Below are 144,179 nucleotides of genomic sequence, written 5' to 3' on the forward strand. Positions count from 1 at the left end.
CGCGAGACCCAGCTACGCATAGGACCAAACCACGGTCGATTTGGTCGACTGTGGGCAAAACCCGAGCCAACCCCATGTGCCTGCGCCGCGTTTTGGTCGCCGCCGGCATAACTCCGGCGATGGTGACGTGAAAGATTAGTTTAGGGCTAATGACGCAGTTAGGTAACACCTAGTGACACTGACAGCAGGGCCCCACTGCCTAATTAAACTTGGTTTAGTTTCTACTTAGGATTAACTAACCATGGTGGCCCCACGCGTCAGTTTTGACCGTGCTGACATGGCCGTTGACTGGGCCCGCCTGTCAGCGACACAAATGACACGGTGTCACTGACACGCGGGACCCACTGGTCAGGTTTGACCTGGACCGTCCTTGTTGACTGCTGACATCACCCTGACACAATGCTGACGCAATAAATCATTTACTGGATTTATTCTTATACAAGAAATTCCAAAAAATGTTTTAAACTTCAAAAATTCATAGAAATTAATCTGTAACTCCAAACGCAAAGATTTATATATGAAATTTGATCAGAAAAATCTAATCTTCCCATCTGTAATGGTTTCATGCATGTCAGAACAATTTAACCTTGCTGTTTAAGTGAAACAAGCTAATGCATTAATATGACTTCATATCATGGGCTTTCATTTGAATCTTTGATTCAAATGGACTCAAACCAACCTGTTTTAGAATGCATTAGCCAAAACACACCCATATTGCCATGTCATAGCATGCATCATATTGTTGCATATTGCCTTGTGATGATTGTGTTCCGATGTGTCTTTCGTGGTAGGTTCTGCCTCCGAGGATACCCACGAATATCTAACTGAAGGGCAGTATCCTACTACCACTCCATCAGGCAGGCAAAACCCCCTTGTTCATTCCGATACAATCCCGCTCTCTCGCTCCAGCTCTCTTTTACTGCATTAGGACAACATCGATTCAATTGTTACATGTTGCGGTAGCTGAACCCCTTTTCCTCTGCGTCACCTGTCATTGCCATAGTAAATAGATGAAACCCACTAGCATGAGTAGGAGTTGTTTGAGACCTGATGTGCCTACTCATTCATGCTTGTTTGTCATGCTTGCTACTTCTTAGAGTTGAGTCGGGTCTGATTCATCGGGAATGAATGGAATGGTGATGAACATGTCCTGCTATGTGTGAGCTAAGTGTGTGAACACGATTTGGTAAAGGTAGTGGTGAGAGGCCATGTAGGACTACATGGTGGGTTGTCTCATTGAAACCGTCCTCAGGATCTGAGTTCTGTGTTTGTGATCCATGAACAGCTACTACCACACATTGGGATCCTTAATTGACTCTCTCGACTTATTAACCACCCCTGTCCTCTGTCCAGGAGTTGCAACTAGATTCTGGTGTTTGTAGGATATGTGTTGGAGGCCGTGCGTAGCGCTGACCCTAGGGGTGGGCTATGATGCGGTAGATACACCGTGGCACGGTGTACCGGGCGCCCGTTTGGTGTCTCGGGAATCCTGCACACATCGTTTGGGGATGTGTGCGAAACCCCGGCCGGATCTTCTCGTGGATGGAACCCGAATAGGCGATAAACCTGGACTAGAGACTTGTGTGGTTAGTCAGGTCGTGGCCGACTCCCTCGCCAGGCTTCCGCTTGAAGGTTGCCGAGATACACGACGTGTACATGGTGGTAAGTGGCGAGAGCGTGTGTGAAGAAGTACACCCCTACAGGGTTATAAATGATCTATTCAAATAGCCGTGTCCGCGGTAAAGGACTTCTGGGTTGCCTATAACAGTTCATAGACAAGTGAAAGTGGATACTCTAAAATGCGCAAGATAAGTGTGAGTGCTATGGATGGCGTTCTCGTCGGGAGACGGGAGCGGATCCATAGTGGTGTATTGATATGGTGAATATGTGGTCTCGCGTGCGCCACCTCAAAAGAATTACTTGCAGTCATAGTTCAGGATAGCCACTGAGTCAAAGCTGGCTTGCTGCAGTCAAACTCCACCACCCCCTTTGTTGATACTGATGCATATGTAGCTAGTTCTGATGTAAGTCTTGCTAGGTACATTTGTACTCACGTTTGGCTATTTTATTTTTGCAGAGAGACGTCTCTCTCGCTAGTAGTTCCGTGTGGACTTCGACGTTTAGCTTGATACCTCAGCTACGATCTTGTGCCCTCGGCAGGATCTGGTAGATAGTCAGGCTTCTCAGCCTTTTCCATTTGTAGATGTCTGTACTCAGACATGTTAAGCTTCCGCATGTGCTTTGCCTTGTATCCTTTGAATGTTGGGTCATGAGACCTATGTTTGTAATATCTCGCTCCTTGGAGCCTAATGAATAAATACTTTGAGTCGTAGAGTTTTGTTGTGATGCCATGTTGTATTTGCACGTATCAAGCATATTGTGTGTATGATTGAAATGCTTGATATGTGTGGGATCCAACAACCTAGTTGTTTATCCTTGGTAGCCTCTCTTATGGGGAAATGTAGTCTTGTGCTTCCATGAGCCATAGTAGTCCGCTACAGCCCGGTTCACCGGAGTCCTGCTAGCCCAGCACTACTGCTCCGGAACACTTGACTGGCCGGCATGTGATTCACTTCGTTCCTGTGTCTGTCCCTTCGGGGAAATGTCACGCAGTGACATCCGGAGTCCTGCCTAGCCTGCTACAGCCCGGTTCACCAGAGTCCTGTTAGCCCACTGCTACAGCCCGGATTCGCACGCTGCTGACCGACATGCTCGATGTTGATTCATTTATGCCTGTCCCCGTAAGTTAGTGCCACTTTGGGTTCACGACTAGTCATGTCTGCCCGGGTTCTCTGTCATATGGATGCTAGCGACACTATCATATACGTGAGCCAAAAGGCGCAAACGGTCCCGGGCCATGGTAAGGCGACACCCGTGGGAATACCATGCGTGAGGCCGCAAAGTGATATGAGGTGTTACCGGTTAGATCGATGTGACTTGGAATCGGGGTCCTGACAGCGTTGGTATTAGAGCCTGACTGCCTGTAGGATTACCAAGCCAAAGCGGTCGAAGTTGAGTCTATAAAATCTTTAGTTATGTAAGGGAATTGATTGTGGAAGGGAACGTAAGGCTCCTTTTACTCCTTTACCTTATGCCCTTTTGATCCGAGTCATCCTCTTCTCTTCTACGGGGATTAAGAACTAGGCCTTCTCATCTATCTATCAGCATGACGTGTTACTAATCCATAGATTTATAGGATTGATGGATTCAAGTCTCAATTCAGTTTCTACCACTTCCGTATGTTCATAGATGGCCTCAGAACCTTGATATTGTGATGCTGAGTGGTCATGCCACTATTTTGCAGGATGTCTCAAATCTTTCGGAGCATTTACAGCCGTTATGCTATTCGAGTCATCCCAGGTTTCTAGATAGTCTGATGCACTTGCAATGATTCCTCCATGTTCCTGATGTCCATTTGGGCCAGATTAATCACACTAATCGGTGAGTTGAGGTACTCTGTTGCCTCGATATATATGTTGGAGGTATTATTATGACCCTAGGTGTCTTCGGGAATCACCCAGTAATCCAGCAATGCTTTATATCCTAGTGTGATGATTCTGGCCATCATTCTCGAAAGCATCCCGTGATGCCATTTAGTTAGTAGGCATTCTATTTCTGGGTTCTTGACCCAAGATTCACCCTACTCATTCATGTTGGTAGTGTTTGCTAGTTCCATTAGGATATTATTAACCTTTGTGATAGTCCTCGAGGTCTGTGGTATATCGTTCTTCCAATACCATGAACCATTATGGCAGAAGTTCTTTGAACCAAAAGATCACAACCAGAGTGCTCTTGATGAGTTCTCCATTCTACATTGTGAATCTGCCAGTCCTACCTTTCTACATGGATTATCTGGAAGAAATATGTTGAACTTATTTGACATACTAAATCTATGCATCCACAATTCAGAAAGTTCTATGTTCCTTTGAGTTGCCCCCCTTTAATTGAATTCTAACTATCATCTATCAATTTATAGTTAGGAGTAGTAGTGCACTCATGTTCATCGATGCCTATTATTCTTGTGGTCCGTCGAGCCATCCTATTCTGGAATGACTAGGAGAAAAAAACTCCAGCACCTTGTCCGGTTTTAGGATTGGGTCAAAGCAGTTGTATTCCGCAGATCAGAATGCCAATCCAGCTTTTGTTCTGTTCTACCATGGTGTATTGCCTTCTTTTGTCAATAATACCATAGGAATTGCACACCATCTTATGAATTCTTGATGTAGTGATACTTCTTGCCATTGTTGTTCATTTCTCGGTCCCCGTGTTGTTGCAACCAGAATGCCGATAGGTCAACTTGAGGTATGAAATCAATACTCCTAGCAACACCATTGCTTGGTAGTTAAAGGACAATAATTTCATCCTTAGTGTGTTGGTTATTGAATCACCATCCTAGGACTGATCGTGCTACCTTGTCCTTATTTCTGGTGCACTCTTCGATCTCTGAGTTAGGATTCAATCCCTCGCTCTTTGATCATATCGTCTTACCCTGAAAAGCAAGATTGTTCTCGAGCTTAGTGACATATCGATGGTTCGTGATATTCTGAATATCTTCTCGGAAGTATCACCAGGTTGTCACCTGACCGCTATGTTAAGTTCGTGATCCAGTTGGTTATCGAAACCACCCTTTCTCCCAGAATCTGTGTTGGATACCCTGAGCTAGTTGGTTAAGCTGAACAACAACTTGGAGAGTTGGAAGATGAAAGTTTGTCCGACTTAGTTCATATTAAGGGATACCTTGATTGTTTGTTGAAGAAACATGATATCTTCATTGATTGATCCTCGTGTCAACTGTTGGATCTATTGTCTTACCCAAATCCTTGATTGCGTATGGGCTATCATCAAATCAAGTCAGAACCAAGGATATTCGTAATGTTGTCTTACCCGTGGTTGTTTCCTCGGGCATACACCGTTATATCCTTTGGTCTGACCAATGCTATCGCCTTGTTCACATAATTGTGGAATTCCACTTATATGGAAACCTAGATGAATTGTTGTTGAGCCCATTAGCAACATTTTTATCTCCTCCATGATTCGTGTTGAACATTCAGCTAGTATTGGAAACTTATACCAGCATTATCTTTGTGTTTCGTTCACGAAGAATATGCTTGGATGAAAGAAGTGACTTCCTCTAATTAATGCGCATTTGATGCAAGTTGCCGCCGTGAATTCGAGAAAGCATGTTTTTACTTCCTATGGAATCATCCCGAGTCGGTCATGCACTTGCAAAGTATTCCGTGGTCTGTTAGACTGATGAACTTCGTTTTCTGTAGCCAACCAAGCCACTGATTGATTTGTTCAAGGAGAAGAAGTTTCTTCTTAAGAGCTAGAGTTACGCAAGAACTTCGATATCCTCGTTGATGGTTCCCCCTGAACTCGGTAGTGTTTCATTGTAAGACTACCAGGTGACCATGCTTGTCTGGGACAGCGTGTTCACATGCTTGTAGCAGAACCAGCTCATGTTTTGGAGCTTACTACCATAGTTCATTTCCCCGAGAATCTCGCAACGTCATCTCGTTGATTTGTGTTGCAAACTTTCATTTATTTTCCCAGACGCGGTGAGTCTGGATTATCCTGACACCAACCAGATCTGAATCTCAGGCAGATATGATGGTTGGAATGTTTCTCATGAACTATAATATTGGTCTGTCTGTAACCCGGTAAAGTGGATGTTCAGGCCAACACACCCAACCGGAAGACTTGTTATTGTAGTATCTTGATTGAGAAAGTGTCACGTCCGGATTTTTGAGATAATAGTTTCCCAAAAAAACGGCCTTTGTGCCCACCAGCCCCAGGATTACTGTTAGCTGATGAGGCACCAACTTGATACAAGAATTCCAAGCAGGGTACAAAAATATGTAGTACAAGACCATTGAGGCCTAGGAGTACAACACTGGGTTTCTAATGATAGAGGGCGGAAGCGGTTGGATACATCTGCGTCTATGGGACTCCATTTCCCACAAGAACAGCTGACCAGGATAACTCCTATCTTCGCGAGGCTGCAAATGTCAACACGTAGGTTCCGAGGTTGTCACCGCGATGCTTATCTCCAAGCAAGGAATCTGGCCAAGACAATAGCCAGGGACAAGCCAGTGAGTACGTTTGAATGTACTCGCAAACATTAAGAACACGGGTATAATATATCAAACATGCTCCGGATTAATTAGGTGATCACACGTCTGTCACGAAATATACGAAAAACCATGATGCACACATGTGGTTAAAAAAATACTCCAAAGTAAAATACTGGGTGCCAAACGAGGGTCTGAATGACTCCTCGAGAGGAAACTGCAAGAATAGTAATACTGGTGCCAAACGAGGGTCTGAATGACTCCTCGAGAGGAAACTGCAAGAATAGTAATACTGGTGCCAAACGAGGGTCTGAATGACTCCTCGAGAGGAAACTTCATGAATAATAATGCCGCAGTCGGGCGTCGGGGCGACACCACATAAAGGGCTTATAAAAGATAAAAGAACAACAAGCATGCCGCAGTCGGGCGTCTGAGCGACACCACAGAAAGGGCTTGTAAGAGAATCATCACAGTGAATATCCAGGAGGTAGAACCCTCCTAGGGATACTAAAAAAAACTAATGTAAATGGTTGGTCCAAAATAATAAAGATCACAATCCATATGTGCCACAATCATAAACATTATTTAGCTCAGTCGTTTCTCCATCCGAAAACCGATAATTTGGTCTAGTCAAGCCGTATCTCCATCCGAATACCGTTACTATGATCCAGTTAGCCGTGTCTCCATCCGAAAACCGTCACTGAGTTCTAGCTAATTCGTTCTCCATCCGGATACCGTTACTAGATTCAACTCAGACTGTGGTCCTTACTCAAGAACATGACTATCCAATAGAATATATCCTCTGCAGAGGGAGTACAATTTTTTTTCCACGAGTAACGGGTTTACTTAGTCCATCGGGACTAATTCCGTCTACGGTCTTTTAAGTGAAAACATGCCTGACCTGCACACACCAGCTTAACTCACCGGTGTCTGGAATCACCCACGACACCTGCCAAGCAAAACTCTAAGTGGGGAGGCTACAACCTCGACGTAGCATGGGATCAAATTTCTATTCGTGCGCTCTAAGGGGGTGCCCCCCCTCTCGGTCCCAACCGGAAACACCCATGCCCCCGGACCAGGTGGCCTGCCTACCGGATGCACCCGGTATCTTCCACCATGGCCTCTCTGTACGGTGAGTGCTTTGGTAAGGGGTTGACAACTTACTGAACCATACCCCGTCTACGACAGGGACAAGTGGTGGTACCAACAAATAAGGAAGCTACTGATCAAGACACGATCTACGACCGACTCAGGTGGTCCAAGTATCCTCCAACAATATTACCATTTATGAAATAAATCACCACTCCTCAAGCCTCACCATGCCATACCGGACATACTCGTCTCGACGAGGGACTAGGGACAAGCTCGTGTCTACCCAAGACCACGACTTTCCCGGCTTCCTTCCGGTATGCATGAGGAGCTCACGAGGATGATCCAAATCACTAGTGTATCCATTGCTGACCACAAAACAACTCCAAAGTGTACTCATGTACGAGACTATATCGATACATAAAGCTAACGCATACCCCAAGTCAAAAGGTGTTGTGATCGTATCAGAACACCACAACAAAATATTATGCCAGAGTTCCGAAATGCTTGCCTTCAAGAGTATGCAAAGGATGCACTTTTTGGAAGCTTTCCCTTTTCTCCAAAATACTATTTTGCAAAATATCCAAATAACAAATATTTCAAACACAGTATCAAAAGTTGTCTCAAATATTTTGAAATAAATCTTAAAATAAACTAGATGAAATTTGAGAGAGGTAGGAAAAAGAATCAACTCATTTGGAGTTTATTTTAAAAGTTATAGCTGGTCAAAGTCTGGTCAAACTCTGTTTTTTAAATAAAACCAGAAAAGAAAACGTTTCGAGGGGAATACGCTTTCGCAGCAGAGGAAACGTACTCGGTGTTTTGCGCTATCACTTAACCAGAGAGGGCGGGCGCGCGGGTCACTGACAGTGGGTCCAGAGGGCCCACTGGTCAGGTTTGACCGTTCTTTCCTCCCTCCTTTTTCCCTCTGCCCGAACGGCGGCGGCCTCCGGCGATCGCCGTCGACGAACGGTGGCTCTTCACGGGCACCCGAGGGCGGGGGTGGAACGGCCAGACTGGGGCGGTCCCCTTGGTGGTCGCTGGGTCGTCGGAGGTGGAAGGAATCGCCGGCGGCGAGCTCCGCGACGGAGGGGCTACGGTGGTGAAGTGGTTTTTGTGCTCCGGTGGTCTCCGACCGAAGTAGGGTAGTTGGGCAGCTCCGCAAGGACTAGGGGAAACTACTGGTGGCGCTGGTTGGGCGAAAGAGTGGCTGGCTGCGATGAATTTCACCGGCGCTTGGCGGCGGCCGAACCGGCCGGAGTTGGGGAAGAGAGCCTCTCCGGGCCAAACCACTGCCTGGGGAGCTCTAGAGGGAAGGTTGGAGGTCGCCTGAGTGCTCGGAGGGGCTCGGGGTTCCCTTTTATAGCGTCACGGGGCTGGCTCCGCGGCGGTGGATAAGATCGACGACGGGTCGCCGTTGCTTTAGTTGCAGGGCGTCGTGGTGGCGACGAACACGTGCCGACGAGCATGAGGATAAGCACGGGCTGCTTCTTGGGGCAGCTGGCGCGCTGGTGTGGTTTGGGCGGTGCCGAACATGGCAGAGGCCGCTGCCGATGCCGGCGTGCTGCCAAGTGCTCTGCCAGCGGCGCTGCAGGGCGCCAGAGCTGGCGTGGAGGGGGAAGCGAGCTAGTGCGCGGTTCAGCGGTGGAGCAGGGGCCAGGGCCGGGTCGTGTCGAGTGCGGCAGTGCGGCGCGGTGGCTTAGTGCGCGCGCGTGCAAAACGTGCGCTCTGGGCGCGTTCAGAGCACGCACGGCATCTGCTCGACGAAATGCCAGGGCGGTCTAGAGCGCGAGGGTGGAGCTGGCAAATAACAGGACTAGGATAGGGGCAACTAGGAGCTCAATGTTCAAGGTGGCTGGGTCATTGGAGTAAGTTCACATTGCAAACTAGAAAACATGCCTCAAGCTGACTGTGCATACCAAGTGTTCGACAGAGTGCCAAGTGCACTTAGGCAACTCTTGGAGTGGCCAAAGTCTCCAGATCAGGGTCTCTTTAGATGCAGGAGATGGTGGTAAGATCACTTGGGCAAAACCAGAAACTTGTTAGTGCAAGTTTTGCAAAACTCCAGTTTTGGACAGAAAGAAAAAGGGTTTAAAGCGTGCACTTAAAAACCCCTAATGAGTCCACTCTCCTGGACTTATGGGTTTTGAAGGGAGGGCTACAAGTAGGAAAAAGCTCAGGGTTACTAGAGCAAGGAAAAATAAGGTTGCAGTACAAATCACCAAATTGGACCAGAATGCAAAAGAGGTTGATCCACTCAAATTTTTCAAAGAACATCACTGGGTTTTTGCTTGAAGATGAATTGTATGCATCCACTGACATCTCCAAACACTTGGAAGAATTTTTAAAGAAATATTTAAATGGGTTGTAGTGCAAAAGTGCCTAATGGACCAGATTGGAAAAGTAGGTGTAGAGATCAAAATCTCGAATGGCCAAAAGGTATTTTTGCATAAAAGTGGTGTGGAAACATCACATGACATCCCCAAATTTTTGTGGAAATTTTAAGTGCATTTGTCAAGTGGTTGTAGTGCAAAACAGGCTCAAAATGCAAAAGAATTCCTTTTATAAGAATAAGGCTCTGAGAACAACCTTCTTGCAAATTTAAAACCACTGAGAAAGAATTTGTTTTAGCATAGAGAGTATTCAAGTCCAACAATACTCTTTGAAGGTTTTTTTTCCACTTGAAGTAAAATTCACAATAACAAAAGGGTAAATCTTGACAAATGGAAAAGTTTTATTTCCTGGCAACATTTTAATAGATAAAACAAGGCCAAAATTTTGGGGTGTCACAACACTACCCCCCTTAAGAAAAATCTCGTCCTCGAGATTTGTTAAAAGCTGTTTTGAACAAGAACTGTTTTGAAATAAATTTGTTTTTATCAAAGAAATCCTTCAATTGCACAATAACAAAACGGTTACAGTGAGAGGGCAATAAGTGGTGTAAAACCACAGTGTGTTACACTGGCGTAGTGTGGAAAAATCCACGGTTAGGGAAAATGAGATATTTCTACGCAGATACAGTAATTTAGAATAAATTCTAAATTACCAAAATACGCTGGTCGCACCCGAGAGCACAGTGCTCTCTTTGGCTGACAGGTGGACCCAGGGCCCACTGTCGGCCTCTTCTCCTACCTCTGGCCCTCTCTTCTCTCTCGCGTGCTCTCCCGCGCTTCCTCCACCGGCGATGCCTAGCTCGTAGGGTATCGAGGCCGTACCGTGGTAGTGCGCGGCGTGCTAGCTGCCGGTGCAGCGTGTACTCACCTCGCGGGCCAGGGCGCTGTCGGCACTGCTCGCGGACTCGCCTCCGAACACCGGCGGTCGAGCGACGAGTGGCGCTGGTGGACCTCGCCCACCGTACACCGATCTCGGGCTATAAAACGATCGCGGTGCTCCTCTCTTCTTCCTCACACCTGGCCTCGTTCCTACTCCTCCTTCTTTCTCCTCCATTGCTGCTAGCAGGAGCTCGAGCCGAGGCTCTAATGGCGGAGGCAATGCCGGACTGGTATGTGGCCCTGGTGTGTGGAGGCTTGGAGGTGCTGCTGGGGTTCTCCGTGCTCCTGTGCGTGATGATCCTGGATGATCGTCGTGATGCTGCCGCACGAGTGTTAGCTCTTCGCGGTGGCGGCGATCACGTGGATTAGGCGCGGCCTCGGGGCTGACTGCCGTCGGTGTGCCGGGGCAGCTCGCGCTCGAATGAACACTCACAAATCTCTCTTACTAAGACTGTGGTGTCCTCGAGTGTGGTTAGACAGGCGCAAAAATGTGCTCAAGGATTTGTGATAGTGCTCGAGGTCGAGTGGTGGCTGTTGAGAGTTTGCTGTTACGGTGTTGCGCGAATAAAAAATCTATGTCGTGAAAATACATACGTAGCAGTGACTCGGGGAAAGAAATCTCCTCGAAAACATGTTGCGAGAGAAAAAATAATTAAAACAAAACTAACAGCAGTAAAACTGTTCACATAACAGGAACTAAAGAAAATCGGATCCGTCGCACAAAATTTTACGAACATGCTGTAACACATAAATACAAGTACTGGGGCAATAAATACATCGGAGGCGTTTAAAAAGAAAACGGCAAAAAGACAGGGTCCTGAGAAAACGCCTCTGGCACTGGGGCACACTCCTCTTCTATCGGGGGAAGCGGGTTGACCAGCCGATGAATGCGCCCTTCTTGGTCAGGCCTCAGGGGTCTGCCAATAGCGATCCGAGGATTTAAATCAGCGAGGCTCTGGAGGTAACCCATTACCCGCTGAGTTAAACGCTCCTGAGCGATAACGTACTGGGCAAGGTTGGCCAGTACTGGATCTCTCTCAATGCGCCCACCGGGAAAAGATGCAACTTCTTCGGGTGCTGCGCGACTCGGAAAATAACAGTATCCTCGCTCGCTGGCATAGGGCACTGCGAATCGAAGACGAGTGAGCGCCTCGTACGCAGCAGCTTCTATAGCCATATGCGGAGTCGGCATGGATTTCCCCACGAAGGAGACTTCCGTTGGGTCTTGGTTTGGGTACGCGGGAGGGATGTGCACCACTGCCCAATATTTCGAGGTGGAAGGTGTGATCCTCGATTTGAGCAACTCGTACTGGGGTGGGTGGGTGGCACTCATAGTACTGCAGGTAAAGTCCCACAATAATTTAACAAAACTGCCGGGGGTTGCGTCTGGGGTTCTCAGATAAATACTGGGGGTTGACATGGCAAGGAATGGCTGTGAGTGTTGCGCACAAAGGTGAGGGGTGCTCGGCAAGGTCACGAAGTGGCCTTTATATAGCACCGGGGCTGGGTTATCTACCGGGGTGAAGGGTAACTGGCTGCCGATCCTGTTCTCGGGTCAAAACCACAGATATACATATCACATAAATGTGACGTATTACTGTGGGTGCCGACGGGGTTGGTCTTGGTAGCTGTGCCCGAAAATTAAAAATGCATCTGTACGGTAACGTACACATGCATAGCTACTACTCCAAAGCTAGGAGCGTTCAAGCAGACCGCATGTAACAAAAGCGATACAAGAGCACATCATTACAAAGCGTAGGAAAACTAAGGCTCGATACAACTCGAGCGACTTGGTCTACTTCGTTAATGTCTGAGTGGGCTGGCCTTGCGGATGCCGGTGCTTCGCCACGGTTCTCACCATCGGGATTTGCTGGCTGAGGCTGAGGGGCTGCAGGGTCGGGGAAATGGTGATGACCAACGCGGGGGTTGTTGGCCACAATCCCGTTGGAATGGGTTCCCAAAAGGCGATGAAGCGCTTCTGGGGTCACCAAAGCACTCTGGTTGAGGGCTGGCGCGGACCTCAAAGGATCGATCGGGTGTCCGAACAGCACGACTGGGTTGTCGGCGTCGGGCTCCGCTTCTCTTCTCGCCGGGGCTCGGCGAACCAGTTCTCCACGAGCTGTGATCAGATCAAGGGTGACCCGATCGAACAGTTGCTCTAGTGCACTTACATAGCGCACCAGATGTAACAGCGCAGGATCTGTCACGTGGTCTCCGTTGGCAACCTGGGGCGGCCTACCATACCCGTCACGACTGGGGTAGTAGTAGAACGAGCGACAGTTAACTCTGGGCGACAAGTGCCGGAGTTGAACTATAGCTTCTCGGGCAGCCAGTTGGATGGCTTGTGGCTCAAAGGAAGTTGTCCTTCCAGTGAACCTGTAGGGGCGTTCTGGCGACAGACCCCTACCGTAGATGTGCACAGTGGCCCAGTACTGACGGCTCTCACCGTACATGGGTCCCTGGTACACAACATACTCAGGAGGCTCCTCTAACGCATAGGCTCGTCGGGTGAGGTTTGCGAGCACGGTCACAAAACCTCCAAGGTTGGTCGCTGTGGTATCATTGTGAACAATGGGACCAGGCATCGTGGCTTGGTTTGGGGGAAAGAGGCTGTGCTGTGCTGTGTTTGAGGCTAGGGGGCCCTTTTTATAGGGAAAGGGGACAGAGTCTTCCTCCGCACGCTTGCGATAGAGACTGGTTGGGTGTCGGTCACTGGCGCGTGATCGACGGGCTAGGCTGATAGGTTGGGCACCGTCCGCCGCAAGGCGTCGGGTCACTGTGGGGCTATCTTACGCGAGAAGCTTGGCCGGGACTAGGTTAAGGTGTGATGGTTTGGTTAACCTAGGTTTATTGACCTGGCTAAGATAGGATTAGCCAATGGTCAGCTTGGCTCTGATACCAAGTCTGTCACGTCCGGATTTTTGAGATAATAGTTTCCCAAAAAAAGGCCTTTGTGCCCACCAGCCCCAGGATTACTGTTAGCTGATGAGGCACCAACTTGATACAAGAATTCCAAGCAGGGTACAAAAATATGTAGTACAAGACCATTGAGGCCTAGGAGTACAACACTGGGTTTCTAATGATAGAGGGCGGAAGCGGTTGGATACATCTGCGTCTATGGGACTCCATTTCCCACAAGAACAGCTGACCAGGATAACTCCTATCTTCGCGAGGCTGCAAATGCCAACACGTAGGTTCCGAGGTTGTCACCGCGATGCTTATCTCCAAGCAAGGAATCTGGCCAAGACAATAGCCAGGGACAAGCCAGTGAGTACGTTTGAATGTACTCGCAAACATTAAGAACACGGGTATAATATATCAAACATGCTCCGGATTAATTAGGTGATCACACGTCTGTCACGAAATATACGAAAAACCATGATGCACACATGTGGTTAAAAAAAATACTCCAAAGTAAAATACTGGGTGCCAAACGAGGGTCTGAATGACTCCTCGAGAGGAAACTGCAAGAATAGTAATACTGGTGCCAAACGAGGGTCTGAATGACTCCTCGAGAGGAAACTGCAAGAATAGTAATACTGGTGCCAAACGAGGGTCTGAATGACTCCTCGAGAGGAAAATGCATGAATAATAATGCCGCAGTCGGGCGTCGGGGCGACACCACATAAAGGGCTTATAAAAGATAAAAGAACAACAAGCATGCCGCAGTCGGGCGTCTGAGCGACACCACAGAAAGGGCTTATAAGAGAATCATCACAGTGAATATCCAGGAGGTAGAACCATCCCAGGGATACTCAAAAAAAAATACCTAATGTAAATGGTTAGTCCAAAATAATAAAGATCACAATCCATATGTGCCACAATCATAAACAATATTTAGCTCAGTCCTTTCTCCATCCGAAAACCGATAATTTGGTCTAGTCAAGCCGTATCTCCATCCGAATACCGTTACTATGATCCAGTTAGCCGTGTCTCCATCCGAAAACCGTCACTGAGTTCTAGCTAATTCATTCTCCATCCGGATACCGTTACTAGATTCAACTCAGACTGTGGTCCTTACTCAAGAACATGACTATCCAACAGAATATATCCTCTGCAGAGGGAGTACAATTTTTTTTCCACGAGTAACGGGTTTACTTAGTCCATCGGGACTAATTCCGTCTACGGTCTTTTAATTGAAAACACGCCTGACCTGCACACACCAGCTTAACTCACCGGTGTCTCGAATCACCCACGACACCTGCCAAGCAAAACTCTAAGTGGGGAGGCTACAACCTCGACGTAGCATGGGATCAAATTTCTACTCGCGCGCTCTAAGGGGGTGCCCCCCCTCTCGGTCCCAACCGGAAACACCCATGCCCCCGGACCAGGTGGCCTGCCTACCGGATGCACCCGGTATCTTCCACCATGGCCTCTCTGTACGGTGTGTGCTTTGGTAAGGGGTTGACAACTTACTGAACCATACCCCGTCTACGACAGGGACAAGTGGTGGTACCAACAAATAAGGAAGCTACTGATCAAGACTCGATCTACGACCGACTCAGGTGGTCCAAGTATCCTCCAACAATATTACCATTTATGAAATAAATCACCACTCCTCAAGCCTCACCATGCCATACCGGACATACTCGTCTCGACGAGGGACTAGGGACAAGCTCGTGTGTACCCAAGACCACGACTTTCCCGGCTTCCTTCCGGTATGCATGAGGAGCTCACGAGGATGATCCAAATCACTAGTGTATCCATTGCTGACCACAAAACAACTCCAAAGTGTACTCATGTACGAGACTATATCGATACATAAAGCTAACGCATACCCCAAGTCAAAAGGTGTTGTGATCGTATCAGAACACCACAACAAAATATTATGCCAGAGTTCAGAAATGCTTGCCTTCAAGAGTATGCAAAGGATGCACTTTTTGGAAGCTTTCCCTTTTCTCCAAAATCCTATTTTGCAAAATATCCAAATAACAAATATTTCAAACACAGTACCAAAAGTTGTCTCAAATATTTTGAAATAAATCTTAAAATAAACTAGATGAAATTTGAGAGAGCTAGGAAAAAGAATCAACTCATTTGGAGTTTTATTTTAAAAGTTATAGCTGGTCAATGTCTAGTCAAACTCTGTTTTTTTTAATAAAACCAAAAAAGAAAACGTTTCGAGGGGAATACGCTTTCGCAGCAGAGGAAACGTACTCGGTGTTTTGCGCTATCACTTAACCAGAGAGGGCGGATGCGCGGGTCACTGACAGTGGGTCCAGAGGGCCCACTGGTCAGGTTTGACCGTTCTTTCCTCCCTCCTTTTTCCCTCTGCCCGAACGGCGGCGGCCTCCGGCGATCGCCGTCGACGAACGGTGGCTCTTCACGGGCACCCGAGGGCGAGGGTGGAACGGCCAGACTGGGGCGGTCCCCTTGGTGGTCGCTGGGTTGTCGGAGGTGGAAGGAATCGCTGGCGGCGAGCTCCGCGGCAGAGGGGGCTACAGTGGTGAAGTGGTTTTTGTGCTCCGGTGGTCTCCGACCGAAGTTGGGTAGTTGGGCAGCTCCGCAAGGACTAGGGGAAACTACTGGTGGCGCTGGTTGGGCGAAAGAGTGGCTGGCTGCGACGAATTTCACCGGCGCTTGGCGGCGGCCGAACCGGCCGGAGTTGGGGAAGAGAGCCTCTCCGGGCCAAACCACTGCCTGGGGAGCTCTAGAGGGAAGGTTGGAGGTCGCCTGAGTGCTCGGAGGGGCTCGGGGTTCCCTTTTATAGCGTCACGGGGCTGGCTCCGCGGCGGTGGATAAGATCGACGACGGGTCACCGTTGCTGTAGTTGCAGGGCGTCGTGGCAGCGACGAACACGTGCCGACGAGCATGAGGATAAGCACGGGCTGCTTCCTGGGGCAGCTGGCGCGCTGGTGTGGTTTGGGCGGTGCCGAACATGGCAGAGGCCGCTGCCGACGCCGGCGTGCCGCCAAGTGCTCTGCCAGCGGCGCTGCAGGGCGCCAGAGCTGGCGTGGAGGGGGGAAGCGAGCTAGTGCGCGGTTCAGCGGTGGAGCAGGGGCCAGGGACGGGTCGTGTCGAGTGCGGCAGTGCGGCGCGGCGGCTTAGTCCGCGCGCGTGCAAAACGTGCGCTCTGGGCGCGTCCAGAGCACGCACGGCATCTGCTGGACGAAATGCCAGGGCGATCTAGAGCGCGAGGGTGGAGCTGGCAAATAACAGGACTAGGATAGGGGCAACTAGGAGCTCAATGTTCAAGGTGGCTCGGTCATTGGAGTAAGTTCACATTGCAAACTAGAAAACATGCCTCAAGCTGACTGTGCATACCAAGTGTTCGACAGAATGCCAAGTGCACTTAGGCAACACTTGGAGTGGCCAAAGTCTCCAGATCAGGGTCTCTTTAGATGCAGGAGATGGTGGTAAGATCACTTGGGCAAAACCAGAAACTTGTTAGTGCAAGTTTTGCAAAACTCCAGTTTTTGACAGAAAGAAAAAGGGTTTAAAGCATGCACTTAAAAACCCCTAATGAGTCCACCCTCCTGGACTTATGGGTTTTGAAGGGAGGGCTACAAGTAGGAAAAAGCTCAGGGTTACTAGAGCAAGGAAAAATAAGGTTGCAGTACAAATCACCAAATTGGACCAGAATGCAAAAGAGGTTGATCCACTCAAATTTTTCAAAGAACATCACTGGGTTTTTGCTTGAAGATGAATTGTATGCATCCACTGACATCTCCAAACACTTGGAAGAATTTTTAAAGAAATATTTAAATGGGTTGTAGTGCAAAAGTGCCTACTGCACCAGATTGGAAAAGTTGGTGTAGAGCTCAAAATCTCCAATGGCCAAAAGGTATTTTTGCATAAAAGTGGTGTGGAAACATCACATGACATCCCCAAATTTTGGTGGAAATTTTAAATGCATTTGTCAAGTGGTTGTAGTGCAAAACAGTCTCAAAATGCAAAAGAATTCCTTTTATAAGAATAAGGCTCTGAGAACACAATTCTTGCAAATTTAAAACCATTGAGAAAGAATTTGTTTTAGCATAGAGAGTATTCAAGTCCAACAATACTCTTTGAAGGTTTTTTTTCCACTTGAAGTAAAATTCACAATAACAGAAGGGTAAATCTTGACAAATGGAAAAGTTTTATTTCCTGGCAACATTTTAATAGATAAAACAAGGCCAAAATTTTGGGGTGTCACAGAAAGTTGGCCACCTCCCCATAAGGATCTCGTAGAATTTATTCCAATAGTTGTTCCTTATGGATTTTTTGTGTTCCCGAAGTCTGACCTTTTAGTTGATGTTCTAGATATCAAACCATATCTATGAATGGATTACGCTAGCCCATCAAGGAGAACATTAGCGTGGAGCATGGTGCTTCCACTTTAGCGTGGGCATAGCCGCTCCTCGACCGTGTCGTCCGCCAGCGCGGAGCATGGGGCTTCCACTGGTGCGTGGGTGGGAGTTCCCTCGGGGGAGACTCAGGGGCGTGTATAGCAACGTTCATACACGTGGCTAGCACGGTAGAACTGGAGGAGGTGTATATGGGCACTCGTGAGCCAGCGTGGGACTCACGAGGCCCTACATCAAGGCGGGTTGTGCCTGAATTTTCAGCGCGGGGCGCTTATAAGAACCTGTGAGATATGTGAGGTGGCCTGCACCGAGTGAATCTCTGGAGGAAATCGCATGAGAAGGCAAAACACCAATGACCCCAGGAGGTGACGTGAATGGGGCTGGCCTGCCAGATAGAGCACATCCATTGGGTTTTTCGACGCTGCAGGGACGGACCCGAGCATAGACGTCGTGCCTAGTCTTCTGATGTCATAATCCTAAAGAAAGACAACTGGCGTGAGGCTTCCGCGGCGGCGAGGCACCGGGTCGCGCGCCCTGACTTATATACACGCGATTAGCTCATGCGAGAACAAGGCACCAAGGACCACGGAAGGTCACATGCATGGGAGCTGGCCCGCGAGACAGATATCAGCCACTTGGTTTAGCGACGCTGTAGGGATGGACCCGAGCACAGACGCCGTGCCGGTCCTTAATCATGAGGCAGTTGTGGGCAGGCTTGTGAGGGCGGACAACATTCATGGTGGCGAAGCACCGGACATGCATGTTGCAATATTTTAGGAAATTCACAAGAGGCGAAGCCAGTTCTGATACATGCGCAAAACAATACAGGCTGCAGGGGCGGGCCCTAACAGCTTGAGGATAATGCGGCCCAAGGGGCGCCCTCAACTGAACAAACCAAAAATTCACCTGACACCGTCGTTGTAGAAGTGGTTGAGTAGCTGAAGATTCATGCTAGAGAGGTCACTTCTCACGAGCCAGCCGGCTCTTGAGTCCCGAGGGGCTCCGAAGGTCCAGGAGGCTCGTGAGGTCCCGGCACCTCCTCCGTTAAGGCCACCTGGCGCCTGGCCTCGTGAGCCACCAAGACACTGCATGTAGTGGTGGTGTGACGCAAACACATTCAGTAGGCCGAACGGCATGCAGACATAGCTACATGGGTAGCCCCCACTTCGGCCGACGCGGGACGGCCAGAAGAGCTCCTGAGAAGCAACCCTGTTAAGGTCTGGGAAGTTGACGCAGACGCGCAGCTCGCTACCCATGTCGGGGGCGGTAGCTACATTAGACAGTGCAGGGCACGCTCGCCATGCATGGATCGCGCCTCCTGAAGCACTTCGATCGCCTTGGTGATGATCTCCTGAGCTCCGGGCGCCTCGCGCCCTGCTCATGGAAGCGCACGTTGAAGCATGCCTCCACATGGTGCCAGAACGCCTCCCTCGTGAAGTTGGTGAGGTTAGAGGCCCTCCAGACGAGAGCCCCCGAGCCCATCCTGAGAGGGGCGCTAGGCGCGCCTTCCTATGCGGGAGAGGAAGGCGCCCCAACAGTTGGCGCGGGGCCTAAGGCACAATAGTCGGACGACCCACCCTCTTGGCGGCCCTTGAGGAGGAGCTGCTTCTTCTTGGGGGTGGCCTCCGGAGGCCGGATGGTACCCTCGTCATCTGAGTTTTCAACTGCTGCGGCTTGGTAGGTGCGCTCGAGGGAGCACACCGCATCTTTATCATCGCAAGCAACTATGATGATGCTGCCACTTCCTGACATCTTGAGGACGTTGTTGCCGTGTTGAGTCACTGCCATGAACTTGGCGAGGGCTGGATACCCAGAATGGCATTGTATGGGAGAAGAATGTGGGCGACGTCGAAGTCGATGAGCTCGGTGCGGTTGTTGTCGCACTTGCCGAAGGTGACAGGTAGGTGACTCTGTCCCAGGGGAACGATGGAGCCGTCGGTCACTCCTGAGAAGGGTTTGGTGGGGAGGAGCTGGTCATAGGGCAACTGGAGCATCTCGAACGTCTCAACGGAGAGAACATTGAGCCCCACGCCACCGTTGATGAGTGTTTTGGTGACGAGGACGATGCCGATGGTGGGCGAGCAGCGCATCGGGAGCGCGCCAGCTGCGCTTGGGCACTTGAGTTGGTCCGTAGAGTCGAAGGTGATGGCGTACTTGGACCACCTAAGGGGACGCGATGCCTCGAGCTTGTGGAGGGCCACGTTCACCTCACGGCGAACTGCTTGAAGATGCGATGAGAGGCGGGAGCCTGAGCGCCAGCCAGGATGCAGGCAATAGCACGAGGCTCTTGGAAGCCCCCAGCCCCATCGTCTTGGCGGTGGTCGTCGTTCCTGCTTGGCTGCGGCGGCAGTGGAGGAAGGCCAGCATTGCCCTGAGGACGGTCCTCACGAGGCTGCTCTCTCGAGGGGCCATCGTGGGTCTGATCACACCAGTCCTGGCGGGGGTCGCGGTTGTCCCGGCAGCCTCCATCGCGGCCTCCTCCGCGGTCGTAGCCACGGTCGTTGCGCTTGGGACAGCGGCCGAGGCGCCCATCGCGGATTGCCCTAAGCTCCTGGCAGTCGTTGGTGTTGTGGCCATGGACGTTGTGGAATACGCAGAACAGGCGGCTGCGCCTAGAGGATTCGGCGCGGTCGCAGACGCGCTTCATCTCCGGTTCAGCCGCGTGCACGGTAGGGCCCTTGCGCTTCACGTCCTTAGCCTTGGCCTTGTTGGCTTCACGATCGGTCTCCGGAAGCTCCACGAGGGAGAGGCGAGCTTCCTTTGCCCTCGCACATCTGGCGGCCATATTGAACATCTCCAGAGCTGAGCACAAGCCCTCATGTATGGCGAGCTCCTCCTTCATCTGACACCTTCGGGATCTTGAGGTGGACGTTTGTGAAGCGTTGTATGCACTTGTGCAAGGTTTCGCCCGGCTGCTGTTCGATGCGCAGCAGGTCGCCTGCAGCAGGGGTGCGGTCGCGAGTGCCTTGAAAGTTGGCGATGAAGCACTCGCGGAGCTCATCCCAGGAGGAGATCGACCCCACCAGGAGATTGAGGAGCCAAGAATGCGCGCCATCCTTGAGGGCCATGGGGAACCAGTTCTCCATGACTTTGTCGTGGCCGTTTGCCGCCTCGATACTTAGCTCGTAGAGCTAGAGGAACTTAGTGGGGTTAGGGGTGTCGTCATAGTGTGGAGGCAAATCCGGCTTGAACTTGCCGGGGCAGACGACGCGGCGCAGCTCCGTGGTGAATGCATGACAACCTACCGCACTCACAAGAGCCAGCCGCAAAGCAGAAGCCTGATCTTGACGCCCGCGCACTGCCGCCTCTGGCGGCACATGGTCTTTGATGTGGTAGTGCTGGAAATACGCGCGCTTCTCCTTGGGGACACTGCACCACTCGGCAACTTTCTTGATCGCACGCCAGCGCCCTGCGCGGCGGGTCGCGCTGGGGTACCTCACGCCTTCGCTCGGAATTCATGGCATGCAGAGGAGAAGGTGGAGGCATGCCATGAGCCACGTCGCCCGCCAGGGACGGCGGAGGACGAGGCGAGCGGGACGGTGCAGGAGCCTCTCCAGCAGCATTGACGAGATCGGTGATGCGGGTGAGCCAGTCGTCGTAGAGGTCGTTGGCCGGATGATAGCACAGAAGCTCGCACGCCATGAGCAGTGCAGCCTGCGCGTTCGCCAGCCCGTGATTAGCATGAGAAGACGACGCCATGACCGGAGTGGGTGATGGAGTCGCGGTGCGGCCGTCGTGCCGCACGGACGCTGGTAGGGACGAGTCCTATTGCACCCGGGCAGCAGGGTCGGTGGCGGTGTTGGCCACTGTGGAGGCAGAGTGGCGGGGTGCGCCGTTACCTATGGGTGCCGTCTGAGCGACACGAGCGGCCCGGCGCTCGGCACGGACACGGAGAGCATCGGCCATGGAGATGATGGAACGGTGGAATAGAGGCTTCGACACGCCCCTACCTGGCGCCAGGTGTCGGATTCAGGTCTCTGCAGACCCAAGAAAGTTTCAACTCTAGGGTGTGTGTGAAGAACTCAACCTCTCCAGCCAACTAGCTCGTCACCTCCCATAGCCTAGCTCGATGAACAAGGAAGAAGATGGACACGGCAGTTTACCCAAGTTCGGGCCACCTTGCTGTGCTAGACCCAACTCCTGCCTTGTGGTGGATTTGCCTCACGAGGGGCTAAGGATGAACTGGTACAAGGGAAGAACAACCTCAAGAGGTCTTCTCTGGTGGGGGAATGAGTGGCCGAGGTTCGGATCCCCCTCTTGGTGGTGGCTAGCCTATACTTATAGTGGCCTCGGAACTCTTCCTCCAAAACGAAGGCGGGAAGGGATCCCACACTGGCCAATTTGAAAGGGGACAAGTAGTACATCTAATGCTGACGGAAGGTAGTCTTCGCGTGCAAAGCCTCTGGTCGTGACGCAATGGTGGGCTCGGTGATGACATCTGTCGTGCCGTCCGGGCGGTCTTGGTCTTGTTGCACGGGAATTGAAACCTTTGCCTGATTCCTCGGGACCCCGCGCCTGTGCTTGCCTCCTTAGCAACAAAGAGGAAACTAGCTCCTTTGCACCCGCTGGCGCCCGTCTAGCCTTGGTCATCATGGCTTGCGTCACCCCAACCTCATGAGGTGGGCACCTGCATAGAAATCTCCGCTCCTCAGGACGCAGCCCAGGGAGGCCGCTCCCTCCGGAGGTCTTGATGTCCCCCGCCTGACCAGGCTTGGCACCATGTTGTGGGGTTCTGGGAACTAGGGTACCCAGACTTGCATGCCAGCGGCCCACGACATGGCTCCATCGAAGGCCTGATACGAACCATCTTCAGCACCGGCAAGACAAGACCCTCGTGATGGGCCAAGCCTCGCGAGGCGGACGACACCAAGACCTCCGGAGGGAGCGGCCTCCCCAGGCTGGCTCCCGAGGAGCGGAGATTCATATGCAGGCGCCTACCACATGTGGCTGAGGTGATGCGAGCCATGATGACCAAGGCCAGGCGGGCGCCAGCGGGCGCGGAGTAGCAGGTTTCTTCTTTGGTGCTAAGGAGGCAAGCGCGGGCACGAGGTCTCGAGGAATCAGCCAAAGATTTCCATTCCCGTGCAATGAGACCAAGACCGCCAGGACGGCAGGACGGATGTCATTGCCAAGCCCACCACGGTGTCACGACCAGAAGCTTTGCTAGCGAGGACCACCTTTGATCAGGATAGGATGTACTACTTATCCTCTTCAAAATTGGCCACAGTGGGATCCATGCCCGCCTTCGATTGGAGAAAGGGGCGGATCCAATCCAAACCCACACAAGAACAGACCTCCTGAGGTTGTTTTTCCTCTGTGCTAGTTCATCCTCAGCCCTTCGCGAGGCTAATTCACCCCAAAGCAGGAGTAGGGTCTTACACCGCAAGGTGGCTCGAACCTGGGTAAACTATCGTGTTCCTTTCCTTTCTTGTTCATCGAGCTAGGCCGTGGGGGCAATGAACTGGTTGGCTGGAGAGCTTGAGTTCTTCTCACACGCCGCAGAGTTCGAATCTTTCTTGGGGTCTGCGGATCCCTGAATCCAACATTTGGCGTGCCAGGTAGGGGCGTCTCAAAGCCTCTCTTCTGTGGATCGCTCCGCCAGGTAGGGGCGTGTCAAAGCCTCTCTTCTGTCGATCGCTCTGCCAGGATCCCTGATAAAGAAAGTGGGAGAAAATTCAGATATAGGATTAATGAAAACAAAAATAAAGGAAGTGGGAAGGTCTATAAAATGGTTGGAGGAACGACAGGTTTAACGGAACCTTATGTTGTTTCTAGTCTTGAAAAAACAAACATAACTTGGCTTGCTGATGTTATATACAATCTAGGCTGGGAGGCCCAGAGGCCGCTTGATACCTGCTGGATCCAAAAAAAGTTGAAACATGTCATGGGATGCGCATGTTAAACAACAAAACCTAGGCCATGGACCTGGTGGGCCCAGGACTGTCAGCCTCTCGACGAACAGTCGTCTCTCGATTCTTCTTGCTTTGCTAACCATGTTGGGAACAATAGATGGCGGCGCCGTGGTGAGAGCACCAAGGGGAGGACATGTCGAGACCTCGGACTGAACGAACCGGAGCGGGGGAAGGCGCGGGCGGAGGGGAGTACGAGGGTTGACTTGTTCAGGTGCAGGGTGGGCCCGTGGAGCTGCCGCCGCTGGACAATGTGTGGGAGTATAGGGAGCGCTGCCAGCCGCTGTATAGGAAGAGATGAAAGATTGAACAAAATAAAGAAATACAAATGGATAGGTGGTTGGTCCCAGATGTCTGTGTACGAGACCTGCTGGGCCCACCTAAGAAGGGCAATATGTTGGGAGGAAGGAGATTCAAAGCACGGCAGCCCAGTGAACAAGTTACATACATAACCAAATAGCCACTAAGAAAAACAGGTTAATGGGTTCTTAGACGAAAAATTTCGGACAAAACAGATAATTATGACACATAGGCTAATGCATGAAACACTCAAATGATAAAGGTGCTTAAACAGATAAAGTACATCATCTAGACCTTCCTGGCATGCTTGATCATGACACCGCGGCTGTCCGTGTACTCGTCGGTTACGGGAAGCAGACACGCCCTCATGTGCAAGATCCGCCTACACATGTCGTAGCATGCGTATGCATCCTTGGCCACGTAGGTTATGTAGGCTAGATTCAGAGGTACCTCCCATGTTCAGGTCCTTGCTATCATTGTCTTCTTTCATGTTAGCGTAGCAGGGGTTGATGATGGTCTCGGTGAGGACAACCACGGAGTCCTTCTCCTGCCTGTTGCCGATGATCTTCTATTGCTTCTGGATGTCGACAAGCTTGTTGCACCAGATGGCCGAATCGTCGCGTTCTTCCTTCTCTCAAGCATAGCGAAGGTGCAGTCGGTGCTGCCGATGAAACGGGCGAATGCTCCAGAACCTTTGATGGCCCTACAGCAGTGGTAGACAAGAACCTCGTCCCACACGCATACCTGGGCGACGGCGATCCACTGGTCCCTGTCAGGAGACAGCACAAGGTCTAGTCCTGCAATCTTGTGCTTTCTCATCCTATAGGTACTGCTTGAACTCGGCGAGGCAGAGCTTCACCGAGTCTGGATCGTTGGTGTACATTACATTCAACTTGGTGCAGCCATAGGACTGAATGACGAACTTAATGGTGAACTCCTTGATGAAGTCCATATCTAGCAGGCTCACCCCTCGGATCGCCATTGGAGTCTCTCCAAGTGAACGAGTGGGTAGGCGGCGATAGTAGTTCGTTTTTAAGCTCTTGGGGCACTGGATTCAACAGTAAACTGAGTGTGTATAGGTGACAGCAGTTAATACCCCTCCCTCGCCCATTGCACGCCCGACAGAACATGCACCCTCGGCGCATTCAAACGCCTCCATTAAGAAACCTATTCTGGCCACACGACGGTTCACGAGCGGATCTGTATTGGTACTGTAATAACAAGTGTTAGTGGTCACTTTACTTAAATTTAGTTAGCTTTAATTAAAATTTACTCTTAAAACAAGCAATGCATTGGCTCGTTCTATCAGTGCCACAGGATCAACAAGCACAACAATTAAAATTATTATTCTCAGGACGCACACGATCAGCACATTTGTCGCACTTTCACACAGATAATACTACCAAGTTTGAACTGTTTGTTATGGTTGCTGTCCTCTGCATCATCATGTCGTGTTTCCGAGATTGCAAGATTTAGACCAACAAATAAGATTTAAATAATAAGTACAACAAATATTCCTACACATCTCATTGATTCCCAGCTTACAAGATTCAGAATCAACAAATAAGATTCAACTAATAAGTACAACAAAGATGCCTACACATCCCATTGATTTCCAGCTTGCATGATTCTGAACCAACAAATAACATTCAAATTGTCGGTGTCCTGGGAACGGGGGTACCCAGACTTGCCTACCTGCGGCCCATGGCGTGGCTCCGACGACGGGCTGGTACAGCCCATCTTCAAATTCAACAACAAAAGACCCTCATGAGGGGCCAAGCCTCACGAGGCAGACGACACCAAGACCTCCACGAGAGGTGGCCTCACCAGGCTGGCTCCCGAGGAGCAGAGATATCTATGCAAGGCTCACCTCGCAAGGATCAGATGACGTGAACCATGACAACCAAGGTCATGCGGGCACCAGCGGGAGAAGTGTACCAGTTTCCTCTTTGGTGCTAAGGAGGCAAGCGCAGGCGCAGAGTCCCAAGGAATCAGCCAATGGTTTCCATTCTAGTGCAACAAGACCAAGACCACTAGGACGGTAGGATGGACGTCATCGCCGAGCCCACCACAGCATCACCACCAGAGGCTTTTGCAGGCAAAGACCACTTTTTGTCAGGATAGCTTGTACTAGTTGTCCCGCTTCGAATTTGGCCGTTGTGGAATCCGTTCCCGCCTTCATTTGGAAAGAGGACCAAGGCCCCTATAAATAGAGCAGCACCACCACCATAGTAGGGACGGATCATTCAGATCACCCTCACACCCACCAGCTCATCGAGCACAAGAACACTCCTTGTCCTAAGGTTGTTCTTCCACTGTACTAGTTCATGCTTAACCCCTGAGGCCAATCCACCACAAAGCATGAGTAGGGTTTTACACCGCAAGGTGGACCGAACCTGGGTAAATTGTAGTGTCCCTCTTCCATTCGGTTCGTCGGGCTAGGCCGTGAGATTAGCGAGCAGGCAGACTGGGGAGGACAAGTTCTTCGCACGCACCCTAGAGTTCGAACCTCTCAAGGGTATGCGGAACCCATGATCCGACATTTGGTGCGCCAAGTAGGGGTGCGTCGGAGATCCGCCACCCTGTCCGTTGCGCTTCGCTGTCCGGCTCTCATGGCGGACGTGTCTTCATCAACCAGATCGGCGCGCGGTTTCGGAGAAGCCGAGGGCCTCCGAGGCTTCACCCCCACCCTGTGGCGGCTGCAGTGGCTGCCCAAGTTCAGGCCGGACCTGCCGCCCCGATACGAAGCTGCGGCGGACCCGGCAGGCTTCCTCCAGGCAAAAGAGGAGTTTGTCTAGGCGGCAGGCGGTGACACCAAGGCCATGGCGAACTGGCTCCCCATGGCCCTGGCGGGCGCGTCGCGCACCTGGCTTCTCAACTTGCTAGGGTCATCTATGGAGTCCTGGGAGGACCTGCGCGGCCTCTTCATCGCGTGCTTCGCGGCACCGGTGCTCCCCATCGTCGCAGGCTCGTAGGCGCCGCCCTTGGACTGCCATGTCAAGCAGTTCTTCCGCCAGGTAGGCGCCTCCCATGTGCAACAGGGAGCTCCCCTGGATGGGCAGCGACCAAGGCTGACCTCACCTTCAACCCGAGAGACCACCCCGCATGCTCCCGATGCTCTGCACACCCACCATCTACAACGTGGCGGTCACCAAGACCCTCATCGACAGTGGAGCCGGCCTCAATTTTCTCTCCGTGGAAGCTTTCAGCCTGCTTGGTTTGGATCCAGGTGCAGTAGAGAAGATTTTACAAGCCAGGTAAGTTTCTGGTCAGTAACTTTGTGATGTTACTGTGGTCAAATGGCTGGGAGTTTGGGGCTGTGCTTTGGAGGCTAGTTATAAGTTACTAAGGTAAAGATGCACAAGAAAGTTCAGGTCAAATTGAGCAAGTAAAATGGTAGTTGTTGTAGAAACCACCATTTCTGTCCAGAACAGAAAAGATTTTCTGTAGCAAAAATATTCCAAAAAGTGATGAAATATTTTTGCTCAGGGAGGTGTCCTAGGGTCCCTAGAATATTTGTGAATTATCTTAAAATTTTCTGAGCCATAAAAATTAGGGTTGCCTTGAAGCAAACAGAACTGGCTTAGGGTTTTTGAGAGAAAATGAATATTTTTCATTTAAGAAAAATATTCCAATGGTTATTTTGTGCTGGATCAGAAGTGAAGTGATGGTTTGGGAGAGAAGTGAACACTTGGGTGAAAGCCAAGGATGCCCAAGTGTTTAAGTCCAAATGAAAAGATTCAGAAACACCAAGTTTCAAAAACTTTCAAATGAAATTTCAAGCAAATAAGAAAGGGCAAAAACCAGGCTGTCACAAACCTCCCCCACTTAGAATGAATCTCGTCCTTGCCGGTTGCTTGGGAAAACCACTCTGGATACTGACTCTTCAGGAACTCTTCCTACTCCCAAGTTGCTTCTGACTCGGTGTGATGCTCCCACTGAACTTTGAAAAAATTTCTGACTTTGCTGCGAGTGACCCTTTCCACTTGATCCAAAATTTTGGATGGTCTTTCTTCATAAGTTAAATCCTTTGCCAATTCTATCTCATCCATTGCAGTCCTTTTCTCAGGCGGATATATGCATCGTCTCAATTGCGAAACATGGAACACATTGTGTATTTCTGACAACTCCGGGGGTAGTTCCAGTTGCTATGCAACCATACCCACTCAAGACATAATTGAGAATGGACCAATGAATCTGGGTGCCAGCTTTCCACGAGTCTGAAATCGCTTAACTCCTTTCATAGGAGTGACTCGGAGGTACACATGTTCTCCGGGTTCAAAACTGACCTACCGGTGCTTTGCATCATAATAACTCTTCTGACGGGATTTGGCCAATTGCAGTCGGTCTCTGATTTCCCTGACTTGTTTCTCAGCTTCCATCATGAGATCGGTTCCGAAGATGTGGCTATCTCCAGCTTCAGACCAATTTAGAGGAGTGCGGCACTTACGACCATATAGAGCTTCATAGGGTGACATCTTTAGACTGGTCTGGAAACTGTTGTTATACGAGAACTCGACGTATGGCAAGCAATCTTCCCAGTTCGCCCCGTTGGCTAGCACACAGGCTCGCAACATATCTTCGAGTATTTGATTTACTTGCTCTGTCTGACCGTCCGTCTGGGGGTGATAAGCAGTACTATATTTTAGTGCTGTCCCCAAGGCTTGATGGAGGCGGGACCAGAAAGCGGAGGTAAACAAAGAACCTCGGTCGGAAGTGATAGTCCGGGGTACCCCATGCAGACTGACGATTCTGGATACATACAATTGCGCCAGTTCATTTGCTCTGTATCTGGTGCTGACCGGGATGAAATGAGCAACCTTGGTTAGGGTGTCCACTATAACCCAGATTGCGTCTTTGCCTTGCTGAGTCCTAGGCAATCCGGTGATGAAGTCCATGCAAACATCATCCCATTTCCATTGTGAAACTGGCAGTGGTTGGAGAAGTCCGGCTGGCTTCTGATGCTCTGCTTTCACCTTGTTGCATATGTCGCAACAGGCTACAAAATAGGCAATGTCTTTCTTCATCCCATTCCACCAGAATATTTGTTTAAGGTCTTCATACATTTTCGTAGTTCCCGGATGAATGGAATACGAGGATTCGTGTGCTTCTGACAAGATTTTCTTCTTCAAGTCCGGTTCATTTGTACACAAATTCGTCCACGGAATCGGAGGGTACCGAAGTTGTCCTTGAAGAAATCTGGGGGCTGCCTTGCATATTTTTGTAGCTTGGCATCATCTGGCTGGGCCTTGCGGATTTGGTGGCGTCACATTCCAATTCGGGTGGACCAACGGCATTCCGACAAAACCCCTCCATTGCCACATCACTCTTCCGGCCACAACGACCCAAATCCCCAACGGGCTGGTCCTGGGTGGCCCAGTGTCTACCAAAGACACCCCGACCACCGTCGTGGTCAAAACACTCCCACTCGGGGACTTGGTACCATAATCTCATCAACGAGCACATAAGATTATGTGTGCTTACCGGGCCAGGGCAAACACGACATAATCTTCCCTAGATGGAGGCACCGACCAGAGGCCGTGTCAATGGACCGAATCAAGGCCTTCCCACAAGGCAAATGTGGTTGCACTAGAAAGAAACTCGATTCAGCGGCACCATGACCCAGTCAACGGTATATTCAAGTTGAGTTATATTTAGGATTAACTTTAAACTGAAAATGACCGGTGTCATAGCATGCCATGAAATGCAAAACAACACATGTATCACATATTGATAAAAATGACCGACGTCATCCATATGCACACCAAGCATAAACGTCAACAACACATATTACTCTACTTGCTCAAAATGACTCACAACTTAACCAAAATATTTTGCAACAAGTTTTATTAATCTCCTACGCAAGAAAGTAACTCCGATAAATATTTCATATGCTTGACCAAAAGGTAACATTATCAACAACTCTTAATTTCTTTATCACTAAGTTGAGTTCAAACATTCTGTAAGACAAGTAATATGATTAAACAAGTATTTGACAGAATATTTTCTAACAAATTTTTATCAATTTAAGAATGAAAACACAAAGATTTAAATAATTACTAACATGCATAACAAAATTATTTCTAACATCACCTCAAATAAATTTTAACTTGCTTTACCCACTTAAACTAGTTTCAACTATTCTGTAAATCAAGCATAACAACTGACCAATACTTAACAGAATACAAATAATTCAATAATTATTTAAATGCATGGGTTAATCATTTCATTTAAGTGAGAAAATCACAAATACTGAAATGGCATCATAAAAATGTTGCTGTGGCTTGCCTTAGTGCAGATGAGGTTCACAAGCCTCCTGGTGATCCTCAAGACAAGCCTCACCTTCTGAAAGTAATTTTAAACACAAAAAGAAAATATCAAGAACACTTATGAAATTCACCAGAAATTCTAAACAGCTCAGAAAAATCTCATCTTTTGTGAGCTGTTAGATTTCCTTTCAAAGAACAGAATGCAAAAAGAATCATCTCATTTGGACTTATGGTTAAAAAGTTAAAATTGTTTGAAGCTCTCTGGAATATAAATGAATTTGAATAAAAAGAAACGGCTGGGGGGTGACGTCGAAGGCGTAAAGCACAGGGGCGCCACCACTCGTACCGCTTCGCGCGTGTACTGAGTGGCTGACTAGCGGGCCCCGCTAGTCAGGTGGGGGAAGAGGGAAAGAGAAACAGAGAGGGCCGCAGCTTCGCCAGAGCTCTCGCCGTCGACAAGGGCTCCTTGGCCCAAACGAGAGGGAGGGATTGAGAGAGGGGACGATGGCGCACCTGCCCGTACCCGTAGCATGGCTAGGGGTGGTCGGACGGCGTCGGAAACTAGCTCGCAAGCGGAGGCAGAATGTGGAGGTCGCCGGAGTTGAGGAAGACGACGAGCAGAGGTCACTCCAGAGGCTCCAAGCGGGCGAGATGGCCTCACCGGAGAGAGGCGGAGGCCTTGGAGGGGTCGCCCAGGCCTGGGAGGGGCTGGAGCTACTGCGGCGACCAGAGGGGATCGCCGGCGAGCTCGAGCTCGGGGACGGTGGCCCGAGGCCTGCCCGGCCGGGCTACGGCTTCCTACTCAATCGTGGGGTGTGTGTGAGTCCTGGATGGTGCTCGAGGAGGCTGGGGGTGGCTCTATTTATAGGCGAGCGGCGAGGGTGCTTCGGGCTCCGCCGATGGACACCTGCGCACGGCGCCCGGCGACGAGCGGCGTCAGTGAGAGGGGGAGAAGGCGACGGAGGTCACGCGGCCACTGTGGGCGAGTGGAGACGAGCACAGGATCAAGGGGATGGCGACGAGCACAGTGCGCTCCGCACTGTTGGGTTGGCCAGACCTTGCCCGTGCTCGCTACGGCGAGCTCCGACGTCGGCGAGTGCCAGGGAGGAGTTAAGGACGTCGAGACGATGATGGTGGAGGGGTTTGGCATGGTTGGGCAGGCGGGGGAAGCGAGCACGCTCGAACAGAGCGCTCGGCATCACCCAGAGCGTGTCGACACGCATGCCTCGCATCATGGACACGCGTGGTCACCGCGCGAACTCTCTCCTCAGTCCAGCCTTCGTCCAAAAATCATGTCTGGCATGTTGTTCGTGGTAGTTTTGAAGTTTACCACGGTTTGGTTTGGATCCAGGTGCAGTAGAGAAGATTTTACAAGCCAGGTAAGTTTCTGGTCAGTAACTTTGTGATGTTACTGTGTTCAAATGGCTGGGAGTTTGGGGCTGGGCTTTGGAGGCTAGTTATAAGTTACTAAGGTAAACATGCACAAGAAAGTTCAGGTCAAATGGAGCAAGTAAAATGGTAGTTGCTGTACAAACCACCATTTCTGTCCAGAACAGAAAAGTTTTTCTGTAGCAAAAATATTCCAAAAAGTGATGAAATATTTTTGCTCAGGGAGGTGCCCTAGGGTCCATAGAATATTTGCGAATTATCTTAGAATTTTCTGAGCCATAAAAATTAGGGTTGCCTTGAAGCAAACAGATCTGACTTAGGGTTTTTGAGAGAAAATGAATATTTTTCATTTAAGAAAAATATTCCAAAGGTTATTTTGTGGTGGATCAGAAGTGAAGTGATGGTTTGGGAGAGAAGTGAACACTTGGGTGAAAGCCAAGGATGCCCAAGTGTTTAAGTCCAAATGAAAAGATTCAGAAACTCCAAGTTTCAAAAACTTTCAAATGAAATTTCAAGCAAATAAGAAAGGGCAAAAACCAGTCTGTCACAATGATTTCTCCAAGCCCAGTTTTATCAAAAATTTCATAAGATTGAATATTATCCAAATATGTGGGATCTAAAGTTGACACTCTTCCAAACCCACTTTCAATATTATTGCAAACACTATTATCAATCTTATATTCGTCATGGGGCTTAAATAAATTTTCAAGATCATAAGAAGAATCTCCCCAATCATGATTATTGCAACAGGTAGTGGACATAGCAAAACTAGCATCCCCAAGCTTAGGGTTTTGCATATTATTAGCATAATTTACATCAATAGAATTTATAATAAAATCATTGCAATCATGCTTTTTATTCAAAGATCTATCGTGAATCACTTCATAAAGCACATCATCACAATTTTCAGATTCACGGATTTCAAGCAAAACCTTATAAAGATAATCTAGTGCATCCAAATCACTAGGAATTGGTTCATCATAATTGGATCTCTTAAAAAGATTGGCAAGCGGACGAGGATCCATAGATATTAGCTTCTCTGTTTAGGAATAAATACTCAACTATTTCAACCAAACGAGCAAACGAGCTAAGTAAGACATCAAGGCAAACGAAAAGACGAATGTAAAAGAGAGGGCGAATAAAACGGCAAGGGTGAAGTGGGGGAGAGGAAAACGAGAGGCAAATGGCAAATAATGTAATGCGGGAGATAAGGGTTTGTGATGGGTACTTGGTATGTTGACTTTTGCGTAGACTCCCCGGCAACGGCGCCAGAAATCCTTCTTGCTACCTCTTGACCACTGCGTTGGTTTTCCCCTGAAGAGGAAAGGGTGATGCAACAAAGTAGCATAAGTATTTCCCTCAGTTTTTGAGAACCGAGGTATCAATCCAGTAGGAGGCCACGCACGAGTCCCTCGCACCTACACAAACAAATAAATCCTCGCAACCAACGCGATAAGGGGTTGTCAATCCCTTCACGGTCACTTACGAGAGTGAGATCTGATAGATATGATAGGATAATATTTTTGGTATTTTTATGATAAAGATGCAAAGTAAAATAAAAGCAAAATAAAAGGCAACAGATATAGCTAAGTGTTGGAAGATTAATATGATGGAAAATAGACCCGGGGGTCATAGGTTTCACTAGTGGCTTCTCTCGAGAGCATAAGTATTTACGGTGGGTGAACAAATTACTGTTGAGCAATTGACAGAATTGAGCATAGTTATGAGAATATCTAGGTATGATCATGTATATAGGCATCACATCCAAGACAAGTAGACCGACTCCTGCCTGCATCTACTACTATTACTCCACACATCGACCGCTATCCAGCATGCATCTAGAGTATTAAGTTCATAAGAATAGGGTAACGCTTTAAGCAAGATGACATGATGTAGAGGGCTAAATTCATGCAATATGATAAAAAAAACCCATCTTGTTATCCTCGATGGCAACAATATAATACGTGCCTTGCTGCCCCTACTGTCACTGGGAAAGGACACCGCAAGATTGAACCCAAAGCTAAGCACTTGTCCCATTGCAAGAAAGATCAATCTAGTAGGCCAAACCAAACTGATAATTCGAAGAGACTTGCAAAGATAACCAATCATACATAAAAGAATTCAGAGAAGATTCAAATATTGTTCATAGATAAACTTGATCATAAACCCACAATTCATCGGTCTCAACAAACACACCGCAAAATAAGATTACATCAAATAGATCTCCACGAGAAAGGGGGAGAACATTGTATTGAGATCCAAAAAGAGAGAAGAAGTCATCTAGCTAATAACTATGTTCCCGAATGTCTAAGGTAAACTACTCACACATCATCGGAGAGGCTATGGTGTTGATGTAGAAGCCCTCCATGATCGATGCCCCCTCCGGCGGAGCTCCGGAACAGGCCCCAAGATGGTATCTCACGGGTACAAAAGGTTGCGGCGGTGGAATTAGGTTTTTGGCTCCGTATCTGGTAGTTTGGGGGTACGTAGGTATATATAGGAGGAAGGAGTACGTCGGTGGAGCAACAGGGGGCCCACGAGGGTGGAGGGCGCGCCTGGGGGGGGGGGGTAGGAGCGCCCCCTACCTCGTGCCCTCCTGGATGATGTCTTGACGTAGGGTCCAAGTCCTCTGGATCACGTTCGTTCCAAAAATCACGTTCCCGAAGGTTTCATTCCGTTTGGACTCCGTTTGATATTCTTTTTCTGTGAAACTCTGAAATAGGCAAAAATAGCAATTTTGGGTTAGGCCTCCGGTTAATAGGTTAGTCCCAAAAATAATATAAAAGTGAATAATAAAGCCCAATAATGTCCAAAATAGAATATAATATAGCATGGAACAATCAAAAATTATAGATATGTCAGAGACGTATCAGTTACCCAGAATAGCTGGCAAACCTAGTCATCGTCCCGAAGAAAGGCAGGAAGGAACGCATGTGCACCGGCTTCACCAACCTAAATAAGGCTTGCCCTCAAGACCCATTCCCGCTTCTGTGTACTGATCAGATCGTAGACTCCACCGCCGAGTGCGACCTGCTGTGCTTTCTGTACGCCTTCTCAAGTTACCACCAGATCAAGATGGCAGTATAGGAAGTCGAAAAGACAGCCTTCTTGACCCCATGCTGGGTGTACTGCTACACCTGCATGCCGTTCGGGCTGCGTAACGCTGGACCAACTTTCCAGCGGCTAACGCACATCGCTTTGGGCTGGCACCTTAGGAGAAACGCCGAGGCCTATGTCGACGACATAGTAGTGATGTCTCGGAAGGCAAGGACCCTCATTGAGGACCTAGAAGAAACATTCGCCAGTCTGCGCAAGGTGGACCTGCGGCTCAACCCGGAGAAATGTGTGTTCGGTGTCCCCTCCGGTAAGCTACCGGGCTTTTTGGTGTTGCACAGGGGAATCGAGGCAAACCTAGAGAAGGTCAAGGCGATAGAGGAAATGAGCCCGCCACAGACGCTCAGGGAAATGCAAAAGCTGGCAGACTGTGTGACCTCGCTGCGGCGCTTCATCTCCAAGCTAGGGGAGCGCGCCCTCCCTTTCTTCAAGCTGATGAAAACGAAGGGCCCGTTTGAGTGGACTCCGGAGGCTGATGCAACATTCCAAGACCTCAAGAGATACCTCACCAGCCCACCAGTGATGGTGGCATCGCGTCCTCTTGAGCCTCTGGTGCTTTACCTGGCTGCCAGACGTCACTCGTCCAGCGCAGCTTTGGTGGCAGTCCGGGAGGAGCGCCAAGCCAAGGGCCAGCCACACGACGTGGCGCACTCGGTCGAGACGACATAGCTTCAAGGCGGCACCCCTGAAGCCTCGGCCGCGCCAACGGATGACCAGGTCCCTCAGGACGTCGCTCCTGAGGCCTTGCCTGCCCCGACAAGCGGCCAAGCTCCTAAGGTCCCCCAGCCTCAGGAGGTGCAAGACCTCACCAACACTTCCGCCCTCGTTGAGCACCCGGTGTATTACGTCAGCACGGTACTGCGCGATGCGCGGGAACGCTATCCCATGCCACAAAAGCTCTTGCTCGCGCTCCTTGTCGCCTCCCGCAAGCTGTGTCACTCCTTCCAAGGCCACCCCATCAAGGTCGTCTCAGCTTACCCACTGGAGAGGGTGCTCCAGAGCCCCAATGCTGCAGGGAGAGTCACCGAGTGGAACAACGAATTGCAATTCCAGCTGGAGTTCAGCACCACCAGGGTCATCAAGGGTGCTACACTCGCCGACTTCGTGGCGGAATGGATCGATGTTCTGAGCATCGAGGTAGGCGTGGACCAACCCCTCTCGCCAGGGAGTGAGGCGCCAGACGACTGGGTCATGTACTTTGACGGAGCCTTCGCACGCCAGGGCGCGGGGGCTGGAGCCGTACTTATCTCACCCACCCAGGATAAACTCTACTACGCCGTGCAGCTCTACTTTCAGCAGGCCGAGAAGGTATCCCACAACATCGCGGAGTATGAACTTCTCCAACAAAGTATACAAGCCGAAGGACGAACACATGGAGGCGTACCTTGTGGAGGTACGCAAAATTGGGAAACAATTGTTGGGTTTGGAACTGCAGCATGTGCCGCGCGGCACGAACAAGGAAGCGAACGACATCACCAAGAGGGCCTCCCGACGACTTCCTAAGGAGCCTGGCATCTTCGAGGAGCGGCTCTTCAAGCCTTCAGGGGCTCCTCCTGCTACGAAATTGACGCCGCCCCAGGACGAGCTCCCCCTAGCGCCCCTCTCGGGAGCCCCCTCTTGCGGCCCAACCTTGGGGGCATGTCTGCTCCTCGCGCTCGAGCCTTAGGAGGGGTGATGGACCGAAGAATTCAAGGCATACCTGCTTCAAAGGACCCTGCCAGAAAAATGAGGTGCCACGCGGAGCACGTGGCACGATAGGCCATTGCGTACTGCATTCGGGACGGTGAGCTCTATCGGAAACGGCCAAACGATGTTTCTTTGCGATGCATCTCCAAGGAGCAGGGATGTGAGCTGTTAGCCGACATACATGGCGGGGACTGCGGGCACCACTCGTCATCGCGCACACTGGTGGGCAAGGCATTCCGCAGCGGATTCTACTGGCCCACGATGCTCAATGATGCCACCGAGCTGGTGAGATCTTGTGAAGCCCTCCTGTTCCATGCCCAGCAAATCCATCAGCCGGCTCAGGGTCTCCAAACCATTCTGCTCTCATGGTCGTTTGTAATCTGGGGGCTGGACATCTTGGGTCCATTCCCTCGAGCGCCCAGGGGCTACCGCTACCTCTATGTCGCCATCGACAACTTCACCAAGTGGGCGGAGGTGGAAGCAGTTCGTGCCATTCCGGCCAGCTCTGCAGAAGTTCATCAAGAGCCTCTTGAGCCGGTTCGGGGTCCCTAATTGCATCATCACCGACAACGGCTCGCGGTTCACTAGCAATCTCTTCAAAACATACTATGCTAAACTTGGAACGCAGATAGGCTACGCCTCAGGGCACACCCCAGGAGCAACGGCCAGGCCGAGCGCGCCAACACGGAGGTCCTGAGGGGACTCAAGGCGAGAACTTTCAGGAAGAACCCCGACGCCTATGACAAGGGCTAGCTGGATGGGCTCCAGTCCGTGTTGTGGTCCATCCGCACCACCGCAACCAAGCCAACCGGCGAGACTCCATTCTGCCTCGTCTACGGAGCTGAAGCGGTTCCCCCACACAAGCTCAAGCATTGCTCTGTGCGGGTCTTGGCGTTTGACGAGGCATGCCAGGACGCCTCACGGGGGATGGACATCGTGCTGGGGGAGGAACGCCGCCACCAAGCCTCGCTCCAAGTGCAAGGTACCAGCAGGCGTTGCGACGGTACCACTGCCGCAGCGTCCGCTCTAGGACGCTCGAGGTGGGTGATGTCGTCCTGAGGTGGGTGCTCTAAACGGAAGGGCTGCATAAGATCTCACCCATGTGGGAGGGCCCGTTTATGGTCGCCCGCGTCTTTAGGTCTAGCGCCGCGTGCCTAGAGATGAAGGACGGAATCCCTATCCAGAATGCCTAGAACATCCAGAACCTCCGGAAGTTCTACCCATGAAGCAAGGCCTAGTGCCTGTGAAGGTCTCCGCTCGTGACACTCTCACGTAATAATGAGTGGGGCTGTACATGCCCCGAAGTCTCCGGAGTGCCGCCCTCGGGGCTCGGGGACTCCCTGCCACATCCTAGTGGCAGCACTTAGCTCCGCGCTGGCGAGAAGACTAGTCTAGGTGCCGGACGTGGCTGTTATTTTTCTTGCTTTCTTTAGTTGGTTTGCAAACCTTTTAATGAAATTTGGAGTTCTTGCATTTTTTCAATTGCCAAGTTGGATTCGCCCTCTTTTACTTCTCTGACCTTTCGATCTTGGCCCAGAGAGAGCGGCAGTTGCCCATCGCTCCTCCTCGCGTGTCTCGCACGCGGGGGCTAAGCACGCGTGTGCGTGCGTTGGGTCTGCCCGCGCCACGAACACACTTCGCTGAAGCCCTGTTGCCCCAGAGCTTCGGCGTCCTTGATCCTTGCGAGACGTTCTGGGCTAAGCTTGTGGGCGTGCGCACACTCTTAAGTCCGTGCCCCCCGGGCAGCGTGACATGATGCACTAAGCCACAACTAATTAATGCCTGGGAGCTCACGCAAGGAAGAGCAAGGCACCCCATCAAGCTTTCTAACAACTCTGCAGCCTTACAATGTCTCCTGAGGCCAATGGATCCTTAGTCAACAGCAAGGGGGCTTCACCAAACGCTGAGGGACGCGCCCTCGCGAGGTGGGAAACTACTACTACAAGCGCATCAAGCTAAGCTATCCCACCTCACCTGCTCGGAACATGGATATCACGGCATAACATCAGAACAATAAGCATAACATAGTAGCATAAGTACCACAGTTCATTACACGCCCCAGCAGGGCCCTCTACTTTTTTCAAAATTCAGGAAAAAGGAAAGGTTAAACAAAAGTGGCTCGTACGACCGCGGCAGCCCCTAAGGCCTGGCGACGGTGGCCCCTTGACTCAGCCCGAGCCTTCCTCCCGCTTCACTGGAACGCGGCAGCGAGACGACCCGCCACCTTCCTCGAAGTGAGACCGATGACGTGGCGGCTGGTCGTAGCCGCCGGTGCTCGTGCTCTCGCCGGAGGAAGAGCCACTGCTGCTGAAGGAGGTGCGGCCGTCGCCAAGGGCAAGCTCACACCCAGCGTCATCATGACTGTCGTCAAGGCCAAGCTCATCATCGCTGCCGTCTTTAAGGCAGCACCCTGCGCGACGACCGTCTTCCCCAAATACCCTCACGTAGAGGGGCGCGAGGCCGTCATACTTGAAGTGGAGGGTGCACCTTCCGCCCAGGCCTCGTGCGCGGGCGAACGCCTACCAGCCGCGGGTCAAGGCCATGTTGCATGCGGCTGTGACCTCGACCCCGGCCCACGAGGCCTTACTGCAGTAGCCATCAACCTGGAGCCAGAGGCCGTCAAGCCCCGTGGCAGGCAGCTCGCCACCAAAGAAGCGCGGAAGCTGGAGCCACGTGCCGGTGGGCTTTTCCGACCACACGACAAACTCTGGGAGCACATCCACCGAGTGCAAGCACGTCCGAGGAGGCCGGGCAACCTGACGTGCCTTCCCTCGCCGCAAGGGCTGCCTCGCTGTTGGCGGCTCTCACCTCGAGAAGAAGCACGCCCGCGCCCCCGAGGAGCCACCACCGGGGTCGTAGCGTGTTTGCGGGGGCGGCCACGCCCTCTCTTGGGTGGTGGCGAGCCAGGCCCTTCCTTGGGGGCCTTCTCCTTCTCGGCGACAGAGAACTTCCTCTTTGGTGCCATGAGAGCTGCGACAAGGTGACGGGACAATGAAGAAGAAGAAGGAGCGGGTGGTGGGAAGATGGAGATGAGAAAAGGGGGCTCTGCCCCTCCCCCCATTTATAACCAGAGGGAGGCCAACCGCCGGCCTCCACAATCACATGCAATGATTGTTTTCTCTGCATGCAGCAGGGTCTCGTCAAGTCGAATGGTTGCCGAGGCAGTGTGGGGAAGCGGAGACGCCCACGTCCCATCAATCGCCACGCGTCGACCAAGGCCGCAGGTGGTTGGGGCCCACGGCATTCCGCACTTGCCCTTTGGCTTCTCCTCGAAGCCAAGTTCAACCGCGCCTTGGTTGGGGGTACCCAGACTTGCCTGCCTATGGCCCACGACGTGGCTCCAACAACGGCCTGGTATGGCCCAGCTTCAACTTCAACAACTCAAGACCCTCGCGAGGGGCCAAGCCTCGCGAGGTGGCGACACCAAGACCTCCACGAGAGGTGGCCTCACCAGGCTGGCTCCCGAGGAGCGGAGATATCTATGCAAGGCTCACCTCGCGAGGATCAGATGACGTGAGCCATGACGACCAAGGCCAGGCAAGTGCCAACGGGCGCAGTGTACCAGTTTCGTCTTTCATACTAAGGAGGCAAGTGCAGGTGTAGAGTCCCGAGGAATCAGCCAAACGTTTCCATTCCAGTGCAACAAGACCAAGACTGCTAGGACGGCAGGACGAAGGTCATCGCCGAGCCCACCATGGCGTCACCACCAGAGGCTTTTGTAGGCGAAGACCACTTTTTGTCAAGATAGCTTGTACTAGTTGTCCCCCTTCGAATTTGGCCATTGTGGAATCGCTTCCCGCCTTCATTTGGGAAGAGGACCAAGGCCCCTATAAATAGAGCACCACCACCACCATATTAGGGGACGGATCATTCAGATCACCCTCACACTCACTAGCTCATCGAGCACAAGAACACTCCTCCTCCTGAGGCTGTTCTTGCACTATACTAATTCATCCTCAGCCCCTCGAGGCCAATCCACCACAAAGCAGGAGTAGGGTTTTACACTTCAAGGTGGCCCGAACCTGGGTAAACTGCTGTGTCTGTCTTCTATTCGGTTCATCGGGATAGGCCGTGAGATTAGCGAGTAGGCAGACTGGGGAGGACGATTTCTTCACACGCACCCCAGAGTTCGAACCTCTCAAGGGTCTGCGGAACCCGTGATCCGACACAAAGATGCCTAGAAATCTCATTGATTCCCAACTTGCAAGATTTATAATCAACCCATTAGAGCCTTTTGATAAAGTGAATATCGGGATTAAATCCATCTTGGCTAGCCATGTCATACAACCCGAGAACTTGGTGAATGCTCTTGACCATCACAACATTTGTAGTTGAGTATTCCTATTTGCATAGATAAGAAAGAGCATGATTAATAGTGGCACTAGTTGAAGTCAACCTGTGTCACGACCGGTTTTTCAATAAAATAATTATTGAAAGACCAATCCCCTTTACGGACCAGTAAAGAAGAATCCCTTCCCACTGGTAGACAATATCTTGGTCACAGAAGAAAAATAACAGGAGTACTGAAAATAATACAAGGTTGAGCGGGGACTGCTCAACAATTTATTACATGCACACCGATAAAACATAACGGCGGATAGGGTGGCATAACTACTAACTCACGATAACAACGGTGGTGGAAATATCACCGCGAAGTGGGTGACATGACTCCTGAAAACTACAGCTCTTCGAGCGTCGGAGTGAGGCTCGAGGAGACTTATTGCGGGTGGCGGAAGCGTATAAGATACAAGTGACCAAAATCCAAGATCGCACAGGACTGACTGGGACTCCTCTAGGCGTCGGACGCACTATCAAACTCTTCATCCAAGAGATCGCCTTCGTCAACATCTGGCCAAATCAACAAGCCAGGTGAGTACTATGAAGTACTCGCAAGACAGTTCAGACATAAGATATAACAAATGTAAACATGAAGCATATGTGCAAATTAACCAGTGCGCTCAGACATGGAGGTAATAAATACTGGGTGCCAAAGGAGGGTCTGAATGACTCCTCGAGAGGAAACTGCAAGAATAGTAATACTGGTGCCAAACGAGGGTCTAAATGACTCCTCGAGAGGAAACTGCAAGAATAGTAATGCTGGTGCCAAACGAGGGTCTGAATGACTCCTCGAGAGGAAACTGCAAGAATAGTAATGCTGGTGCCAAACGAGGGTCTGAATGACTCCTCGAGAGGAAACTGCAAGAATAGCAATGCCGCAGTCGGGCATCAGGGCGACACCACATAAAGGGCTTATAACAGAAATAAAAGATAAACATGCCACAGTCGGACGTCTGAGCGACATCACAGAAAGGGCTTATATTGTAGCTCAATAATTCAGTAGCTTGAGAACATAAATTATTACAAGTACGAGACAACATAAGGTTAGTCCATCAGGAATAACAATTAAACTGGGTTTACCACAAGAGCTTGTTCACCGGGGACAAATTTCCCCGAGGATAGATATGGGTATACTGATCACCCTACTTGATCATGGATACGAGGACTAGGAAGGATTTGACTCTGCAGAGTTTGTACTTAACCACGGCCAACGGATTTCAGTAGTGACGGGGACTAGTTCCGTTTACGGTGTTTTGGAAGAAACACGTCTAACCAGTACACACCCATTCAACAATCCGAAGCCAGGGATCACCCTCGGCAACGTTCAAGAAAAACCTTGAGACGAGGAGGCTACAACCTCGCATAGCATGGGATCAAATTTCTATACGCGCGCTCTAAGGGGGTTCCCCCCCTCTCGATCCCAACCGGAAACACCCATGCCCCCTGACCGGATGACTGGCTTTAATCCTGGGCCAAGGAACCATCATCCCGGCCCCTTTGCTTGGTGTGTACACGGAAAGAGGTTACCAACTGACTGAACCGCATCCTGGCAAAGAAACATGTGGTAGCACGGAAGGGAAAAGAACGATAACGTGACCACGTCCACGTTAACGTCGGAACTTGTCGGATGACGCAAGGCTGGTATGCTACAACAGTACCATCTTGCTGCCCTTCATGTCACCACATGATTAGGCCTTCTCTCACCAGAGATCATCACAACTTTGGAACATGCGGGTAGTTGCCTCACAAGCAACGAGGTACTCACTGACACTATATGACACGCACAAACTTACACGCAAACATGCAAAACACCTATCATATCAAAGGTTCAAACATGCTTGCCTGGTTCGGAGAAGTCGGAGTCTAGCTCGGCGAAGTTCGCGGCTCCGTCACCTCCTCCGGAACCTACGGCATAACGAAAACGGGTACTAACGTGAAAACCAACGCGTGCATAAAAACTTCTCCAAATTTTTTCCAAATAAATCCCATAAAAAACTAGACAAAATTTTAAGACTGTCAGAAAAAGAATCACTCAAAACTCACTTTTTATTAAAAAGTTATAAAGGTTTCTGTAGAAAAGTTCCAGGGTTTTAACTGAGAAAACAGAAAACGGTTCGATTAGAAATGCGCAAACTCAAAGGGAAGACGTATTTGCCCGAAGACGCCAACAGAAAACGTTTCGCGAGGGGAGACAGAAGAGAGGCTGACAGGTGGGGTCCCACATGTCAGGTTTAAACCTCGCCGGCGCCCGAAGGCTGCGGTGGTCGCCGGCGTCGAACCACGGCGAGACAGGGAGATCGGAGTGTACCAAGAGCTTCAGCGTGTCCTTCCGCATCGGTGGGTGGTGGACTCGACCGTCGGAGAGCACCACGTCGACGACGACACTTTCTCCAGCGGACGGCGGCTCGGGTGATGGTGGAGAACTCCGGTGGTGAGCTGCAAACTTCGAATTGAAGCGCGGGTCAGAAGGAGGGATGCACTAGAGGGCTACTGGCAAGAAATGGGAGGCAGAGGCGCACGCGCGGGAGCGAATCGAGCTGGATCCCGTTGCGGATCGCGGCGGCCGGAGTCGAGGAAGGAGACCTCCTCGGGGCTCTTCCAGTGGCTAGGTGTGCTCTAGGTGGAGTGCAGAGGTGGTGTGGGTTCGTGTAGAAGCTCGGGGCCTCTATTTATAGGTGGATCGAGGGGGTGGCCGTGAACGGGGAATCTCCGGCGAGCAATTACGGCGATGTAGTGAATTGGCAGGAGGTTTGAGTGGCCGGGCAGCATCAGCGGAAGTTACTGGTGTCGTTCCCCCGCTAATCCTAGTCGTTCTCGGCGTAATGGCGCTGGTCCACGGTGGGGTGGCTGCACGGGCACGACGGCGGGAGAGAGCGCGCTCCGCGCCCAGCGGTTCACGACGAGAGTGGCAGCGCGTTCTGGGGAGTGGAATGCCATGCGGCGATCTCCGGTGGCTTGGGCAGCGCTGGGTGGCGCCGTCTGGGCCGCGCCTCTCTCTGGCGGCCGCAAAGCCGCCGCTGGCGTCGGTCACGGGGCGGCGCACCTCCTGCTGCTCGTCGCCGACGTCCGCAAGGTGCCAGGGGGTCGTGCGGCGCAGGAACAAGGGGGAGGGGACAGGGAACACGGCGACACAGCAGCACTGGCGAGATCGACGTCGGGTTCTGAAGAAAACGACAGTGGTTCGGCCACTGTTAACTGAACTTGACTGTATTTGATTTTGACAATGCCCTGCAGGTGTTCGACAGAATGATTAGGCAAGCAGAAAAAAATTTCTGGAGCTGGGACTTGGTGAGGTGACCACTCAATGTACCCAGAGGCTGCCTGATTTTTCTCGGAATTTTTGGAGAAGGGTTTGAATGAATTTCATCAAATTTGACAAATCTGGTCCAAACTTGCAGCAGGTGTAGTTTGAAAAATTTGAACTGAAGACCAGTGGATCTTCATGGATCTTGGTTGAGGGTTCAAAGGACTAGGAAGGGAAAAAGGTTTGGGGGCAAAAATCAAAGCAGAAGGAGTAGTTCCTTTGTAAACCTCCAAGGGCTAGAATAGAGGGCAGAAATTGTTTGAATAAGATTTAAATGGAAAATAAATATATGGGGAGGTTCAACTTGCTGGATTTGATGCAAATCATGATCCAAAGATGAGGGAAGGTTTAGGAGAGTGGATTTGCACCAAGGTCAAGGCAAGAGAGAATTGTTGAAAGGGGCAAAGGATTATTCCAAAAGCCATAGTGCATTTTCAAAGATATTTTCAAAGGGCATTTTTCCAAGGAAAAAGCATTTTGGTTTGAGTCCAAGTAAAAAGCAAGAACCTCCAAGACCAAAACCAAGTCTTGGGTGAATCTAAATAAAAACTCTTGCCATAAAATATTTTTGAAAGGGAGAGTCCTTTTGAAGAAAAATTTAAATCACCTCCCTCAAGTCAAATGAAACTTTTTGAAAGATCCAAATAAAATTTTGGGTGTCACAACCTGCAGCTCCATTCGATGATTTAATTCATGCAACTTTTTCTGTAGTTCACCTGAAATGAAGCAAAGATTGCATCATTCAGCTAGCAAGAAGTACTTGCTCTCGTGAGCTGGCAGGTTCTTCTTTAGTAGTTGTACTAAAATTGAGCAACATTAAGGTTGGCTGTCCGGTTCATGTAAGGTGCAACTACAATTTGCTTATCCTTTTGTGTAGTTCCACTAAAATAAAGGGAAATCGTGGTGAGAGTGACAGCTCATTTTGCAAAGGCTAATAAAATGTTCCACGAGATTACCAGTAGAACTTGACGAAGATTTTTGAAACTCCAACCACCATTTTGTGCAGTTCCACCAAAATTAAGAGATGTTGCCCAAGTGACATTTTAGTTGAACTGCACAAGACACTCATTCCAAAAAACAAATCGTGCAGTTCACCAAAAGGTCACAATAGCAACATGGTGAAATGGATATCCCTATCTGCACAAAAAGATAGAAAGAAAACAGTTGCTGGTCAATAACAAGATATGAAACATACACGAATTGAATTGAAGCATCTTGATTATGTCCATGGCAATCACACAAGGACAGTAGAAATTTTAAAAACGTCAGCAATGCTTCATGTTACCAGAAGCATTACAATCAACAATGACATTCGTAAAATATGGGATTACTTTAATGCTGGCATTGCTTGTTTACCAGATACAGTAGATCAACGACAGCTAAAGAATTGGTGTAAGGGCATAGGACCGTGGGGACACCAGGACACTCAGCAGCGTAAAGAAGCAACTTACTTACCATACTAGGGAAAACAGCAGGAGTACCATTTTTAACACAGTTTAATATCATCATATCACTGGAGGCATTAGATTAACAATAACACTGGGTAGACATGACCTTAAGGTAAAGGTGTGATCGCTTCATTTTACATGCGCCCTTACATTAACAACAGCAAAAAGTTGGTATAAGGACACGCGACAGTGGACGCATCAGCACAATGTACCTACAAGGTGGCATAAAGTGGTGATGCCGAGTTTGTTCATACTCTGTGAGGGCAGCAAATCTAATCCTGGAGACCTTTTACTATGTGAGAGTAGCAAATCTAATCCTGGAGACCTTTTACTATGTGAGCACAACAAATCTAATCCTGGAGACATTTTACTATGTGAGGGCAGAAAATCTAATCCTAGACATACTCTATTGACTTGTCCACCAGCCGCCACTTTCTATCGTTTTTTCAACCAATAATAGAACTGTTCATTATCCGGTTTGTACTGCCTTTTCCCTTTATTTCCCTTTTCAACCAAGAGACCGGTTGGGTATCCAGTCTCTACTACTTCCCCATTATTATTTCCTCTTTGAATCAAGTCCTAGATTCATGCTATGACTTTCCCCCCTTTCTTCGTTGTTTGAACCAAGTCCTAGATTCGACTACATGAAGTAGCTTTACCTCCAATAATACTAAAAAATTAGGTCGCTTTGGAAGAGCTGATGGAAGTAGAAAAAGATCCACATGCAGACACGTGTGGAGCTGGGGCAGTGGAGCAAGGACGCTTTCGAAGAACTTATACCTGAGGGTCGTTGGGATGTCGGCGGCGGCAGGTCGGATCTGCGCACAATATGGCAGCGAGGAAGAAGGGTCGGAGGACCTCCAGAGCCGGCTGTGTGTCGGAGAGAATGGCACAAGCGGAAGATCGAGACCCACCGGCAGCTGTGGGTTTCCTCCCTCGACACCGATGACCTCGTGAACGATGCACCTAGTCCTCTACACACACTGGCCGAAGGGATCCGGCCGGATCTGTGACCACCGTTGAGTAGAGAGAAAATGTCGCTACCGTTGTCTTGTTTAGATCTGGAGAGGATGAGAGAATGAAGAGAGCAACCCTAGTAAAGCAAGCGCTCAGGCCCCTGCCTATATATATAGTAGAGTGATTATCTTTTTCTCTCCACAACAAGCGTTTCAGTTTGTGTACGTGGCATTAAAGAAAAGAAACTCTCTATTTAACGTGAGTAACTGTACGACTCCTACTTACTAGTAGTAGTATTTTTCACTTGTGCTCCCCAGCCCTCCATTCATTGAACTACCCCATGGGTGAATAAACACACAGTACTGGTATTTATATAGAACGAACAAGCTCGAACTATTTTGGCTTTGAGGTATCGATGGTACATTTTGACCACATTGCGTCAATGGACTCAGTACTTTGAAGTAACCTATACATATAAACACATGCATGGTTTACATTCTGAATCACTAGCTAGAGCTTGAATGTAACACCCCAAAATTTTGACCTTGTTTTATTAATTAAAAATTTTGCCAGGAAATTTAATTTTTGTTTTCTGGATTTATCTTTGATTTCAGAACCTCTCTTTTCTTTAATATTGTGGGTTTTTACCTCAAGTGGAAATTTCCAAAAATATTATTGGACTTGTATACTCTCCCAATAAAACAATTCTTTATCAGTGGATTTATTTTCATAATTGTTTTTCCTAAGCTTTATCCTTTTAAAATGATTTTTCATAAATTTGGAGCCTCTGTTGCACTGCAACCATTTGATTAATGCATTTAAAATTTTCACCAAAATTTGGGGATGTCATGTCATGTTTCCACATCAGTTTTTTGCAAGAATATCTTTTGGTCATTGGAGATTTTGAGCTCTACATCAACTTTTCAAATCTGGTCCAGTAGGTATTTTTGCACTACAACCTATTTAAATATTTCCCTAAAAATTCTTCCAAGTGTTTGGAGATGTCAGTAGATGCATATAATTCAACTTTATGCAAAAACCCATTGGTGTTCTTTGAAAAAGTTGAGAGAATCATCCTCATCTCCATTCTGGTCCAGCTTAGTGATTTGTACTGCAACCCTAAATTATCTTGCTCTAGTAACCCTGAGCTTTTTCCTACTTATAGACCACCCTGTAAAACCCTTAAGTCCAGGAGAGTGGACCCATTGGAGGGTTTTAGGTGCATGCAGTAAGGCCTTTTTCTTTCTCTCCAAAACTGAAAGTTTGCAAAACTTGCACTAGCAAGTTTCTGGTTTTGCCCAAATGATCTTGCCATCATCACCTACATCTAAGGAGACCCTGATCTGGAGTTTTTTGCCACTCCAAGAGTTGCCTATATGCACTTAGCAATCTGTCGAGCACCTTGTGTGCATGGTCAGTTTTGACATGGTTTTTGCCTTTGCACTGTGACCTTGCACCTCTGGACAAAATAGCATGTCCACTGAGCTCCTAGAAGGCGCTAACCTAAACCTGCTTCTTGCCAGCCTCACCCAAGCCATGTGGCATGCATTGGCATTCTGTCAAGCACGTAGCGTGCGCGCTCTGGACGCGCCCAGAGCGCACGTTTTGCACGCGCACGCACCGAGCCGCTGCGTCGCACTGCCGCCCTCCCCGCGCCCGTTCTGGCCCTTGGCCACCCGAAGCCAGCACGCCCGCCCCTTCCCTCGCCGTAGAGCCGCCCCTGGAGCCCCACAGAGCCGCCGTCAGGTCGGCCACGGCGGCTAGCGGCCGGCCACGGCAGGCTCTGCCATGGACGGCGCCACCCAAGCCACCCGCGCGCGCCAGCTGCCCCCTGGAACAGCCCGAGCTCATCCACAAGCTCGTCGGCACGCGCTCGTCGTCGGCACGTCGTCCTGCAGCTACAGAACGGCGGTCGCCGGCGTTCTTATCCACGACCGCCGCGGGAACCAACCTCGACCCCTATAAATAGGAGCCCCCGAGCCCGTCCCTGCACTGAGGCAACCTCCCTGCACCCCAGCAGTGCCCCCACGGCCAGCAAGCGAAGGTGGGGAGCTTTCTTCCCCGCCTCCGGCCAGTTCGGCCGCCGCCGACCCCCAGTCCCGCTCGTCGCAAACAGAGCTTCCCCCACCCTTCCAGCGCCACCGTTCGACTCCCCATGATCTTGCAGAGCTGGCCAGCACCTCAGCCTCGATCGGAAACCACCGGAGGCCAAACCCCCAATCACTCCCGAATCGCCGTCCGCCGCGAAGCTCACCGCCGGCGGCTCCCTCCGCCCCCACCTGCCTAGCGACCACCGGGAGGACCGCCCTAGAACCACGGATCCATCCCCGCCCTCGGATGCCATCGAGGAGCACCGTTCGCCGGCGAGGATCGCCGGAGCCCCCTCCTCGGCTCGGACAGAGGAGGAAGGAGGCGGGGGACTAGTCAAACCTGACCAGTGGGCCCGCTGAACCCACTGTCAGTGACCCAACCCCGCCACCACGCGTTTAAGTGGACGCGTAAACCCCTGAAGTACATCTCCTCTGCTTCGAAAACGTATTTTCCCCCGAAATGTTTTCTTTTTCTGATTTCATTGAAAACAGAACTTTGACTGGCTATATCTTTTAAAATAAAACTCCAAATGAGTTGATTCTTTTTCCTACCTCTCTCAAATTTCATCTAGTTTATTTTAAGATGTATTTCAAAAATAATTAGGAAAACTTTTTGTACTGCTTTTTAGTTGGTATTAAATTGAATATTTTCTAAAATAGCATTTTGAAGAAGGAGGCAACTTTCAAAAAGTGCACTCCCTCTTGCATACTCTTGAAGGCAAGCATTCTGAACTCTGGCATGATATTTTTGGGTGTTGTTGATACGGTTACGACACCACCTTGACTTGGAGCATGCGTTATTTTATGTGACGATAAAATCATACGCATGAGTGCACAATGGAGATTCTTTGCTGTTAGAAATGGATATGCTGGTGATAGTGATCATCCTCGTGAGCTTTTCATGCATACCGGAAGGATGCCGGGAAAGTCGTGGTCTTGGGTAGACACGAGCTTGTCCCTAGTTCCTCGTCGAGACGAGTGTGTCTGGTATGGCATGATGAGCGGTGATTCTGTCTGTTAGTTGAAATATATTTGTTATGCTAATCATACAGGGAATACTTGAACCTCCTGAGTCGGCCATAGATCGAGTCTTGTTCCAGTAAACGCCCATACTTGTTTCGTACTACCACTTGTCCCTGCCGCAGGTAGGGTACGGTTCAGTAATTTTTCAACCCCTTCCTAGCACACACCGTACAGAGAGGCCATGGTGGAAGATACCGGATGCATCCGGTAGGCATGCCACCTGGTCCGGGGGCATGGGTGTTTCCGGTTGGGACCGAGAGGGGGGCACCCCTTAGACCGCGCGATATAAATTTGATACCATGCTAAGTAGAGTTTTGCTTGACAGGTGTCGTGGGTGATTCCAGACACCAGCACGTTAAGCTGGTGTGTGCGGGTCAGGTGTGTTTTCAATTAAAAGACCGTAGGCGGAATTAGTCCCGATGGATTAAATAAATCCGTTACTCGTGGGTAAAGAGTACACCCTCTGCAGAGGTTAAATCTAATCGGATAGCCATGTCCATGGGTAAGGACTACACTCTGAGATGGGTCTAGTGACGGTTTTCGGAGGAGAAACGGCTAACCAGAACATTGGTTTTGACCTATGACATATGAGGATTATGATTATTGTTATTGTGGACTAACCATTTACATTATTTGAATTATTGAGTATCCCTAGGACGGTTCTACCTCCTAGATACTCACTGCGACTATTCTCTTATAAGCCCTTTATGTGGTGTCGCATAGACGCCCGACTGTGGCATGCTTGCTATTTCTTTTATATTATAAGCCCTTTATGTGGTGTCGCGCGGACGCCCGACTGTGGCATGCTTGTAATTTCTACTATTTATAAGCCCTTTATGTGGTGTCGCGCAGACGCCCGACTATGGCATGCTTGTTATTTCTACTATTTATAAGCCCTTTATGTGGTGTCGCATAGACGCCCGACTGCGGAATGCTTGTTATTTATTTTATCTATAAGTCCTTTATGTGGTGTCGCTCAGACGCCCGACTGAGGCATGATTTATCTTTTATCCTTCCAAGGCGTCGCTTCAGACACTCGATCGGCATTCTATTTCTACTCCCGTATTGCATGCTCATATTTTTCCCGCATGCGTGCATCATGGATTTCGTTTATTTCGTGACAGACGTTATGATCATAAAATATTTCGGAGCATGATTATCCCTTATTATATTATACCCGTGTTCATAATGTTTGCGAGTACATTCAAACGTACTCACTGGCTTGTCCCTGGCTATTGTCTTGGCCAGATTTCTTGCGTGGAGAGGAGCGTTGCGACGACAGCCCCGGAACCCATGCAAAGGTGATAGCAGCCTCGCGAAGATAGGAGTTATCCTGGTCAGCTATTCTTGTGGGAAATGGAGTCCCATAGACGCAGATGAACCACAAACCGCTTCTGCCATCAACCACTAGAAACCAAGTCTTGTACTCATAGGCCACAATGGTCTTGTACTACATATTTTGTACTCTGTTCGGAATTTCTGTATCAAGTTGGTGCCTCATCAGCTAACAGTAATCCTGGCGCTGGTGAGCACAAGGGCCATTTTCTGGAAAATTAATATCCCGAAAAACCGGTCCTGACAAACGTGGTATCAGAGCCAGGCTGACCATTGGCTAATCCTATCTTAGCCAGGTCAATAAACTTAGGTTAACCAACCCACCAGACGTTAACCCAACCCCGGCCAAGCTTCTCGTGTAAGATAGCCACACAGTGACCCCGACGCTTTTGGCAGTCGGTGCCCAACCTATCAGCCTAGCCTGTCGATCACGCGCCAGCGACCGACACCTAACATGTCTCATTCGCAAGCGTGCGAAGGAAGGCTCCGTCTCCTTTTTCTATAAAAAGGGCACACTAGCCTCAACCCAGCACAACACAGCCTCTACCCCCAAACCAAGCCATAATGCCTGGCCCCATTGTTCACAATGAGACCACAGGAACCAACCTTGGAGGTTTTGTGACCGTGCTCGCAAACCTCACCCGCCGTGCCTATGCATTAGAAGAGCCCCCAGAATATGTTGTGTACCAAGGACCCATGAGCGGTGAGAGCCCTCAATTCTGGGCCACTTTACACATCTATGGTAGGGGTCTATCACCAGAACGCCCCTACAGGTTCACTGGAAGGACAACTTCCTTTGAGCCACAAGCCATCCAACTGGCAGCTCGAGAAGCTATAGTTCAACTCCGGCACTTGTCGCCCAGAGTTAACTCTCGCTCGTTCTACTACTACCCTAGCCGTGACGGGTATGGTAGGCCGCCCCAGGTGGCCAACGGAGATCACGAGACGGATCCTGCACTATTGCATCTGGTGCGCTATGTAAGTGCACTAGAGGAACTGTTCGATCAAATCACCCTTGATCTGATCGCAACTCATGGAGAACTGGTTCGCCGAGCCCCGGCGAGAGGACAAGAGGAGCCCGACGCCGACAACCTAGTCGTGCTGTTCGGACACCCGATCGAGTCCTTGAGGTCTGCCCCAGCCATCGACCAAAATGCTTTGGTGTCCCCAGAAGTGCTCCATCGCCTCTTCGGAACACGCTCCAACGGGATTGTGGCCAACAACCCCCGCGATGGTCATCATCGCTACCCCGACCCTGCAGCCCCTCAATCTCATCCAGCTAATCCCGACGGTGAAACACGTGGAGAAGCCTCGACGTCCACTAGACAAGCCCGCTTAGATATTAACGAAGTAGACTAAGTCGCTCGAGTAGTAACGAGACTTAATATTTCTACGCCCTGTAATTGTGTGAGCTTGTATCACCATTATTAAATGCTGTCTGCTTGTGTGCCCCTATTTTGGAATAGTAGCCATGCATAAGTACGTCAGTGTACAGTTACATTTTTAAATTCCGGGCGCAGCTACCAAGACCAACCCCCACGACACCCACAGTAATGCGTTACCTTGTGGGATATGTGTATCTGTGGCATTGACCCCGACCCCATAGAACAGAACCGACAAACTAGTTACCCTTCACCACGGTAAATAACCCAGCCCCAATGCTATATAAAAGGCCACCTCGTGACCTTGCCAAGTACCCCTCACCTTGTGCACAACACGCACAGCCATTTCTTTGCCATGCCGACCCCCAGTATTTATCTGAGAACTCCAGACGCAACCCCGGGTAGTTTTGTTAAATTATTGTGGGTCTTTACCTGCAGTACCATGAGTGCCATCCATCCACCCCAGTACGAGTTGCTCAAATCGAGGATCACCCCATCAACCTCGAAATATTGGGCAGTGGTGCACATCCCTCCCGCAAACCCAAACCAAGACCCAACGGAAGTCTCCTTCGTGGGGAAATCCATGCCGACTCCGCATATGGCCATAGAAGCTGCTGTGTACGAAGCGCTCGCTCATCTTCGATTCGCGGTACCCTATGCCAGCGAACGAGGATATTATTATTTTCCGAGTCGTGCAGCACCCGGAGAAGTAGCATCTTTTCCCGGTGGGCGAATTGAGCGAGATCCAGTACTGGCCAACCTTGCCCAGTATGTTGTCGCTCAGGAGCGTTTGACTCAGCGGGCAATGGGTTATCTCCAGAGCCTCGCTGATTTAAATCCTCAGATCGCTATTGGCAGACCACTGAGGCCTGACCAGGAGAGACGCGTTCATCGACTAGTCAACCTGCTTCCCCCGATAGAAGAAGAGTGCGCCCCAGTACCAGAGACGTTTTCTCAGGACCATGTCCTTTTGCCTTTTTTATTGTAGATGTCACCGCTATGTTTATTATCCCCGTATTTATTTATGTGTTGTAACTTGTACGTGGTATCCAAAATTTGTGCGACGGATCAAAAATTTTGGTTTCAATTATGTGAGCAGTTTTACTGCTGTTAATTTTTATTTAACTAATTTTTCACTCACGATAAATTTTGTAGTGAGATTTCTTTCCTTGAGTTGCTGCAGCATATGCCTCTTCACGATGTAGATTTTTATTCACGCAGCGGCAGACTCACAACCACAACCACTCGACCTCGTGCGCTAATTACAAATCCTCGTACACATTTTGCACCTAACTGATCACACCCGAGGACACCACAGTCTCAGTAAGAGAGATTTGTGAGTAATCATTCGGGCGCGAGTTGCCCCAGCACACCGACATCAGTTAGCACTCGGTGCCGCACCTAATCCTCGTGATCGCCGCCACCGCGAAGAGCTAACACTCGAGCGGCAGCATCACGACGATCATCCAGGATCATCGCGCACAGGAGCACGGAGAACCCCAGCAACGTCGCCAAACCTCACCACACCAGGACCACGTACCAGTCCGGCATCACCTCTGCCATTAGAACCTCGTCTCGAGCTCCTGCAAACAACAATGGAGGAGAAGGAAGGAGAAGTAGAAACAAGGCCAGGTGTGAGGAAGAAGAAAGGAGCACCGCGATCATTTTATAGCTCGAGATCGGTGTACGGTGGGCGCGGTCCACCAGTGCCGCTCGTCGCTCGATCGCCGGTGTTCGGAGGCGAATACGCGAGCAGTGCCGACAGTGCACTGGCCCGCGAGGTGAGTGCACGCTGCACCGGCAGCTAGCACGCCGCGCACTACCGCAGTACGGCCTAGATGCCCTACGTGCTAGGCGTCGTCGGTGGAGAAAGCGCGGGAAAGCATGCGAGAGAGAGCAAGAAGAGAGAGCCAGAGGTAGAAGAAGAGACTGACAAGTGGGCCCCGGGTCCACCCGTCAGCCAGAGGGAGCACTGTGCCCTCGGGTACGGCCAGCGTATTTTAGAAATTTAGAATTTATTCCAAATTTACTGTATCCAACGTAGAAATATCCTGTTTTCCCCAGCCATGGATTTTTCCACGCAACGCCAGTATACCACACTGTAGTTTTACACCACTTATTGCCCTCTCACTGTAGCCTCATTTTATTGCATAAGTAGGATGGTTTTTTTTTGGTAAGAGCAATGTTTGTTCAAAATAGTTTTTAACAAATCTCGAGGACGAGATTTTTCTTAAGGGGGGTAGTGTTGTAACACCCCAAAATTTTGACCTTGCTTTATTAATTAAAAATTTTGCCAGGAAATTTAATTTTTGTTTTCTGGATTTATCTTTGATTTCAGAACCTCTCTTTTCTTTAATATTGTGGGTTTTTACCTCAAGTGGAACTTTCCAAAAATATTATTGGACTTGTATACTCTCCCAATAAAACAATTCTTTATCAGTGGATTTATTTGCATAATTGTTTTTCCTGAGCTTTATCCTTTTAAAATGATTTTTCATAAATTTGGAGCCTCTGTTGCACTGCAACCATTTGATTAATGCATTTAAACTTTTCACCAAAATTTGGGGATGTCATGTCATGTTTCCACATCACTTTTTTGCAAGAATATCTTTTGGTCATTGGAGATTTTGAGCTCTACATCAACTTTTCAAATCTGGTCCAGTAGGTATTTTTGCACTACAACCTATTTAAATATTTCCCTAAAAATTCTTCCAAGTGTTTGGAGATGTCAGTAGATGCATATAATTCAACTTTATGCAAAAACCCATTGGTGTTCTTTGAAAAAGTTGAGAGAATCATCCTCATCTTCATTCTGGTCCAGCTTAGTGATTTGTACTGCAACCCTAAATTATCTTGCTCTAATTACCCTGAGCTTTTTCCTACTTATAGACCACCCTGCAAAACCCTTAAGTCTAGGAGAGTGGACCCATTGGAGGGTTTTAGGTGCATGCAGTAAGGCCTTTTTCTTTCTGTCCAAAACTGGAAGTTTGCAAAACTTGCACTAGCAAGTTTCTGGTTTTGCCCAAATGATCTTGCCATCATCACCTACATCTAAGGAGACCCTGATCTAGAGTTTTTTGCCACTCCAAGAGTTGCCTATATGCACTTCGCAATCTGTCGAGCACCTTGTGTGCATGGTCAGTTTTGACATTGTTTTTGCCTTTGCACTGTGACCTTGCACCTCTGGACAAAATAGCATGTCCATTGAGCTCCTAGAAGACGCTAACCTAAACCTGCTTCTTGCCAGCCTCACCCAAGCCCTGTGGCATGCATTGGCATTCTGTCAAGCACGTAGCGTGCGCACTCTGGACGCGCCCAGAGCGCACGTTTTGCACGCGCACGCACCGAGCCGCCGCGTCGCACTGCCGCCCTCCCCGCGCCCGTTCTGGCCCTTGGCCACCCGCAGCCAGCACGCCCGCCCCTTCCCTCGCCGCAGGGCCGCCCCTGGAGCCCCACAGAGCCGCCGTCAGGTCGGCCACGACGGCTAGCGGCCGGCCACAGCAGGCTCTACCATGGACGGCGCCGCCCAAGCCACCCGCGCGCGCCAGCTGCCCCCTGGAACAGCCCGAGCTCATCCACAAGCTCGTCGGCACGCTCTCGTCGTCGCCACGTCGTCCTGCAGCTACAGAACAGCGGTTGCCGGCGTTCTTATCCACGGCCGCCGCGGGAACCAACCTCGACCCCTATAAATAGGAGCCCCCGAGCCCGTCCCTGCACTGAGGCAACCTCCCTGCACCCCAGCAGTGCCCCCACGGCCAGCAAGCGACGGTGGGGAGCTTTCTTCCCCGCCTCCGGCCAGTTCGGCCGCCGCCGCCCCCGGTCCCGCTCGTCGCAAACAGAGCTTCCCCCACCCTTACAGCGCCACCGTTCGACTCCCCATGATCTTGCGGAGCTGGCCAGCACCTCAGCCTCGATCGGAAACCACCGGAGCCCAAACCCCCAATCACTCCCAAATCGTCGTCCACCGCGAAGCTCACCGCCGGCGGCTCCCTCCGCCCCCACCTGCCTAGCGACCACCGGGAGGACCGCCCTGGAACCACGGATCCATCCCCGCCCTCGGATGCCATCGAGGAGCACCGTTCGCCGGTGAGGATCGCTGGAGCCCCCGCCTCGGCTCGGACAGAGGAGGAAGGATGCGGGGGACTAGTCAAACTTGACCAGTTGGCCCGCTGGACCCACTGTCAGTGACCCAACCCCGCCACCACGCGTTTAAGTGGACGCGTAAACCCCTGAAGTACGTCTCCTCTGCTTCGAAAACGTATTTTCCCCCGAAACGTTTTCTTTTTCTGATTTTATTGAAAACAGAACTTTGACTGGCTATATCTTTTAAAATAAAACTCCAAATGAGTTGATTCTTTTTCCTACCTCTCTCAAATTTCATCTAGTTTATTTTAAAATGTATTTCAAAAATAATTAGGAAAACTTTTTGTACTGCTTTTTAGTTGGTATTAAATTGAATATTTTCTAAAATAGGATTTTGAAGGAGGCAACTTTCAAAAAGTGCACTCCCTCTTGCATACTCTTGAAGGCAAGCATTCTGAACTCTGGCATGATATTTTTGGGTGTTGTTGATACGGTTACGACACCACCTTGACTTGGAGCATGCGTTATTTTATGTGATGATAAAATCATACGCATGAGTGCACAATGGAGATTCTTTGCTATTAGAAATGGATATGCTGGTGATAGTGATCATCCTCGTGAGCTTTTCATGCATACCGGAAGGAAGCCGGGAAAGTCGTGGTCTTGGGTAGACACGAGCTTGTCCCTAGTTCCTCGTCGAGACGAGTGTGTCCGGTATGGCATGATGAGGTATGATGAGCGGTGATTCTGTCTGTTAGTTGAAATATATTTGTTATGCTAATCATACAGGGAATACTTGAACCTCCTGAGTCGGCCATAGATCGAGTCTTGTTCCAGTAAACCCCCATACTTGTTTCGTACTACCACTTGTCCCTGCCGCAGGTAGGGTACGGTTCAGTAAGTTGTCAACCCCTTCCTAGCACACACCGTACAGAGAGGCCATGGTGGAAGATACCGGATGCATCCGGTAGGCATGCCAACTGGTCCGGGGGCATGGGTGTTTCCGGTTGGGACCGAGAGGGGGGCACCCCTTAAAGCGCGCGATATAAATTTGATCCCATGCTAAGTCGAGGTTGTAGCCTCCCCACTTAGAGTTTTGCTTGACAGGTGTCGTGGGTGATTCCAGACACCAGTAAGTTAAGCTGGTGTGTGCGGGTCAGGTGTGTTTTCAATTAAAAGACCGTAGGTGGAATTAGTCCCGATGGATTAAATAAATCCGTTACTCGTGGGTAAAGAGTACACCCTCTGCAGAGGTTAAATCTATTCGGATAGCCATGTCCATGGGTAAGGACTACAGTCTGAGATGGGTCTAGTGACGGTTTTCGGAGGAGAAACGGCTAAACCAGAACATTGATTATGACCTATGACATATGAGGATTATGATTATTGTTATTGTGGACTAACCATTTACATTATTTGAATTATTGAGTATCCCTGGGACGGTTCTACCTCCTGGATACTCACTGCGACTATTCTCTTATAAGCCCTTTATGTGGTGTCGCATAGACGCCCGACTGTGGCATGCTTGCTATTTATTTTATATTATAAGCCCTTTATGTGGTGTCGCGCGGACGCCCGACTGTGGCATGCTTGTTATTTCTAGTATTTATAAGCCCTTTATGTGGTGTCGTGCAGACGCCCTACTGTGGCATGCTTGTTATTTCTACTATTTATAAGCCCTTTATGTGGTGTCGCATAGACGCCCGACTGCGGCATGCTTGTTATTTCTTTTATCTATAAGTCCTTTATGTGGTGTCACTCAGACGCCCGACTGAGGCATGATTTATCTGTTATCCTTCCGAGGCGTCGCTTCAGACACTCGATCGGTGCATTCTATTTCTACTCCCGTATTGCATGCTCATATTTTTCCCGCATGCGTGCATCATGGATTTCGTTTATTTCATGACAGACGTTATGATCATAAAATATTTCGGAGCATGATTATCCCTTATTATATTATACCCGTGTTCATAATGTTTGCGAGTACATTCAAACGTACTCACTGGCTTGTCCCTGGCTATTGTCTTGGCCAGATTTCTTGCGTGGAAAGGAGTGTTGCGACGACAGCCCCGGAACCCATGCAAAGGTGATAGCAGCCTCGCAAAGATAGGAGTTATCCTGGTCAGCTGTTCTTGTGGGAAATGGAGTCCCATAGACGCAGATAAACCACAAACCGCTTCCGCCATCAACCACTAGAAACCAAGTGTTGTACTCATAGGCCACAATGGTCTTGTACTACATATTTTGTACTCTGCTCGGAATTTCTGTATCAAGTTGGTGCCTCATCAGCTAACAGTAATCCTGGGGCTGGTGAGCACAAGGGCCATTTTCTGGAAAATTAATATCCCGAAAAACCGGTCCTGACATTGAACTGTATTTGTTTACATGTACGACATTTTATTTTGGTTTTCTGCTCCATGGGGCGCAATTCATCGATGCAAAATTGTACTCCCTCCGTTCCTAAATATTTGTCTTTCTAGAGATTTCAACAAGTGATTACATACGGAGCAAAATGAGTGAAGCTACACTCTAAAATATGTCTTTACATGCGTATGTGGTAGTCCATTTGAAATCTCTAAACAGACAAATATTTAGGAACGGAGGGAGTACTATGAGTAGTTAAAAGTTGAAGGCGGGGCTTTTCTCAGGCTGTATGCACGGCAGTTTTCGCATAGGCGGTTTGTGTCGGATTTCGGGTTCCGGCAAAACCCTCAAGGTTCGAACACTGGGGTGCGTCCGAAGATCTCTCCCTCCCCTAGCTCACTCACTCACCACGATCTCAAAGCTCAGCATGGCGAACTCGAAGAACATGGGACACAGGAGTTTATACTGGTTCAAGCCACCGATGTGGTGTAATACCCTACTCCAGTGTGGTGTGGTGGATTGCCTTGTAGGCTGAGGATGAACAAGTACAAGGGAAGAACAGCCTCCTGAGGATAGGTGTTCTTGAGCTCGGTGAGCTTGTGTGGTTGACAATGATCTGAATGATCCGTCCCCTTGCTAAGGTGGTGGCTAGTCCTATTTATAGAGGCCCGGGTCCTCTCCCCAAATGTTAGGCGGGAAGGGATCCCACAACGGCCAATTTGAAGGGGGACAGCTAGTACAAGCTATCATGACAAAAGGTGGTCTTCGCCTGCCAAAGGCTCTGGTGGTGACGCCGAAGTAGGCTCCGCGATGACCTCCGTCCAGCCGTCTTACCGGTCTTGGTCTTGTTGCACCAATATGGAATCCTTTTCCAAATGCCTCGGGACTCCTCGCCTGCGCTTGCCCCTTTAGCACCAAAGAGGTAGCGGGTACTCTACGCCCGCTGGCGCCTGCCTGGCCTTGGTCGTCACGGCTCGCGTCACGGGAACCTCACGAGGTGCCCGTCGCCTTGATCTCTCCGCTCCTCGCGAGCCAGCCTAACGAGGCCGCCCCTGAGGAAGTCTTGTGGCGTCCGCCTCGCGAGGCTCGGCCCCTCGCGAGGGTCTTGAGTGTTTACTGGTGAAGATGGGCCATACCAGGCCGCTGCAGGAGCCATGTCGTGGGCTGCAGGCAGGCAAGTCTAGGGACCCCGTTCCCTGAACGCCGACAGTAGCCCCCAGGCCCAAGGCGCGGTCGGACTTGGCTTCGAGGCGAAGCCAAAGGGCAAGTGTGGAGCGCCGCAGGCCCCAACCGCCTGCGGCCTTGATTGACACGTGGCGACAGATGAGACGTGGGCGTCTCCGCTTCCCCAAGCTGCCTCGGCAACTGCCCAACATGATGAATCCCTGGTGCATGCAGAGAAAACAATCATTACATGTGATCGTGGGGGTGGCCTGTTGGCCTTCTCCTACTATAAATGGGGAGGGAGGCGGAGCCCCCGTCGCCCATCTCTTCCTGTTCTGCTTGGTTCTTCTTCCTTGCTTCATTGCTAGCAGCGACATCCATGGCGCCAGTGAAGAGGTTCTCAGCCGCAAAGAAAGGGAAGGCCCGCCAGGAGGGGCCCGGCTCGCCGTCGCCCAAGAGGGGACACGGTCGCCCACGCAAGCACGTCGCGACCCCAGCCGTGGCCCCTCACGCAAAAGCGGCGCCTCTTCGCGCGGTGGGAGCCACCCAGGTCGTGGCAGTCCCATCGATGGAGGGAGGCGTGCCATGGTCGCGCCGCCTCCCCGGCCGCGCTTCCCCTCGGCGGAGGTGCTGCCGGAGTTTGTCGTGTGGTCGGAGAACCCGGCTGGCGCCTGGCTTCAGCTCCCGCGCTCCTTCGCCGGCGAACTACCAGCCACGGGTCCAGGCGGTCTCTGGCTGCAGGCGGACGGCTGCTGTAGCAAGGCTTCGTGGGTCGCGGTGGAGATCTCTGCTTCCCCACGCTGCCTCAGCAACCGCCCTTGTCTGCCAAAAGGCTGGCGCCTACCGCTGAGCGTTCATTGCCTTCCCTTCGTCTTGCTCTAGATCCCCTTCTTCCTTGCTCAGAGCGCTTCCAGATCCACCAACTTCTTCCCGGACCCGTCTCCGATGGCGACTGAAAAAGCGAAGCCTGCCGCTCCTTCTGCATGTCTGGCTCCCTCGTCCGAGCTGGCCCTTAGTGCATCTACCGTCTCTAAGGAGAAGCATCTCGCCACCGTACTCCCGCTGACGATGAGCAACGCCAATGAGGGAGGGTAGACGGCACTCCAGGTCGGCTCTGCCAATCCGAAAACCTTGGGGGAGACCTTCTACCCCTTCTTACTGCACAGTGTCTTCGCCAGGCTCATCCCCCCTTCTCCAGTTTCTTCTTTGCCATTCTCAACCATTACCAGATCCATGCCCTCCGTCTTCATCCCAACTCCATCCTCGTCCTGTCGATATTCACATTCTACTGCGAGGCGTTCGTGGGGGTGGCGCCCTCCATCGCGCTGTTCCGCCACTTTTTCTACCTCCGGATAGGCAGCGGCCAGTGCTCTGGGTGCGCCTGCTTCATCGCTGGTAGTGGCAGCAATGCGATCTCGAGGGCCGGGAAGAAGGTGGAAGACTTTCGGCACAAGTGGATCTTCATGGAGGCCAAGCGCTCCCACTCTCGGCTGGAGCCGTCTACTGCGTTACCAGTGAAGATGGACCGGTGGGATCACGAGAAGCTCACCGACCCCCGGGCGGAGCAACTGCTGGAGAGGATAATGGCGGACCTGAAGGCGGAGAAGCTGATGGGGGCCATGATCGTCAGGGAGTTTCGGACACAGCAGTTGTCTCCGCTCCAGGCGCACTCGCGCCCTATGCGGAGCCTCAAGGATGAGGAAGACGAACTCCGGTTGCATCCGGACGGCTTGTCCGACGAGGAGCTGAGCAAGGTCATGCGTACCTTGCTTGAGAAGGACCCGGGCGTCCTCCCGGAGGCCTATCTTCCGTTGTACCGTCGCGATGATGGAGAGTAGGTTGCCTCCGCCATGTCCGTCTTCAACAAGCAGGGGCTCGTGCCTCCGGAGCCTTCCTAGCCCCCGAGCTACCCTGTGCCGGTGTCCTCGGGCGAGCACTTTGGGGAGGAAGAGGAGAGGGACTTGGATGCGACCTTGGAGGGGGTGGGGGAGACCTCTCCCCTGTGGCAGAGCGATCTCCTCCGCGTGCTCTCCGATGATGACGATGCCGGTAAGTACCCAGTCTGGGGGCACCTCCCTGAGGAAGCCGAAGCAGGGGACCCCGAAGAAAGGCGGAACGGTGTTGCCTCCCCGGGGCGACGCCTCCACCTTGTCGCTGGTCGCGATCGTCGCAGGGCCACTCGCCGCGCACTTGCCCGCTGCTGAGACCGCGGTGAAGCTCACGCCCAAGAAGCTTGTGGGTGCCGCGCTCCTGGGCACGAAGAGGTCGTACATCACTGATGACCACTAAGTGCTTCACATTGTATTTGTTTCCCATGCTTGACGTAGTGCTCAAACATCTCCCTCTTGATGGCGAGGCTGACGTCATCGGCGAAGAGGAAGAGGGTGGAGGTCAGGGCGTCCAAGGCCAAGCAGCCTGCCACGGCCGCAGCGACTCCGGCACGGGAAGGCGAGGCCGCCTCGCGTCCTCCTGCGGTGGGGTTGCCCTCTCGAGGCTCGGGGCCCAACCTCCAGAGAAACCTGCCTCCGCGGCTAAGCCGACTCAAGGCTCTGATAACCCACAAGTATAGGGGATCAGTTGTAGCCTTTCTTGATATATATATAAGAGTGTCAAACCCAACGAGGAACTAAAGGTAGAACAAATATTCCATCAAGTTCTATCGACCACTGATACAACTCTACGCACGCTTAACGTTCGCTTTACCTAGAACAAGTATGAAACTAGAAGTACTTTGTAGGTGTTGTAGGCTAGGTTTGCAAGATAATAATGAGCATGTAAATAAAAGCTAGGGGCTGTTTAGATAAAGACACAACTAAGTTAGTTTTAGTAGAGAGCTTTTTGTAAGAAGAAAGTTATTTGTCCCTAGGCAATCGATAACTAGACCAGTAATCATTATTGCAATTTTATATGAGGGAGAGGCATAGGCTAACATACTTTATCTTCTTGGATCATATGCACTTATGATTGGAACTCTAGCAAGCATCTGCAACTACTAAAGATCATGAAGGTAAAACCCAACCATAGCATTGAAATATCAAGTCCTCTTTATTCCCATACGCCATAACCCACTTATCCGTGTTTGTGTTTCTATCACTCATGCAACGCAGACAATAAGCAAACCATGAACATATTGCAAACCCTACAGTGGGGATAGCTCACGCTTGCGCGACACAGAGAGAACCATAGGACAACACCAATAATAAAACATCCAACTCAAACCAATCACGATCATCAATGAACCCATAGGACAAAACGGATCTACTCAAACATCATAGGATAGCCATACATCATTGGGAAATAATATATAGCGTTGAGAACCATGTTTACGTAGAGATTACAGCGGAGAGACGTGGTGTTACACCACTGCATAGAGGGGGAGAGAGTTGGTCATGACGGTGGTGAAGTTGTTAGTGTAGATCGTGGTCATGATGATGGCCCCGGGGGTGTTCCGATGCCACCGGGAGACAGGGGGAGAGAGCCCCCCTCCTTCTTCTTCTTCTTCCATGACCTTCCCCCTAGATGGGAGAACGGATCTCTCTCTGTTTCCTTCTGTTTCTATGCTCCCAGATTCCGCCCTTTCACCGTATCTTAAATTCCCAGAGATCTGTAACTCCGATTGGGCTGAAATTTTAACACGATTTTATCCAGAGATTACCTTTATTGAGGGGAAAGAAGGGCACCAACCTCCTGACGGAGTGGCCACAAGGGCCCAAGGAGCGCCCTACCCCTGGGGCGCGCCCCTCACCCTTGTGGGCCCCTCGGGCATCGTCTCACGTTGATTCCACTTCCCAAAATTCACATATATTCGAAAAAAATATCCGTAAGTTTTTATCCCGTTTGGACTCCGTTTGATATGGATTTTCTGCGAAACAAAAAACATGCAATAAACAGGAACTGGCACTGGGCACTGGATCAATATGTTAGTCCAAGAAAATCATATAAATTGTTGCCAAAAGTATATAAAAGTTGTATAATATTGGCATGGAACAATCAAAAATTTATAGATATGAGGGAGACGTATCAGCATCCGCAAGCTTAATTCCTGCTCGTCCTCGAGTAGGTAAATGATAAAAAAGATAATTGTTGATGTGGAATGCTACCTAGCATAATCTTGATCATATAATCTAATCATGGCATGAATATTAAGACACGAGTGATTCAAAGCAATAGTCTATCATTTGACATAAAAACAACAATACTTCAAGCATACTAATAAAGCAATCATGTCTTCTCAAAATAACATAGCCAAAGAAATTTATCCCTACAAAATTATATAGTCTGGCTATGCTCCATCTTCACCACACAAAATATTCAAATCATGCACAACCCCGATGACAAGCCAAGCAATTGTTTCATACTTTTAATGTTCCCAAACCTTTTCAACTTTCACGCAATACATGAGCATGAGCCATGGATATAGCACTATAGGTGGAATAGAATATGATGGTGGAAGTTGTGTGGAGAAGACAAAAAGGAAGAAATTCTCACAACGACGCGGCTAATCAACGGGCAACGGATGCACTAAGAGCTATAAGTGTATGAAAGCTCAAACTAAAAACTAAGTGGGTGTGCATCCAACTTGCTTGCTCATGAAGACCTCGGGCATTTGAGGAAGCCCATCATCGGAATATACAAGCCAAGTTCTATAATGAAAATCCCCTCTAGTATATGAAAGTGATAACTCAAGAGACTCTATATGAAGAACATGGTGCTACTCTGAAGCACAAGTGTGGTAAAAGGATAGTAGCATTGCCCCTTCCCTCTTTTTCTCTCATTTTTTAGCATTTTTATTTCGCTCTCTTTTTTTGCCTCTATTTTTCGTTCGGAGTCTCATCCCGACTTGTGGGAGAATGAATGCTCAGGTCATGTATATGATGATGATGGAAGTTGCATGGCAATATATCTCGGAATGGCTATGGAAATGCCATGATAGGTAGGTATGGTGGCTGTTTTGAGGAAGATATAAGGTGGATTGTGTGTGATAGAGCGTATCGTATCAGGGGTTTGGATGCACCGGAAAAGTTTGCACCAACACTCGAGGTGAGAAAGGGAAATGCACGGTACCGAAGAGGCTAGCAATGATGGAAGGGTGAGAGTGCGTATAATCCATGGACTCAACATTAGTCATAAAGAACTCACATACTTATTGCAAAAATATATTAGCTATCGAAACAAAGTACTACACGCATGCTCCTAGGGGGATAGATTGGAAGGAAAAGACCATCGCTCGTCCCCGACCGCCACTCATAAGGAAGACAATAAAAAACAAATCATGCTTCGACTTCGTTACATAATGGTTCACCATACGTGCATGCTTCGGGAATCACAAACCTCAACACAAGTATTTCTACCAATCCAGAATTACTCACTAGCATGACTCTAATATCACCATCTTTATATCGCAAAACTATTGCAAGGAATCAAACATATATATCATATTCAGTGATCTACATGTTTTATGTAGGATTTTATGACTAACCATGTGAACGACCAAATCCTGACGACTCTCTAAATAGATATAAGTGAAGCAAGAGAGTTCAATTATTTTTGTAAAAGATATGCCCACGCTCTAAAAAATATAAGTGAAGCAAAAGAGCATTCCACAAATGGAGGTTTTCTATGTGTAGGGAAACAGGCAATCCAAACTTCAAATGATATAAGTGTAGCACACGAAGCATTCTATAAAGCCATACTCAAAAGATATAAGTGAAGTGCAAAGAGCATTCTATAAATCTACCAAGAACTATCTCATACCAGCATGGTGTATTATTAAAAGAAATATAAAAACCACATGACGCTCCAAGATTTACACATATCATGTGACGAATAAAAATATAGCTCCAAGTAAAATTACCGATGATTGTTAGAAGAATGAAGGGATGCCTTCCGGGGCATCCCCAAGCTTAGTTGCTTGGGAGTCCTTGAATATTACCTTGGGGTGCCTCGGGCATCCCCAAGCTTAGGCTCTTGCCACTTCTTATTCCTTCATCCATCATGATCTCATCCAAAACTTGAAAACTTCAATCACACAAAACTTAACAAAACCCTCGTGAGATTCGTTAGGATAATAAAACAAATCACCACTTTATGTGTTGTTGCAAACCAATTCATATTTTGTTTTTGCATTTTAGCTACTGTAATATAACTTTTCCATGGCTTATACCACCGATACAATCAACAGTTTCATCAAAACAAGCAAAACAATGCATGAAAAACAGAATCTGTCTTAAACAGGACAGTCTGTAGTAATCTGAACATCAACCATACTTCTGTAACTCCAAAAACTCTGAAACAATTAGGACAAAATAAAAAATTTGTAGGGAAGTACGGTGCGAAAAGTTTTAGAAGCGTTTCACTTTCCAGTAAAAAATATAAAATCACGCCCTACAGCCATAGTTTCTGTTTTTGCACCGCACAAACCAAACAAGCAATCTAATCATCCTGAAGGCAAATCTTGACACATTATTTTTCTAATACAATGGAATTATACAAGGTGATAATTATATTTGTTGAAAAGTTTATGTAATCAAGGTTCACAAAGTTTCCATGGGCATGAACAAAGTTCAAGGCAAGCTCCCATATTAACAATGCTCATCTTTCTCACTGAGGGAACAGCGGCTCGGTGAGGCTGAGCAGCAAGCCTGGCGGCTCTCCTCAGGTTATCGCAGCTATTAGGCCACCCTAAGTTGTTTATTCACCAGCGCGGAGCATGGTGCTTCCGCTATTGCACGGGCATAGCCGCTCCTCGACAGTGTCATCCGCCAGTACGGAGCATGGGGCTTCCACTAGTACGTGGGTGGGAGCTCCCTCTGAGGGGAGACTCCAGGGCGTGTACAGCCCCGCCCTGACACGTGGATTGCATGGCAGGGCTAGAGGAGGTCTGTATGGGCACTCATGAGCCAACACGGGACTCACGAGGCCCTACCTCAAGGCGGGTTGTGCTCGAATTTGACTTGAAAAATTTGTGATAGTCCTGCAAGATGGTTAGGCAACCTGCGCTGAGTGAATCTCCTGAGGTGATCGCATGAGAAGGCCAAACACCAACGACCCCGGGAGGTGACGTGAACGGGACCGGCTCGCCAGACCGAGCTCAGCCGTTGGGTTTGTCGACGCTGCAGGGACGGACCCGAGCACATACGCCGTGCCCAGTCTTCTCATGCGAAAATCCTGAAGAAAGACAACCGGCGTGCGGCTCCCGCGGCGGCGAGGCACCGGGTCGCGCGCCCTAGCTTATCCGCCCCCGATTAGCTCATGCGAGAACAAGGCACCAAGGACCATGGGAGGTGACATGCATGGGAGCTGGCCCATGAGCCAGAGCTCAGCCACTTGGGTTTAGCGACGCTGCAGGGACGGACTCGAGCATAAACGCCGTGCCAGTCCTTAATCATGAGGCGGTCGTGGGTGGGTTTGCAAGGGCGTACGACATTCATGGTGACGAGGCACCGGACAGGCAGGTGATAATCGTAAAGCAACTCATGGAAGAGGGTAAAGCCAGTTCTGATAGATGCAAAGAACGATACATGCCGAAGGGACGGACCCACACGGCTTGGGGATGATGCTGCCCGAGGGGCGCCCCCAACTGAACAAACCAAAAAGTGTCACCTGGCACCGTTGCTAGAGAAGTGTCGAAGTAGTTGAAGACACGTGCTGTAGAAGTCGCTCCTCATGAGTCGCCCAGGTCCTGAACCTCGCGAGGCTCTAGAGGCCCGGGGGGCTCGCGAGGATCCATCGCCATCTCCGTCTGGATCGCCTGGTGCCTGGCCTCATGAGCCGCTAGGACGTCCCGCATGTGGCGCTGGTCCACGACAACAATGTTCAGCAAACCGAATGGCATGCGAACGTAGCTGTGAGGGGGGCCCTCGCACCGGCCAACGTGGGCGGCCAGATAAGCTCCTGAGATGCGGCTCAGTTGAGCCCTGGGATGTTGATGCAGGCGCGCAGCTCGCTGTCCTCGCTGGGGCAGGGAGCCACGCCAGGTAATGCGGGGCGACGCTTGCCTCGCATGGCACTTGCCTCCTGCAGCTCCTCGATCACCATGGTGATGAACTCCTGAGCGCATGGCGCCTCGCGCCGTGTGCTCTCCTCGCGGAAGCGGACATTTAAGCACGCCTCTAGATGGTTCCCGAATGCCTCCCTCATGACACTGGCCAGGTCAGAGGCCCTCTAGAGGAGAGCCCCCGAGCCTAGCCTGAGAAGGGTGTCGGGCGCGCCTTCCTATGCCAGACGAGAAGGCGCCCCGTCAGTGGGCGCAGGCCCTGAGGTGCAGCCGTCGGACGCCCCACCCTCCTGAGGTCCTTGGCGGAGTAGCTGCTTCTTCTTCTTGGGGACAGCCTCAGGAGGATAGGCAGCGCCCTGATCATCTGGGTCCTCGACCGCCGCGGCCTGATAGGTGCGGTCGAGAGAGCACATCGCGTCCTTCTCCTTGCAGGCGACCGTGATGATGCCGCGGCTCCCCGGCATATTGACAACATTGTAGCCATGATGAGTCGCTGCAATGAACTTGGCCAGGGCCGGATACCCGAGGATGGCATTGTACGGGAGACTAATGTGGGCGACGTCGAAGTCGATGAGCTCAGTGCGGTAGTTGTCGTGCTTGCCGAGGGTGCTTGCCGAGGGTGTGTAGAAGCTGGTCGTACGGCACCTGGAGCCGGTCGAACGTCTCAATGGTGAGAACATTGAGCCCTGCGCCGCCATCAACGAGTGTCTTGGTGACGAGGACGTTGCTGATGGTAGGCGAGCAGAGCATCGGGTGGGCACCGGCAGTGGCCTCGCACTTGAGCTAGTCAGAAGAGTCGAAGGTGATGGTGTACTTGGACCACCTGAGCGGGCGCGTTGCTTCGAGCTTGGGGAGGGCCGCGTTCACCTGGCGAGCGAACTACTTGAAGAAGCGATGAGAAGCAGGGGCCTGGGCGTCGCATAGGATGCAAGCAATTGCACGAGGCTCCTGGAAGCCCCCAGGCCCGTCATCTTGGTGGTGGTCATCATTCCTTCTTGGCGGTGGTGGCAGCGGAGGAAGGCCAGCGTTGCCCTGAGGACAGTCCTCACGAGGATGATCCCTCTAGGCGCCCTCGCGAGGCTGGCCCTACCAGCGGTCCTGACGAGGCTGATCGCTCCAGTCCTGACAAGGGTCGCGGTTGTCCCAGCGTCCCCCGCCTCGTCTTCCTCCATGGTTGTAGCCTCGGTCGTTGCGCTTGGGGCGGCAACCAATGCGCCCATCGCGGATAGCCTTGAGATCTTGGCAGTCATTGGTGTTGTGGTTGTGCATGTTGTGGAAGACGCAAAACGGGCGGTTGCCCTTGGATGACTCCGGCTGGTCACAGCCATGCTTCATGTCTGGTTCAGCCGCGAGCACAGCTGGCCCCTTGCGCTTCACATCCTTGGCCTTGGCTTTCTTGTCTTCTGGCTTAGCCTCCGGAAGCTCCAGGAGAGAGAGGCGACCTTCCTCGGCTCTCACACACTTGGTTGCCATGTTGAACATCTCCAGAGCCGTGCACAGGTCCTCACGTATGGGGAGGTCCTCCTTCGTCTTGACGTCCCAGACGCCATTAGTGAACGCTGAGATGATGGCCTCATCTGACATGTTGGGGATCTTGAGGCGAACGATGTTGAAGCGTTGGATGTATTTGTGCAAGGTCTCCCCAGGCTACTGCTTGATGCGTCGCAGGTCACCCGCAGCTGGTGGGCGGTCGCAAGTGCCCTGCATGTGCCCCAGGAGGAAATTGATCCCACGGGGTGGTTCTGGAGCCACGAGCGCTTGCCATCTTTGAGGGCCATGGGAAAGCAATTTGCCATGACCTTCTCGTCTCCACTGGCTGCCTCGATGCTCAGCTCGTAGAGCTGCAGGAACTTAGCAGGGTCGGGGGTGCCGTCGTAGCATGGAGGCAGGTCTGGCCTAAACTTCCCTGACGAGACGACGCGGCGCAGCTCAAGGGTGAACGCGCGGCAGCCTGCCGCACTCACTGGGGCCGCCTTGAGGTGGAACCTGATCTTGGCACTAGCGTGCCACCACTTCGGGTGGCACACGGTCTTAACATGGCGGTGCTGGGAGCGCACATGCCTCTCCTTGTGGACACTACACCACCTAGCAGCTTTCCTCGTTGCACGGTGGCGCCCTGCAAGGCGGGTCGCGTCGTGGAGCCCCACGCCTTGGCTCGGGGACGACGTCTTTCCTAGGAGGCGGAGGAGGTGCACTGTGGGCCACGTCGTCCACAAGGGGTGGCAGGGGAGGCAGCGAGCGGGACGGTGCAGGGACCTCTCCCGCGGCACTGACGAGCTCAGCGATGCGGTCCAGCCAGTCCTCTTAGATGTCGTCGATCCGACGGTAGCGCAGGAGCTCGCGCGCCGTGAGCAACGTAGCCTACGCGTTCACCGGCCCGCGACGAGCATGAGAAGACGAGCCAGCTGCCAAAACTAGCGACGGAGTGGCGGTGCGCCCATCATGCCGCATAGAGGGCTGCATCGACGAAGCCTGCTGCTCATGGGACGCGGGGTCGGTGGCAGTGTTGGCAGCAGGCGATGGAGAACGACGGGGAGCGCCTTCGCCTGCATGCGCCGTCTGGGCGACGCGGGAGGCGAGGGCGGCCCGACGCTTAGCACGAACTCGACCAGCATAAGCCATGGAGACGGCCAAATGGTGGCGAATTGACTGGAGGAAGAGAGGCTCTCATGCACCCCTACCTGGCGCGCCAAATGTCGGATTCCGGGCTCCGCAGACCCTGGATTGATTCGAATTCCGGGGTGCATGCGAAGAACTCAACCTCCCCAGTCTGCCTCTAGTGGATCTCATAGCCTAGCTCGATGAACGGGAAGGAAATGGGACACATTAGTTTACCTAGGTTCGGGCCACCTTGCGGTGTGAAACCCTACTCCTGCTTTGTGGTGGATTGGCCTCGAGGTGGGCTGAGGATGAACTCGTACAGTGGAAGAACAACCTCAAGAGGTGTGTTCTTGAGAGCTGGTGAGGATTGTTCAAGGACAAATGGTATGACGAGGAAGATCGACGTAAGATTAGCTCATCGTCGAAAGTGGTGCTCCGGGAATAAGGACCAGGTAGCACAGTTAAAATCATCAAGATAATGATATAGCCAAACAGGCTAGGAATGGCGTGATCGGGTACAAACTCGTACTTAAAGAAGATTACTAAGAGTTGTTGAACCGTAGTGCGGACTCGGTTCAGTTATCGGTGTCTTTGCGTGATTAATAACTCAGAGCCCGTGGAAAATTGGAATCAGTGAGAACGTAGCACTTGATGAAGAACTCATAAGAAGTTATGCAGTTCCATGTTAATCTCGAGATACCAGGGGGTAATACTCGACGACAGATCAAGGTAGAGGTTGGACTAGGGTATTGCTCTGCAGAAGACAAGTGCTCAAACTTGCACGAGAAACGGAATCAAGGAGAAACATGGTCGGAACCATGATTGCAAAGGATCAATTCACCGATACCAGATGATATTATACCAGGGAAATAGCTATTATTATAAGAAGCTTCCATGATAGGATCTACATCGTGTCCATGGGCATGAACACAAAGGTTCAAGGTCGACTCCCACTTCTTCAATGTATAACCTTCCATTCACTTCTCATTTTTGAAGAAGTTGTAGTGTTGAAATTTTATCTGGCAAAATAGCAGAAGAGAATGACTCGTGCAAACTTTCAAGTTCACACATATTAAGGAAGGCATAGGTTCAACCCATCGGGGTATTGTAGGGACATATAACACAACCTTCAGGAGTAATAAACACAGGCTCGAAAGTAGAGCATGGTTGAAAAAGCAGAGGATACAATTACCAAAGGCATTATATATCCATGGAAAATCTCACAAGGTTATTGAATATGAAGGACATTGTCGGATAAAATCCAACAAAGGATCTGGTGGTCCATGAAGGATCTGATGTGAGTATCGGCACAAATCCAGAGCAAGAAACAATGCAAAGACATTGAATTATAGAAACAACTGACTAACTCAGAGCTCAATTGCAAAGGAATTATGATTTCCAAATCAAGGGATCACAAGCAAACGCTTTGATTAAGGATGGATAAGTTGAATAGCCTTAGGGGTACAATCGACGGCAATTTGATTGGTCAAGAACCAACTCATGTTTAATATGACATCTGAGCCGGAAGGATGAATCCTAGGATCTGATTGAGGATTGCGAGCATTCGCAACAAATTGAATCAACGGACTCAAAATGATAAGGACAAGAGATGCCAATAAGATTACGAGACTTAAGATTAATCATAATGCAAGTAAGCAAGAATTTCAAGAGCAAAAGGCTCCTGAGGATTTTTGGAAGATCGAATGGTATTTTGAACACTTTTGTGAAATACTTGAATCAACTGGGGATGAGCGGATACTCGGTAAGTGCGAGAATTATCCGTAGGGGTATTCAGGTGACAAAGAACAGCAAGGCAGTAAGCTCAAAGGATTCTGGGAACAACAGAGAGAATTTCGGGGTATCTTGTAATAACAAGATCAACTGGGAAACATTGTATGAATGGCGAGTATACGTGGTTATTCATAGGAGTTTATCGATGAAAGGGAATTGCAAAAGCGATGAACACAAGCTCTCGGTTTATCGGCGGAGAGTATCTTCAGGGTCTTCACGTGCAGCAGACGATCGTCAGTAATAAGGGGCTCTCCGGGTGAAAGTGATAACGAGATCCTAATGTTAGATTTAGCAAAACTCACTTAACCCGAATAGAAGAGAGATCAGAGTCCCATAGTATAGACAAGGAGTAAAAGATCCTAGTACAACCAATGGCGACGTGGGCCCGTAATACACACAGCCATGTTAGTAAAAGTTTTTGCAATGTCTAGACTCGACTTCGGCCAAGAAGCTGGAAAGGGGGATTCCTACAGGCAGTCGGCTCTGATACCAACTTGTGACGCCCCCGATTTGACCGTACACTAATCATGCACGCAAATGTGTACGATCAAGATCAGGGACTCACGGGAAGATATCACAACACAACTCTACAACATAAATAAGTCATACAAGCATCATAATACAAGCCAGGGGCCTCGAGGGCTCGAATACAATTGCTCGATCATAGACGAGTCAGGGGAAGCAACAATATCTGAGTACAGACATAAGTTAAACAAGTTTGCCTTAAGAAGGCTAGCACAAAAGTAGCAACGATCGAAAAGGCAAGGACTCCTGCCTGGGACCTCCTAACTACTCCTCGAAGCTGAACTCCATGTAGAATCATCCTCGGGATCTCTAGCTCCTGGAGTCCAGCATCTGGTTGCGACAACCAGGTATAGAGAGGGAAAAAGAGGGAGAAAAGCAACCGTGAGTACTCATCCAAAGTACTCGCAAGTAAGGAGCTACCCTACATATGCATGGGTATATGTGTAAAGGGCCATATCGGTGGACTGAATTGCAGAATGCCAGAATAAGAGGGGGATAGCTAATCCTATCGAAGACTACGCTTCTGGCCACCTCCATCTTTCAGCATGTAGAAGAGAGTAGATGGTAAGTTCACCAAGTAGCATCGTATAGCATAATCCTACCCGGCGATCCCCTCCTCGTCGCCCTGTTGGAGAGCGATCACCGGGTTATATCTGGCACTTGGAAGGGTGTGTTTTATTAAGTATCCCGTTCTAGTTTTCATAAGGTCAAGGTACAACTCCGGGTCGTCCTTTTACCGAGGGACACGGCTATTCGAATAGATAAACTTCCCTGCAGGGGTGCACCACATAACCCAACATGCTCGATCCCCTATGCGCGCCGGTCTAAACCCTATGCGCGCAGGGGTCTGGGCCCATCGCCCATTGCACACCTGCAGGTTGCGTACGCGGCCGGAACCAGACCTAGCCCCCTTAATACAAGCACGCGGTTACGGTCCAATGCGGCGCGCGCCACTCAGTCGCTGACGTCAAAAAGAGCTTCGGCTGATACCACGACGTCGAGTGCCCATAACTGTTCCCGCGTAGTTGGTTAGTGCATATAGACCAAATGGCCAGACTCAGATCAAATACCAAGAACTCGTTAAGCGTGTTAAGTATCCGCGAACGCCGACCAGGGCCAGGCCCACCTCTCTCCTAGGTGGTCTCAACCTAGCATGTCGCACCGCCACAAAGTAGCAGTCGGGGGCCGTCAGGAACCCAGGCCCACCTCTACCGGGATGGAGCCACCTGTCCATTCAGCCCCCTCATCAGTAGCACTTGCGGGTACTCAACGAGCCGACCCGACTTTAGTCACCACATGTGTCATGTATATAGTATATAAGTATATACCCGTGATCATCGCCCGAAGTGATCACAGCCCAGTAGTATAGCATGGCAGACGGACCAGAGTGTATGGCCACTGATGGAACACTAGCATCCTATACTAAGCAGCAAGATAGCAGGTAAGGGTAACAACTATAGCAACAATGACAGGCTATGCAGCAGAATAGGATTAACCGAAAGTAGTAACATGCTACACTCTTCTAATGCAAGCAGTATAGAGAAGAATAGGCGATATCTGGTGATCAAGGGGGGGGCTTGCCTGATTGCTCTGGCAAGAAGGAGGGGTCGTCAACAATGTAGTCGGTCGGGGCACCATCAGCGGCGTCGGTCTCGTAATCTACCGGAGAGAAGAGGGGGAAGAAATAATGAATACAATGCAAACAGATGCGTAACGATGGATGACAAAGCAAACAGCGTTGTTAGGTGTGCCCCAACGCGGTAGGAGGAGATATCGACGAAAGGGGGAAACATCCGGGAAAGTATCCCCGGTGTTTCGCGTTTTTGGACAGATGAAATGGAGGGGGAAAGTTGTGTGTTTGCTATGCTAGGGATGTGTGATGGTTGAACGGGCTGCGTATCCGGATTCGTCTCGTCGTTCTGAGCAACTTTCATGTACAAAGTTCTTCCATCCGAGCTATGGTTTATTTTATATTAAATTTTAAAGATTTAAATCATTTTTAGAATTTAATAAATTAATTTCATTCGAAATTTAATTAATGCATCAGCATGACGTCAGCATGACGTCAGCAGTCAACGTTGACCGTTGACCTGGTCAACCTGACAGGTGGGTCCCACCTGTCAGGGGCTGTTAGCTAATTCACAGTAGTTAATTAGGTTAATTAGTTATTAGGTTAATTAATCTTAATTAGTTAATATTAACAGGATTAATTAAGTTAATTAATTATCTTTATTATTTATTTATTTTTATTAATTGAATTTTTTTTAAAAAATTAATCAATTTTTTTTATTAAAACGTTCTCTGGGCGGGGCCCATGTGTCATAGGCCCCAGGGGCCTTAGTGGGTTTGGGCACGGGGGGGAGGGGGGGGCAGCCCGAGCGGGCGCAGGTCCAGGGGTGGGCGCACCCGGCAGCGCGTGGGAGCAGAGGAGGCCACTGGCCATGGCGCCGCCCAGGCGGCCGGAGCGACGACGGGACGGCGATGGCGCGCGACCGCATGGCAGTAGCAGCTGCGGGAAGTGGTGGAGCGGCAAGACGACGAGGTGGGGCGCAAGGCAGGGGGTCATCGTGATTGGATCATCGGACGCGGGTGCTGTCAGGGCCGGACCGGGCGGCTACGCGGTGGCGCGGGCAGAGCCGCGCCGGAGCAGCAATGAGCAAGGGGGAGAGGCGCACGAGGCACGCTGCAAGCGGGCGCAAGGTGCGGCGGCCGAAGCAGCGCAGCGCAGAGGGCGCGGCCCCGCGGCGACGCGCCCGTGCAGCGCAGGGGTACGGCGAGCGGCGCGGTGAACGCGGGAAAAGAGGAGGGAAACGGGGGCGGCTCACAGCGTTGCCGAGAAAGGGGGTCGGCGTGGCTTGTGGAGGAGGACGGGGACACGAGATCCGGCGACGACGGAGGAGCTCCGGCGAATGGCGCTCGGCGACGGCGGTTCGGGGCGGCGTCGAGGTCGTGGCCCGAACCAGTTATGGATAGGGGAGGGGGTGAGGATGGGGCGACGACGATCCGGCGATGGGAAGGGCGGCGACGGTTGGTGTCGAAGGGGCTCGGGAACGCTCCCTCGATCCAGATCGGATCAAGAGGGGGGAGCGACGTGGGGAGGAAGGAGTGTGGGTTAGTCAGGAACCCAGGCCCACCTCTACCAGGATGGAGCCACCTGTCCTTTCAGCCCCCTCATCAGTAGCACTTGCGGGTACTCAACGAGCCGACCCGACTTTAGTCACCACATGTGTCATGTATATAGTATATAAGTATATACCCGTGATCACCGCCCGAAGTGATCACAGCCCAGTAGTATAGCATGGCAGACGGACAAGAGTGTATGGCCACTGATGGAACACTAGCATCCTATACTAAGCAGCAGGATAGCAGGTAAGGGTAACAACTGTAGCAACAATGACAGGCTATGCAGCAGAATAGGATTAACCGAAAGTAGTAACTTGCTACACTCTTCTAATGCAAGCAGTGTTGAGAAGAATAGGCGATATCTGGTGATCAAGGGGGGGGGGCTTGCCTGATTTCTCTGGCAAGAAGGAGGGGTCGTCAACAATGTAGTCGGTCGGGGCACCAGCAGCGGCGTCGGTCTCGTATTCTACCGGAGAAAAGAGGGGGAAGAAAATACGAATACAATGCAAACAGATGCGTAACGATGCATGACAAAGCAAACAGCGGTGTTCGGTGTGCCCCAACGCGGTAGGAGGAGATATCGACGAAAGGGGGAAACATCCGGGAAAGTATCCCCGGTGTTCGCGTTTTTGGACAGATGAAACGGAGGGGGAAAGTTGCGTGTTTGCTATGCTAGGGATATGTGATGGTTGAACGGGCTGCGTATCCGGATTCGTCTCGTCGTTCTGAGCAACTTTCATGTACAAAGTTCTTCTATCCGAGCTACGATTTATTTTATATTAAATTTTAAAGATTTAAATCATTTTTAGAATTTAATTCGAAATTTAATTAATACATCAGCATGATGTCAGCATGACATCAGCACTCAACGTTGACCGTTGACCTGGTCAACCTGACAGGTGGGTCCCACCTGTCAGGGGCTGTTAGCTAATTAACAGTAGTTAATTAGGTTAATTAGTTATTAGGTTAATTAATCTTAATTAGTTAATATTAACAGGATTAATTAAGTTAATTAATTAAGTTAATTAATTATCTTTATTATTTATTTATTTATTTTTATTAATTGAATTTCTAAATTTTTTTAATTCATTTTTTTATTAAAACGTTCTCTGGGCGGGGCCCATGTGTCATAGGCCCCAGGGGCCTTAGTGGGTTCGGGCGCGGGCGGGGGGGGGGGCAGCCCGAGCGGGCGCAGGTCCAGGGGTGGGCGCACCCGGCAGCGCGTCGGAGCAGAGGAGGCCGCTGGCCATGGCGCCGCCCAGGCGGCCGGAGCGACGACGGGACGGCGATGGCGCGTGACCGCATGGCAGTAGCAGCTGCGGGAAGTGGTGGAGCGGCGAGACGACGAGGTAGGGCGCAAGGCAGGGGGTCGCCGTGATTGGATCGTCGGACGCGAGTGCTGTCAGGGCCGGACCGGCCGGCTACGCGGTGGCGCGGGCAGAGCCGCGCTGGAGCAGCAATGAGCAGGGGGAGAGGCGCACGAGGCACGCTGCAAGCGGGCGCAAGGTGCGGCGGCCGAGGTAGCGCAGTGCAGAGGGCGCGGCCCCGCGGCGATGCGCCCGTGCAGCGCAGGGTACGGCGAGCGGCGCGGTGAACGCGGGAAAAGAGGAGGGAAACGGGGGCGGCTCACAGCGTTGCCGAGAAAGGGGGTCGGCGTGGCTTGTGGAGGAGGACGGGGACGCGAGATCCGGCGACGACGGAGGAGCTCCGGCGAATGGCGCTCGGCGACGGCGGTTCGGGGCGGCGTCGAGGTCGTGGCCCGAACCAGTTATGGATCGGGGAGGGGGTGAGGACGGGGCGACGACGATCCGGCGACGGGAAGGGCGGCGGCGGTTGGTGTCGAAGGGGCTCGGGAACGCTCCTCGATCCAGATCGGATCGAGAGGGGGGAGCGACGTGGGGAGGAAGGAGTGTGGGGTAGTGGGTGCGGGGGTTAGGGTTCGGTGGTGAGGGGGGCAGCCTAAGTAGGCCAAGGGAGTGGGTGGGCCGGCCTGTTAGCGGCCATGTGGGGGCGGCTGGGCTGAGGCCCAGTTGGGCCAAGGGGTTCTCTGCCCTGTGTGTGTGTGTTGTTTTATTTATTTTTCTTTTCTATTTTCTTTTAGTTTCCTTTTATTTTTGTTTTAGCGAAATACCAAAATGGCACCTAATTTGATGTTACCAAATATGGCACAGCCACACTAACTTGCTACCCAAACTAAATTAGTTTTGTATTTTTTTTGAATTTAAAAGTATTTAGATAATAGTTTTCGCTACTGTTTTATTCATCTAATAGTATTTAAATATTTTATAAAGTTGTCGTTTCTCCACCATAATTACCTACGCATTATTTGGCACAACCCGAACATTTTAGTTTTAATGTTTGAAAACTTTTACCGTTTGATTTGATTTTGAACTTGAATTTGAATCGGGTTCGAACTAACGCGAGATTAGCAACAGTAACCGTGGTTACGTGGCACCATTAGCAGAGAATTACTATAGCTTAATTATCCGGGCGTCACAAAGAGGATGGTCTGAACGATCCCATCCCTTTCTATTGTGGTGGCTAGGCCCTATTTACAGTGGCCTCGGTCCTCTTCCCCCAAAATAAAGGCGGGAAAGGATCCTACAACGGTCAAATTCGAAGGGACAGAACTAGTACATCTTATCCTGACGAAAGGTGGTCTTCGCCAGCAAAGCTTCTAGTCATGACGCCGTGGTGGGATCGGCGATGACCTCCATCCTGCCGTCCTGGTGGTCCTGGTCTGGTTGCATGGAAATGGAAACATTTGGCTGATTCTTTGGGACTCCGCGCTCGCACTTGCCTCTTTAGCACTGAAGAGGAAACTACTGTACTGCACCCGCTGGCACCCGCCTGGCCTTAGTCGTCATGGCTGGCATCATCTAAACCTCACGAGGTGAGAACTTGCGTAGAAATGTCCGCTCCTTAGGAGCCAGCCTGAGGAGGCCGCTCCTTCTGGAGGTCTTAGCGTCGTCCGCCTCGCGAGGCTTAGCCCCTCGCGAGGGTCTTGTGTTGTTGATGCTCAAGGTGGGCCGTACCAGGTCGTCGATGAAGCTACGCAGTGGGCAGCAGGTAGGCAATTCTGGGTACCCCCGTTCCCAGAACGCCGACAGCGCTCTCCCACCACATCAACGTCGTGCATCCCATGCCCATGCACAGGATCCAGTACAGCAAGGTGCTCCAGCTGCAAGTGCCACTCTCGGAGCCACGGCTCTTGCTGTTCGCGGAGGAGGACGGCAGCATGTTTTTCTTGGTCGGCGGTGTGCTCGACATCGGCGCGCGCCTATCGCCGTGTCGATCGTCTGCATCAGAGCAGGGTCGTCCCCACTGCCGCACTACGCGGCCAAGCAGTGGGCGAATGGCCAGCTGCGTGAGCCCAAAGGCAACACCGACGCCGTCAAGGTGGAAATGGAGGTGATAAGCATCAAAGATCCCGACGACGTCGCCGTGCAGGAGCTGACCTTCTTCACAGTTCCGCCGAAGCTGCTAGCCGGGGCTGGGTTGTCAAGGACGGTGTCCCTCCACATTCAGATTGACAAGCTCACCTCCTAAATGATTCTACAGTGCCTTCTGTTTATCTTAGTGATATGCTAATATAGGGGTTAGCTTGGTCTACTTTAGCTTAAGAGATGGTGGGTTTTGGTGGCGATTGTAGCAATTAATTCGACATCAGATCAGTAGTTAAAGTAATTTCGAACAGTCGAACGGATATTTTGTGTTTGTTGGATATAAAGATCCTTTGGGTAAGAAGTATAACAGCTTATATGCTTGTTTGTTCAGGAAGTGTTGCATACTTGTGCGAGTTGACGTGACACATCAAAGTAGTAGTACTACTAGTAGTACTCCCGCCGATCCTTATTTCTCCGCGCATAAGTCGAGGCGCAAATACCAAGGAGGGCCTGGTTGTGTCTATACTTGGAAAACTCACCAGACTGTGCACCAGGCAGACGAAGCTCGTGTCGTGTTGGTGCCGTGTGCGGCCTACACATTAACCAAAACCTCGCGCCTCCAGCTTAGCTTCCGCATTTTAAACTTCTTAATCTCAAGGACAAGGAGCAACGGTAAACCTATGGTAGAGCTAATCGGATGGTTGAGAACACTACAATTCGTAGCTACAGATGCGTGTGTGAGAGAGGACGAGTGCATGCGTGCACCTCTTCTCTTCTTGTATAACGTACTAAACTCAGAGTACAAGTGTATGTGGGTGGCATCGACCTAGGGAGCTAGAGATTGTGCGTGCGAGAAGTCCCGAAAGACAAGGTGTGTGGGTGGGAAAGAGGGAGAGTGATGATATGTGTCGATGTAAGGCGTGTGAAAAGAAGACTAGTCTATAGCTCTCCACGAGGCTATTCCTGTCGAACGCCCCAATAACTGAAAGATATGTATCCGACGATGCCAGCTATTGCATGTACACAACAGTAGAAAAAGAAGTACCATGGCATATTACAAAAGTGCTACACCATGGCCGAGAACACGTGCCCACGTTACGCCATCTGGGAATAGTGCAGCACTTCAAAACTAGAACCATTAATTAATTTTGAGCTTGCGTCTCGTCCCATTCCAAATTACTACCATGCTATATTTAATTGCAAACCTATTCACACTGATCACAACCTAAACGGTTTCCCACTTAGGAGTGTATTAGTACTCGGTTATAAGTACTACTATGCCAAGATGACTGCACATTCCTCCTCAACTCCTCATCCACAAAAACAAACAAGTCATTCAGCATCCTTCCCTTGCGTCTGCCATGGCCAGCGTGAGGTCTGGGTCGAGATATTACCACCAGGGATAGGCGAGCATGGAAGCAGAAGCACGAGAGATGTCCCGCCTCGCCGCGAAAGCAGCCGACATGCCCCGCCGTGCGGCAGTAGCAGCATAGAAGTCCCGCCGTGCCATCGATGTAGCAGACTGGTCCGGCCTCGCCGAGGAAGCAGTAGAGATGTCCCGCCGCGCCGCGAATGCAGCAGAGATGTCCTCCCGCGCCGCTGTGGCCTGGGAAAATGTCTCACGGCAGGCGAGGACTCCGGCCGGGCAAGGTTGCAGGACGACATGAAAGCCTCATTTGAACAGGCTACCTGCGTCATCCGGCAACTAGGGGAGGGAAATGAAAAGCTCCAGGCCGAGCGCGACCTTCTTAGGGCAAAGATCGCCGGAACGGAGGAGACCGCTGCCTTGTTGAAGAGGACGGGCGTCATCATCGAGAAACTTATGGACGAGAGTGCCATGCTCCACATCGAGCGCAAAAGGTTGGTGGAGGAATCTGTGGATGCTACCAAGAAGCGTATTAAGGACATGAAACTGATGAAAGAGATCATCGCCGCTCGCCGCGAGAACTAGTCTCCGCGACCTGCAGCGCATCAAGAAAGTAGAGATCAGCGATCCAGATCGTTGTATGTGTCTTCCTTGTTCTTTTGCCCTTGTGTTTCGGGCAAAGCCGCATGTGGCTTTTTAATTTATCTTCCTAAATATATAAGACAATTATTATCCACTGTCGTCGTCATTATATATTCATCAGTCTTGCTATAAGTCGTAGTAGATGCTATATAGGTCTGTCGGATCTTACATCAAGATCGGTGCAAAATTTTATTTTCGGAGTTTCTTTTTTCTCTCTTAAATCTCAGTCGAGTGAGACATAGCCATGCCATTAAAGAGGGGCTCGGGCGCCATTAATGGAGACCTTGGGAGAGAGGTGGGTGGCAGATGGAGGTCAAAGGGCTCTCCTCCCGATAAGCACGGGCACGGGTCTGATCCCACGCCGCCCATACTCAAGTAGCTACCCTGCACGACACCTCCTAGCTAATAAAAAAGGGGACGCGTGGCGGCACGTAAATGGTAAGTAGAACGCCCACGGTTTCAATAATACTACTTGTGTCTCCGATTGTAACGTGACTGCACTTGTTCCAAAATGACTTTGTTGATTGTTAATGTGTGCACCTTCGCAAATCGGGCAGCAAAATTACCACAGCATGTTGCTGCCATGTCATGACACTAAGCCAAGTTTCATGATTTTCATGTGTGTTTTGGATTTACAGGAATTAAAAAATAAAGTTTTTCAATGTTTCCGGCCGAGCCACGACAACCAGATGTTTGAATTTCATTTCCATTTCTTGCATGGTTCCTAGAAATTTATCCGAGGTCACACATGTGATTTTTCAACCAACTTTGGTTCAATGGAGCATGTCTTGTAGTTTAAATTTGAATTATGCACATTAAATGACCAGAAGCTCAATTAATGTATAAAAAAGGCCAAACATATATAGTTCTATGTTGCCTCTGTAAAGAAAATAAAGGGTTGCAGCGTATATCGTTTTGCACTCAAAGGAGACACGTTCCCTCTCGGAACCATTGTAGCGACCAGACCTCAAACAGTCTATGCTGCTGTGCACCAGTGTCATCCCTGGATCAGTAATGCTGACACGCACAGTACAAATGGAGGATTTATAACAGAGTAGCAATCACACACTTATTACAACAAATATCTCAAAAGAGAATAAGTATGATAAATATGGCTTAAGGCCATCTAAGTACGATAACAGCGGAAGGCTTGGAAGATAAGTGAGTCCATCAACTCCAATGGCATCACTGAGTATAAGACCACGACCTAAGGCACCTTACTCGTCGTCTGAAAAGTCTGCAACATAAAACGTTGCAGCCCGAAAACGGGTCAGCACATGGAATATGCTGGCAATGTAACACATAGAGAATAATGAACATAATAATGCTATACTACATGCATATATGGCTGGTGGAAAGCTCTATGGTTACAGTTTTGCGAAAAGCCAATTTTTCCCTACTGCAAAGGAATAAATTTATTTAACTATCATGGTGGTTGTGAAACATTGAGAAGGTACCTCCAACTCAATCCCAATTAAGTATCATCATTAACCCAACAAAATTAATTAAAGTAACATGGTGATGAGATTCACATGATAATCCAGATACTAGATACTCAAGTTGTCCATAACCGGGGACACGGCTAACCATGATTAGTTTGTACACTCTGCAGAGGTTTGTGCACTTTTCCCCACAAGACTCGATCGCCTCCGCTTGATTCTCGCACTGCATGATGTTTGAGAAACGGATGACCGAGACACAGTCTTTCAGAAGCGTAAACTCTCTACTCTGGGTAGACCGTACCACGTACATCCCCTACATCTGCTAGTCCACCTCTTCAAGAGCTCACACAACTTAATCAACTATGCTAGAGCCCATAATAGCATGTGGCTGCACACGGAAGTTTCTAGCATGAATAATCTCATGATCCCTTTGAGCCTGGGTGGCGGTCCATAGGATGATCACACGGGTACTCCGGGATATCCAAAAATACAGGCAGCACTGGGTTCTCCAGGTGCCTCAATCCACCCAGATGTGAGTTTTAGTTGCCACCTTAAGTAAACCATATATTAACAATCTCACATCTGTCATGAATATCTCTCAAACCCAATCCACGACTACGAGCATAGCATGGCAATATAAGCAAACGTAGAAGTAACTCCCAAGGGTTTGGTAAATGGAACAGGTAATAGGTACTACCTCAACTACTTCCCAATACCCACAATTAGTTAGATCCTAACCATGCAATTTTTGAGGATTGATCTACTGCAATAAAAACTGGGTATGGAAAAGTATGATCAAAGTGTTACTTGCCTTGCTGATGATCCGCGAAACCTAGAGATTCAAAGTAACAAGCGGCGCACTCCGGGTACTCTATCGCAAACAAACAAGCAAACAATAAGTACTCATCTAATGCACAAGTAAAACTGAAATAAAAGATCCAACCAGAAAGTTCAACTTAAGAACTCCGGTTTGCAAAAAGAATCAAATCGAACGAAGCAACGAAAGTCAAACGGCGAAAGAAACAAGCTTCGTTTACTAATCTGGATCTAGGTCAAATTTTACAGTAGCAAAAACTTGTTTGAGTAGGTTAAACGGAAAGAGAATTTCGAGACGAAACTCTAGGCGCTTGAATCGCCTGATTCCGATAAACGAGCGAAAAGTTAAACGAAAACGAAGTTTTGATCGGAAATCACGACTGGAATAATCGCGGAAAAATCCGACGAAAAAGAAAACGGACGAACAGTTAAACGAACGGACGTTCGTTAACTGCGACAATCCGATGAACACGTTCGTTAAAACGAACGGGTCGGTGAACGTTCACTAAGTAATAAAACCGAAAAAAATAAACCGATCTAAAAAAACGAAAACTAGGGTTTAGAAAAAAAACCGAATCGGTTTTTTTTTAAACCGGACTCCGGCGGCGGCGGCTCGGCTACCTCGGCGGCAGCTCCGGCGGGACTCCGGCGGGGCGGCGAGGCTCGGGCGGGGCTCGGGCGACGGCGGGGCTCGGCGGGAGGCGGCGGGCGGCGGCGCACGGCTGCGGGGCGGCGGCGCGGCGCTGCAGCGGGCGATGGCGGGTGCGGGTCGGGGCGGCGGCGGGGTGAGGAGAGGAGGTGGGGTGGGGGGTATTTAAGAGGGGGAGGGGGTGGCGTGGAGGAGGGGCAAGGCGGCGGCGGGCGGCGTGTCCTTGGCGGACTCGGGTGGCGGCGGCGTCGTGCGCGCGAGGGAGACGACGGGAGGTGGGCCGGCCTGGCTCGGCTGGGCCTCGGACCGGTCGGGCGCGGGTTTTTTTATTTTTATTTTTTTTAAAAAAAATTCCGCCGAATCTATAAAAAGCAGAAAAATAAATAAAAATCCAAAAGTGATAAAACAAATTTTCCCCGTCTAATTAAAATAATTAGAAGAAGGTGAACATTTTTTTGCCCCAAAAATGGAGTTTTGAAAACGTGCAATTTTTTTAATGCAAGTAAAATTGCAAATAAAATCCGAATAAAATCCAATTTTTGATTTTTAATATTTTTCCTCCAATATTTCAATTGTTTTGGAGAAGTCATATTTTCTCCTCTCATTTATTTTAATATGAAATATTTTTCGGAGAGAAAAATAATTAAACGAAAAATCCTCGTTTTATTATTTGATAAAAATCAAATATGAAAAAATCGGGAAAATCCCCAACTCTCTCCGAGGGTCCTTGAGTTGCTTAGGATTTATCGAGGATTTGTCAAAATGCAATAAAATATGCTATGCAATGATGATCCAATATATAACATTCCAAATTGAAAATTTGGGATGTTACAACCATGAGCCTTCTTGAGAGAAGCTCCGATTTGCAAGAAGCTTATACCAAAACTTGTTCCAATTCGGCCATGTTTTTTACCACAGCATGTTAGTCCCATGAAATGACACCAAGCCAAGTTTCATGATTTCCAGACAAGTTTTGGATTTACAGGAATTTAAAAACCAAGCTTCTTAATGTTATCGGCCGAGTCACGACGCCTAGATGTTTGAATTTCATTCCCATTTCTTGCATGGGACCTAGAAATTCACCCGAGGACACACATGCTATTTTTCAACCAACTTTGGTGCACTAGAGCATGTGCTTGTAGCTCAAAATTGAATTATGCACATTAAATGACCAGAAACACAATTAATGTATAAAAAGGCCAAACGAACCCGGACTAATCCCAAAATTTAACATGACACTCATATAGTTCTATGTTGCCTCTGTAAAGAAAATCAAGGGAGGGAAGCATATATCATTTCGCACACAAAGTTGACACGTTTCCCTCTCGGAACCATGAGCCTTCTTGAGAGAAGCTCCGGTTTGCAAGAAGCTGATACCAAAACTTGTTCCAACCCGGCCAAGTTTTTTACCACAGCATGTTATTGCCATGACATGACACCATGCCAAGTTTCATGATTTCTAGGCGAGTTTTGGATTTACGGGAATTTAAAAACCAAGTTTCTCAATGTTCTCGGCCAAGTCACGACGCCCAGATGTTTGAATTTCATTCCCATTTCTTGCATGGGTCCTATAAATTCACCCCAAGGACACACATGTGATTTTTCAACCAACTTTAGTGCACCAGAGCATGTGCTTGAAGTTCAAATTGGAATTATGCCCATTAAATGTCCAGAAACTTAATTAAGGCCAAACAAACCCGGAATAATTCCAAAATTTAACAAATGTAAACTTAATGAATATGTTCTCTATTTGGGGCACTCAATAAATGTGTATTATATACGTTTTCTACCCTATTCAAATTTAGTAGATATGACAGTTTGATGCCCTCACATAATCTATTATTGACAATATAGGGGATGTTGATTCCTATCAACTACCATATCCTAAATGTTAAAACAGGTACATAATCATCTTCTCTGTGTTTGCATAGTGCACTACCAACCCCTATACGATGATGCACCTTAAACTGTTGATACAAGTTTTATGTAAACTAGTGGCTTAAAGTTGATTTTCATATTGTTTCAAATTGTGTCAAGATTTTTTTAAGAATATTGTTTGCTGATGTTGTCGGATGTGTGTATGAAAGATGCTTTCTTTTCCTCCCGTTGCAACGAACGGGCATGTTTTGCTATTGTATAAAAAAAGTCCAAACGAACCCGGAATAATTCAAAAAATTAACAGGGCACTCATATAGTTCTATGTTGCCTCTGTAAAGAAAAATCAGGGGGATGCAGTATATATCGTTTCGCACACAAAGGTGACACGTTCCCTCTCGGAACCACGAGGCTTGTTGAGAGAATCTCCGGTTTGCAAGAAGCTTATACCAAAACTTGTCCCAATTCGACCAAAAATTATACATATGAAAACAGGATTTAGATTATCCGGAACATCTTGCTACCTAGACCAATGTACTATGATTTGAATTCAACATAAAATGTATACAAATATTTGAATTGGAGATCGTATGGTACATGTAGTTCATAGTGAAATATGATTACTGCTATATGCATGTTTTTTGTTATCAAGATAATATTTAATGATGGTATAACTTGAAAACAATCATATTCAAATACGGAACATTAATTCAAATTTAGTCCATATGGTAGAGGACAATATATATGTTCATAGGGTGGAGTAAAATGGTCCTATAAGATGGACGATCCAAATGTAGGACTACATCCATTATAAACTGCAGGGTCACCTAACGATATATTCGAATTCAACATAACGTGGATTCAAAAACTGAAATTCGAGATCCTGGCATTTTAATCATATAAAAAGGGACACGACTCTTTCTTGTGGTGGGAATTGCTTTGTTTTTTGTTGTTGTTGAGGGAAGTGCGAATTGATTTGGTACTGTATAGGGAAATCTTGTTCTCCTGTTTTTTTTACATTTTTCTTGTAGTTTTTTCAATGGCATTTATAGCAATATAGTAAAAGGGGACATAACTCTCTTGTGTCTTGTATGAATTGTTTTTTTGTACATGTTAAGTTTGTTCTGGCGAACATGCAATCTGCGCCTTGTTATCCCGAAATTTTCAAGCTCGAGTATCTTTTGTCCCTTCTGCTGTGAAACTACTGCCTCTCCAACCAACGCCGCGCCTTGTTATCCTGAAATTTTGACGCGCGCGAAAACTCCCTCCTCATCCGAAATTGGTCCCGCGGCCCAGACACGCGAAATCCCCATCCTACCCCTCAGCCGGAAATCCCGCCTCGACATCACGTGGTCAAAACCGGTGGGGGTACGTTTGTAATTTAACCTACATTTCGGACAAGCGCGTCCCTAAGCCATGGCTCCCCCTACCTTCCATTTCGCCCCCCATTTGTACACTGAGCCCGCCAAAACCCGTGAAACCCCACGCTCATCCGTCGGCCTCCCGACCCCCGCCCAGCCGGAGACTCTTCACCGATGACGTCGTCCACCGCACCGGATGAGGATCTGTCGTCGATCTCGTCGTCCCGCCGGATCAGCTCCCCATCCTCCACCTCCCAGGAGCCACCCCGACGTTCGCATCGTCTATCACGCCACCTCCATCCCCACAGCACCGTCTTCACCTGCCCCAACGGAACCGCATCACCCTCACCAATTCCTCTGATCAAGCCGAGGCCTACTCGGCGCCACCAAGGAGGTTCTGCACTCACTGCTGCATTTTATCTTTTATTTGATCTCACGGGGCTGTCGGTGCTCGATACCGTGCAGCCATGGCGGGTGTCCATCGACGGCGCCATCGCCGGCCACTTCATCCATGGCGTCTCTCCCCCATGTCGTTGCTTCCTCGGTGGCAACTTCCACACCGGCACTAGCTGCAGCTGCTCCAGCTCTCGCTCGCGCTACTGCTGCTGCTCCAGCTCTCGCTCGCGTTGTGGCTCTGTTCTTGCTGTCGGTCGCGCTACTTCACTTCTCTTGCTTTCGTTCGTGCTATTGCTCTGCTCTGCTATTGCTGTCGGTCATTGCTGCTCTGCTCTTCTCTCGATCATGCTGCTGCTCTACTCTTGCTCTCACACGCGCTGCTGCTGCTGCTGTTGCACGACCTCAGGCGGCTACAGAAGTTGCCACTTTAGCACTCGCTCGTGGTGCTGCTGCACGACTTGCTCTCTTCTAGTGCTTTCCCTACTCGAGCAGCTGCTTATTTAGATTACTGCTTCTCTGCTACTAGTGCTTGAACGCCGTAAACTTCTATTGCAATGCTTTGCTACTATTTCAATCAGTTTCGATGGTAAAATTCAGTTTCAACTGTAAAGTTCAGTTTCTTCAGTTAAGTTCACAGTGAATAGTATTTACAGCATCTGTCGGGGCGACCGTGGTGCGGCTGATGCGTTTTACATCTAGCACTTTTTGGTGATGAATTTTACATCCTATATTGGAGATGATATTAGAGTCCCACTTCAGATTAACGTTGTCTGTCTTGTCTAGCTTCAGCCTCGCCGCCATACACCTCATTGAAGCTGCTCCAACGATGGAACCGTCCTTCACAGCGGAGCAGTACACTCGGCACCATTTGAAGAGGCCTTAGATCTTCTTCCCTGCCTCCGACAGTCACACTAGCATCACCATCCTCCACGTCCAACCCAATGATGCTGAGGTCGACAAGGTTATGCCAAAGAGGTTGTACACTCGTTGCATCACTTTATTACTCTACATACATGTCGATCCCTCAAGGATCCTTTGCTATGGAACTAATATGGTAGTACTATTCATGCATTTGGTTAGAAGGAGTGGAGCAGAGAAAAACTAGAGGATTTTTTTCCTTTGGTGTCTCTTTCAAAGAAAAAACGTGGGAATTTTATTATCCACTTGGACGTCCTTTTCAAATTAATATGCATGAAACATGACTAATTGCATTACTGGCATAATACGATTCTTATTTTTTCATTTTCACCTGGTTTGACTTTAATTTGACCATGTTTCTCCATTCCTGTGTTCTTCCAATTCATGTGAACCAAACACCTAGGTTGGCAAAAATCATATGTTTGCAAAAGCTTTATTTTGCACCTGCATTCCTATCCTATTCCTGTGTTTTTCCTATCCCTGCATTTAGAGAATCCTCCAACTCTAAGGAGCCCTTACAGATTTACTTCATTTTCAGATAGGCGTCAAAGAAAACTCTTTGTGTTATGTCCTGGTCCTGCCGTGCCGTCATCCACCCCATCTAAGGTGCACCATCGATGGAAGCGTTCACTGCAGCAGGGAATCCCCCTGCAGACTTTGTTTCGCCGCCTTAGATCATCTTCCCCATTGCCCGCAGCCACGCCAACTGCATTACCATCATCAACTGAGCAGATGAACTTGAGGACTACACAGTTCTGGAAGAGAGGTCGCACTCTTTCGTGTTTGCTTATGTTATACATCGGTTATTATTACCTCCTACTTTATTGTTCAAACTTGAGTTTTAAAATGCCTGTGGGGAACATATCAAGGCAACAACGAATAGTATCTGTCTACTATCTGGTTCATCTGGGGTCTTCTATGTGGTTCATGTTGGGTGGGCAACAAACAATAGATTATCCATTGTCTATCTTTTTAAACTGAAGCTATAATCTACCTGCTATAATTAGTTTTGGATCTATCCACTTGTTTGCCACCATCAATCTTGATTCCTGCATGCACCCCTTAGGCCTTACATAATCTAACTATGTTTTTTCATTATGCATGTCAGTTATTGTACACAATCGTACTGAACATTTAGAGAAAAAGAGAAGACCATTGTGTGGGAATATAATGTCATGCAGACGTCGCTCCATCGTGGGCAAAGTGGGCCCTCCCTCTTGCCATTCCAGATTATATTCCGTAGGAAGATAACTGTTCAGAGGGGGATTAAGAGGGTGCCGACCACTCCTATTGACCCCCTGAGATGTTTGCTCTAACCTGGCATCCCGATGTTGGTCATATCATGCATATGGCGCCTCGCATTGCTTACATTATACATCTTATATGTCATCAGCTTAGTTTAGATTTGCTTTGTGTGAATGCCACATGTTTGGTTTCTATATCATACTCCCAATGTTCCTAAATATTTGTCTTTTTAGAGATTTCAACAAGTGACTACATACGGAGAAAAATGAGTGAATCTACACTCTAAAATATGTCTATATACATCCGTATGTGGTAGTCCATTTGAAATCTCTAAAAAGACAAATATTTAGGAACGGAGGGAGTATATGGGAATTATGCAATGTCATCTTCTTTAGACAGGCATCATATACGTGTATCATGCAATGCATCTTCTTTACACAGGCATCATATACGTGAATCATGCAATGCCATCTTGTCTAGCCAGTCATTGTATATGTGATTGTATCGTGCCATATTTTTTTCATAATGTATTCCATTTGTCAACAATGTTTATACATTCATCTACTCTTCCTGTGCACCAGACATTTGAGTCGGTCATGGGAAAATCTGGAGTGAAAACAAGGTTTTCTGAACAGTCAGTGCTACCTGTCGATGCAGATTTCTTACTAGTTGCAGATAGCTCCTCAGAGGAGGATTTAGAGACCGATGACCAGTCGTATCCCCCCCCGAGGTGCATCTCTAACTTGGCAGGGTTATATTACTCATATCATGCATATGGTGTCTTGCATTGGCATGCCATCTTCTTAGATTAGACATGATTTGTGTGCATGCCTCCTATTTGCTTTCTATATATCAGATATGTGAATTATGCAATGCCATGTTTTTCAGCCAGTTATCATATACGTGAATTATGCACCGCCATGTAGCCAGGCATCATATATGTGAATTATCTCATGCCATCTTTTTTTCATTACGTAATCCATTTGTCGACAATCTATGTATATTGAACTACTCTTCATGTGTATCAGCCATTTGAGCCGGTTATGAAAAATTAGGAGTGAAAACAAGGTCTTCAGAGGAGGCAATGGTACCTATTGAAGCATATATCTCGATGGTTACAGCTAGCTCCTAAGAGGAGGATTCATAGAAAGATGACCAGTCCTATATCCCACCTGAGGTGTATGCTCTAGGTTGCAATGTTTATATTTCTCATATCATGCATATGGTGTCCTTCATTGCTTAGTTTAGACATCATATGCACAATATTGAATTCCATTTGCTTAGTTTAGAGATCATACATGCGAGTGCCAGCTGGTTAGTATATGAATCAATTATGTCAATTATATCATGCCATCATGTATACTTAGACAACATGTATGTGAATTATTTTATCCCAACCTATTTTAGAAAGACATCATATAGTTTTGTCATGTCAGCCTGTTTAGATACTCATCATCTGTTGAATTATGCCATTATATGCTGTTAAGTTATCTATCATATATCTGAAACCGTGTCATGCTATCATGTTTAGTTAGCCATCATATATGTGAAATTGTGTCATGCTGTCTTGTTTGGTTAGACAACATATATGTGAATTACCACATCTGTCTATCATACAAGGTTTGTACATTCAATTTCTTTTCTTGTCTATCAGCCATTTGAATTGGAGGGGGTGATGGCAGTATGTAAGGGAGCAAAAACCCGGTCTTCACAAAAGACGATGCTACCCATCGATGCAGATAGAACCATAGTTGTACTGGCCCATGAACTAGCCCCACCACACATAATCGAGACTCTTCCAGATTGCACACTTACACCGTTGGACAGAGAACCTGCTACTACCCATCTAACCCCAACCCTAGCGGATAGTAACAAATTTCTAGTTGACACAGCACCATGTCCACCACAGAGTACACCCACACGAGCAGTTTGTAGCAACTGCAGTTCCCAAAGCATGAAGACCACCACAGCGAACCCAAACTCCATGTTTAAAGCAGAAGAGCAACTGTTGTCAGGTCAAATTCCGTAGCTATGGTCCATACTCCTTTGCTGTTGCATCACTGTATTTACTCATACCAACTACTTTCAAATTTGAAGGATCCAATTGAAACTCCAATGGCTCAACAGGTATGTTTTAAACCTATTTCTTTAAGTGGATTGTTATTCTAACTTCTTTCTCTATGTTGATTTCAGTTTCAGTTGTATAAACAGTTATGTTCTCATATGATGCATGTGTTTCCAATGTTTTGTAGTTTCTCACACTTATATTCTGTCTATGCTGAAGGGTCTTAAAACTATATGATTTGAACTATGTCTCTATCTTGATTTGGCAGCATAAACTAGAATGATATGGAGAATACAGTGACAGTAGTACACAGATATATGTTTGTTTCATGCTGTTATCCTGTCCACCTAACTACTGAAACGGTTTACCAAAATGAGTTTTGTATACTACATGCTAAACCTGTGATGTTTCTGCTTGTTTCTCTTGTAGAATGCGAACAAGATATTGGAGAAGAGCACCCCACTATGCAATGGTACAGAAAGTAATGCAGATAAGGTTCAAGATAGTGAGGCAACCCTGTTGGTCTCCAAGAAAGGTGATAAAACGATCTTGTAGACAGTGAGACAACCCCATAGTCTTGCGTTGATGTAGTTTTCGAGTTACTGGCTAGTACCGCCGGTACAAGCTATTCGAACTCGCTGCTAGAATCACTTCGGCTTCTTCAATCTCAGCTACAAGCTGAAAGGCATCAGTTAGCTGTGCTGCGGCAACAAGCCAAAGGACTGAGGATGTCCCTGCTGAAATCAGATGCATACTTTCTGGTGCATCATCATGCGCTGGAGGATTTAAGTGCCAAACAAGAGAAAGTTGATAAGCTTGCTAAGCATCTTGCCAGCATTATGGGTACCCAGGATATTATTTCTTGAGCTCTTCTGAAGTGGTTTCAGTTCTGGACTTGTTTTGCTGCGGCGTTTATTTGCACCGGTCGCCAACTCTGACAACCAGTGTATGTGATATACTGTTGTGTTCCCTATATTTGCACTAGTGGCGAACTTTGATGCCCAGCGGATGTAATACGTGTAATAGTCATGATAGCCTAGCGTAAGTTGCTTGATTATTTGTTTCCTTGTTGTCTTGTTTATTTTTTTTTGCTTGTAGTCAGTGTAGTTCTTTTTCTGCGGTTTGCTAGTGGCCGCAATAACCTATTTTTTAAAACTTGGCCATAATAACCATGGGCTACATATTTACTGTAGTGACCCTAGGCCTTCTACGGGCCGTAGAAACAATGGGCCTTCTATGGGCCGTAGAAACAATGGGCCTTCTATGGGCTGTATGATCGATTGGCCAAACATGGGCCAATAATGGACCGCATTATGGGCCGTAGACGGACTAGAGTTGGAATCGTCCGTTCATGGGCCGACCATAACGGGTTGTCGTTAATCGGCCATATTTTATGACGCTATGAAAATGCACAATGGAATAACGAGACACAAACGGGCCGACTGTAACCATGGGCTGAATTTGGCCCACAGGCAGAAAAGGCCAGTAACAGGCTGTAAGTAACCGAATGCTGGAAATGAGCCCAAGAATAAATGTGCCCTGAGAAGTCCGGAAGATAACATGGGCTAGAAACGGCCCAATGGAATAATGGGCCGTTAATGGGAATAAAGCGAAACAATGTTCATTACGGGCCAGTTTCACCACGGGCCGTTAATGAGCCAAGAGTTTAAAGGGCCTCATATGGGCCGAAAGACGGCATGGACCATACATGGGCCGGAAGTTACAATGGGCTGGAATCATATTGGACGGCCCAGATGACGCTATTGGGCCTAATTCAGATAGGCTGTAATGGGCCTTGGGTTAGCGGGCTGTAAATGGGCTATATGCGAACAGGCCGTTAACAGGCTTTTCGTAGACAGGCCCGCTACCTTTTGACCAAGTCAAACGGGCCAGCCTTTTCACAGGAATGGGCCTCTGTTGGGGTGTGCCACATGTCGACGTATCATAGGCGCCTTTGGTCCAATGAGGGGATGACATCTGTCCCAACGGTGAGCCGACATGTGTTTCCTCTAGCCAATGATGATTTTACACGTGGAAAATCCCCATTGGTCTGGGATGTTAACGGGTTATCGGATCGAAACCGGAACACGATAGGTTAACGGCGACCCGTTACGGACATGACTTGTACTAATTAATTCTAACTAATAGAAAGTCAGTGGGTGGCTACACCTACTGTCGTTGGCCGTCTGAAAAAAACGGTGGATGCCACGTGTCAGTTACCCTTCATGAAAGCACTTCCATGACGTGCCATTTGTCGTCATGGAAGTGGACACTTCCGTGAAGATAAGTTTGGTATTGTCATGGAACACTTCTACGACATCACAGTATGATTATCTTGATTCTCTCATAAAATCGTCATGGATGTACATGCATGAGAAAAAACGTGACATAGTGTGACAAACACGTATCATCACGGAAGTGTATTTTTTTTCTAATGTGACCCCATGGCACACGAGCAGCAAGACTCGTAGCTGCCGCCGTCTGTGCGTCACGACGGCCGCACCGCGACCCTGTATTCTCCTCCGTCCATGGCATTGTCTTCCCATCTTTATCGCGGGTTAGCAAACGCACCAGCTACGTTGCTCATGGCGCGTGAGCTTCTGCACTATCATCCGGCCAACGACCTCTATGAGGATTTGCTGGGCCGCATCGCCGAGCTCGTCAACGCCGTTGGAGAGGCTCCTCTGCCGTCTCGCTCGCTGCCTCCCCCGTCATCTCAGGTAGGCAATGTAGCCCACAGCGCACCTCCTCCTCCTCTTCGGCATGATTCATCCCCGAGCCAAGGCGTGAGCCCCCCCGACCAATTGCGCAGGGTGCTGGCGGGAGACGAAGAAAACTACCAGGTGGTGCAGTAGCCTCAAGGAGAGGCGTGTGCCCTCCCAGCGCTGCCACATCAAGACCGTGTGCCTCTAGAGGCAGCGGTGCGCGGGCGTCAAGACCAAGCTCCTCCTCCGTGGCAGTCCCCTGTGATCGCGACAAGGTGTCGTGTGTTCACTCCGAAGCTGCGTCGGATCGTCTGGCCCGGGAAGTTCAAGCCGAATCTGCCTCCACGCTACGACGGCATCCCCGACCCTGCTGAGTTCCTCCAGCTCTACGAGATGAGCATCGAGGCGGCGAACGGCGATGAGAAGGTCGTGGCGAATTGTTTTCCCGTGGGCCTCAAGGACGGCACGCGCTCATGGCTCCTAAACCTCCCGGTGGGATCGATCTCCTTCTGGGATGAGCTGCGCGAACAGTTTATCGCCAACTTCCAGGGTACTCACAACCACGCCCCTGCTGCAGGCGACCAGCGATGCATCAAGCAACAGCTGTCGTGGGAAACCACGGCCACCTATGAGACCAAGTGCCCCTTGCTGGTTCGACAAGGGGGATGTCGCGTTGCACAAAGAGCAGACGAGCGTGGGGCAGCAAGGCAGAGATCACGGAGGCAATATAACCCAGGTTCGGGCCTCTGTGAGGCGTAAAATCCCACTCCTTCTTTGGTGGATTGATGGTGGAAGAGTGATGGTGGAGCGTAGTACACTTGCCCAACTGGGCGGTAGTGCCTACGTGCGTATGGGTGTGTGTGTGTGTAATCCCACCTTCTAACCCCCTCTATGGTTGCTATGGGCCTCCTTTTATAGATTAGGGGGTCACCACAATGGCAAAGTAGTCACTATGCCCTGATAAGATAGCAAACAGTGCTATCATACCTAACTCTGCAGGCTGACAGGGTCCATTAAATGCACCGCTTAACGTCACGTTGTTGGTTGCCCGACAAGCCTTGCCTAGCTGTTTTGCCATCTTCACACCTACTCGCTTGACACGTCACAAGATGGGTGTCGTTCGTGGGCGTTTCCCGTAGGGAAAGGCTGCCATGTGGCGCATGGCTGCCACTTAGTCACTTTCCGGCTTGACACCGCACTGATTGACGACGCGGGTCGTGGTGGAGTAGTTGGGTGAGGTGATTTTGCCTTCGTGAGTCTTGGCAGGCCCTACCGAGACGTCTTGGACGCCTTCTTCCGGGGCGACCCCATCCTTGTCCAGCTCGTCTGCCCCGCAAGAGGGGCTTTTCTCCTGGTGGCATCCTGTTTCTCTGGCTTGATCTTGGTCCTCTTGATCTGCAGGTTGGTTCTTCAAAGCTCTTGGTTCCTTGTACTCTGGCATGGCCTTGGCCGGTCCGTGCACGAGTCAGGGGAAAATGTATACCCCTGTTTGTTTTCCCGGACAGCAGCCAGGGGAGACCTTGCACAAATAAATACAATGCTTCACCAACGTTCATCTCAAGATCCCCAAGATGTTGGACGAGGCCATCATTTCAGCGTTCACTGATGGCGTCCGGGATGTCAAGATGAAGGAAGAACTCGCCATACACGAGGACACATGCTTGGCTCTAGAGATGTTCAACATGACAACTAGATGCGCGAGGGCTGAGGAAGGTCGCCTCTCCCTCCTTGAGCTCTTCGAGGCCGATCCTAAAGACAAGAAGGCCAAGGCCAAGGACATGAACCGCAAGGGCCCGGCTGTGCTCGCGGCCGAGCCTGAGATGAAGCGCGGCCGCGACCACCCCGAATCCTCCAAGGGCAGCCGCCCGTTCTGCATCTTCCACAACATCCACAACTACAACACCAACAACTGCCAAGAGCTCAGGGCCATCCGTGATGGGCGCCTTGGCTGCCACCCTAAGCGCAACGACCATGGCTACGGCCGCGGAGGAGGATGTGGTGGAGGCCGGTGGGACAACCGCGACCCCCGCCAGGACTAGCATGATCAGCCTCGTGAGGACCGCGGGCAGGGCCAGCCTCGCAATGGCCCCTGGAGGGACCAGCCTCGTGAGGACCATCCTCAAGGCAACACGAACGTTCCTCCGTTTCCGCCGCCGCCAAGCAGGAATGATCACCACCACCATGATGATGGGGCCGGGGGCTTCCAAGAGCCTCGTGCTATTGCCAGTATCCTGGGTGGCGCTCAGTCCCCCGCCTCCCATCGCATGTTCAAGCAGTTCGCTCGTGAGGTGAACGCAGCCCACCCCAAGCTTGAGGCGTCGCGTCCCGTCAGGTGGTCCAAGTACACCACCACCTTCGACTCTACAGATCAACTCAAGTGTGCAGCCACCGGTGGCGCGCTCCCAATGCTCTGCTCGCCGCCATCGGCAATGTCCTCGTCACCAAGACACCCATCAACGGTGGCGTGGGACTGAATGTCCTCTCTGCTGAGACGTTCGAAAGGCTTCAGGTGCCCTACAACCAGCTTCTCCCCACCAAGCCCTTCTCAGGAGTGACCGATGGCTCCATTGTCCCCCTGGGGTAGATTTGTCTCCCTGTCGCCTTCGGCAAGTGCGACAACTACCGCACTGAGCTCATCGACTTTGACGACGCCCACATTCGCCTCCCGTACAATGCCATCCTCGGGTACCCAGCCCTTGCCAAGTTCATGGTGGTGATCACCACGGCTACAACGTCCTGTAGATGCCAGGAAGCTTCGACATCATCACGGACGCCTGCGATGAGAAGGATACGGTGTGCTCCCTCGAGCACGCCTACCAGGCCGTAGCAGTCGAGAACTCAGATGACGAGGGTGCCATCCATCCTCCCGAGGCCGTTCCCGAGAAGAAGAAGCAGCTACTCCTTCTACGTCCTCAGGTGGCCGGGGCGTCCAGTGACTGTACCTCAGGCCCCGCGCCCACCGATGGGGCACCCTTCCCTCTCGCATATGAAGGCGCGCCCGGTGCCCCTCTCAGGTTGGGCTCGAGGGCTCTCCTCTGGAGGGCCTTTGACCTAGCCAGCATCACGAGGGAAGCGTTCGGGCACCATGTGGAGGCGTGCTTCAATGCACGCTTCCGTGTGCAGGGCGCAGGGTGCGAGGCGCCAGGCACTCAGGAGTTCATCACCAAGGCGATCGGGGAACTTCAGGAGGCGCGAGCCATGCGCGGCGAGCGCCACCCCACATCGCTCAGCGCGGCTGCTGCCCCTGACATGGGTGGCGAGCTGCGCGTCTGCGTCAATATGCCAAGGCTCAACAGGGCCGCTTCTGGCCGTCCCGCGTTGGCCGGAGTGGGGGCTGCCCTCACAGCTATGTCCGAATGTCGTTCGGCCTGCTGAACATGGCTGCCATGCACCAGCGCCACATGCAGGGCATCCAGGCGGCTCATGAGGCCAGGCGTCAGGCGGCCCTGATAGAGGAGTCACCAAACCTCTTGAGCCTCCTGGACCTCCGGAGCCCTCCGAGGCTCAGGAGCCAGACGACTCACGAAGAACGACCTCTTCGGCGCACATCTTTAGCAGCCCCAACACTTCTTCAACGATGGTGCCAGGTAACTTTTTGGTTTGTTCAATTAAGGGCGCCCCTCGGGCTGCATTATCCTCAAGTTGTACGGGTACATCCCTGCAACATGTATCGTTTTGCGCATATATCAAAACTGGCCTTACCATTTCATGAGTTGCTGTATATTATCACATGCATGACCGGTGCGTCGCCACCATGAATGCCGTGCACCCTCACAAACCCGCCTGCGACCGCCTCATGATTAAGTACTGGCATGGCATCTGTGCTCGGGCCCGTCCCTGCAGCATCGCTAAACCCAAGTGGCCAAGCTCTGTCTCGCGGGCAGCCCCCGTGTATGTCACCTCCCGTGGTCCTAGGTGCCTTGTTCTCGCATGAGCTAATAGAGAGTGGATGAGTTAGGGCGCGCGACCCGGTGCCTCACCACTGCAGGAACCGCGCGTTGGTTGTCTTTCTGTAGGATTGTTGCGTGAGAAGACTACGCACGGTGTCTGTGCTCGGGTCCGTCCCTACAGCATCGATAAAACCAGCGGCTGAGCTGTGTCTGGCGGGCCGGCCCCATTCACGTCACCTCCTGGGGTCGTTAGTGTTTGTCCTTCTCATGCGATGTCCTCTGGAGATTCACTCGGCGTAGGTCGCCTAAACATCTTGCAGGATCCTTACAAATGTTTTGAATCAAAATTTAGCGCAACCCGCCTTGAGTTAGGGCCTCGTGAGTCCCATGCTGGCTCATGGGTGCCCATATACACCTCCTCCAGTCCTGCCGTGTAGAGATGTGTGAGGACGGGGCTATACACGCCTCGGAGTCTCCCCTCAGAGGGAGCTCCCACCCACGCACTAGTGGAAGCCCCATGCTCCACGCTGGCGGACGACACAGTCGAGGAGCAACTACGACCATGCAAGAGTGGAAGCACCATGCTCTGCGATGGTGAATAAACAACTAAGGGCGCCCTAGCGGCTGCCGCAACCTCAGGAGGGCCACTAAGCTCGCCGTCCGGCCTCAACGCGCCACTTTCCCTACGAGAGGGCCGTGCGAGGGGGCTGGGCATGGGGGCTGCGCCCAGGTGATGCCTCGCGCATGCCACCTCACCATGTCTCTCACACCTGGTCTTCTCGCGACACTCCCAGGCAAAAGCTGGCGAGGAAAGGTATGAGGGCTCCGGATTAACCCAGACGCTGCTCGCATTTCCTTCATGAGGGCTGTTTGTACGTCAACGGGGACCCCTGAGCATCGCGACTCAGGGGCCTCACTAGTCACGTAGCCCCTCACCCATTGGCCTCGTCCTGGTGATCCGGACACCTCAAGGGCGGTTGAAGTATGCGCGGGGCTGGGCCCGGCCGACGCAGAACACTAAGGCAAACAGAAAGGAAATCGAGCACGGAAAAGAAATCGCGGAGTCCCAACAAGTTATTACAAAACATAATGTCTCACAAGTTCAAACAGAAGTTTTCACGCCTCCACGAGGCACCACAAATGTCGCCGGGTCAACCTAGGAAGAAGCGCTGCCATCACCTTGGTAGCCAATGTCGCTCGCCGTGGGGAGCTCGTCATCGACAATGCCACCACTATCTTCGCCGCTCGCTCCAGGCGTCACAGCCTCAGGGTCGACGCAGAGGAACTTCTCAAGCAGGGTTTTCACCTGCTTCTTCATGGCCTCGATAGCAGCGTCGCGGGGCTCAGGAGCCACCGGCTCGATCAGCACAGCAAGGTCGAAGCTTGGGTCCTAGAGATGGAGGTGGCTGAAGACACGTGTCGCGGCCGCGGTGAAAAGGGCATGACACTCCCCTTCTATCATGGAGCCCACTCCAGCGGCGATGCCCTCGAGCTACTCGGCAAGCTTGGGGAGAAGACCAGCAAGGCCATCCTCCGGAGTCGCCAGCGGCTTCTTGTACCCTTCTTCTTAAAGGGAGTGCAGCGTCGTGTGGGACTTCAGCTCGAGGGAGATGAAGGCATCGCTCCCCACGGCCGCCGCCATCTCAGCTGCGGTGAGTGTATTCTCACTGGCTTCCAGCCGGGCCGTCTCCTCAGAGCAAAGCTGGTCGTGGGACACCTGGGCCCTGTCCGCCCCCTCCTTCGGCTTGCCCAGGCGGCTCTGCTCTGCGGCCTTTTCCTAGGCTGCCTGGTCCAGCTCGGTGTCTCGGTCGGCGAGCGCAACCTCCCGGGCCTTGAGCTCCTCCTCCCGCTCTTGGAGCCGATGGGTCTGGGCACCTTCTCTTTGCGGAGGGTCTTCAGCTCGGCATCCAACGTATTGCAACATTCCTTGGCGGACGTTGCATCGCCCAGCACCGCGTCGCGAGCCGCCATTGCCTCTCCAGCCTCCATCCTGCCCTCCACGGCAGCAGCCTCGGCCTGGCCCCAGGCCACCCTGACATTAGTGTCGGCCTAGAGCCACAATGAGATCAGCCCCAGATGCCCCTGAGGGAGTCCTGGATTAGGGGGTCCTCAGACAGCCGGACTATATACTTTAGCTAGACTGTTGGACTATGAAGATACAAGATCGAAGACTTCGTCCCGTGTCCGGATGGGACTCTCCTTGGCGTGGAAGGCAAGCTTGGCAATACGGATATGTAGATCTCCTCCCTTGTAACCGACTCTGTCTAACCCTAGCCTCCTCCGGTGTCTATATAAACCGGAGGGTTTAGTCCGTAGGACCAACAACAATCATACCATAGGCTAGCTTCTAGAGTTTAGCCTCTACGATCTCGTGGTAGATCAACTCTTGTAATACTCATATCATCAAGACCAATCAAGCAGGAAGTAGGGTATTACCTCCATCGAGAGGGCCCGAACCTGGGTAAACATCGTGTCCCCCGGCTCCTGGAACCATCCGCCTTAGACGCACAGTTCGGGACCCCCTACCCGAGATCCGCCGGTTTTGACACCGACATTAGTGCTTTCATTGAGAGTTCCACTGTGCCATCACCGTAAGGCTTGATGGCTCCTTCGATCATCAGCAACGATCCGATCCAGGGTGAGGTTTTCCTCCCCGGACAGATCTTCGTATTCGGCGGCTTCGCACTGCGGGCCAACTCGCTTGGCCATCTAGAGCAGATCGAGAGCTACACCCCTGGCCATCAGGTCAGGTTTGGAAACTTGAACTATATTGCCGACATCCGCGGAGACTTGATCTTCGACGGATTCGAGCCCATTTCAGGTGTGCCGCACAATCACGACGAGCATGACTTAACTCTGCCGTCGGACAGTGTTCGGGAGATCACACCTGCAACTACTCCGTGCCTCAATCCGGAACAAATTGCATCATCTGAGGACGGGTGGATAGACCCCGCCACGGAGGCCGCACTCTCAGCGGCGATAGAGCCGAATACTGACTTCACCTCCTACGAGAGCCGTGTTGCCGAACTGTTCAATTCGTCCCCGGCCACGGGCTCCGAGCCGCTTTCGTCCGTGCCTATCGAATCTGATTGGGCACCGATCATGGAGTTTACCTCCGCGGATATCTTTCAGCACTCGCCTTTGGGCGATGTTCTAAATTCATTAAGGTCTCTCTCCTTGTCAGGAGAACCTTGGCCGAACTATGTCCGGCTAGAATGGGATGTGGACGATGAAGAAATTCACTCCCCACCCACCACCCACTTAGTAGCCACTATCGACGATTTAACCGACATGCTCGACTTCGACTCCGAAGACATCAACGGTATAGACGACGATGCAGGAGACGAACAGGAACTACCGCCCACAGGGCGCTGGATAGCCACCTCATCGCACGATATATATGGTGGATACACCCAAAGAAAACAATGACGAGGAACGGAAGGATGCAGCAAAGGATAGCTCCCTCGAGAAGCAACCAAAGCGATGGCGTAGGCGCCGCTCCAAATCCCGCCTCGGCAAAAACAGCGATAACAGCGCAAGAAAAAATAACACCCCGGTCGACTCCAGAGGAAACGACGACCACATTGACCCAGCGATAGAGCAGGACAAGCCAGCGGACGGTGAACATAGTACGGAGCCGCTGTCCGATAACGGCGACGCCGAACGTCAGGCTAATCAACCTGTCTCCTGAGAGGAGAACAGTCCGGACGACGATGCACACATCATCCCGGAAAGGCACTTGGAACAAGAGAACCTCCGTGGTAGGCTTATTGCCACCGCGAGGAGTCTGAAGAAGCAAAAGCAAAGGCTTAAGTCCGCGCAGAATACGCTCAACAGTAGATGGAACAAAGTGCTCGACAATGAAGAAAAGTTTGGTGGCAGTCGCCACACAAAGAGCTATCCAAAATGCAAGCTGTTGCCTGAGTTCGATGATGAGGCCGTGGAGCCTACACAGCCGAAGAATAAAACGGCCGATCAGACGGATCGATCACCTCGTGGGCGCGATAGGGCTTCTAACGATGCCGCACATAAGTCAACACATGATTTACGTGAGGACTTGTGCCAAAAAATCGGTATGACCAGGTCCATCTATGGATCTAGGAAGCGCGCTCCGGCACAAAATCAAAACCGAATACTACAACCGTCCGAACGCCATGATACATCCAAATACAGGGGTGCCGCACACCCCCTATGTCTCACCAATGAGGTGCTGGATCATGAATTTCTAGAGGGATTCAAACCCATGAACATAGAGGCATACGACGGAACGACGGACCCTGGGGTCTGGATTGAGGACTTCATCCTCTACATCCATATGGCTCGCAGAGACGATCTCCACGCCATCAAATACTTGCCCCTCAAGCTTAAAGGACCAGCTCGGCACTGGCTGAAGAGCCTCCCCAAAAATTCAATTGGAAGTTGGTAGGAGCTGGAGGATGCTTTTAGGGCCAACTTTCAAGGGACCTATGTCCGACCTCCGGATGCAGATGATTTAAGTCATATTATTCAACAGCCTGGAGAGTCAGCCCGAAAGCTTTGGAACAGATTTCTTACTAAGGAGAACCAAATCGTCGATTGCCCGGATGCCGAAGCCTTAGCAGCTTTCAAACACAGCGTCCGAGACGAATGGCTCGCCAGACACCTCGGCCAAGAAAAACCGAGGACAATGGCAGCCCTAACAAGCCTCATGACCCGCTTTTGCGCGGGCGAAGATAGCTGGCTGGCCCGTAGCAGCACCAGCGACCCAGGCACATCTGAAGTCCGGGATGGCAATGGAAAACCATGACGCACTAAAAGCAAGCGGCGAAATAACGAAGACAGCCCAGACAACACGGCGGTAAACGCTGGATTTAGGGGCTCTCGACCCGGTCAGCGGAAAAAGCCATTCAAAGGCAACAGAGATGGACCGTCCAGCCTAAACAAGATCCTTGACAAATTATGTCAGATTCATGGCACCTCTGATAAACCTGCAAATCACACCCACAGAGAATGCTGGGTCTTCAAGTAGGCCGGCAAGTTAAACGCCGAACACAAGGGGAGGGAGACACGAAGTGAAGACGAGGATGAGCCTCGCCAGCAAAGCACTGGGGGACAGAAAAAAATTCCACCAGAGGTCAAAACAGTGAACATGATTCACGTAACAAAACGAAGGAGCAAACATGCACTCTGAGACACATGCGTCGTAGAGCCTGTCACCCCTATCAACCCTTGGTTAGCCTGCCCGATCACCTTTGATCGCAGGGATCAACTGAGAAGTATCCGGCACGGAGGATTGGCTGCCTTGGGGCTAGACCCAATTATCGACGGATACCATCTCACCCAAGTCCTCATGGATGGCGGTAGTAGTCTTAATCTGATATATCAGGACACAGTCCGCAAATTGGGGATAGATCCGACAAGAATCAGCCAAAAGCAATACTACCTTTAAAGGAGTAATGCCAGGCCCAGAGGCCCGCTGTACGGGCTCTCTAGTACTAGAGGTTGTATTCGGTTCTCCCGACAACTTCCGAAGTGAAAAACTAACCTTCACATCGCTCCATTCTGAAGCGGCTATCAAGCACTACTCGGAAGAACAACTTTGGCTCGTTTTAATGCAGTACCGCATTACGCTTCTCTTAAGCTTAAGATGCCCGGTCCCCACGACATCATCACAGTTAGCGGAAGTATTGAGCGTTCCTTACGCGCAGAAGAACGTGTGGCGGCTTTAACAGCCAAACACTAAACGGCCTCTGCAACCAGAATAAATGATCGGTCGTCAAGACCGCGGACACGGCTAGACGAGTCCGGCGCAGCACTAGCTGTAACAGCTTAGATAAACCTGATATTGGTTTGATGGTTATACCCCCATAGGCGGTACCGGGGGCTTCCCGCATGTAAAAAGGACTAGTTCGGCTCGAGTTTACTTATCTTGAATATTAATGGTTTATTGAGAATAACCAATTTTCGCACGACAACTTTCACCTAAGTTCTTCTCTTTTACAGATGATAATCGTGCTACACCCTTCCAGGATACGGCACAGCGGAGACACAGGCGCAGACGTGCAGCAGGGACCCGCTCAAAGGTTTCTTTTGAGATTAAGACCCTGTGTAAACCTTTCTTACTGTCTTTTGTTGCCTCAAATCCTCTGGACACTCAGTATAGCCGAGAAGGATGCTAACGTTATTGGCATTTCGCCACGTCAGAATAATGCACGTACCTAGACACTTAGGGTTCATTATCAAAGGCGTTGTTCAGCCCGGTATATGTTATAAAGACCAAATACCTTAGGAGTGTTCGGCGTCACGAGTTTGGCCTTATATGCATCAGCTCCGAATCATGTCTTTGGTCAAATGTTGGGTTTGCCCGGCTCCCATGTTTTGTTACCTTACGTTCCGCTCTATCGGCTAAGGTGGCACCGGGAGAACTACTGCGATTGTGCCCTGGTTCATCTGGACGAGCACCTCAGTAGAGAAAGCCGAAAACTGACTGTCATGATAAAGCGTGAGACTGGTCAACCACTCGATGACTCATCAGAATCTTCGGGACTCCTCCGCATTAACGAAGGAACGGTTTTCCCGGTCATGTACGTACGTGCACCGTATTCGGATGGCCACAGAAATACCAGGGGCTATATAGTAGCCCCACTGTCAAACTCCTATGGTTAAGTGAAAGTGTTAAAGCAATATAGTCCGATTGCCTTGTTCGCCGCGCTACCACCTCCTTAATGGACCAAGACGTTGGATCAAGTGTGAAGACGCGCTTTTGCGAACACCCCCGCATTATATGCGTGGGGGCTGAAGCCGACGACTGCAAACTTTCAGGTTATATACATATATACATAAACGATCGCAAAGGAGGCATAATAATACTTTCAGGCAAAAGTATAAACACAACCATTATAGTTCAAATAACATTGTTCTTACAATTGGGATACATGTCACTAGAACATGATACTCTTCGAGCACTGAGCCTCTATTAAACGAGCGCCTTCTAGGAGTTCTTCAAAATAGTGCTCGGCAGAAACCTGGCCTACGGCCGGATTCTGGGTTGCAATCGTGGTGGCCTCCATCTCCGCCCAGTATGTCTTGATATGGGCAAGAGCCATCCGCGCACCCTCTATGCACGCTGACCTCTTTACAGCGTCAATATGCAGCACAACACCAAGGAATTGTTGCACAAGACCAAAATAACTATTCGACCTTGATCCTTGGCTCGGGCAAGTTCCGCTCGAAGGGTCTTCACGGCGACAGCTCCATCTGCAGTCACAACATATTACAGATACTAGCATCATGCTCCTCTTAATATGTATTGATCATTGGAGAATACATACCCTGTGCCTCGTCAAGCCGCTTGTTTACAAGAACGATGTCGGCATCTGCCGCATCAAGTTGCCGCTTCAGTTCGGCAAACTCACCCGTCCGGCTAGCCACGGGACCCGCAGCCGCCTACACATGAAAAGCAGCACGGTTATTACCTGGGACTATGATCCTCTATTTGACGTCTTTTTCGACAGCAACCAGAGTCTCAGGGGCTACTATCTACATAGGGCACACCTAGCGTGTGCAGTACCGTCAAAATATATATATATATTACTTTGCGTACCTCAAGGCCTCTTAGCAGGCTCACAAAAGCTTCATGCAACCCGCTTTCGGCAGATGAAATCCTCTCAACCACCGTACCCATTAGCGTACGATGCGTTTCTGAGAAAGTCGCTTGCTCCAGAAGATTCATCAGTGCGTCTGGTCGCGCACCGGACTGTCCCGGACTCTTTCTGTGGCTCTCCTTGGGAACCGAGTACTCCGGACTTCGGGTGGCCGAAGGGTTGCCCTCTGGCCTGGGCGGATCAGGAGAAATCCTCCGTGACGACACCTCAGGGTTGCCCGCCTCATGAGGCGGGGAGGCACGGGGAGGCGTTTCGCTCTCCATCATCTCCGGAAGAAGATCCCCCGAAGATGAACTCTGTCGAGAAGGGCTATGATCCGAACTACAAGACATACGTCTCGGTCATTGATATCAGAAGTGAGGCAAGTTATATTTACTATAAATTACTTCTGTTTACTTACAGCTCGGTGGAGGGCTGGTCCCCTTGCGGGTACTGTGCGGTAAGGATGCCCTCCGGGGTAGGGCCCCCTGACAAAGGTTTCTTCCCTTGTTTGGGAACCATTGTTTCCAAGTCTTCAGAGGCGGCCCCCTTCCTTCCTTGGGGAGAAGGAATTTTAGGTTCTTCTCCCCGGTTATCCTCCTTCGCGGAGGCACTAAATCCCCTGGTTTGGATGAACAATGAGTGAGGCCCGCTTTCGGCTTCTTTATTCCCCCCTTTATCTTCCCCTGATGACGCTTGATAAGGCGCGAGCTCAAGCATTCTGTCCAATACTAGATCTGTTGAGCCTTCGGGAAGGGGGGCCGAACACCTGATCATCTTTGCCTTTTTTATCCAGTCCTGGTCAAAGAGCGGCTTTTCAGAATGATGTTGTGATAAATAAAGAGACAGCATGTTCGGCCGAGGAACTACTTACTTGGGTATCTGGACGATTGCAGCTCAGACCCGCAACCTCGGTGGTGTCTGGACACTTTATTTGTGATCCGGAGAATAATTTGTAAATCTCTTCGAGCATCATGCCGAAGAAGTGCTGAATAGCTCGCGGTCCTTCCGGGTTGAACTCCCACATACGGAGAGGTCGACGCTTGCAAGGCAGGACTCGACGAACTAGCATGACTTGCATTACCTTGACAAGGGTGACATCTCTCTCAAGGAGATCTCGGATGCGACTCTGCAATATCGGCACATCATTTACTGGCCCCCAGTCCAGCCCCTTGTTGATCCATGACGCCAGTTGTGGCGGGGAACCCGAGCGGAAGGCAGGGGCGGCTACCCACTTAGTACTGCGGGGAGCTGTGATGTAAAACCACTCCCGTTGCCATAAGCTGGACACCTCCGGGAAGGAACCCTTTGGCCATGGAACATCGGTGCCTTTGCTCATTACGGCACCTCCGCATTCTACGTGTCGCCCATTAATCATCTTTGGCTCCACATTAAAAGTCCTGAGCCATAAGCCGAAGTCTGGGGTGACGTGGAGGAAGGCCTCAAACACAACGATGAACGACGAGATCTGAAGGATGGAATCCGGGGCCAGGTCATGGAAATCCAGCCCGTAATAAAACATGGCCCCCTAACAAAGGGATCTAGACTAAGGCATAGCCCTCGGAGGAAGTGGGAGACGAATACGACACTCTCGCCGGGTTCGGGAGTGGGAATGACCTGCCCTCGAGCAGGTACCCTGTGCGAGATTTCGTCGGTCAGATACCTGGCTTCTCTTAGGTTCTTGATGTCCTCCTCTGTGACAGAGGAGGGCATCCACCGACCGTGAAGGTTGGATCCGGACATGATTGGAGGTCCGAAGCGCCTAGCCTGAGCCTTGGGTGTTGGAACTCAAGGTGGGGGAAGGGTTCGATTAAGTGCGAGAAGAAAAGGACAGGCCTTGTCCTCTTTATAAAGAGGGTGAATATCAAGCGTCCTCCGCGTGTCCGTTTGGAACTTGCCTAAAATCGAGGAGTCATACCAACGGGCACGATTGGGTTACCCACACCCATATTGATGAGAATCCCGTGATAAGGGGACACGATCTCTGCTTCGACAAGACGTGCCAAGGAAACCGCCTCGCAATGTGTTCAGTCACTGGTTGAGAAAAACGGTTCGACTAATGACCGGGCTGTGGTATGATGTCATGCTGCCAAAGTTGTCAGCAGATTAGATTTGTGGAAATATTATTCTCTCTATGCTGGTATGTGGAATTTGTTTTGCAGAGCCGGACACTATCCTTGTGTTCAAAATATTCTATGGAGTATTCGGAGGAAGAACCAGCCTTGCAATGCCGAAGACAATCTGCGTGCCGGACTCATCGTCATTGAAGCCTGGTTCAGGGGCTACTGAGGGAGTCCTCGATTAGGGGGTCCTCGGACAGCCGAACTATATACTTTAGCCGGACTGTTGGACTATGAAGATACAAGATTGAAGACTTCGTCCCGTGTCCGGATGGGACTCTCCTTGGCGTGGAAGGCAAGCTTGGCAATACGGATATGTAGATCTCTGTAACACCCACGATGCGGCTATATCTCCCATGTGTCGAGGCATGACTTAGAGGCATAACCGCATTGTGGTATTGTCGCAAGAAGGGTTATCTTCACACAATCCCATGTAATGAATAAGAATGGGATAACGAGAGTTGGCTTACAATCGCCACTTCACACAATACATAAAATAATATTCATACATCATTCAAAATCCACACATAGACCGACTACGGTCAAATCCAAATGAAAATAAGATAACCCCAAATGCTAGATCCCCGATCGTCCCAACTGGGCTCCACTACTGATCATCAGGAAAAGAAACATAGTAACGACCACGTTCCTCGCCGAACTCCACTTGAGCTCGTTTGCGTCATCTGCACTGGCATCGTCGGCACCTGCAACTGTTTTGGTAGAATCTGTGAGTCACGAGGACTTAGCAATCTCACACCCACGAGATCAAGACTATTTAAGCTTAAAGGCAACGATGGTGTAATGAGGTGGAACTGCAGCAGGCACTAAGCATATATGGTGGCTAACATACGCAAATGAGAGCGAGAAGAGAAGTAAGGCAACGGTCGCGAAGCTAGAAATGATCAAGAAGTGATCCTGAATCTACTTACGTTCATGCATAACTCAAACCGTGTTCACTTCCCGGACTCCGCCGAGAAGAGACCATCACGGATACACACACAGTTGATGTATTTTAATTAAGTCAAGTGTCAAGTTCTCTACAACCGGACATTAAAAAATTCCCATCTGCCTCATAACCGCGGGCACGGCTTTCGAAAGATAATACCCTGCAGGGGTGTCCCAACTTAGCCCATTATAAGCTCTCACGGTCCACGAAGGATAAACCTTCTCCCGAAAAGACCCGATCAGTCTCGGAATCCCGGTTTACAAGACATTTCGACAATGGTAAAACAAGACTAGCAAAGCCGCCCGAATGTGCCAACAAATCCCGATAGGAGCTGCACATATCTCGTTCTCAGGGCACACCGGATAAGCAAAACGTACAGGTACCAACATAACCCAAGTTGCCAAGGGACGGTCCCGCACGGTGCTCTAGTTTGGACCAGCACTCAGAGGAACACTGGCCCGGGGGTTTAAACAAAGATGACCGTCGGGCTCGCGAAAACCCAAGGGAAAAAAGGCTTAGGTGGCAAATGGTAAAACCAAGGTTGGGCCTTGCTGGAGGAGTTTTATTCAAGGCGAACTATCAAGGGGGTCCCATAAATCACCCAACCGCGTAAGGAACGCAAACTCAAGGAACATAATACCGGTATGACGGAAACTAGGGCTGCAAGAGTGGAACAAAACACCAGGCATAAGGCCAAGCCTTCCACCCTTTACAAAATATATATAGATGCATTAATGTAATAAGAGATATTGTGATATTCCAAAATATCCATGTTCCAACATGGAACCAACTTCAACTTCACCTGCAACTAGCAACGCTATAAGAAGGGCTGAGCAAAAGCGGTAACTTAGCCAAACAACGGTTTGCTAGGAAAGGATGGTTAGAGGATTGACATGGCAACATGGGAGGCATGATATAGCAAGTGGTAGGTAACGCAGCATAGCAATAGAGCGACAACTAGCAAAGCAAAGATAGAAGTGATTTCGAGGGTATGGTCATCTTGCCTGCAAGGTTCTCAGAGTTGTCGAAAGCTTGATCCTCGTAAGCGTACTCAACAGGTTCCTCGTTCACGAACTCGTCTCCTGGATCTACCCAAAACAAGAACACAAGCAACGGAACCACAATCAATCACGGGAAATGCACAAACAACATGATGCAAAACATGAATGATATGCAAGATATGATATGCGATGCATATGCGTGCTTCGGAAGAAAAATGATGAACAAGGAAGTAACTTGGCAAACCAAGTATGCCACTGGAAAGGTGAGATGATTTCGGTCGAAATCGATATAAAGATCACCAGAAACGGATGCACGGTTTGCAAATGGCAAGGAAAACAAGAATGACACGATTCTGCGATTAACACCATGATAGCACTTAGAATACATCAAGTAACTATGCTACAGCACTCCAACAGAGCAACAAAGCATATGAAAGTAATCTACAGGAGATGCTTGAGAAAATATGAATACTGAGATATGTCCTGATCACAACACAGCAGGTTCAAACAAGCATGGCAAAAGTGCAAAAGATATCAGGTTCACAGACTTAGTGAAATTACTGGACATGGCAGAAACAGCATCAGGTAGCAATGTTCAGAGCACGAAATCGTCATGCTACAAGAATTTAACATAGCAAAACAAGACAAGGCATGAATCTACTAAATGCATAGAACAAAAGTCCCTTACTGACCATAAGCCAAAAAGGACAAGAAGATATGATGGCAACCAAGTAAACATAGCAAGTTTCGTTAACAGGTTTCAGACTTAGCAGAAAACAGAGCATGGCAGTAAACAGAGTTATGAAGGCATCTTGGTGAGCTTGATGCACTCACCACAAAGCAATTCATGAGAAAACAAGCATACCTACAGCAAGATAGCATGTTTATGAAGCTATCCATGGCAAGAGAAAATACATATCATGTATGAAACAACTACAACAACCTTGGCAAAATTGAATATAATGTTAATATTCTGCCAAGAATATTTTATAGCAAAAGTAGAGCAAGATTGAGACATGCTACGGCACTCCATAATTTCAAACAGTGGCATGGATGCATAGATAGCAACTATAACTACAAAACATCCTTAATGAACATCTCCAAAATAAGCATGGATCTCTCTGTAGCCACATGGATACATAGCAACAAAATAACAGCAGTCACAGACTTGGTAAAATTACTGTCCCTGAAATCAGAAACATCACGAAGCCTAGTTTGCATGCTTGTGCTAGTCACCACAGAGATCACAAAAATACATGGCATACACCTCTATAAATATGGCATGGCATACAGCAAAACACATGTACAGCTCATGCTCATAAGATACACAGATTAAATGCAACAAAAATAACAAAACCCTAAGTTCTAATAACAGACAGCAGTTAACAGCATATAGCACTCTTGCACCAGAGATTTGGGCATCAAGATGGACTCAAACGAGCATGGCATAATGGAACAAAATGAAGAGCATATCGAGCCGAACATTCCGATATATTACACGCACGGATCGGAGCTATATGCTGAGAGTGATGATGCGATGAACAGGAGCATATGATGCAAATATTTAAAGACTTGGAATATTTCGGGAGAGGGGAGAAAAAGTCAACCGTGGCCAGACCGGATCGGGCTCGGTTAGGGTTCGGGGCGCATGGCGGCCGGAGCTTCTAGCCGGAGAAGAGGCGGCGGCCGGCGTCGGAGGTGCGGGCGAGGAGGAGGAGCGGAGCGGCGGGCGGCGACGACCGGAGAGAGGCCGCGGTGGAGGCGGCGGACGGCGGCGAGGTCCGGCAGGCGCGGGCTCCCGCGGCGGACGAAGCGACGGCGCGGCGGCGCCGGCGAGACGGCGGCGAAGGCGGCGAGGCGGCACGGGCGAGGCGCGGGAGGAGGCGCGCGACCCGGGCGGCGGCGAGACGGGCCGGGGCGGGCCCGCGCGGGCTCGAGCGGGCCGCGGGCGGCGGCGGCGCCGGCTACCACGTGGCAGGCTAGGGTTGGCTACGGCCGAAGCGTCCGGCGGCGGCGGACGCGTCCGGTGGCGGCGGGGGCGATTTGACCTAGGGTTAGGGTGGGTTTTGCCCCAGATTTTGGAGGGGGGAGGTATTTTTATAGGTAGAGGGAGCTAGGAGACTCCAAATGGAGCACGGTTTGTTCCATTATGCCATGCTCGTTTTGGGCTGTTTGGAGGGGGGTTTTGCTGCAACACACAAAGGGACTTTGCGGTTACCCGGTTAACCGTTGGAGCACCAAACGACCTCCAAATGGAACGAAACTTGACAGGTGGTCTACCGGTGGTATACCAAGGCCACTTGACAAACCTCGGTCCATTTCGAGAACGTTTAACGCCCGCTCACGAAAAGAAAACAAGAGGGGTGCGCCGGAGGAGGTGGGAGTGCCGGATAGCAAAACGGACAACGGGGAAAATGCTCGGATGCATGAGACGAACACGTATGCAAAATGAGATGCGCATGATGACATGATATGAGATGCATGACATGAACAAAATGCAAAATGAAAAACAAAAGCCGACCACGAAGGGAATATCATGACAAATAGCCAAAAATGGCAAGAGTTGGAGTTACAAATATGGAAAGTTACATCCGGGGTGTTACAATCTCCTCCCTTGTAACCGACTCTGTGTAACCCTAGCCTCCTCTGGTGTCTATATAAACCGGAGGGTTTAGTCCGTAGGACCAACAACAATCATACCATAGGCTAGCTTCTAGGGTTTAGCCTCTATGATCTCGTGGTAGATCAACTCTTGTAATACTCATATAATCAAGATCAATCAAGCAGGAAGTAGGGTATTACCTACATCGAGAGGGCTCGAACCTGGGTAAACATCGTGTCCCCCGCCTCCTGTTACCATCCACCTTAGACGCATAGTTCGGGACCCCCTACCCGAGATCCGCCGGTTTTGACACCGACAGCCCCGTCACCATGCACCTGTTGATGCCCTGAAGATCGGTCCAGAGCTGGTCCAACACGGTGTAGGCCTCCTCCAAAGCACCGGGCCTGGCAGAGGGGCCATGGTCCGCCAACACGAGGGCCTGGGGAGGATGCGGCACCGGCGCCTGGACTGGCGCCTCCACAGCAGCAAGGGAAGTAGGGCGCTCTGGAGCCCCAAACCCCCCGTGGGTGTGACCGGGAGGAGTCTGCTGGGCCACTACAGCGGCCTCCTCCTGAGGATCTGTCATCGAGCCTTGGGGGGCCACTCCGTAGGGGGGAGTGCGAGGCGGCCTCCTTCGCCCACGCCAGGGCCATCGCGGCCATTGCGGACAATGCAGCCTCATGGGTCCCGGCTTCCACCTTCTTTCTCTTCACCGTGGGCTTTGCCCTGGTAGCCGGGAGAAGAGCATTGTGGGCATGGCGTCAAGGATGGCAAACAAAAACAAGGGAAAAAAAACTTACTCGTCGGTGGCGATGTACGCCCTTTTCCTGGCCAGGACTGTGACGCCCCCGATCTTCCTGGGCGCGGGCTTCGCCGTGCCTTGAGGATCAGTCGGGCGAACGGCAGCTGGCTCCAGGGTGGTGACGACGGACGACGAGGCGGGGGTGTCGCCCTGAGGAAGCGATGTCTCCTCGCCCTTCTTCGGAGTCACTCGGTCGCGCCTCCGCAAAGGGGTGCTCCCAGACCTCGTAACGACCCTGGTGGAGCGCGGGGATCCCTCGACCAAGGGCTCAGCGGCGTTGTCGTCATCAGAGAGATCACGGAGAAGTTCGGTCTGCGACGGGGGAGGGGTCTCCGCCTCGTCCTCTACGGTCGCCTCCGAGTCCTCCCCTTCCTTCTCCTCGGAGTCCTCCCCGGAGGACACCAACACCGAGGAGGTGGGGAGCTTCTGCGGCATGAACCCCAGCTTGTTGAAGATGGGCATGGCGGCCGCCAGCTCCTCCCCGTCGCCATGGAAGTACAGCGGGAGATAGGCTGCGAGGAGGGTGCCCGGGTCCTTCTCAAGCAAGGTACCCATGGCCTTGCTCAGCTCCTCGCTTGTCAAACTCCCTGGGTGCAGCCGGAGGTCGTCATTCGCACCCTTGAAATCCCACATGGGGCGCATGTGCTTGGAGCGGGGCCAGGCGTGCGTCAGGAACTCCGTGACAAGCATGGCCCCCGTCAGTGCCCCAGACTCCATGTCCGCCTGCATCACCCTCAGGACCGGCACCGCCTGGGGGTCGATGAGCTTCTCATGAGCCCAGTGGTCCAACTTCTCCGACATCTCGGTCGGCAGCTCCAGCCGAGTGTGGAGGTCCTTGTCATCCATGTAAATCCACTTGCGTCAGAAGTCCTCCACCTTCTTCCCGGCCCTCATGAGCGTGTTGCCTCTATGGGCCACGACGAAGGGGACACAGCCGGAGCACTGGTTCGGGTCGTGCATCCGGAGGAAGAAGGGATAGAATGTCCCCACCAAGGCCCCCCGCTCAATGGACCCAGCCCGGAGCGCCTTCTCCTTCCCCTCGTTGTTGTTGCTCGCCGTCAGTGGGAGCACGGCGGCAAGGTGCCTCGCCACGGTGATGGAGGACGTTCTGAGGGCCGGCGCAGGCGCAGAGGAGGAGTGTGCGGCCGAGTGGCTAGCTTCACTTTCTTGGACGTCACCAGGGAAGAGCTTGGGGGAGAAATTTGACATATCTAGAGGTGCTCTCGCCAGGGAGAAAGGGGATCTGGAGCAAGACGAAGAGAAGGCAATGAAGGCTCGGCGGTAGGTGCTAGTCTTTTTTGTCAGCCTGGGCAGTTGCGGAAGCGGAGACACCCAAGCTCCATCAAGCGCCACACATCGGCTCGATCCACAGGCGATTGGGGCCTTCGACGCTTCGCCCTTGACCTTTGGCTTTGCCTCGAAGCCATGTCCGAGCGCGCCTTGGGCCCAGGGGCTACTATCGGCATTCTGGGAACCAGGGTACCCAAACATGCCTGACTGCGGCCCATGGCGTGGCTCCATCGATGGCCTGGTACGGCCCATCTTCAGCACCGGCAAGACAAGACCCTCGCGAGGGGCCAAGCCGGGCCGTCTCCTCAAAGAAAGGGGATCCCGAGGAGCGGAGATTCCTATGCAGGCGCCCACCCCATGAGGCTGAGGTGACGCGAGCCATGACGAACAAGGCCAGGCGGGCGCCTGCGGGCGCAGAGCAGTAGGTTTCCTCTTTGGTGCTAAGGAGGCAAGCACAGGTGCGGGATCCCGAGGAATCAGCCAAAGGTTCCCATTCTCGTGCAACGAGACCAAGACCGCCAGGATGGCAGGACAGATGTCATCGCCCAGGCCACCACGATGTCATGACCAGAAGCTTTGCAGGCGAAGACCACCTTTCGTCAAGGTAGGATGTACTACTTGCCCCCCTTCAAAATTGGCCACTGTGGGATCCCTTGCCTCCTTCGATTGGAGGAAGAGGACCAAGGCAACTGTAAATATAGCTTAGCCACCATCGTAGAGAAGGGGCGGACCCGATCCAAACCCTCACTAGCTCACACCCACACAAGAACAGACCTCCTGAGGTTGTTCTTTCTCTATATTAGTTCTTCCTCAGCCCCTCGCGAGGCTAATCCATCCCAAAGAAGGAGTAGGGCCTTACACCGCAAGGTGGCCCGAACATGGGTAAACTGCCATGTCCCTTTCCTTTCTTGTTCATCGAGCTAGGCCATGGGGGCGACGAACTGGTTGGCTACAGAGGTTGAGTTCTACATGCACGCCCCAGAGTTCGAACCTTTCTTGGGTCTGCGGAACCCTGAATCCAACACTCGCGAGGGTCTTGTCTTGATGGTCACGTAGATGGGCCATACCAGGCCGTGGACAGATCCACGTCGTGGGCCGCAGGCAGGCAAGTCTGGGTATAATGGTTCCCAGAACACCGACAATAGGGTTGATAGAAGTTTTTAACTTACTCATCATAGTCCATTTGTCGTTATTTCGGTTAGAACAACACGAGGACCAAGAAAAGAAAGGTGATGGTGATAAGTATCACTCGTATCCAGAATTTTCAGGAGGTGGTGAAATTCTCACAACACCCTTGACATAAAAGATGGTAATACTCCAAAGTAGAACATAACATAATTTGGATAGCAAGGAACTCAAGGTACAACACAAAACATGAACAAGTTTGTGTTGGAGGGAAGGAAAGGATTTTGTCGATGAAAATACAAATCATCGAGGGGCAAGAATGGTATTTCTCATCATGAATTCAATTCACATCTTGGACGAAGCCAAAAAGTTGATGATGATCATGACACATTTTGTTGAGAGGTTTTAAGACGATGCAATCGAACAGCGACAACATCAACCAAACGAAATGGTGAAGCAAAAGGTTATCGAAACCACAAATGAGATGAAATCTCAGAATTTAGAGTTGCCTTTCAAGACAAGCAATGTGATGTTGAAAGTTCGATGTAATCTTGATGCTCTATCAGAATTTGTTCAGGGGATGATGGATTAGGTAGCACAATCAATCTTTAGTAAGAAGATGATGATGTAGCCAAACGGCTAGGAATGACATGATTAAGTACAAACTCGTAAGCAATGAAGATTACTAAGAGTTGTTGAATCGCATCACGGATTCGATTCAGTTATCGGTGTCCTTGAGTGTTTAACAACTCAGAATCCGTGGAAAACTGGAATCGGCGAGTATAATAGTTGATGAAGAACTTATAAGAAGTTATGTAGTTTCGTGATATAGTCGAGATACCACAGGGTAATACCCAAAGGCATATCAGAATAAAGGTTGAAGCCTTGTCTTTATCTGCAGAAGACGAGTGCTTTAACTTGTTTGAGAAATGGAATCAAAGGAGAATAACATGATCGGTACCACGATTACAAAGTAACAAATCACATATACAAAATGAATTTTTTAAGAAGGGAATGGTTATTTCTACGAGAAGCTTTCACTATAAGATCCACATCGAGTCCATTTGCATGAACACATAGTTAAGGGTCTACTCCCACTTCTTCAATGCTTGACCTTCCATTCACTTCTCGCTTTCGATGTAATTGTAGTGTTCTAATTTTATCTTGAGTAACACCAGTAGGGTATGTCCCATAGAAGTTTCTGGGTTCACACAGATTAGGGAAAGCATAGGTTCAACCCATCGAGGCATCTTAGGAACATATACCACAATCTTCAGGAGTAAATAACAAACGCTCGATAGCAAAGCATGGTTTACAAAAGCAGAGGATACAATTTACCAATGGCATTATGTATCAGGGGGAAGAACTCACAAATTTAATTTAATTTTCATTTTTGAATGTCGACATTGTCGGATAATAACCCAGCAATGCTGGCGGTCCACAGTGGAGCTGTTGTGAGTATTGGTACTCAACCAGAAGAAGAAAGAATGCAAAGGCATCGGATTATCCAAACATTTGAATAGTTCGGCACATAAATACAAAGGAATTATGATTTCTAGATCAGTGTATCAGAATCTGATACTCTGATCAAATATGAGTAAGTTGAATAGACTTAGAGGCACAATCGATGGCAAATTGATTGGTCGAGAACCAGCTCATGTTCAAAATGATGTCTGAGCCGGAAGGATGAATTCTATTATTCGACTGATCATTGCGAGCATTCGCAACATATTGAATCAAGGGACTGAAAATGATAATAACAAAGGAAGCTAACGAATATTGCTAGTCATATGGAGTTAACCATGATGCAAGCATGCTAGACTTTCCAGAGCAATAGATTGGAGAGGATTATCGAAAGATCGGTAGCATTACAAAGTATTTTGTCAAACAGATGAACAAGTGGGGATGAAAGAATTCCTCGGTAAGGGTGAGTAATTATTCATAAGTGTATCTAGGCAACATGGAACTGCAAGGCAGTAGGCACAAAGTATTCTCGGAACAACGGAGAGAATTTTGGGGTATCTTGTAATATCAAGAGCAACTAGAAATGATTTATGAATGACAGGTGTAAGTAGTTATCCATAAGGATATATCGGTGGTAGGAAATTGCAAGAGCGATGAGCACAAGTTCTTGCACTACTACATGATACTACTAACACGACACTACGATCAAAGACGTTTTGATGAAATTTTGTGCGATGCATTAATCGCAAATGGTGATGCAAAAAACCGTCAAAAAAGATGCAAAATGTTTGCGATGGCGGATACACCAAATACCGTTCATATTTTAGTTGTGTGTGCGATACAGGGCACATGGTTGATCCATATGAACTATTTGTGATGAGACATATCAACAGAAGCGGGCAGCCATATCAAGGTGTGGGGGATATATGGCATACAGTTCACTTAGATGAACTATTTGCTATTAGGGAGTGCAACAGAAATAGTTTGCCATATCAAGGTGTGTGTGATATACGGCTTACGGTTCACTCGGACGAACTGTTTTCGATTGGGGCACACAATAGAAACGGTTCAACTTAACAAGATATGTGTGATATGCGGCAGACAGTTCACATAGGTCAACTGTTTGCGATGAGCCAAAAACACAAATGATTCATGTAAACAAGATGTGTGTGATAAGCGGCAAACAGCCCAATCAGGTGAACTGTTTGCGATGAGAAAATATAACACTAACGGTTACTAGAGTTAATTCGTGTGCGATTCTGTGTGTACTAAAAACTTTGAAAAATGCATACTAGTTGCTTGCGATGGCTATGAGTATCGCACATGATGCGTGTATGAGTACTCGCGTGTAATGATTAGTAAGTTACACATACATTTCCTTATGTTAACACGTGTCCGGTAAGACGTGACACCGCGAGTTGTGTGCTCAAGTCTTCCCGTGCTCCAATGAAGGCTTCCTGCGCTCCAGCGAAGGCTTCCCGCGCTCCACAGGGGTAAATTGTAAAATCCCCAATCCCCTAGCCAACTACTAGCTATAAATAACGACAATAATGGCCGCCGGCGGCGACTCGCTACTTATCCATTTGCTAGCTAGTTACCCACACATACTAGCAAACCCCAACGTCCGATGACAGCATGGAGTTGCGCAACGGGAACGGGTGCCGAAGATCATAGTTTAGGTTAATTAATTATACCTCCAGAGCCGGATGATTCCAGCTTTGGAGGTATAATTAATTAACATAATATAAGATCAAATAACTAATGCTTCCCCAACGTGATCGTGTGTCGGCCCCAACCGCTAACAGAGCGCGCGCAGAGGGACGACGTGACCCGACCGAGACTTGGCGCATAAACAGCGAGCAGAGCGCGCAGAGGAACGCGACCCGGGGGCGCCTTAACAGTGAGTAGAGCGCGCGGAGGCACGCGAGCATGGATCACCGCGGCCGCCTAAATGGCGAGCAAGCACATGCATAATTATTACATATAGTAGATGAACATAGCCGGGAATAGCCGTCCAACAATATTATTTTTGATGACATGCATTAATATATTCTTAGTTAAATCTAAGGTCAAAGTTTGGTACTCCCTCCATTTTTGTATATAAGGCCATTATCAAAATTACAATTTGCAGTTATACAAGGCCACTAACACCAGTCGATATGAAATTGATGAAGTTTTCCTCGTACTAGAAACCGAGGACATTAATACCCCAAGCATGCATGCGGGGGTGAGAAGGTTGGTTTGATTGCACCGAATTAATCAACCAACGAGGAGTGCGAGAGTTGTCTTGTTGTGTGTTGTAGAGAAAAATGCGCATTAATTAACACACCAAGTGAGGAGAAAAGACTAGTTTGCAACATTGGCTTAAGTGGCCATTAGTTTCTACCTTGGTACTTGTAATATGGGTTTGTGGCCTTGTATACAAAAATGGAGGGAGTACTACAAAATATGAAGGGGGCCAATAAAGAATAAACCACGATAGACGTAGTACCTATACGAACACAGATGCCCAGTATGAAAGAAAATGTGGGTCAAACCCTAGTTGAAAAGGGCAACAATGTCTAACTCTAGCTTACAAAAGGTACAAAAGCACGAGGACTAATTGTTCATCAGGTTTACACATAACGTGGATTGAATAGGGCAATAACATCTAACTCAACCAAAGCATTTGGTAGTCACAATCAATTGGATCGATCCGATCCATAAAATCAAGATCCCTGCACAAAAGATCTTCTGGTCCATGATGATTACAAGTTGTTGTAAATATAAGCCGAGCACGACCAGAAGCCCTTACGTCCACCTGAAACTTCTTTTTATGATATTCCACATACAGTTCCATGAGAAATTTCTTGTTGAAAATCTTAATCCTCACGGACAATAGCGCCCTCGCATTCAACATGAAGATTGTGACAAGGCTAGTGTTTGCACTGTTGGATGCATATCCTTCTAGCGTTACTCTCTTCAAATTAATGTCATGAGATATGAGAAAATCCCGGTGCTTCTTGAACCATCGATTGGTTATTCCTTTTCCTCCATGTGTTAGTGCCTAAATAGAGATGAAGATTGAAAATAGTTAATTTCTAAAAAAGATTATGTTGAAAGAGCGATAGATGAATGATTAATTATAGTACATTATATATGGGCTTTCAATGTGCGTGAAATCGTCACCTTTATATACAAATTCTCCAGACATGGTAAGCATTGCAGCAAGGCAATAATGATGTTGAGATCAAAACACCACATACTGATATATAAGGTCTTGACAGAACCCACCACCACTGATAGGATGGACAAGCTCTTCATTGAGCATAGAACATAATATTAGCACTGAAAGTGTACTCCAAGATGATACTTGACTTACGCGCACAAAGGAAAAATGCAAATTCCAATGCTTACAAGGTGAGGCGACTTTATTTTTAGACAATGGATATGGATTCCATTTCCAAACACAAGCACCAGACGCTCCAGGGTAGGGCAACTGGAGTGGATGATGCTATGCAGTGAGGCCTCCGACAGATGAACCAACACAAGCGCAAAAAATTTTAGCAGTGGGAGTCGAAGCATTTGTACCAGATTGTCTGCTAGATGGCATCGGGTCAAGGTGGCGGTGTGGTGAGAGGAGGAAAACCATGAGATGGGCACCGGCGGTGAGGGCATAGATGCACCTCTTGGTGGTAACCTATCATTGTAGTAATGGTGGAACTCAAGCTACTTGAGTTTATCGAATTGACGGGATGTCAGCCAGGCGGCCCCTGTGTAGGGTATGTCCAGCAGGTAGCATGTCGGGACGCAAATGTGTTGAAAGGAGCCTTGGTGGGAGGAGATGATGGCTCCGGGGAGTACAGAATCATCATCGACAGATAGCTGACGAAAGTCGAGATTAAGAGGTGCGGCGCACCACAAAGTGCACCACCGAGATGCGAGGACTTGTGTGCGGCAGCCATCCTTGTGGGGAGAAGGGAGATGATCACCCCAAGGATGATGTTCAGGAGATCGCTGATGTGGTCCGCCAGAGATTCTACTGGTTCCTAAGATCCACGGGCGTGGCCACTTCTAGCCCCGCAGCCGGGTCCAAGTTCTACATCTGGCAGCAGCGATGGGTGGAGCCTCATCTGTGTACATACCAATCTGAAAGAAAAAAAATGGCAGAAACATACATGCAGGACATTCAAAATAAATTCTCAAGATCTGGAAGAAAAAAGGCACAAACATATATGCAGGACATTCAAAATCATTTCTCAAGATCTGGCCACGAATTATTAGCACGCACGCTAACCATAGTCGGATTATTAGCAAAAATCATTTGTACAGAACAAACAATTAATCGCTAACCCTATACGGCTAACATTCAAACAATCAATACACTACATGCATCTAACGGATCTTAATTACTCTGATTTCATGGGCTGAGAGCACCTAACCATAGGATTTGTATTCCAAAAAAATTAGGGAGGGGAGGAGTAACCAGAGAAAACATGTGATATGTTTGCACACAAATGGGTGTATAGATGACTAACCAGTTTTCTTCGGAGTCGCAGTCGTTGCCAGAGTTGCTGTTGATCTCCGGCTCCGGCTGGGGGGCACGACGACACCGACGAAGTCAAGGCCCTGCTGCTGCCCGCGCGAGACCTCGTCGGCGGCGACGACAACCTTCGTGCCCAGGTTCACGCATTGCGCGGGTGCTTCACCAGCCCCGGCGTCGCCACTCCCTCCGATGGTGCGCTTCAGCGGCATCCTCATACACTCCAGAGTGTAGACATTGGTGACCACTATCGACCGGGGGTGCGGCCGCCTATTATGGCTGGCGGCTCTAGCGCGAAATAATATAGACCAGTGGGAGTGAGGTGGGCAGCGGTCAAAGGCTGTCTCGCCTCTCGGTGCGCCTGCGCGGCCGAATTCTGCCATTCCTACCATCATTTCACACAGCTACTCGCACGCCTCCTAGTGACACAGCACAGCGAAAATGCCTCCCGTCAATACACACACCTGCATGCATGCCTCCCGGTCTTCCTGCGCGGCGGACTACACGCATGCGTCCCGTCAACTCACGCTTGCTCGCACGGCACACGCGGCGCGTGGCAGCATGTATATATTTTTATTTATTGATGATTCATTCTGTCGCTTTACTGCTTAACCGAAGCATGGCACGGTCTAACGTACACAGTCTGAATAAATAATTCGCATGAGATATTGGGTGCGAGTTATTAAGAATCTCCCATTTATAAGAAGATTATATCAAAACATATCTAAAATTTGACGACAAAAATACAATATCACAGTCTACTCCTATCCATATATGACACCATGATAAGTTCCACGAATTTCAACTAAGTTTTGGATTTACTAAATTTTAAAAATATATATTCTCAATGTTTTGAAATTTCTTGCATGGGGAAACATGCACCAAGGGACACATATGATTTTGCAATCCATTTTGGTGCACATGTATCTCAAATTTGATTTTTGCACATTAAATCCCTACGAAATCAATCAATGTACAAAAACGGTCCAATGATGTCAATTTTTTTATTTTAACATGACACTCCCTTGGTCAGATGTTCACTGCCAAATTTTTTTTGACATGCCTCAAAGTGGTTGTGGTGGTGCAGGATGTGTGTGTGTGTGTGGGGGGGGCGGGTGGGGGGAGGGGTCCGGTAGTACACTCCAAGTTGTGAGCCTCCTTGTGGGATTATTGATCATTTTGTGAGTCATATATGCCACATCAAAGTCGTGAATTGGTTACTTAAAGCATTACACAACCCTTTCATACATACATGTTCGGGCCACTTGCATGCATTGGTGGTCCTGTCGAACACTCTCCCTCGTTAGCCCGCAAAGTTATTCAGTTTCCACCGACAACGAGAGGCATTTGACCAAAAGGTGGATTCATCTTGGCATGTGTGTGGTGTGGATCATGGTGATATTCCATATCAAAGTTCGGGCACGTGCGTACACATGAGTCCCTCCCACCGACTTGATGTGAGGGGGCTACGCATCATGGTGTGGTGCGTTTTCGGTTTGCGAAGCATGCACCATGTCAAAGTTGTTGATTGGGAATTCAAACATCACATAACACACGGGCACATGCACGCGGTGGTTTTTTCCTATGACACTCACTCACGTGTGACTTTCTCTATGGGCCTGCGAGGTCGTCGTTGATCAGTTGAACGTACAACGAGAGAGAGAGAGGTTAATTTTACCAACAAGGATGGTTCTTTTTTGGTTTGTGTTACGTATATGCACGGTAGGAGTATGTACATGTCAAAGAGGGGAAACATGAATACTCTCTCTCTATATATGTGTGTGTGTCATACCTCGCTCCATGTGGGGACTTTCTGTTTCCCGAGGCAGGTGCCACATCAAAGTTTGTACATTATATTTGTCTTCAAACATCACGGAATATCATGCAGGCGATGGTTGCCCTATAGGAACTCACTCGCGTGTGGCGCTTCCATCCGTGGGCATGCGAGGTTGTCCTCCATCACTTTGACCCAACGGGAGAGAGGTTAATTTGACCATCAAGGAATGATCCTTTTTTGGTTTGTGCTATACAGTAGAAGTACATATATACCACGTGTCGAATGGGGGCGTACATATAGCACATACCATGCATCATGAACCTCGCGCTCTCTGTGGGGACTTTTTAGTTTCCTATATATGTGGTACGACATCAAAGTTGTGCGTTGTGTATTCAAAAATCACACAAACACCTCTTTGGCCCACATGCAGACGATGGTATGTAGTCCTATATAGGATGCTCACTCGTGTGCGACGTACGCTTCGCTTCCTGTGGGCCCGCGAGTTCGTCATCCATCACTTTGACCCAACGAGAGAGAGGTACGTTTGACGAACAAGGAGGATTAATTCTTTTAGGGTTGTGTTACTAGGTGTATAGTACGTGTTGAGGGGGGGTGACCAGCAGTATATATACTAGGTGTCCCATGAACCTCAGTCTGTGTGGGGACTTTGCGGTTTTTGAGGCAAATGCCACATCAAAGTTGTGCACTAGGTATATATTCAAAACATCACAACCACACACCTCTCCATATATATGTTCTGGAACACATGCAAGCGATGGTTCTTGTCCTATATATGGCACTCACTCACGAGGTTATCGGCGATGCTTCCATCTGTCGGCCCGCTTGGTCCATCACTTTCGCCGACGGCGATAGAGGTTAACTAATTTGACTTAGAAGGGGATTAATTTTTTGTTTGTCTCACGATATAGATCATGATGTGAGATTACATATATATAAGAGCGCATGTGTATGCATGAATCCGCCCTGCTGGATCGAAGGGGGGGGGCGAGCACACGACATGTCATGAACCTCTTGCTCTGTGTGGGGACCTCTGCGATTTTTAACACATGCACCACATCAATGTTGTGCATTGGGTCGGGTATTCAACACATATGCATGCATCACACACCTCGGTAAATATTTTCGGCACACACGCATGCAATGGTTCACTACAGGAATCAGCTGATTTGCCGTCTGCCATGGCGGACGGCAAAGGACTGGAAAGCGGACGACAAAGGTCTTTGCCATCAGCCGCGGACGCCAAACATTCCTGGCACAGTAAGTAAAGGTAAAGAACTGATTTGCCGTCTGCTATTTGCCAGTGGACCGCAAAGACCCCTTTGTCATCTGTGGCAGACGACAAAGAAGGTGGACGGCAAACAACTGACATTAGCCACATTAGGTGGCTAATGGGAGGATTTGCCGTTTGCCAGCTGACAGCAAACATGCCCTCCCCTTTTTCGTCAGCCCTGTGACATCAGCTGATGTGTCACGCCACCCAGTTCATTGCCATCTACCGCTGACGGCAAACCTCTCCAACCTTTGCCGTCTACCACAGACGGCAAAGTGACCAAATGGATCAGCTCCCAGGTTACACAGGTTGCTGCCACGTGGCCTCTTTGCCGTATGTGGCGGACGACAAAGACCCCTTTGCCGTCGGTGGCAGACGGCAAAGTGCCTGTATTGTTACTGTTTTTTCTGTTTTCTTTTATATCCCTGCATTTTCAAAAGAGATATATATAGTTTCATCCTCAAACATAGCCCATGTATCCAACATCTAGCAGTCCATCGATGCAACAGAACACATAGCGTATTAAAAGATCCAATACATACATAGTTTCACGGAGTTCATCCATATATACATACATAGTTTCACATTGTTCATCAATACAAATGAAAACAAAAACTAAGCACTAGCACCCATCAATGCTGCTTCCATGAAGTGAATCAAACCTGCAAAAATGGGAGTAAGAAAGTTAGAAGAAGACTAGAAGAAGAAGAAGAAGAAGAAGAAGAAGAAGAAAATGTCGGTGCAACGAACCCTGGGTCTGTTGCGCAGACTGTGCACAGGTACGAGAACAAGATTGAAGCACCAACCTAAATCAGAGTGCAAGAGACCTAGATATTCGAATGGCCAACATGCAGATCAGAGGGACCAAGATCAAACAAGAGAAACAGGGTATCGTCAAAGAGAAAAGCTTCCCCTATCGGGCAGGCAAGGCCACCCCAGAAGCAGACAACCAAAGCGCCCCGGCAGGGCCTGCCGGGACTCACGAAAGCAAAACCACCTCACCAACCACTCTACCACGACCCACATCGTTGATCAGTGCGCTGTCAAGCCGCAAAGTGGTTAAGTGACAGCCATTCGCCACATGGCAGCCATATTTTACAGGAGAAACCCAGAGACGACACCCGTCCTGCAACGTGTCAAGCAAGCAGACGCGGAGTTGGCAAGATAGCCCGGCAAGCCTTGTCGGGCAACCTACGATGTGGCATTGAGCGGCGCATTTAATGTGCCCTGTCAGCCCGCAGAGTTAGGTACGATAGCACTGTTTGCTATCTTATCACTGCATAACGACTACTTTGCCATTGTGGTAACCCCTTGATCTATAAAAGGAGGCACTACAAAAAAAAGACACATCCGTGACATTTTGGGCCGAACAATTTTTTTTCTGTCATACTTATGAAACTTCTATGACGATAATTGTGACAAAACCCGGTATCATCATAGATGTGGAGGGCTCCTACTTCTATGACAAAAAATCATCACAGAAAATGGGCTTTTCGTCCTTGGCGGGCCGGAGACGCAGCTGCATCACATTCTTTGGGTCATCCATCATGGAAAAAACCATGGTAGAAGCGAGGGCGAGGAAAATATCGGGGTGTTCCCGGTTGCGGTGGGTGGTCGGGACCGAGCGATGCATGTTTCTCTCATACACGCACGCACGTGGGTGCGAGGCATTGAGCTCTAACTGAACCCGAGCGAGGCGTTGGGCTCTAACTGAACCCGAGCGATTGCACTGCAGGGTACGCGTTACTGAACCCGAGTGATCGATCAATGGCTGTTAATTGAACCTGATCGAGCGATTCCTTCGCTACTGCTGCTAACTGAAGCCGATTGATGCTGCCTCTAGATGAACAGTGAGCGTTGCTGGGGCTGTTTGGATGAACAGTTCCCGGTGGTGGTGGATGAACAGGACACCGTGGTGTTGCCTCTGGATGAACAGGACCCCGATCGATCGAGCCGGTTGGGGCTGGAGGAACAGGACACCGTGGAGGGCTGGATGAACAGGACCACCCCTGGAGGGCTGGATGAATAGTAGACAGTGGAGGGCTGGACGAACAATAGCTCGTGGAGGGGTGGTTGAATAGGAGCCCGTGGAGAGGGCTGGTTGAAGAGTAGCCGGTCGTGTAGCGCGCGGTGGAGGCTGGATGAACAGGAGCCCGTGGATGAACAGTCGCAGGTGGAGGCTGGAGGAGGTCAACGGTGGATGAACAGTAGCCCGTGGAGGCTGGAGGGGGTCGACGGTGGAGATGAACAGTATCCCGTGGAGTCCCGTTTTGCGGTACGCCACACCCCTCCCGATGAACAGGACCCCCGTTTCGACCGTAGCGCTCCAACACAAGTTCGTTTCCTCCGTTTTGCAGTACGCCACACCCCTGCTGATCAACAGGAACCCCGTTTCGACCATAGGAGGTCCGTTACCTCCGTTTTGCGGTACGCCAGACCCCTCCCGATGAACAGGATCCCATTTCGAACGTGGCCGATCGAACACAAGGCCGTTTCTTCTATTCTGCGATATGCCAGGCCTCGTTTCCATCGGCTGTTCCGTCCAAGCCCTACCGATGAACACGACGACGCATTCCATTCCGACCCAGCCGGTTGGCTCCCCATGAACACGATGACGATGTTGTTTCTCCGTTCCGACCCAGCCATGTACACGAGCCCTGGCCGTACGTATGCGCGAGTAGGCGTTCGAGACCCCGCCTGTATGTATGTATGTGGCCGTATTTTCTTTCATGCACACTGGCCACTGTATGTACGTGTACATGATAGATGCGCGCCTCTACTACGACACGTGCGCGCTCTACATCGACCAGTATGTACGTACATGTTCACGACCAGAATGACAACGCTACGTATGCTTCGACCAGGTGGGTCCCGACTGTCAGGCACTTCCTTGCGTGTGAAGATGTAGCTGGTGGGTCCCAGCAGTGAGGGGGGCGAATCGTTTTTTTTTGCCCGGACGCACTTCCTTGCGTGCGAAGATGTAGCTGGTGGGTCCCAGCGGTCAGGGGGAAACATTTTTTTCCCGAAATACGGTGGCCCGTCCGGTGGGTCCCCGCTGTCAGGTGGAGGAATAATTATTTTGCGCGTAATAAGGAGGCACTTCCTTGCTGCGGCCGTGGACCCAGCTGTCAGCCTCTCCACGTACAGTCCACGTCCAATGGAAGCCGTTCCTTGACCATGTTGACCACGCCGCGCCGAGAGCACTAGGGCGGTGGACGACGGTGAGGCCTAGGAAGGGGACGACGCGGAGCCGGGGAAGACGCGGGAGTGGATGCCCATGCATAGAGGAGTATGAGGGTTCACTGGTTCGCTGCAATGTGAGGCTGCCGTCGCCGTAGAATAACAGGGGTGTGGGTGAGTAGAGGGATGGCCTGGCCAGCGGTGGGAGTAGTAGGGGTGGTGAGGCCTCCGCCGCATCGCAGCCGGCCACGAGAGGCAGGAGCATGGGGCACGACCGGCGCTGGTTTGGGCGGCTGGAGCAAGAAGAGGTTGAAGAAGCACTACTGCCGTTGGATGGACATCGTACGGTCACTTGAGCTAGAATCGTGCATATTGACTAAGTTGACAAAGCCCTCCGTCCCCGTCAACTTAGTAGGCCCACAAGTCAGCCTGCCACTATATTGGGTCCCAGCTAGCAGGGGGAGTATTCATTTTTTTGCGTAATAAGGAGGCACTTCCTTGGGTGCGAAGATATAGCTGGTGGGTCCCAGCTGTCAGCGGCGGTAACATTTTTTTCACGAAATAAAGAGGCCCTTTCGGTGGGTCCCAGATATCAAGTGGAGGAATCATTATTTTGCGCGTAATAAGGAAGCATTTCCTTGCGTGCGGCCGTGGATCCAGCTGCCAGCCTCTCCACGTACAATCCACTTCAGATGCATGTTGGGCGTTGACCAGGTTGACCAGGCCGCGCCGAGAGCACCAGGGCGATGGACGACAGCGAGGCCTAGGAAGGGAACGGCACGGAGGCAGGGAAGACTCGGAAGTTGTTTCCCACGCGGAGGGGAGTACGACTGTACGAGGGATTACTGGTTCGTCTGCCGTCGCCGGAGAATAACAGCAGGTGTGGGTGAGTAGAGGGATGGCTAGGCCAGCGATGGGAGTACGGTGGGGCGGTGAGGCCTGCGCGGCAGCACAGTCGACCGCGGGGAGGAGGGAGCAGGCAGTCCGGTCGGCGCTTGTTTGAGCGGCTGGAGCAGGAAGAGCGGAGATTGAAGAAGCACGACGGCCGTTGGATGGACATCCAACAGTCACTGCTTGTGCGTCAACCTTTTTTAGGAAAGCCTCAAATATGTGGAAAACAGCATATAGCCCATCTGCCATTATTTCTAATAATTTACAACCCATTTGCTAATTCTTAAGGTTTTTTCTGGAGCCCATATTCTTTTTGTTAGCATCCCATATTGTGGCCACGGTTAAAAAATTGTACGAATTTTTGCATATTTCGGTGCGGTCCGAACTGTTTTTAATCCCGAAATTTTGAGTCACATTCAAACTGATTTTAAAAATAAATGTATATCAATATAAAATCCAACAAATTGTCCACGCATAAAAATCAATGCAATTTAAAATCTCGAAATGAAAAAAAGAAATTTGAAACTAATTGCCGGTTTGATGTGTTTTAAAAATGTACAATTCATTTCTCATTACTGATAGGCCATTTTCTCGGCCAGCCGAATGAAGCTCTCCTCGTCTTGAAAGATTTGCAGCCCAACACGCCTGACAACGGGACTTACTTGGCAAATCACAAAAAAACTGGGATGTGGCCGTGGACCCAGCTGCGGCCGTGGACCCAGCTGTCAGCCTCTCCACGTACAGTACTCTTCTGATGGAAGTCGGTCGTTGACCACATTGACCATGCCGCGCCGAGAGCACCAAGGCGGTGGACGATGGCGAGGCCTAGGAAGGGGACGACACGGAGCCGGGGAAGACGCGGCAGTAGATGCCCACGCGGAGAGGAGTACGAGGGTTCACTGGTTCGGCTGCGCTGTGGGCTGCCGTCGCCACAGAATAACAGGGGGTGTGGGTGAGTAGAGGGATGCTCTGGCCTGCGGTGGGAGTAGTAGGGAGTGGTGAGGCCTCCGCGGCATCACAGCCGGCCACGGGAGGCAGGAGCACGCGGCACGACCGGCGCTGCTTTGGGCAGTTGGAGCAAGAAGACCAGAGGTTGAAGAAGCACTACGGCCGTTGGATGAACATCGTACGGTAACTGGAGCTAGAATCGTTCATATTGACTAAGTTGACAAAGCCCTCCGTCCCTGTCAACTTTGTAGGCCCACAAATCAGCCTCCCACTATGCTGGGTTCCAGCTGGCAGGGGGAGTATTCATTTTTTGTGCGTAATAAGGAGGCACTTCCTTGCGTGCGAAGATAGCTGGTGGGTCCGACCTGTCAGCGGGGGGCATGTTTTTTTCGCGAAATATAGAGGCCCTTCCGGTGGGTCCCAGATGTCAGGTGGAGGAATCAAAGACTTGAGAAGGCGTACAAAACAAGATAGTGTACCAGTAAAGAGACGTTGCTGAGTTTTAGAAAAAAGAGAGACGTGCTCTTGTAGCTGGTTCGAATCAAAACCTAGACTGTGACTATATATGGTGCTATTCTACTCTGCAAATAATGAAACTGACATATGCAACATTCGCTTCTCCTCTTCTCTACTTACTCTTCCTAGCATCAGAAGCTCTGGCCGCAGCAACCATGTCCGCTGCCTGCTCGTCCGCCTTCTCTTCAGCAGGCAACAACCAAATATGCGCCAAGTCGCCACCCGTACCATCGCCTGTGGGTCTCATCACACCCCCGCCGGCACGCGCACTGTAGCCGGTTGCTCATCGCAACCCACTGCCGTTGGTGTGGTGCCACTGCTGCAAATCACGCACAGTCATCCGTCGCGTCTCAACCACAATTCTCAACCCTAGCCGAGTCTTCTACACATGCCCGAATCATGGGGTAATAATATGTTTAAGTGGTGTTCTGCTGCTTCCAGTTGCTGATTTTTTTATAGTTTCGTTGATGATCTTCCAATTTGATTCGTGCAAAAAAGGGAAGATTCGTGTGATTTGTATTTCTGGGAAGTTGCTGATGTGGGGAGTGCAACTATGCTGATAATTTGGTTAGCCGAGGAATCCCAGTACCAGTAGGTTGGGGTGTTGGACAAGTAACTGAAGGAACGGCAGAAGAGGAAGATGTAGACCAGATGGTTAAAGATGCAGTTCCTATGATCATGGCCAAGCAACAGCTGCTGAACGACCTTGACAACAATGAGGAGATGAAAGAGCTTGTGAAGATAATGGGCAAAATCAATGTGCTCTGTAGGATGATTGTCTCTTTATTTGCAGTGTATGTAGCACTCGTGATGTATTCAGTGGCTAGGACATGAGCACTTTGCTGAAATTAGTAATGAATGAAACATGTGTAGCAGGCTGGGCGTAGTGTTGTGAACATCTAATGATTTCTATTAACGGAAATCAGGGGTATCCCCTTTTTCTCATAAATAAATAAATAGCAGAGGCCCTTTTGGTAATAAATAAATAAATTAGCAGAGGCCCTGTCGGGTTAGCTTTGTTCTCATTCGAAGACGTCGAGCAAATTGCAGTCCAACAACAAACTATGTCATCAAATTCAAGTTTCACAGCCAAATATGAGTACAACTAAACAACAATGTCATCATGTTTTAGTCGTCATACAATCACCAAACACAAATCAGCATACATAACAAGTGATGTTCTCACAGGAAAATACTAAACAACATGTTCATCAGGTTTCAATTGTCATAGCAAACACAATTTCACATAGTAGATAAAAAACGTCTTCTGACAGGAAAATACGACAAAAGCAATGTAATCATCATCCGCAGCAGCAGCGTCAACATCTTCGCCATGTGTATCAGTCTGAATCGTAATTCCCCATGATGTCATCTTCTTCTTCGTCCTCAACGTCCTCGAACGTTGGCTTCTTCTTGATCAAGTCTTGTATGTCCACAGCACGACACGCAATCATTTCGCCAGCGTCAATAACGTGACGGTTCTCAAAGATATTAGGAACATCTGTGTTATCTTGTACATCAGGAGTAGTGTAAGCATCATCTTGTTGTGCAACTTCATTAAACGAATTCCTCTGCTCAAACCTTTGCAATACTATCCAGTCATCGCTACGCGCAAATGTGTCTTCCAAGAAAAATATCTGTGTTGCTTGATTTGCCAAAATAAAAGGCTCGTTGGTCTGGTACGCCGCCTTGACATTGATGGATTTCAAATAATCATCAGCTCTGGGTTTTGCGATCCTGGAAAACAGGTTATACCAACGACAGCACAACAGAGCCACACACCGATGTTCCTCGAAACTAGAGATATACTGCAACTGAACAATGTCTGTTATGTTAGCATACATTTCAGTTATCTCTTTATCATACGTATTCGTGCTCATGATGGCATTGTTTTGTGTCTTCCTGCCTTCGTCTCGTGCAAGGGTGTTGTAGCGCACATCTCCAACAACGCAAGATTCATAATGTCTTACCCGAGTATCAGGACCCATTGCTAGTGAGTAAAGGGCATCATCAACTGCCTGCCCATCCTCCCGCATCTTCTTAACCTATGGTTAGAAAATAGACAAGCTGATCATCTTATGTACTCAATATAATAAAAAAACTGACAGTGCAATTCAAAATCTTACATGGCTCTTGAACCATTTCGCAAATCCTGCCATAACCAGTTTGTCAATGTTTCTTGGATTTTGCGGCAGTAACTCCTTTTTGTAGTTGTTGCACAACATAGTGATCGCGTCAAACATCTAAATATATAAGAATGTGCTGCAAGTTTAGTAGATTATGATGTATAAGCTACAGTACTTAGCACTTACTTGATATAAGGTAGTATCTCAGGACAGTTATTCAACACATACCAAACCATTTTGTTCAAATCTTTAGGTTTGTCCTCTTGTCGACTCTTCCCTGTAACTCGAACAGAATAATCGAAAACATTGAGCCCGGGATTGTCTTCATCCACCTCTTTGCTAAGCTGATCAACTGTTTCAATGTATTTTGAGCAGAATTTCAACGCTTCTGTAGCAATCTAGGCCTCTGCAATGGAACCCTCGGGGCTAGCTCTATTCCTAACATAGCCCTTGAAAGTGCCTAGCTGCCTTTCAATAGGGTACATCCAGCCATACTGTACTGGACCTCTAAGTAGTGCCTCATCAGGTAGATGAACTGCCAAATGCACCATCACATCAAGGAAGGCTGGAGGATATATCTTCTGAAGGTCACATAGGATAGTTGGTATCTTGTCTCTAAGATGCTTCAAAGCATCTATCCTGATATTTCTACTCTAGAGTACCCTGAAGAATTGTCCCAACTCTGCAACTACTCTGTATAAGTTAGGGCGGCCCAATTCTCTAAGGATAACAGGTAAAACCCTTTGAAGTAGGACATGGCAGTCATGAGTTTTCAACCCTTGTACCTTGTTTCCATCTGCACTCACTCTCCTTTCAGGGTTGGAAGAAAATCCATGTGAGAATCTCACACGTGACAGGACCTCGCAAAATTCTTTTCTTTTTACCTTGTCCAAGACGTACACAGCTGGTGCCAAATCCCATGGTTTACCTTCATCTTGCACCTGCAAATCCTGCCTGATACCCAGGTGTGTCAAATCAATCCTAGATTTTAAGGTATCTTTCGTCTTGCCTTCAATATTAAGAAGTGTGCCGATAATGTTGTCACATATATTTTTCTCGATGTGCATCACATCAAGATTGTGCCGCAGATCCAAATCATTCCAATACTCCAAGTCCCACAAAGTGGACCTGCGGGTAAACAATAATCTCTCCTCTTCCCTGCCACGCTTCCTTTTCCCGCTACCATTACCAGGATGGTTTCCTGATGTAATATGCCTGGCCTTCTCTAATTCCACTTGCAACTCATCAGCGGTGAGCCTCTTTGGCGCATCACGGTTTTCATGCTTTGCATTGAACACATGTCTTCGGTATTTTCTAGGATGCGCCTTGGCAAGGAAACGACGTTGTCCAATGTAACAGATCTTGCTAAGTATTTTGTATGACAACGGTCATGTCACAGTGAACACATGCATTGTAATCATGTGTCGTTCGCCTTGACATAGTGCCCAAAGCCGGATAATCATGGATGCACCAAATTATAACAGCACGCAGAAAGAAATCAGCTGGTGGGCTGCTATATAGGTCTCGAGTGAGAACACCCCTCCATAGCTGTTGAAGTTCCTCCACAAGAGGCTCCGTGAACAAATCAAAATCCTTTCTAGGACTTTTTGGACCTGGGATGAGCAAGGCCATCATTTAGTTTGATTCTTTGGTGCAGACATCTGGAGGCATGTTGTAAGGGATAACAAGCACTGGCCACATGCTATATGTGGCGCTCTGGTGGCCAAATGGGTTAAATCCATCTGAAGCTAAGCCAAGTCTAATGTTTCTCGGGTCAGCAACAAACTTTTTGTGTTTCTGATTGAAGCTCTTCCACTCACTACCATGTGATGGATGGCTCATTACATTCTGATCTCTGTACTCCTGGTTCCTAGAATGCCATAGTACATCCTCTCTTGTTTCAACATCATGAAACAACCTCTGCAATCTTGGTGTAATTGGAAAATGTCTCAGAACATTATGAGGAATCCTTTTCACAGCATCGCCATCTTTCCATCTTGATGATTTACATTTTGGGCATTCACTTAAGTTGGCATAATCCTTCCGGAACAGAACACAATTATTCTTACAAGCATGGATCATATCATACCCAATTCCAACTGCACGAAGGAAATTCTTCATTTTACTGTAGGTGTGTGGCAGCTTAGACGCATCTGGGAAAGCTTTGCGGAAAGTAGCCAACACCGCATTGAATGATTTGTTGGTCATCCGCTCAGATGTCTTCACCTGAAGAAAGGTGACCATGGCTGAGAATACTGACAGCTTATTTCCTGGGGTGACAGCCACGTTGCATTGTTCCAACATACGAGCCCACCGTTTTTCTTCTGCAGGTGAAAGTTCACGGAATGCACGAGCATTTCGTAGCATTGTTTCAATGTTGATCAAACTCACTGGCTCCGTCACCACCTCCTCCTCCTCCTCCTCTTCCACCTGAGCATCAGGCAGATCAAGATGGTGATCTGCTGCTTCCACGTAGTCAATAACATTGACGTTCACAGCTTCACCATGATGAACCCACCTAGTATATGTGACCGACATCCCATACAAGTGTAGATGATTTTGCACAGTTGACTTGGGTCTTGTAACTGAATTCATACAACTGCTACACGGGTAGAGCACATCTGATTTCGGACCACCGTACTCAGCTCTGATAAAGTTCATGAAGTTTTCAACCCCCTCGACATATGCAGCGGAAAATCTTCGAGCAGAAGTTATCCAAGTCCTGTCCATCTGTTAGACATACAAATTAGTTCTTCTACTAGATATTATAGGAAAAACATATATGCTTTTTTATGAAGTCCAGAAAAAAATACCTAGGTCGATGACTAAAGCTATGGCAAGATATTTGGACAAGCAGATCTAAGTAACGAAATATATGTAAAGCTAATTCAGCAAACATATTTGAGTGCTAAATTATGGCAGGCTATTTCAGCAGTCAATGAGGCCGAGCACACAGCCATCGAACTATCAAAGGCCATCGCAGCAACAAAGATCGAGTATAAAATGGTGTAGAGCTATTTCACCTAACAGATTGGCTACTAGACCATGGCAATCTACGTCACAATAAATATATGGCAGGATATTTTAGCAACTAATCAGCCTTGGCATGCCATCTCAGCTAAGCAGATTGAGTGCAGAACAAGGCAAGGAAGCTTCTTAAGCAGAGCATATTGACTGTAAAGTACTTTGGCAAACAGTGAGATTAACAGCGTCTATCAGCTAACATTCAGCGCTACACCGACATGCACGGGGCCTCAGTCTAGAATGCGCGTACCGTGGGAGAAGCTGAACGCCGTGCGTCTCCACACGAACGTCACCAGCGGTGGCGGCACTGACCGCCGTGCGCCTCCACAAGAACGTCGCCAGCGGTGGCGGCGCGACTAGAGAATGCCAGTCTACGAGAGCGTACTGTGGGAGCGAGAGGATTGTCGTGCGTCCCCCTTGACGAACCACGGCACCGACCTATCGGCGCGGCGGGGAGGGTGGCTTTGGCAGAGCGAATGGAGTGCAGTGGGACGGGGGGGGGGGGGGGTTGGGGAATATTATTGGCTAGTTGGACGAAGGGCGGTTGAATCTAGGATTTGGGGGGAATTTTTGGGTGGGGGGGAGGATTTTCGCGCGGTCGGCGGGGGGATTTTGGCGCATGGTCGGTTTCTCCAAGTGCAGTCCCACGTGTCAGTGAAGAGACAAGCCGAAGCGCGTTCCGTTTGCGTGAGCCGTGTGCAGGACCGAACGTGTGTGGGGTGCAATGCGACCGCGACAGGGTGCTGTGAGTCTACAACCTTTTTTCCTTTTAAACTAGGTGCTTCGCCCCTCAAAAAAAACTTGTTGCTTCGCGCGATCCATCGATACTGCTACTAGTAATCCGGTAATCCCGACTAAAATGGCGCGGCCGGGTCTTTTCCCACGCGATATCCTGGGAGGTTGGCTTAGTTGGGTTTTTTAGGATGAGTAATGCTACACCTACGTAATCCCAGTTACGTAATTAACGTAATGTGAAACGTGTGAGCTGTTGATTGTAGATTGGGGGGAGGGAGGGGCCCACCACCATGAAAATCAGGGGAGGAGAGAGAGAGGCTATTTACATTAACCCTTTCGTAGGTTCCCGTAGATGTAGAAAGATGTGAAATGCGTGAATGTGTAGTGGACGTACTATTGGAGTGCCTAAGATAAATTGTGTATGTATAGACCCTATGTGCTTATTTTACTTCACATGTTAGCTTTGTCTTGGTTCAATAAAAAGCAGAGTTGGTGATGATGGTGTGCCTGTCATCCTGCAGTATACGCCGTCCGATCTCTATCTAACGGATAGGAAGGAAACTATGACAATTTACCCACACGCCTCTCCACATTTGCAGATAAGGCCTTCCCTCGTTCATCCTTTTCTCCCACAAGATCTTGATTTTCCGTGCAACGCACGGCCATCTTGCTAGTACTCCTACAATATACTATATTATTGCAAAAGTTCATATACACCGGCCGAGATTAATGCAAACACGGCAGATTTTCATTACATTTCGAACTTTTATAGGACAGGAAAATAAAAGAAACCCGACCCTAAACCTATTCTACGGTGGCGACCGACGTCCTCCATCTGCAATCTCTATGTACGACGGCGGGGTTCAAGACCCGTGAAGTGAAGGTGCGGTCTCCGGCGAGGAAGAGTAGAACACGGGATACGGACCGGCCAGTTGGCACACCATGCCCTGCCGCCTCCCATGCCCTACTCATCCTCAGAGGAGTCCCAGACCTCGGCGGTGCCGGATGTTGGACGGTGGCAAGTAGGATGCATGGCTGACGGTGCTCCCGTCGTCGGCCGCCAGCGTGGCCACCGCTTGTGCGGTCGCGTCCGTGTCCGGCTACGCCGCTATTGCGTCGCGAGAGGCGACTGGAGCGAGGGCGGCGACCTCGAGCTTCATCCCCGAAGACAAGCTCTCCCGCAGAACGTTCGCGCTTGCGGTCATGGCGGATGTGGTGCTAGGTAGGAGGACGATGCGCTACGGTGTGGAGGTTAGCTGGGCGTTGGCGCTTTAAGTAGCGCATTCCGGTGAGGCCAAGCGTCCTGGTGCATCATTAAGTCGCCGGAGTTGGTTCCTCAGGCACCGAGCCTCTTAACGACGGTATACGGACGGACGACATGAATGCAGGCAGCTGGCACCGGCTGGGAACATACCGCGTGACGGCGCGAGGGACGAGGGTTGTTGGTGTGCCATTGTAGTCAACTGCGGTCGTGGCAACGTTGGAGATGCCCTTTGCTCACATGCGATCGACGCATGTCATTGAAAAAGCAAGACGACCCGGCATGGTCTCAGGTCCTGAGGATGCAATTGGCCGTGCTACACAACTCCGAGGAGGCGCCCCGGTGCCCCGTGCATCCTCGACGAGCCAGGTGTTGGGGTGTGTTTGGATTGTGGCCAAAGTGCACCTTACCAAAATTTTGGTCATGACCCAAAGATTGGTCTTTGTTTGGATGGTTGCCTTTTTTTGGCATGCCAATGAACTCTAGCCAACTCTAGTTCATTTTTCTTGCCAATGTCGGCGAAATCATGGGCAACCAAAACCTCAACCAAAATTTTGGCTACCCAATGATTTGATGGGGCAACCTTGGGCACAAACAAAACATACTGTTGGTCGTGCCATAGCACAAACACCACCCTCGGCACACTGAAACCGACCGTGTCTTGCGATGATGGGTGTGTCGCTCACCGCGGTCGCCGTGTCCAGAGGTGGTGCTGGAGCTCCGGCACGTTGTTGGCCCCCACGACCCACATGAACGGTTGCCGGTGGTGAGGAGGTCGTGGGCCAGCTCCTCCATTGGACTAGTCTGCGCTACGTCGTCCCGACAGGTGTGTCCCACATGTCGGTTTCCCTATTTTCCCGGCCATATTCGAGTGTCAGTGCTCCGCGTTGCGCATTAGGCCTTTCACTATGTAGGCCAAGCGAGACAACTTATTGTTTATTTGAGCCGTTCAAGTAAAATCATGTGGCGTTTGCTTATTTCTCATTCCTCTCCAACCCTCTTCTCCATCTATCATGTCGCCCTCCCGTCGAGTCCATCCTCCTGCATGCCTCATTTGAACATTCCAGCGAGTATCATTCGCATGTGGGCCTAGACCATGCTTGTATTTTCAATGTTTGTAATTTTTCTGACATGCATACAAACAAATGGTTCATTTAAAGTTTCACTTTGCCTCCACTACGTGTCGCTTCGCGTCTTAGTTTTGAGATCCCATTCGGTTCATGCCCCGACACATGTTGACGAGATCGATTGATGTTCAGAGATCTATTGTGTGTCGTGCAAGGAGATAAAGGTTTGGTCTGTTTCTATGATAGAAATGACCCGCAGGGGGGGGTCTGTGGGGATCAGAGGGAGTATATTGTACGTTCATAAGCGAAACGAACGTATTGTACCCACCCTAGTCCTCTTTCAATCGATCTCCAGACCCCGAGATGAAATCGAGAGAGAACGAGTGGGGGCATGTGTGGTACCTAAGGCAGATTCAAAATTTTGAACCGGTGATCATAGCATCCGCAAATCATATATAAAGGTATTCAATGCTCATTTCGTTTTTGAACGTACAATATACTCCCTCGTATCCTTTCTAGTTTACATATAGGTTTTATGTGTAGTCAAAGTATCTCTACTTTGATCAAAAAAGTATCAACATTCAACAACACCCAATCAATATTGTTAGATTCGTACGTACTCCTAGATTTGTCCTCGAGATGGTTTCCAATTTGTTTTCAACCACATGAATGTGCTTGTTCTCGTGCATGCTCTTCCTACTAGGATTTCTCCACGTATAGCCAGTCCAATAGTAACTTTTTTTAAGCTCCCTGCCCAATAGTACTAGTGGAGTACTAAAAACGTCTGTACTAGAGTTTGCAGTGCTCATAGTAGTACTCCCTCCTTCCATTTATATAGGGCCTATGTGGAGGAGAGAGATGTGAAAAAGTAAGGGGAGTGAGCTCTCATGCAAGAGCCTAGCTATATATGCATTCCTAGTTAAATACAATAAATATGAAGAAAGAGATGGAGAGGAGATGGAAAAAAGTACTAATACAATAGCCAACCTTATAATTTTTTTGCGGGAAATAGCCAACTTTATAGCCCACACTACTGTATGAGTGCATATAATAGATGACGGCTATAGATGACATGGCAGTTCCTTATAGCCATCGACTGGCTATATTATTAACCATGCTCTAATGCATTTTTCAAAACCGCGTTTGACTATTGACAAGATTAATACTACATGAGATGTATAATGTGAACATTATATCATTGGAAGCTCCTTTCACATACGAATTTGACCGTATGCTTTGTGTAAGTTGCATGTCATATATTATTACTCTAACATTTGGTCAAAGTTAGCCTCGAAAAACGCATTAGGCCCTGTATAGTAAATGGAAGGAGGGAGTAGTAGTGGAAGTGGATCCTCTGACGTAGGTATCCCTGCCTTACTGGCGGACCCCATGCTTGCTAGGCCACGCATGTTAGTTACTCAATGGGTTCGGCCACGTCAGGGGATCCTCATCCGTAGTATACTCCCTCTGTTTTTATTTACTCCGCATAAAACGGAGGGAGTGGTAGTATAAATGACGCAGGCGGGGGAAGGGGAGGGACGTCGGTTTGCTCTCAACTGCGGTCCCACAAGCGAGCGAAAACGCAAGACGAAGCACGTTCCATTCAGTGAGCGACGTGGAGGGTCCAGCATGCCGGGCTGCAACGCGAACGCGACAAGACCGATGTACAGTCAAAACCGATTGACCGGTCGTCACCGGAACCACTATTCACAACAGAACCTTCGCTGCTCAGCCTACGCCAGCCACTGCCCTAAAACCACACCTAATCTCCAGTCCCTTACCCCACCTTTCGATCCCCTAGCATGCATCAAGCGTCCCCTAGTTCGCCGGAAAGCCATGGTGCGCCGCAAGATCACGTACTACAAGATGTTGACGCCGGAGCGCCGCGCAGAAATCGTGGCGGCGGTCGGTGCCACAGACCTCCGTTCCCAAGCTCGCTTTGCGGCGGGCCAATCCCCGAGTTCTCTAGAGCCAAGCTACGAGGAGGAGGAAGCCGATCCAATGTTCATGGCGGAGGTCGTGGTGCAGAAGGCCCCCGATGGGTATGAGACGATCGACGACGACTTCGCGCCGGCGTCCAAGTCCCCCATGGTGCAGGCGGACCAGCGGTTCAACCTGGCGATACTAAAGGAGGACCGGGAGGCAGAGGCTCAACTTGACGTGGAGCGCGCACATGCCGCTGCCATCGAGGCTCTCCTGCAGGCGGAACCGGATGTCATGGATGTGAACCGAGCGGCGGAGGCTCAACTTGAGGCGGAGCGCGCGGATGTCGCTGCCATCGAGGCCCTCCTGCAGGCGGAACTGCACGTCCTGGACTTGAACCGGGCGGCAGAGGCTCAAATCGACGTGGAGCGCGCGGATGCCGCTCTCATAGAGGCCCTCCTGCAGGCAGAACCGGACGTCCTGGACTTGAACCAGGCGGCGGAGGCTCGACTCGATGCGAAGCGCGCGGATGCCGCTGCCATCGAGGCCCTCCTGCAGGCAGAACCGGACGTCCTCGACTTGAATCGGGCGGTGCTCTCGTCCGTGCAGAGCGCCCGCACGCTCCGTGTGAACGAGTAGCTGGAGGCCGAGGACAACGACGGTGCGGAGACATAGGTCGGCAGCTACGGCTGGTTCACGCCGGCAGTCAAAGACAACGAGGCCCTCTCGTTCCGTGAGTAGTGATAGTTTTTCTTTATGTTGTTGTTTTTATGGATCTTTTGTTGTGTAAAAACATATATTGTTATGCAAGTCACCTGACTTGGGTCAATCTACCATTTCAGGCGGTTGGATGAATATCCTACGTCTCCTAACCCTTCTTCATCACCTCTTCTTCTTCCCCAACAGACCACCGCACGGGCCATACAGATACTCCCCAACATGCGGTTGGATAAACATACTCTATGAACGAAAATTATGTGTCAGCGGTAGGATGGATGAATTTGGTTTGGTCACATGCGACAACACGTGTCAGTGAGGGTGCGCTCCCTTGGTTGGGTTTGCAGCATGCAGGAGTGACTGTGTGAGGGTGCGGTGCGACCGCGGCGTGCAGGAGCGACCGTGTGAGGGTGCGGTGCGACCATGACAGCCGTGCGCAAGTGTACCTCCTTTTCATTTTGGAAACTTTAGGCAAGCTTGGCAAAAATGTGTGGCGAATTATGGTAATGCAAGGCCTAGACCCAAACAGGATAAGTACGTACTACGTACTAGGAGTACTAGTGTTAAAAAAGAAAGGCGGGGTTTTCCTTCGCGGGATTAATCGATACAAATCCTCGTTCCACGTGTCAATTAATGCATATTTTTTTCTCCAAAGCCCAAAGAGCTAACCATCTCACTCCTCATCGCTTGATTAATGCGGCGCCATGCAAACCAACCTTCTCACTTCCGCATGCATGCAGGGGATATTAATGTCCTTGGTTGCTAGTACGAGGCAAACCCCATCAATTTTGCCTCGATTAGTGTTAGTGGCCTTTTGCAAATTGTAATTTTTATATACTAGCCTTGTGTACAAAAAAATGGAGGTAGTAACTATATTTGACTTCCTTCCCCATTGCAGTGACGTCGACGATATCTCGAACGTTGTGGTTTGGCGAAGTGCGTTCGATGGAGAACACCGAGTGAGTGAGACCACAGTAAGTCGTGCGCAAGTGCCGCCTGCAAGCCGAGACTACCACCTTATTTGCATCCAGGAAGTCCATTGAACCAAAGGACGCGTAAATGTACTAGTACTACTCATACACAATAGCATCGTCCGTCCAGCTTAGTGCGGTGAGATGGACTCTTCAAGAAGACGATGGAGAAGCAGAGTCAGCGAAGAGTGAAATGATGGTTGCTTCATCCATGCTTTGTGATTTGACGCCTCACTGCTTTGTGATTTGTGATAGAAGGGACAGGGGAGTAGACTCTGTGCTCTATACTGTACATGCATCCAAGCACGGGAGAAAGAGGAGAGACGTTGCATTTTTCTATTCCTTCAATCAATCAATCAGGGAGCTTCGGTTCCATCCTTTTGGCTTTGGCAACACCGTCCACAATGGTTCGCACGATGCCAAAAGCTATTTTCACATTGGGCTAGACATTGTGGATGACCTTAACCGTACCACTTGGTTTTGCTCCTGTGTGCTATCTATACAAATCTCAATTATATTTATCTTAAAAATTATAGAATCAAGATTAGTAAAAAGGAGGTGATTTTGCCGCGCGGATGGCGGGGGAGGTTTCTTATTTTTAGAGGACGTTGTCCTAGCGGTTTGCTAACATGCGATCCCACGTGTCAGTGCTTTACCAAGCCGATCCGCTTCCCACATGAGGTAGAACAATGGCAGAAGCAACACATGGTTAACTTGAAGAAGATGAGGGAGAAGCGGATTCAGCAACGAGTGAAAATGATGGTTGCTTCATCCCTCCAACTTCTTTTTTTAGCATTATTACTTCGTCCCTCCAACTTAACTGCGGGAAAGGTGCGGCTTTGTGAGTTGACGCCTCATTGCTCATTACTACGCCGGCGCCATGACTGGGTGCTTCACCTCGGCTGCTCTGCACTGTATTCCGGTATGGCACGTGGACTCGGTAGCTTGATGTCCCACATGTCGGCGAAATGGACTAGAAGATTTATGAAAGCGAGCGCTCCACTCTTATGACGGAGGAGTACACGACACGATGGCCCAGTGAACTGTCACTTGTACTGTATAGTACAATAGTTTTGCTGTTTCGCACGATCCATCGATACAAACCCGATTAAATAGGAATGGGCGGGATTTTTCCCGCGCGGTATATGATACTGGCCATACATTTCAAAGGCAATTTTAATGTATGCAAACTGAATAATTTACTAACAATATGATATCTAGTAAACTGAATAATTTAAAAACACATATGATTTATTGTGTTAGTGTAGTAGTAGTGTTGTATTGCATAGTTGTTAGATGTAGCATGCGAGAACGTGTAGAGATGTAGTTTTGGAGGGTCTACAGAGAGAAAAGCGTAATACATTCACCGAACTTCAGAATAAGGTGATTACGGTCACTATATACGTTTTGCGGTGATTATACGGTCACTTGCTCATGGTTCAGCATCGGATTGCACTCTGTTGACCGGCCAAATAGTCTGCGTGGCACCATGTTGACTAGTTAAATTGACCACGTTCCTTGTGGGTCCCACCTGTCAGTTCGCATAGGGAAAAGGTCAGATAAACACAAATTTATGCAGGCGCGACAAGACTC

The sequence above is a fragment of the Aegilops tauschii genome, chromosome 6 (genome assembly GCF_002575655.3).
Source record: "Aegilops tauschii subsp. strangulata cultivar AL8/78 chromosome 6, Aet v6.0, whole genome shotgun sequence".
Taxonomy (NCBI): domain Eukaryota; kingdom Viridiplantae; phylum Streptophyta; class Magnoliopsida; order Poales; family Poaceae; genus Aegilops; species Aegilops tauschii.